The following is a 120,197-nucleotide window of genomic DNA, read 5'->3' as shown; positions in this document are numbered from 1 at the left end:
AAGGGCCTACCGGTAAACGCGAAAATCGAAATTTAGTTATCTGCCTCTTTATCGCTCGAATATGCAAGAGTGATACAGAGATTAGATAACGAAATTTCGATTTTCTTGTTTCGCGGTAGGCCATGTGATTGACGTGACGTGTGATGTGTCAGTGTGGTTTATTTACTGTAGGTGCCACAAAGGTGCCACCTACGAAGAGCTTTGCCTAATATCACAGAATAATTAATAGTAACTACCGTACAGAAAGGAATCTTTCTAATATATGGCACTATCCCTTTCGGCTATTTAGGGTTGTCAAAAATCAAGTGATTATCTTATCTGTGGTCGTGCACGCAAAAGGAAGTCAAGTGGTGCCAACCCTAATAATTGCTCGGAGCAATGCTGAGCCGAGTTTGACCGAAGTCAGGAGTTTCGCACCCCTGCTGAAGCCTTGATTTGGCTCGTTCAAATGGAAGATTACAACTACAATAGCAAAGTACCTTACCGCGAAAAATGAAATTTCTTTATCTGCCTTTCTATCGCTCGAATATGCCGGAGCGTTAGAGAATCAGCCCCCGAGCGTATTACTGGTATTAAGGTAGGGGAGATGTAGGTATAATGATCCCCTTAAGGGAGAAACTTTACTGTGTTTAAAGTTGAAGAGATAAACACAAGGTTTAGATATTTATGAATAGTCCATTTATTTATCTAAGTAACTGCATACTCATTTCTCATATTTTGCATGTAGTTTATTATTTATGTTATGTTTTCTAAAAGTCTAGTAAAGGATCATTTTATACATATGCATGGGTAAAACGATCCCTAGGGTAGGATTAAAATGATCACAGATGATGCCTTTGTGATATCAGGATTTCTTTGTCTAAATACTCTAAATCATTTAGGCTGGTCGATTCCACAGTGTTTTTTTTTATTTTCAGAAGATAAATGCTGATTTTTTTTCTCTTTTGGCCTTCTTTTTAACGCCATCAGAGGCACAGATTCTGCTTGCTATTTTAAAAGGCAATCAATAATTTAATCGCATTAAGAGCCCTTAGCATTTCTTCCTAAGGTAATTTTTTAGGAAGTAAGTGGCTTTGCGCACATAAATTCGCGACGTGGTATGTTATGGCCTGTACAGGAAATGCTCATAGTAAATTACTTAGGGGGTAAAATGATTCCAGGGATCATTTTACGCCTACGAAAAGGGATCATTTGACCTCAAACACCAAATTTGAAATATCGACAAAAATATTACTTTCAAATTCAACTTGCTTCAGTATAAACATCCTTAAAGTATAGATAAACATTATTAAGATCCGACAGTGAAACATAATTTGAATAAAACGCAACATGCTAAAAGTAATGGAATTCGGAAAATAGGCATACAGTAGATTAGACATATATTTTTTAATTATTTCCTAATAAAATCTCGCTGCATGCTCGTACCGTCATGACAGTTTAAGAGGCAACTGGCGGGGTCACAGGGCATACGTTTATTGCATATTTTGATAGATGGCACCAGTAGTTGCTCAGATACGATGAGGAATCATTTTACTCCGAGGGATCATTATATCCACATCTCCCCTACTTATGCTCTAGTTTCCTAGGATAGCGGTGCCGCCATATAGCGGCCGTCTCCATACAAATACTGTGACATCCATATTTAGCCGTATTAAGTATGGAGACGGCCGCTATATGACGGCACCGCTTATCCTAGGAAAACCGATATTAAGCGTATTATTGGTAGATAGATGGGCAAGCAAATCTTGTCAGTAGAAAAAGGCGCGAAATTTCTAATTTTTTATGAAACGATATCCCTTCGCGCCTACATTTTTCAAATTTGCCGCCTTTTTCTAGTGACAAGATCTGTTTGGCCAACTTTATTTAAAAGGAAAAAAAAGTATAAATAGTAGTTTTGTCTTATTTGTAGCAACACTAAGGACTAGATAGAGAAGTCTGTCAAGCCATTTCCGTCAGTAGAAAAAAGCGGCAAATTTAAAAGATGTAGGCGCGAAGGGTCATCGTTCCATTGTAAATATCGCTCCCTTTTCTACTAACAAAGTTGTTTGACAGGCTATACCATTCAAAACAACTACCAAAAAATCTCGCAAAATTAATGGTTTGTGGAACTCGTCTATGACGTCTATGTATGGGGGGGGGGGGGTGTAGAGAATAAATAAAATCTTGATATTCTTTAAAAAAGGTTTATTCTATTTATGTGTACAGGGGCTTTTATATACTATGGACTTATTATGACAAATCAATAACGCAAAACGCATCAAAGGGTGTTATCCTGTCCAATTTCTTTATCCAATGTCAGTGCGTCTCATTCTCTCATTTTTAGCAAAATGTGAGACAAAATATAGTTGAATTATCGAGAAGATGGAATTGCATTTGTAGTGGTTGTATGCTGATAGTACAAGTACAAGTAAATAGAAAATTCAAATATAGAATGCCTGTAAACAAACAATACTACTACATATGCAATTCCACGCTCTCGATGATTCAACTATACACATTGGACAGATGGAATACCACCCAAAGCTAAGTTTTATTATATAATATTTTGAATTGATGGGTAAATTTTAAATTAAAATTTTTAGAAGTTTTACTAGGTAACTTCTACAAGATTGGCTACGTAGTGTAGTATTATAATAAACTAAACTCAATTTGATACCTAATAATAACATTAGCACAATTATGTCAAAATTATCTTGCATAAAAAGGCACCTTCAAAAGTTATCAGTGTTATCACCAACAGTTAATAGGTATATGAAAAAAATATAAGCTTGGCACTTAATATTCTATAATTTCTACATGATAGGGTGAAAACAGAATTTAATAGTTAAAATCATAATAAATTTATATCCATATTCATGAAGATGGAACACATTAACAACTCTATATAAATATCTTATAATTAGGCATACAAACTAAATATATTTAAAATTAAATATTAAGAAACACTGTAATACTACTTATTTATCAAAACTAACTTAGCTTAACATAGTTTTGGACGTTTTTAAAGTCATCATGAAGAAATGGGCTATCCGAAATTCACGATCTATATTACAAATGTAGTGCATATTGTTATCCGTCGTGTTTTCTGGGAAACGTTCGTATTTGTCATGTTACTTCAGTCAACCTCAGTACTTTTTGTACCGAGACTGACTGAAATAGCAAGACACGTTCGTAAGTTTCCGTGAAAATACGAAGGAAAATAATAATGAACTACATCTGTAGATTGTAGAACAAGTTTATTCAAATATCAAAAATCTTCTTCTTCCTCGCGTTATCCCAGCATTTTGCCACGGCTCATGGGAGCCTGGGGTCCGCTTGGCAACTAATCCGAAGAATTGACGTAGGCACTAGTTTTTTACGATAGTGACTGCCATCCACCTGCCATCTGACCTTCCAACCCAGAGGGGAAACTAGGCCTTATTGGAATTAGTCCGGTTTCCTCACGATGTTTTCCTTCACCGAAAAGCAACTAGTAAATATCAAATGATATTTCGTACATAAGTTCCGAAAAACTCATTGGTACGAGCCGGGGTTTGAACCCGCGACCTCCGGATTAAAAGTCGCACGCTCTTACCGCTGGGCCACCAAACAATTCAAATATCAATAATATACTTTAAATTGTATAACTGTATAATATATAAAGGCACGTAGGTGTTTTAAGGGATTAAATTTTGTCCTTCAGTCTGTCATGTCTCACCCTTTATCTCGACACTCTCAAGGAAATCAACATTTATAGGATACTTTCCGTCAGCCTAGAATTATGAAATTTGGCAAATAATATCGTCTTATAGTGCATAATTATTTTCCATCGTATTTTTACGGAAACGTACGAACTTGTCTTCTATTTCAGTCAGTCTCGGTATACATTTAGACAGTCAACGGTGAAGAAAGCTCTTGAGTAGACTAAAGGGAGGTCTCGAGGGTGCGAATACACTAAATATCCCGATGGGTAAAAGTGTGTGCAAGGGCCCCCGTAATAATAAGATTGTGCTGCCTGCTGAGACCGGTTCATGGGTGTCTATTGTTGCCAGTGTTGGGCAAAAAGTAATTGAATTACTAATTAACAATTGCAATTACAAAATGTAATTCCGACAAATAATTTCCATTACATGTGGAAAGTAATTAAAATTTTAATTACTAATTACAATTACAAATTGTAATTAGTAATTAAATTATTAATTACAATTAGTAATTAAAATTTTAATTACTAATTACAATTACAAATTGTAATTAGTAATTAAATTATTAATTACATTTTGCAATTAAAAGTTGTAATTAATTACTTTACTCAATTACAATTACTTTTATTGAATGCAAGTTTTCGATCATTCAAATCAGATGAAAATCTTGAATGACCTTTAAATTTGACTAAGCAACATGTAAATGTTTGACTTTTTATATTTAATAAAAATGCAAATCATTGCTAATATATTTAATAAAAAACGAGGGGAGGCCTTTGCCCAGCAGTGGGACACCAAAGTAGGCTAGGGAAAAAAAAAAAAAAAAAATTGCTAATATTGCAAGATATTGTACAAGCGAAAATTATGTAATGGGAAAACCAAGCATTAAAATTTTAGATTCTTGTGCCATGATGTTTAAGTTAATGTATGAAAAAGAAAAGTAAGTAAGTGTAAATCTAATAATCATTATTCAAATATTATTTCGCCTGTCGTCATTTGTCTTTTGGCAACCATGAAATATGTAATATGTACATATAAATTATTATTTTATGCTATAAGACACAGGAGACAATATTGAACTTCATATAGCAACTGCTCGTGCTGCGCGTGTAATTTTTTCACGTGCACTATCCCTATCGGCTACCTGTCGACCATTCCTAATGACCAGTTATTACAATTTTGAACCCTATAGCTAGACTGGAAAGTAGCTCTTTGTGTGATTTTCTCGCTGCATCCTTTGTTTCACTCTATACTGATAACGACTGCTTTATTTTTACAATTAGTAAAAGACCATTGTACTATAGAAAATTATCAGTATACTTGTGTACTTCGCTCAGTTATGTTCTCTCGCTGTTATTTGGTTTATTACGACTTCGGCTTGTTTTATGGACTATGTGACTATCTTTTATGTCAATGTGGCTTACTTCAACCGGACTTTTGATTTGCGTGTGATCGGCTCGGATAGTGTAAACAGTTAACATGTCGTAAAGAGCGCGCTCTTTTATTCACGTGTTCTATTAAAAATATCACGTTGAGACTTTTAACATACCAAAATAAAGTGATGGTGTGGTGGCGGCATTAGGCTATGTTCGAAATGGCATCTGGATCGAGTACTAATGCAACCGCAACCGAAGATACCAGTCGGCAAGAAGAGCCGGAATTGGAATTACCTAGTATTTGTGATGGCAAGTATTTTACATATTTACCTGCCTTATCTACAAAAACGAAGATTATAGCGAGTTGTAATAAATGCACTCCGAGAACTGTTAAAATTAGTGGTTCTACTCGTTGTACTTCCAACTTCGTCACTCACCTGAAGCGAAAACATGGCGAAGAAACTGTCATGGAATACAAAAATTATGTCAAGATAAGAAAAAAGGAAAAGAAAATGCAATCTGTTCCAGATATGAGAAATATAAATGTCACAACAGTTCACAACACAAACAGTTCACAGCCAACATTAAATCAGGAAGAATTTAATGACCACGTGTCTAATTACTTTATACATTCCATGAGTCCATTGAGTGGCACTGACAATCCGTATTTCAAAGAAATGTTCAATTATTTACAAATACATAAATCTGGACTGAGCGTCATGAGCCGAAGATCTTTGGGGCGGCATATTCAAGAAAATTACCAGCGGACACTTACTGAAATAAAAACTCAGTTACAACAAGAGATCAAAGAAGTATGTACTACAGCTGATATATGGTCCGGAAAAAAAAGGAGCTTCTTAGGAGTGACATGCCATTGGATAGATTCAAACTTACAGAGACAATCACTAACATTGGCTTGCCGGCGCTTTAGTGGTACTCACAGTTTTGACAGGATAGCATTATTGCTAGACGATATCCATGCGGAATTCAACTTGGACTGTCAAAAAATTTTGGCCACGGTTACTGATAACGGCAGCAACTTTGTCAAAGCGTTCAAGGAATTTGGTCTCAAAGAAAATGTCATTTTTGATGATGAAGTGGAACATGTATCTGATGGCGATGAAGGTCAGTCTGTAGTTAGTAGTACTTGTACTTCGCCAAGGAGCGTATTAAATGAGGACGAGACTGGGCCATCGAATATTCCAGCATCAACTAAGGACATTCTTCAACTACCAGCTCACTTAAGGTGCTCCGCTCACAAGCTAAGTTTATGTTGTACGACTGATGCTAACAAAGTTTTGAAAGCAAATAATACAACACTCTCCAAAATGCACGACCAAGTTATGAGAAAATGCTGCGCGCTATGGAATGCTGCTAACCGACCAAAGACGGCAGAAATTATACACAATGTTCTTGGACACACGCTTTCAAGACCTGGAGTGACAAGATGGAACAGTGTTTACGACAGCCTGAAACAAATTGAGAGTATTCGTGCTAAAAGTGCACAACTTCACTTGGCATTGGGCATAACGAATTACTTGAGAGAACGGGATTTTCAATACATTGAAGAATACTTGAAGTGTTCACAGCCTATTGCAGAAGCACTTGACATTTTACAAGGCGACAAAAACATATTTTATGGAATAACTTTGCCTACATTGCTGTCATTGCGCAGAAAATTGACAAAACTGGCAAATGAAAACTTGATATATTGCCAAGCACTAGTCACAAAGTATTTGACAAGTGTGGAAGAAAGGTTTTCTGACTTCTTTGATTTAAATACTCCAACAGGAACGATGGCCGCAATAGCAGCACTGTCTTATCCCCGATTTAAGAATAAATGGTTCACTGCCATTGATTACCAACACAATCGCAGGTTAAAGACAATATTCAAACAAAAAATTGCAAATGAATTACACGATCAAGATCATACGCTAGAAGGAAGTACGAGAACAAAAACAAATGAAGACACATTCTTCGACTTTGAAACACACTCTTCTGAAGGCGAGGGAGCGGGGTCTTCCCCTCATTCTACACGACCAGATGTTTTGCTTACAAACTATCTCAGCGATGAAGACAAAAACATTTCTATGTTACACCGACACCCTCAAGTCATGAATATTTTCAAAAAATTTAATACACCAATGCCATCATCAGGACCAGTTGAAAGACTCTTTTCTTACGCGACTATGATCAACCTACCAAAATCGCATAGATTATCCGATGAAATGTTTGAGATGAGGGTAGTGTTAAAGTCTAATTTAAAATAACGTACTTATATGTGAAACAAAAGTGCATTTTTTATGAAACTGATTTGAGGAATAAAACATTTTATTGATACACATGTGTTGATGATTGTTTACCCCCACTCCCTATTTTTAAGTTTTTGCCCACCATTTGTTTCAGTTCACGTCGAAGGGCGCCTCAAGGCAATGCCATGACTAGCAGCGCCCCAATACTAATGCGGTGCTACGCGACATAAACGTCGACCGTCTTACAGCTCGGCCACGACATTGAGCGACTTGCGACGGCGGGAGCGATAACCATAGGTTGGAGCGTGACATAGCGATCGGACCTTTCGCTCCAACCAATGGTTATCGCTCCCGCCGTCGCAAGCCGCTCGATGTCGTGGCCGAGCCGTTAGCGTGCCTTTCGACGTGGTTTGTCACATTTACCCTCTAAAGAGGCTAAAAGGACGATTTCCGGGATAAAAAATATGTTATAACGTTATGCAGGGTATAATTAAAAAAAGTTTTCTTTTATAAGTACTTACTCCAAGGAAATTTGTTCATCTTTACAAATTAATAAAAAAGGTAACGAAAAGTAATTGAATAATTTAATTACCAATTAATGTAATTACAATTGCGAATTACACAGCAAATTGAATTACATGTAATTAAATTACCATGTAATTCAATTACAAACAATTCAATTACATGTAATTCAATTAGTAATTAAATTACTCAAGTAATTAATTACGCCCAACACTGATTGTTGCGCCTGTGAACGGGTTCCAGCAGGCGTTCTACATGACATTAAAGCTCTCCAAGGGGCCTCTAAATGTTGGTTCTATAGCCCCACGCAAGCCTATCAAAAGACCGGGATTTATAGGCCCGTGAAATCCAAGGAGATTACTGCCAACTCAGTGCAAACTTGGCATGGTTGGAGTCTATTTCACTTTAAAAAAACTCTGTATAGAAGTCTGAACTAGCTTGTCCGACGGTGACTTCTCTATCTTCGTATATTTCCTCTTCATCGGAGTAACATCTGTCTCCGGCTTGGCAATGTTACTGCTCAGTAAAGGCGAATATTTCAACACGTACTGCTTATAACTCTTCACCTTCTGTATTTTCTTTGATTTCTTAGTTTTACACTTATTTCCATCCTTTAGTCTTATTTTAATGCTTACATGCTTATCTCTTATTATTTTCTTGTGAAGTTCTTTCATTTTCTTCATCTTTTTGGTTCTCTTCTGCCCCTTTTCCGGATCTATTGCCTTTATTTTGAGTTTAATTTTCTTATGTTTCATACCATCCTTCTGTTTACAGTCGTTCTTTCGTTTCTTACGAACTTCTTCTGTCATTTCTAATTTTCTCTTCTTACACTTTTTGCCAGTCGAATCAACTTTCTTTCTCTCTTCATTTTTCGAATGCTTGACACATTTTTCCCTGTCTACCTCATTCAGGTACCGATCTTTGAAACTCTCTACGTCCATATCTACATCAGTTTTCAAAGGCTCTTTGTCCAACGGACTGAATTTAAACGAGAACATCTTATTCTTAACTGGACTCTTCAAATCTAAGTTTTTCACGAACTCCTTTTCTTTGCCGCTCCCGATTTGCACTACGTCTATGTTAACTATCTCATCTTTCTTCGATATTTCAATGGAGTCTTGTTTAATGTCCACCATTTTGAGTTTCTTCGGTGTGTCGATGATTGGCAAGCTGTCATCACTGTCAGCTATAAATTCTGGAGCCAATCGGAAGGTGCTAGAGGACGATTCGTCATCGCTTTTATCATCGTTTCCATTATTTTGATTGATATTGTTTTCTTTGTCACTTGAGTTTTCATCAAGTATATCTGATTGTTCTCCTAAGTTTTCTCTATCATTATCACCGTTTTCATCAACTTTCATGGACTTTTCTTCTATATTTTCTCGAACCTCTTCATTCGTGTTAAGAGTTGGCTCCATAAATTCCTTCACTGCCTGTTGAGAAAAAAAATAATGCATCAATACTAAATTTATAAATGCGAAACTTACTATAAGTCGATGTCGATAAAAGTAACACATACCGTTATGTATTTTTTTAATATTATAATTATTTTTACAATTAAATGAACTGAATTATTATCATTGCGTCTCACTCTCTCATTAAGAGCCCATCAACGTGCACACTAGCGCCACAGCTAAATAATCGTGATTATTTAAATTTAACGAAAGATATTGAAAAAAGGGGGCCGCTACGTACTGTATTTTGTATTTAAGTACCTTTTGAATACATCAAACTAGTTTTTATGTTGCTGGTTTCGTCGATCTAGGACCTCAAAACAAAAACGGCCGTTTTAACTTTGGACGCATAGATTGACGAATCCAGCAACATAAAAACTAGTGTGATCTATTCAAAAGGTACTTAAATACAAAATACAGTACGTAGCGGCCCCCTTTTTAGGGTTCCGTACCCAAAGGGTAAAACGGGACCCTATTACTAAGACTTCGCTGTCCGTCCGTCCGTCCGTCCGTCCGTCTGTCACCAGGCTGTATCTCACGAACCGTGATAGACAGTTGAAATTTTCACAGATGATGTATTTCTGTTGCCGCTATAACAACAAATACTAAAAACAGAATAAAATAAAGATTTAAATGGGGCTCCCATACAACAAACGTGATTTTTGACCAAAGTTAAGCAACGTCGGGAGTGGTCAGTATTTGGATGGGTGACCGTTTTTTTTTTGCTTTTTTTTTGTTTTTTTTTTTTGCATTATGGTACGGAACCCTTCGTGCGCGAGTCCGACTCGCACTTGCCCGGTTTTTCATATTTGTAGCCTATTTATAAAACAATTCTGAAATAAACAATTTTTATTTTTATTTATTTTTATACAAGCCTGCATCTACCGTGGGGCTTAGTCAATTCATGTAAAAATGTCCTATAATATTTATTTATTTGTACTGACGGACATGGCTTGCCAAACTATAGCATCAGAGAAAAAAATACATAAATTGCTCACTCCATACATAAGTTTTGGTACCAAAAAGACTATTATTTTCATAGTCGACATCTAGCATCGAGTAGCAGAGTCTAATGCTCAACAACATAAGACTTTCAGGTCGGTGCTACATCTATTGTCAAGTAGCAGTACTGATAATTCCGCTACTCGATGCTAGATGTCGACTATGAAAATAACAGTCTTTTTGGTACCAAAACTGATGTATGGAGTGAGCATTTTTGTCTTACTATATTTCTCTATGACTATAGTTATCAACACATACTTCGTTCATGTCGGCAGTGATGTCACAGGATTTCTTGGGTGAGTGCCACTCCCTGACCGGGTCTTTGCTCTTCTGGTTCTCCTTGAACACATTCTTGAACAGGTCGTCTAAGATCTCACTGGAAAAATAATAATTTTTTTAGCCTATAACTCTATAAGGATCGGTTGCACCAAACCGTCTACGTCTGTCACCGTTCGCAAAATTTTATTGTTTGGGAAATTTCATATTTCGCTGCTGTTTGACGTTAATCTGTGTGTTAAATGTGGTAGGTGCAACTGGGTCTAAGTGTCCCATTGCTGGGCAAAAGAGTCCCACTACAGGACTTAATAGCCTATTTCCCGCCTCCCGCCATTTGGTCCTATAGTTTAAAACTTTTAAGTGAATATCTCTCAGTTCTAACACATTAAAGTAGGAAGTTTCCTTTCTGTACGGTAGCACAGTCACCTGCAATAATATGTTACACAACGAAGGCCGCAAAAATATCTGACACGATCTTATTTGTAGAGCCATAAGAGCGTGTCACATACTTTTGCGGCCTTCGAAGAGTAACATATTATTGCAGGTGACTGTACTATTACTTATTTTGGAACCACTTGGCGAGTTTTGGAAACTAGCTAGAGGAGTGTCTCCCCACTGCCCTAACGGTACTCACTTGACAATCTTCTTTTTCGCACTAAGCGGTCTCGGCTTGCTGAACCGCAGCCGAATCGTCTCCAGAACGTCTCCGGGCACCACCACGTCCCCCCCACCCCCCTTCTCCAGGTAGGTCTGCTCGAGCAGCTTCATGGGGGAGAGGAGCTTGGACTCCAGCTCCTTGAGGGTGGGAGTGAGGAGCTTGGGGCGGCGGGGGGTCTTCAGGTTCAGGTCCAGACGGTCGGTGGGTCGTGCTGGAAAATTTTACACATTCATTGCCACTAAAGATCGGTTTCCCTAGGATAGCGGTGCCGTCATATAGCGGCCGTCTCCATACTAAATAATACGGCTAAATATGGATGACGTAGTATTTGCATGGAGACGGCCGCTATATGACCGCACCGCTATCCTAGGAAATTAGAGCATCGAACAGTGTACCCGACAGTCGGGTTCTTGACCCTGAATGTGTTAATTGGTGTTCTTGGAATGTAATATATGGTGGTAACATTATAAGTCGGTTATTCCAGTCAAGTACAGTAATTTTTTTTTACAGTACATATGGTGCTACTTTACAGCACTAGTGCGATAATTAGCATATTACGTGACTATGTCAAAAATTTAAAGGGATACTCGAAAACGTTGTACGATACATGTGCGAATGAATCCTTGTATGTACAATTAAAAAAATGACAAATTAACAGCTAAAATATCATGGTTAGGGTTACAGAGAACTTACATAATTAATAAATAATTATAAAAAAACAGCTTACATTCAGTCTTGATTTGAGTTTCGTGAGTCGGCAAATTTTGTGATGAACTTGAAGCACTGAAAATGTAACAAATATGAGTTAAAAATTTGAAAAACCCGACACAATTTTCTTATTTTAATTCTTATAAACAAGAGACACTTTCCACATAGATTTTCGGCAGCTGGCTTGCATTATGCGCGGCCTGCACGGGCAATAGAGATAACAACAGGCAAGTCAATGTACCTCCACCGGTGGACGGGCAGCAGCGTCCCTCAAATTCGGTGTACTCGACTGCGATCGCCAACCCGCCTGCCAAGCGTGGCGATTATGGCATACACCCCCCAAAGGGGGAGGCCTATGTTCAGCAGTGGACGTCTTATGGCTGAGATGATGAAGTCAATGTACGAAAATCTACGTGGAAAGACTATCATCTTTAGTGAAATTTATTTAGACTTTAGAAAAACCGGAGACGGACTCGCCCGCCGGGGGTTCCGTACTTTTCAGTTTGTTGTTATAGTGGCAACAGAAATACATCATCTTTGAAAAGGGTCTAGCAGGCTAAGCGAACAAGAAGTGCCCACAACGACGGATTTGGTCATTCTTTCAGGTGGTGTACTGGCAGGTCCTAAGAACACTCTATGCTTAATATCAGTCCTCGATCTTCTTTTGTTTTCGAGTTATTCAGGATAATGTAAAATAATCAGCGTATCGTTGAAAGTGTCATATTTTGTAAAGTGTTCAAGTTAATAGACTATAGTTCGTTTTTTTTTAGCATTAGAAAAAAGGTAAACAATCTTGATGTGTCTTTTAATTGAAAAACACGTTTTAAAAATAAGTCACGGCAAATATGTAACAATTATGAATCTAATACGATCATTTATATTCTTCTGCTTTCATAAGTAATAGTTATTGATTTTTAAAAAGCTTTTAGCAATTAAAAGACATGTTAAGATCGCCTACCTTCTTTCTAATGCTAAAAAAAAACGAACTATACAAAATGCATATTTTTAACCTGCGTCATGTCCTTATACTTACTTCATTATAAAAAAACATTTTTTTGTTCTAATTTTCATTTTTAACATTTCGCGAAGGAACACCTACAAAAAAAAAATGCATGAGTAGCCACTAATACCCACTACCTACACATATAAAAATATTTGCATAAATCTTCGTGCGTCATGTCAAAAAAAAAAACATTATCGATCAAGTAGTTACCCTTTGGGTACGGAACCCTAAAAAGAGGAGCTAGTTTTATTTGTTACTAAGATAAATGCCTCTTTTGTTTGGTTTTGCTCGACGTTCGTTCGGTATGCAGATAGTTTGAGGCCCGAAGGGCATAGGATAGTTTTTAGGGTTCCGTACCCAAAGGGTAAAACGGGACCCTATTACTAAGACTTCGCTGTCCGTCCGTCCGTCCGTCCGTCCGTCCGTCTGTCACCAGGCTGTATCTCACGAACCGTGATAGCTAGACAGTTGAAATTTTCACAGATGATGTATTTCTGTTGCCGCTATAACAACAAATACTAAAAACAGAATAAAATAAATATTTAAATGGGGCTCCCATACAACAAACGTGATTTTTCACCAAAGTTAAGCAACGTCGGGAGTGGTCAGTACTTGGATGGGTGACCGTTTTTTTTTGCTTATTTTTTTCGTTTTTTTTTTTGCATTATGGTACGGAACCCTTCGTGCGCGAGTCCGACTCGCACTTGCCCGGTTTTTTTTATCAATCATCATTATCATTGAACGCAGGCGAAGTAGCGGGCTTCGTTAGTTCTCGTACAAACAACAACACTTGTAACTGTACATCGGTGGACTTTATTACAAAAGGCATTTTAACAGTTTAGGCCAAGGGTCATCAAACTTTTTTTACCTGAAGGCCATATTGCGCCTCAGAAATTTTCGCGCAGGCCACCGTCGGTTTCTGCGCCGGGGGAGGTTCCCTGGTTGTTGCTGTTAGGAACAGTTCCACTCTCAATAAATGTTGAACCCCTGGTGCCTGGCTCCCGCGGGCCGGACTGTGGGCGCTCGCTTTGGGTGTCGGCGGGCCGGGGTTTGGAGACCCCTGGTGTAGGCGATGGTATGTACCTGTGTGTCTGTAGCCGGCCCTTGGTGCGGCGGAGGGACATGCGACTCGGCATGACGGGCCCGCTGCACGCGCGCTGCTGCGCCTGCGCCTGCTCCGCCATCATCACTGACAACCAGAAATAAGTCGATCAATAAATTGTTAGGTGAAAACCAAAGGTTTCTAATGGTCTTATAGGGTATTTGACTGTTTTTAGAATACATAAGTTATTCTACACTATGCAAGAAATAAAGAACCAGAATATTAAGGTGCAGTGGGTTCAGAAAACGAAGTTTTTAAAAAGCCGTAGCTCTTTTATGGATCATAATACGGCTGCCATACATTCAATTAGCAATCTTGAGGGCTTTTTCTAGTGACTTCCGCGATTCGAATCCTAAGTTTTTGACTTTTGCTCGATAGAAAACGATCACGAACATAGGTCTAAAACGGACTTTAAAGATTCGTAACAATTTGTGCACAAAAGATAAAAATATGAAAACTGCTTCTAATAACGCGCAATTTTATGCTTGAGCGAATTCCGCGATTACTTTTTTTTTTAATTTAACATTAAATAAATAAGTTCAAAAACATGATATCAGCGGTCCCGTGCACGCAACTTCTTTGATCAGATGCCCGCTGGGCTTGAACGAAGGCGGTCCTATCGCAGGGCGCACTAAACTGACAGTTGGGTTTTGCAATTATTTTGACATTAAATCATATACGTATATGAAAAAGTATACCAGTAGACAAATTGTATTTAAAAAAATAGGGTAATTAAATTATCATCACATAGAGCTCGAGTCTCATCTTAAATTTGATTTGTTGTTGTTTACGGGGCATACTTATTAAAAAACGCAGTAAACTATCTTAAAACAATACGGTTCCAAAATCATTTAAGTAATTTGCTCCTTGAAACCCCGCTTAAAATGAAAAAAGTTTGAAAACTCATACTTACTGATTGGAGTTAATTTTCATTATGCTGGTATTACCTAATATTGCGTCATTTTAAAAACGTACCCATGTGACTTCTGTACGTCAACGTCAATGAACTGATTGTGATGACAATTTTTTGATCTTGTATTTATGTTAGAGAACTTTTGATCTTCAAATATTACCTATTAATACGGAACGATATGTAAATATTTCGTGTACTACTTGAAAATCTTGAATATGACCGAATATGAATATGGAGTATGAATATTTTGTTGCTGTGAGGTCCGCCTAGATGTATAATGCGGTTACGTGCTGTTCTGCAAACCTTCATGAAATCAAGAATAAATAAACGACTATGGTCTAGCCTCAGTCCTAGCGAGTTTTTGCGGCTCGTGAGGCGTGAGATATACTTGCCTACGAGGCTTACAGGCTGCAGACTGGTTTACTGGGATTGTCTATGTATCGATTGTTATCCAAATTTACTATAAAATAAAACAAAGTTTTTAGTTCAATTATATTCTGTGCATATATAATTTTATTTATTATACCTCGTCGATGACAAACATGCATACGACCCGTCTGATGGTAAGCAGTCTCCGTAGCCTATTGATATAGCCTGCAACTCCAGAGGTGTTAGGTACATGCGCGTTGCCGTGCCTAACCCTCGGCACCCTCGTTGATAACTGGCAACCATACTCACCGGCAGGAACAATACTATGAGTAGGATCTAGTGTTATTTGGCTGCAGATTTCTGTAAGGTTTAGCTCTGCTTTAGATCTGGAATGACATCTGCTGGTCTGTGTCCTACCACACAAAGCGAGATGTAATTCACAGTGGCCATACCTCTCTTTTGGACGTAGTTCTAGGACCAGAGGAATGTCCATATATCTTAAGTATTTTCGTACTATATAACTACACAGATTCAGATTCTGAACATATAACCGTAAGTTTACCAAAAATTTGGCGTAGCTGTACAGTCAGATGCAGAGAAAAACAATCCGCCAAAATTAAATTTCCACCCTGCCAGGACTTTATTTATTGACGAAGATAACGATATGTTTGCAAAAATGTAGTGATGAACATAGGTGGACAGTAATTTTGGATGCGTAGGGGAGAGCGGGGAGAAACGCAACACTTTGTACTTTGACCTTAGTTTCTGGCTAACCGTTATTATTTTGATGAAATTAATGTAGTCATATATAACTTCATTGCATGTTCTGTACATTAACATCTTGATGAACCTTATAATTGTGTATTTTGTATGTAAGTACTAGAGTGACTAAAAAATCGTCTGTTGTTACTTATGACCCCGTTGGCGTGCAGAAAGTAACACATGTGGGTCAAAAGTAACAAGACACAGTGGGCTGTAATTAATATAATATGACATATCAAATCAAAAAAGTACTATATAACTATGTAAATTATTATTGATCACGCACTTTAATATTTGCATTTTAACTACATAAACATTAGCATTTTAAGAAAACAAATCAATATTAAGTCCTCGTTAGAAATTGTTTTTATTTCAAGTGATGAGATCAATTATTCTGTTATAAACATGTTTCCTACTCAGATAATTCAGGCTCAGAGTTTCTTCACTCATAAATATGGCATACATCGTTTAAATCATCATTGACGCATTAAGCGTGTGACCCCATATTAGATTCAATAGGTATATATTGTATGGGATGTAAATGTTACTTTTGTACCTATACGGCTTTGTTACTTTTGTACCCGACCGCATTTTTATGAAAACATGAAAGATATCTTTGAAACGGAACGTGTTCGAGAAAATAAATTGCAATCAATCTAATCAATAATCAATATCCCTTCGGGTGGCAGGGCCTCCGGTTGAAGGGTAGGAAAAATGACGCGGCCATTTTTTTAAATATGCCCCTGCTTGGCAGAGGCCGGGAGCCGGACACTTCCCTAATTGGCGGCGAACCGGGAGACGGTTCCGTCATAACAAGCCCGTGAGTGGCAGAGACCGTCTCCCGGCCTCTGTGCGACATCGTATTTCGCACCTAAAATAAAACCGTTAACCCTATGCCTTGCTTGCTCACTCTTGCAAGATGCATTCGTCAATAAACAATTAAGGATGGTATTCCTTAACGGTCGAATTCCCGCGTAAAATAAAGTTTGTTAGAACTGTGTGAATCATATTAAATGTATTGTTTTGTCATAAAAACTGCTTTTTCTACAATCAATTGTTTTATTTCCTAATTATACGTATTTTTATACATGAAAGTAGAAAAAATTTGGTAATAATATGAGATTTGATCAAGTCCAGCATAATTCACATAAAATAGAATGTAATTCATTGGTATACAATCAAATAAACCATTTTATGCTGAATTCAATAATACATAGTTAATATATATCATTCATACATATTTTTTGAGAAATGGTCATATTTCTAACACGCGCCAAATTCGCGATGATCACCCTGGAGGCCCCGCCACTTGACGTATATTTTTCCAAAATGGCCGCGCCACCCAACTTCAACCCACCGTTAAATCTGAGGCGCCGCCATTCAACGGCTTGTTATGTCTGTCCGTCTCCCGGCTCCCCGCCACCATAGAGACCGGGAGCCGGACAATGCCACTCTAGGGGATATGCAATTTTTCAGAAAATTAAGTATTTTAATACAACGTAAACATCAAATAACTAAAAGTCGAAAAACGTACTTTTGATTAGAAAAATCACGTTGCGTTTTCTCACACAACCTAATAGCACGTGGCGCCCGTTTCGACTGAATGCAAGTGAAGGGGGCGCCACTGTCTATCACCTAATAGTAGCGGAGTGGTGTTTTGACTATTAGATAAACTTACAGAGCAATAGTAACTTTCCTTTCTACCCGCCGTTACGTTTGTCCCCGCTCTCCCCTACATTTCACTTGAAAAGGCATGCAAAATTTTCTTATTAGCTAGGTACTACAACTAAATATATACAGATTAAAGCTAAGCTAACGTAAGTAAGTTATATAATAATAACATCATCGGAATACACATATGATTTCAATTAAATTGTCATTGAATTAATTTTGCGCCTTATCGAAAGCCCTATTGAATAGAGTAGTACCTAAATAACGTTTTTCATCTGACGACTTCTGTATTTATTCGGTTTATTTAGTACGCGTATCTAATGAATTCGATTTTAGTTAATTTACATGTAAATACATCACATGTGACTTGAACAGACAAGAAGAGTAAGATAAAATATATTGTTTCTCTTCCTTCTTTCAATGGAACTTTTTTAGAGTTTCTCTTCCTCAAAGGAGGCTAGTGGTTAACACGAAACTCAAAATACTCTCATTTGCATCTTTAAAAAAACAGGATGGGTCACTGACCTGTCCCAGTAAACTGAGGTAGTGTGCGTGAAGTGTACTTGTGTGTGAAATGGGGTAATTTGACAGAATCTGAAAATTTTCCTCGGGCATACCTCGCCTTAATAGAGAAACATAGACAGCAGTTATTTTTAGATACAATGTCTATTTTAAAACCCGTAGAAAATTATAAAGAGTAGGTCATTTGATTGTGACGTCACATGCTAGTGTTTCAATATAAAATCCATAGTCGCAAAATCGTTTTGACAGTTCGAAAAAAGAAACTGATTCGACTAGTAGTCAAATACCTTATAGCACTAGCGATTTGCGGGCGAGTTGAACGCGAGGCAAGCGCGCAATGATTTCGTTGCGTACTAATATACTGGGATTTTTTGAAATACGTTGTGCGCTCGCGACGAGATTGTGTGATCGCTACGCTTTCAACTCGCTCGCAAATTGTTAGTGTGATAGGGTGCCAAGTCAATGTAGTAATCGCTGACGAATTAGATTATAGTTTAATATATGTTCTAGGAAAATCACTTTTCTCAAAAATGGACGGCAAAGTATAGGTCGCGAAGCGCATAGTTTATGGTCAGTCAAAAATTAAAAAGTTAAAAACATTGCAGTCTCGATTTTGGGACTGCAATGTTGCATACAAATTCCATTATTTGTCGAGTTCCAAACTTTTTAAAAGTTGAAATGGCCATATCAAATGAAGGCACAGGCCCATTAAACAGCCAAACAGATGATTAGTACCGCGACTATTTAGCTGTCTCAAATAGGTTGGCGTATTTTCGGCAGAAAAATACACTACTATTTTTTTATTAAAAAAATAAAAAGGCGGCAAAGCTAATTTTTTCAATTGTGTCTACTTTTTTGTGTGAAAATATATAGGTAAGAACGTTGCTTTTGTAAAATATTTCTATGATATTTATATTTCTTGCACCATTTTTGAGAAAAGCACTATATATGACTCGGCTGGAAGGCTACTTGCTGGCTTCGGATTCAATTAAACGGACTCCCAAGGTCGTCCGTTTAAAACGAATCCTCAGCCTGCAAGTAGCTACTTCCGAGCCTCGACAATAATGTACTATTGTCGGTAGAAAATACAAATTTTCTATGTATTTGTCGCATTTTTAGCGACGGAAATGGCGGCAAACTGTAAATAAGTGTTACCTTCGGCGAGTTTGGCCTCCAGCCGCGCCATGTCCCCGGCGGCGGCGGCGGGCGCGCAGGCGCCGCAGGTGGCGCGCGCGCCGGCCGCGCAGCCCGAGTGCTGCCCCCAGCTGCCGCACAGCAGGCACAGCTTGATGTCCCAAGTGCTGGAAACATCAGTGTTACCTTGGGTGAGCTTGGCCTCCAGCCGCGCCATGTCCCCGGCGGCGGCGGCGGGCGCGCAGGCGCCGCAGGTGGCGCGCGCGCCGGCCGCGCAGCCCGAGTGCTGCCCCCAGCTGCCGCACAGCAGGCACAGCTTGATGTCCCAAGTGCTGGAAACATCAGTGTTACCTTGGGTGAGCTTGGCCTCCAGCCGCGCCATGTCCCCGGCGGCGGCGGCGGGCGCGCAGGCGCCGCAGGTGGCGCGCGCGCCGGCCGCGCAGCCCGAGTGCTGCCCCCAGCTGCCGCACAGCAGGCACAGCTTGATGTCCCAAGTGCTGGAAACATCAGTGTTACCTTGGGTGAGCTTGGCCTCCAGCCGCGCCATGTCCCCGGCGGCGGCGGCGGGCGCGCAGGCGCCGCAGGTGGCGCGCGCGCCGGCCGCGCAGCCCGAGTGCTGCCCCCAGCTGCCGCACAGCAGGCACAGCTTGATGTCCCAAGTGCTGGAAACATCAATGTTTCGTTACTCCCTCCGACCTACATGTAGATACTAGGCTTTGACGGTAACTAAATGTCAAATCACTATAAATGTATGACAGTTATACGAGACTTTCTCATTCAATATCCTAAATTTCCCCAAAATCGTCAAAAACTACTGAAAAGTGACGTCACACCTGAATAAAAGCCTTCTTGAAACATTTTAATTACACAAACGGGTCTACCGCGATATAATTTCATTCTTTTTACCTTTAATTCCGACGTTGAAACATAGAAAAACAAAAAATGGGTATATATATACAGGGTGGAAAGGCACGACGATCCTTCCCGGAAGTATTAGGTCGTTTAAGTGATCTGTATCGTATAGACGATTGGTAATGGTAAGAATCGTTAATTGAGTAATAAATAAAAATAGCAAATTTACTACTTTTTAACTGTGGTGACAACCCTATAGCATGTGCACATCACGGCTATAGATTAAGGATCTCAGTCGGGAAAGCTCGGGACTTTACACTTTTTTCCGATCGTTGACAGAATCGCAATGATGTATGAATGACGCATAAATGTCAAATAAATCAAATGAATGCAAAAATATTACAAACAATTTTATTACTTTCTTAGATAATTACTTTTTGCCAATATTTAACACTATCTTCTCTTCACATACGGTGTTCAAATGTACCTCCGTGTCTTACAACGCCGCCGCAGCCCGTGCCCGAGTATGTCGATGCACATGCGATAGTGTATGCTCTTCGTCATTTGTCCTCCGCAGAAAGCACCAATTAGCCTTTGTCTCATTTCGTCGCAGTTTCACATTCCGTTTGGTAGGTACACCATATCTTTTACACAGCCCCACAAATTTAAATAGCCACGAGCATCTAACAACGGCATTTTTATTTGAAGAATATGACATTAAAGTAAAGTTCAATGAAAATTTAATTTCAAACATCAGACGTCTTGTCTATTTCATACCACGCAAGAAGGTTTGTTAGTTTGGTATTTAAGAAGTATTTATTCTTGATTTATTCTTAGTATTTCATTTTTGCAAGTTCATTTGGTGCATCTAACACAACCTACTTGTAATTTTTTATTATTTTAGATAGTTTCCAATTATTCGAAAATAATTTTGTGAAACGTGTTAAGAAACTAAAACCTTTTTATCAGTCAAGGAAATCATAGCTATTTATAAAACGATTGCGTACTTTTGAGTGGTTGTCAATGTCACCATTTGAACTGTCGTTGTAAACAATGTTGTGGTTTATAATATTATTAATATTAAGGAATAAAATAACTACTTCATTCAAGTATTGAACAAGTGGAACCACTAAGAAAGCGAAAATCCTGTAACGATTCTTACCGTGTTGTAAGCAGACCTAAAAATGGTTAGATGGCAACAAATTAGCATAATTTCCTGTCGTATACTGATTATTTACAAGTAAGTTCAGTGACCCTGTCACCTGTTAGGGTTAGAACAAAGTAGTTTTTTGCATGGATGTTTAAAAGGCCATAATTTAGAAACGGTTTCCCATATTAACATAGTTTCTATGCAGAAAATATATAGCTTAGGCTAAACTATCTCCCATTTCCGGAAAGGATAATCGTGCCTTTCCACCCTGTATATGTACAATTTTTTTTTCAATCACATTACAAGAATCCAATAATAACAACTCTTAATTTATTTAATAAACTTAAAACCTTTAATCTAAAATCTTGTATTATTTTTATCAATTCCATTTTTTTTGTGTCCAATTCGTCATCATAAATTACTCAAATTCTATCTATATGTCGGACCCTGACATCAGAAAGACGTATTGCAGCGTTATAGTTCATTATTTTAGACGCCTGTATAAAATCGATTAGCAATGTTGAGCTACATGTTATTTGATTGTAACGAAATAAATAAAGTTGCGTAGAGAGTAACGCCATCTATTGGCGCATTGTTGAAATAAAGTCGCGTAGAGAGTAACGCCATCTATTGGCGTGTTGTTGAACTAAAATGACAGGTAGAAGGCTTTGGAACGTCGAGAGGTTTCTCTCGAGTGAGCGTAGGCACGAGTTGGTATTTTTGTCGGTATGTTGGTAGACTGGTCGAGCAGGTTTACCAACTTGACTGAGGCGGGAGCGGAGAGGCTCCGCCGCTGGTATTTCTTCTTGATCGGACCGCGCTAGAGATCGGACGTACTCGTTAGCCAACCTCGTGCCTAACTCGCTACGTTCCTGAAGGCTTATACCTGAAGGATTATTCTGATAGCTTATAGAATCCCGCGTTCTTTAACCATTTAGCTAAGTGTTTTATTTCAAGTGTTATTTTGATTTCTTATGTTTCATTAGGAGCTTACTTTTGTGAAATAAAGAAATGATGTGTTATGTGTTGTTTTAACTTGTTTTGAAAAGATTTGTCCCTCTGAGTTTGTTGCCGGTCCCATATAGGGCTAAATCTTCTCATGTCAGAGGCGTAGGGTTGGAGCCGGCCTAGTTTGACTTGAATAAAGATTTGAACGGTTTATAGCATCTTTTCATTTTCAAATCAATCCTTTGAAATAAAATTAGCACTTAGTTATTTTTATCGTTTAGTACTGAAATATATGGTAGGCGCTAGTATGGTTAACGAGTTCGAATGTTTATTTCATGCACTGGTAGCAATGGTAGCATACTGGTTTAGCTGTGAAGTAATACATTATCGTACTACCCCACGCGCCCACCGCTTTTAGGACCATCGGTATTCGACATATATTTAACTAAATATTATTATGATGTTTAACGTGTCGTCATACATATTAAAAACCCTGTTCCTTTTTACTAAAACTTCAAATATTTAAAAAAACCGAACAAACGCGAATCAGACTCGCCCACCGAGGGTTCCATACTTTGTAGTATTTGTTGTTATAGCGGCAACAGAAATACATCATCTGTGAAAATTTCAACTGTCTAGCTATCACGCTTCATAAGATACAGCCTGGTGACAAACAGACAGACGGACAAACGAACAATGGAGTCTTAGTAATAGGGAGTTCCTTTTATCTTTCTTAGTAATAGCAAGTAATAGGGTCCCGTTTGGATACGGAACCCTAAAAAGGAGGGTATTATCATTTCGTCCAGTTTTTTGAAGTGAAAACTTCTTTAGCGGCGCTGAGCACTTTTTGAGGTGGGGAAAAAATGATAAACTCGATTCAGCGTAACGCGTAACGTAACGCTGACGTCATGTGTCACGGACAATGTTATTCACCAAAGAACTTTAGTCATAACGTATCATAATCAGGTCAATTATTTAAAACTGGACTTTTATATTAACCACTCACTTGCTTTTGGTAACTGTAGCTACCAGCTGTCACCCTTATTTTATTATAATAATAGAGGTCACTGAAAAATATCAAGCATGTGAGTGGTTAAGCAATAAAGCTCAATGTTCTAATCTTGTACGGGCTGAAATACGAGGATCTCACAGTTACATTCTAACTCTTAGAGGATATAACCAACGGAGACGCCATGTCTAAAATTTTCGGTACAAAATAGTCTGCCGTTTTTTGCGGGGGAGGGGCACATCAAATGTAGAGGTACGTCATGTCAGATAAACGTCAGTCCATACATATAGTTGACATGGGGTTGACCATTGGCCGCCTATTTTCGACAGAGGGGAACGCCTGTTAATGTCGGCTCCATTGTTAATTACTCCGAGTTCTAACTTTATATAACTCAAATATAATTCAATAAAGCTACATCTTGATGAAATCGCTTATAAAATGGAACTCTAGTACTGGTGAATAAAACTCAAAATATCATGACCAAATATATTTAGATGCGAGGTCTGCAAGGTAACTTTACAATTTCTATTCGAATTTTAAACAATTAAGAGTCCTTACTCCTACGGACGAGCGTATTTTGCAAAATGCTTCCTTTTTCATTCAAGATTACGACGTAACTATTGCTATTTATTCAAAAACTGATAATGTACATAACTAATCATTTCTTAAACTACGGGCTGAATATGTTTAAATTTTCATTTTATCTTTTTAAACCTAAAATAAATGAGTTTTCCTGAGTCTTTTTCAAAATTTGCAGTGAGAAGGGTCGTTTTGGTTCTCAATTTTGCAGCAAACAAGAATCATTGGGTACATGAATGATTACAATTCAATTCACCATATCTTGAATGAGAGGCTGAATTGCTTAAAAATCGAAGATTCATTTAAAAAACATGATAAATAACCCTCCGAGTTTTCTTAATTTTTTTGGTGAAAACAGGGTTACAGTAAATTTTTTTATCGAAAATTGGACTTATTTTTTGCCCCGAAAATAGTATTATATCAAACTGTAACTTTATGTTAACCCATAAAAAAAAAACCATAACTATAGGACCGACCTTGCCGTGAATATTTATTTTTTTAAAAGACGTATAAATCACGCCGCGCCGACGCCGCGCGCTCATTCTCCGCCGAGCGCGCTTAGGGGACGGACCTGTGCTCAATCGTCAGGCATTCGTTGCGTTTGTAAACATCGGAGAGTTCCGAGAAGTGCTGTATACTGCGATTAGAAAATCTTGATCCAAGTAAGTACATTTTTTACACCATATTTAATTTTAACAACCGACTCTCGCTTATATGATAGATTTTCAGTGTTACTTAAATTATGGTTAGAGTTTGCATTATTATTATACCTGGACGACCTGGACGATGTACAGGTTCCCATGATGGTGTCAGGAGTTGGTCACCAGAACTCCTAATCTGCTCATCGTAACTCCATCGTGTTTGGGCTAAATAGATTGGCTCCGACGTGCACCATCGGTACAGATAAGGTAGGTCCAGGGTCTCATGATGGAGTCAGGAGTTGGTCACCAGAACTCCTAATCTATTCATCTTAACTCCATCGTGTTTGGGCTCAATAGATTTGCCGTGACGAGCACTATCGATCTAGATGAGATCCAGGGTCTCATGATGGAGTCAGGAGTTGGTCACCAGAACTCCTAATCTACTCATCATAACTCCATCATGTTTGGGCTCAATAGATTTGCCCCAACGAGCACTATCGATCTAGATGAGATCCAGGGTCTCATGATGGAGTCAGGAGTTGGTCACCAGAATTCCTAATCTACTCATCATAACTCCATCGTGTTTGGATTCAATAGATTTGCCCCAACGAGCACAATCGATCTACATGAGATCTAGGGTCTGATGATGGAGTCAAGATTTGTGCACCAGAACTCCTAATCTACTCATCATAACTCCATCGTGTTCGGGCTCAATAGATTTGCCCCGACGAGCACTATCGATCTAGATGAAATCCAGGGTCTCATGATGGAGTCAGGAGTTGGTCACCAGAACTCCTAATCATCATAACTCCATCGCGTTTGGGCTCAATAGATTTGCCCCGACGAGCACTGTCGATCTAGATGAGATCCAGGGTCTCAAGATGGAGTCAGAAGTTGGTCACCAGAACTCCTAATCTACTCATCATAACTCCATCGCGTTTGGGCTCTATAGATTTGGTAGTTGAGTACAGATGTAGTGCATAGTTGTTTTCCTTCGTATTTTCTGACTGACTGAATTAGCAAGACACGTTCGTTCGTTTCCGTGAAAATACGAAGGAAAACAATTATGCACTATATCTGTAAGGAAATTTAGTAATTACTGTATGATTTCTTTATTTTTAGGTCGATTTTCTCAGAATAGAACGTAAGCATTTGGCTATGGGCAGAAAACGTAAAAATCAAACTTTTGGAAAAGTGAAACGCAAATCTGTCGCAGCTATGATAAAAAAAAAGAAACAAATGAAAATGTAAGTGTGTTTGGAATCATTAGCTTTATTACATAGAGACACATTATAAGTGCTGGAACCTGATAATAATTTCTAAATATTTCAATTACAGTAATAGTCACGAAACTCCCTGTCATGTGGATTTAACGACTCCAATGCCTAAACAGTCGTTGGCATCTGAGCAGTCGTCTGCAAATGATGTAGCTACCAAGATGGACATCAGCGCTACAAACGATTCAGTTAGTAACTAAAATGCTGGTCGTTGACATAATATATTCATGTTTGAGGCGTCTTTATTAATGTTTTTATCAATCATGTTCGAATCACAATTAACTGCTTTATTTATTTTGCAGATCCAATCACACATTGAATCATTATTTGTAGATTCTGAAATCGATGCCACATACGAAAACGGCAGTGAGGTAGATTCAGATGTTGAATTCGATTTGACAATCGAAGAGGTAAATATGTCGTTTTTAATCTATAAATGATTTTATGATATTTAATTTCATTTGCTTACTATATTTAAATATTTTGCTTTATAGGATATGACGAAATCAGAAACCCCAACCATAGTTGAAGGGAGACGAGTGGTTAAAATGCAGTATTTTATAGACCAATTAATTGAGATCTCCAAACACAGCAGCAAATTTATTTAAAAAGTGAAATTTCTTGCCAGATCGCTGCTCAGTCTCCCACAGTTTATTCCAATTCTCCTGAGTATTTATTTCTCGATGTCTCACTACATCACACTAAAGTCCTTCTGGGTGTGTTTTACAGCCCTTCCTCTAACGTTAACTACTTTGACACTTTCGAAAACACTTTGTTTAATCTTGCCCCGCAGTTTGAGCATCTTATAATAATGGGTGACTTTAACACTTGCCTTGTTAAAAATGACCATCGGTCAATAAGGCTTCAGTCCCTCGCTTCCTCTCTCAATATTCATATTCTACCACTTAGTCCCACACATTTTGCGCATAATGGTCCCCCCTCTCTACTCGATTTAATCCTTACTTCTTCTCCTGGGCATGTATCACATCACGGCCAATTCAATGCATCTGCTTTCTCGAACCATGACTTAATTTTCGCCTCCTTCAAAATTCGCTCCCCCAAAAGACGTCATAAAATTATTATGAGACGTAATCTTGCAGATATTGATCAACAAGCGCTCATTGCCGACTTAAGCAGTGTGTGTTGGAGGGACTTGTTAGATGCTGCAGCTGATGTTGACCAGAAGTTAGAGACTTTTAACAGCGTATTGCTTGCGGTTTTTGACAGGCATGCTCCTTTAAAACCCACACGTGTCAAACACTTTCCTGCCCCGTGGCTTACTTCAGACATTAGGGATCTAATGAAGAAAAGGAACAGAGCTCGTATAAGACTAAGACACGACCCCTCGGAACGTAATCACCGAACTTACACATCGCTTCGTAACCGCTGTAATAGGGCTTGCAGGGACGCTAGGCGCAAATACATACATCGTTCTATTGACGAATGTCCTCCCACTAAACTTTGGAGTTTTTTAAAATCACTTGGTGTTGGCAAGCCCAAACCCAATGCTATTGGGACTCTAGATCTTAACGCTCTTAATCAATATTTCAGTGCCTCCCCTGTTTGCCTTGATCCGACCGTCAAGCAAAGTTCTTTGGCCCTATTAGCCAATTCTCCACTCCCAGATATTTCTCTTTTTGATTTTGGTCCCATTACCTCGCAAGAAGTTATCTCAATTCTCAAGTCTATTAAAACTAAAGCCGTCGGTGATGATAATCTGAGCTTGGATATGCTTATGCTCGTGGCGGACTCAATTGCTCCTGTACTGTCGCATATAATAAATGTTTCTTTCTCCTCTGGTGTCTTTCCCTCATGCTGGAAAAACGCTCACATAATTCCACTTCCTAAAGTGTCTAATCCTTCCTCGTTTTCCCAATATCGACCTATTTCCATCTTACCAGTCCTTTCCAAGATAATTGAACACTTTGCTAATAGACGTCTCTCTTCTCATCTCAATAGACACAACCTTTTTAACCCTTTCCAATCTGGGTTCCGCCCTGGGCATAGCACCACCACTGCTCTTGTTAAAGTCACCGACGACATTCGCTTTAATATAGAAAATAAAAAGATCACCGTTTTGGTTCTCTTAGACTTTAGCAGCGCGTTCAATACAGTTGATTTCGACATTCTTCTAGCCTTTTTAAATCTTTTTAATGTTGCACCCACTTCATTGTCCTGGTTTCGCAGCTACCTCTTTGGGAGGCGTCAGAGGGTTCGAGTTGATGATAATCTTTCTGATTGGTGTGAACTTTCTTCTGGCGTCCCTCAGGGGGGTATTCTCTCTCCATTGCTTTTCTCCATTTTTATAAATAACATTACAAAGTCATTAAAATCTTCTTACCACCTTTACGCAGACGATCTGCAAATTTATTCAGCTGCCAACCTTGATGATTTCGATTCCCTCGTAAACCAAATTAACGCCGATTTAGATTCCGTCCGTTTGTGGGCTTCATCTTTCGGTTTAAAAGTCAACGCCATGAAGTCGCAAGCGATCGTTTTGGGAAGTCCACATTACATCTCCATACTGTCTGAGCAGGTGGCACCTAGAATTTTCTTTGATGGTATACCAATTCCTTTCTCACCCACTGTTAAAAATCTAGGGGTCACCATGGATCAGACACTTTCCTGGGCGCCTCATGTCACTGAATTGAGCAAAAAGCTGTTTGGATCTCTCCATTCTTTAAGGCGCCTTCAGAACTTTCTTCCACTTGATACCAAAGCCATGCTGGCTCGGTCCCTGTTACTGCCTTTACTCGACTACGGCGACGCTGTGAATCTGGACATGACAGAAGAACTCCTGAACAAGTTAGAGCGCTTACAGAATGTCTGTATAAGATTCATTTTCGGCCTACGGAAGTACGATCATGTGTCTTACTACCGTCAAAAACTCAATTGGCTTCCAATCCGCCGCCGTAGAGATCTTCACACTCTTTCTCTTCTCTTTAATGTTCTTTTTACACCTTCTTCTCCTTTATACCTCTCTCAAAAATTTCAATTTCTGGCTGAATGCAGTGGCCACCGTCTGCGTTCGAGCGCGAATTTATCACTTGCCATCCCTCCTCACAAATCTCGAGGATACAACAAGTCCTTCGCAGTGCGTCCAGTGAAGCTGTGGAATGAGCTGCCTGTTTCGCTCAGGCAGGCACAATCGGTTGCGTCGTTCAAGGAGAGGTTAAAGAAACTATGGTTATCTGATGATCTGACTGATTAATTTGTCTATATTTCTATTGTATAGTTGCTTTATATCGTTCTAATTCTTTCCAATTTTTAGTGTATTTTCCCCATTCCTTTTTGTGTAATATATGTATGTTTATCCTATAAATTTTGTATGTATTTATATCCTTTATCTTTCTGGTACCTTGTTGTACATTTTGCTGCATTTGTCACCCTCTTTTCACTTTCTCCTCTCATCTACTCAAAGGTTAACTGGAAGAGATCCCTCAAAGGGATAAGTTCGCCTTTGTACTTCTTACTAATTGTATGTTATTTTTAATATGTCTTTTTGTACAATAAAGAGTTTACTACTACTACTACTACTACTACTACAAATTCGGTTGTCAGTTGAACTTCATAGAAATAGTAAATGAAAAAACCGTTGGGCTTAGATCCACTTTTTCGTTGCGCTGCAGCATGTGTAATTCTCAATTTAAACTTCACACAGAAGATACTGAGCGAAATCTAAACGATGTTAATCACTCCGCAGTCTCCGCCACAATTCTTATGGGTTGTGGGTCATCCAATCTGAAAGAGTTTACTGCATCAATGGACTTACCCACTGTAAACCAAAAGGTATATGAACAGTGCCACGAACACCTGCATAGTTGGTGGAAGGAAGCGGCTGAAAAATCAATGGAAGATGCTGCACTACAAGAATCACAAGAAGCCGACAAAATAAGTCCCAACGGGAAACCAATGATAGCGGTTACAGCAGATGCCTGCTGGGCTAAACGCTCCTACAGGAGCAATTATTCTGCACTCTCAGGAGTTGGGGCGATTGTTGGCATAAAATCTGGGAAAGTGCTTCATGTTGGCATAAAAAACAAATACTGTGTAAAATGTGCACGAGCTACCAGTAAAAATACCACTCCGCCTGAACATGAATGCAGTATTAACCACAAAGGCTCTTCTACTAGCATGGAGCAGACAGCAATAGTTGAAGGGTTTAAGGAATCAGTGCAAAAACATGGTTTAATTTATTCACAGTTGATAGCGGATGGTGACGCTAGTACATATAAAAATATAGTAGACAGTCGTCCTTACCCAGGCATACATGTTCAAAAAATAGAATGTTCTAATCATCTGTTGCGGAACTATAACGGCAAGAACATAAACTTATCGAAGGATACCTCAGTACCGTTATCCCAAAGGAAACTTCTAAAAGCTGCTGATCGTATTGATCGTTTAAGAAGAGCAATAAAACAGGCCGTCAGGTTTAGAATGGCACAAAATTCACCATTTGAAGACAAGATAAAGGAACTACGCCGAGATATTTTAAATAGCCCTAGTCATATATTTGGGGACCACTCGAATTGTGACGATTATTACTGTCTGCCTGAAAAAAAACTCGAGCACAATTATGTACCTCAAATACCGGCACTAATGGCAAAATTGATGGCAAACGCGACATATTTAGCCGGCTTCTCGCAAAGTCTTCTGTATAGACTAAATAGTAATCGTGCAGAGCAATTCAACTCTCTGGTGGCTAAGTATGTTGGAGGCAAAAGAATCAATTATGCCTTGAAAAAATCATACGAGTTAAGATGTTATGCAGCTGTAGTGGCATTGAACACTGGCATGCCCATCTACACGCTGCATAAAACAGTGACTGGGAAAAGTCCATCAAAACTGACGAAAAAGGTGGAACAGCAGAAACGTGCTAATAATAGCCGTAAAAAAGAATGGAAGCCTAAACGAATAATCGATTCTAAAGAGGCGACTGACTATGGCGAATCATGTCAAAAGCCTGACATGGTACCTGAAGAGTATGAGAGAAGAAAGGTGAGTTAACCATTTTACCGTCATTCATGTCATTTCGTTATTATTCGCGCGTACCTATTGTATATTAACCATACTTACGACCTTCGTTTGACTTTTCTAGTTTTTATGCTTATTATAATAATTAGGACCTAAGAGCGCACATAATCTTACAAATAAATATAGCTTTGATTGATATACATTGAATTGTGTCAAAATATTTTCAATAAAGTTAATATTCAGATAGGAAAGTGAGGACTACGTTTGTATGGAAAGCGATTTCCCGCGGACGTCCACTTTCGTTAACGTTAGTCAGGTTTTTCATTTAGGTATACTATAATAGCTAAAATATTTTTTTAATCATCTTGTGTCATTAAGCGACTGATGCCCTTAAAGGTACTATATTTATAATATATAATGTTTTTGGTGTATTGTAGGAGGAGTATTTAACGACACTACAAGAGCAGCTGAAGGACAGAGATGTCATAGAGCGTGAAACGATGCTGCAATCAGAAAGCGCTCTATGGTTGGAATTGAGGAGGTGTATTCTGACAGCGTCCAATTTTGCGAAAGTTTGTAAGCGACGCACTAATATAAGTCCAGCGCCCCTAGTAAAGAGCATGTTGTATGGTTACTCTATAGATCACGTTCCGGCTATACAACATGGTAAAAAACATGAAGCTGATGCGATTAAGCAGCTTGAAACGGAGATGCATATCAATGTGGAGAAATGTGGTCTCCACATTGACTCAAAACATTACTTTTTGGGCGCGACTCCTGATGGGTTGTATGAAAATGGCATTATAGAAGTAAAATGCCCAAAATCGACTTACGGAATTGACCCCGACGAGGCCGTAAAACAAAAAAAAATTAATATGTGGAAGGTGATCAATGGAGTCACGGTTTTAAATAAAAACCATGACTGGTTTTACCAGATTCAGGGCCAGTTGCATATAACAAATAAACAAACATGTTTATTTGCTGTATGGACTGGCCCCAACTTTCCGCTAAAAACCGAAATAGTGCAAAGAGACGACAATTTCTGGGCAGCAAAAATGGAAACAAAACTAATAAATTTCTATGAAAAATGTTTGCTCCCAGAAATTATCGACCCTCGAAAGACCAGAAGTATGCCTCTAAGAAGTGACTCGTTTTAGGGTAAATTTTCAAATAGTCATTTTTAGAAACTAGAAATCCATAGGACTAAAAGACTGGGTATATATGTCGGAGCGTGACTCCAGAAGGACGTATTACAGCGTTATAGTTCATAATTTTAGACGCCTTTATAAAGTCGATTAGCATTGTTTGGCTACGTATTACTTGGTTGTAACGAAATTAATAAAGTTGCGTAGAGAGTAACGCCATCTATTGGCGCATTGTTGTACTAAGATGACAGGTAAAAGGCTTTGGAACGTCAAGTGTTTTAAATTGCGTGAAGTTCGGTACGAGGTGGCATTTTTGTCGTTATGTTGGTAGCCTGGTCGAGCAGGTTTGCCAACTTGACTTTGAGGCGGGAGCAGAGAGGCTCCGCCGCTGGTAGTTCTTCTTGATCGGACCGCGCTAGAGATCGGACGTGATCGTTAGCCATGCCTCGTGCCTAACTCGCCACGTTCCTGAAGGCTTATACCTGAAGGATTATTCTGAAAGTTTATAGAATCCAACGTTCTTTAACCATTTAGCTAAGTGTTTTATTTCTATCGGTATCCGACATATATATATATATATATATTTCAATGTATATAAGCTTTAAAAAATAATGTACAACAGTACCTTAAATATGACAAAATATGATGTTTCTGACAAAATCGCATAGGAAGTTCCAAAAACGGCGAAATTTGCCACATTTTCGCGTGTCTCAGTGGCGGCATAGCGGAATAAAATAAAATAAAGACATTGGATATGAATAACATATTAACACATTCAACCTCAACCTATTATGAATAACTTTCTATTTTTATAAAGATCATTTTCTAGAGAATTTATTTAATCATTCCGATAAATTAATGCGTTATTTAATAAAACAAGGTAAACATTTTTATCGTTGTCCCGCGTGGAACTTGTTTTGTTATGACTTAATGATACCCCCCAAAATCTTCTTTGCTTATTGAATAACGGTTAGATTAAATTTACGACGCAATAGTGCGTGCAATTTATTATTTTTGTAAATGTGCAATTAATATAAAAATAGGTAAGAATCTCATTCGATATATTTTGGTACGACTACAATGACATTTGTATGGCCGCTTAATATGTGGGTACACAATCGAAATAAAAATGTCGAAATAATGCTGATCCTTTTGTTTTATTTCCTAAATCATAAAAGTCTATACTGATATAAAATCTAGTGTAATATGTAGTCTGTGCGGAAAGAGAAGAGTCGTGAAATGTATGGGGCCCAATATATTACAAGACTCTTCTCTTTCCGAACAAACTCTAGTATGGATGCAGTGTTATGTTCCTGGTGAGTAAGGTTCTTAAAAGCTTCCATAGATGTACTAAATTATTAATAAATTCTTATAAGCTTAGACTATCAGCAATGCGCTTGTGACACTAATATAGTTACAAGCGTTCATAGGCTGCGGTGTTCACTTACCATTAGGTAGGTCGTATAAGTTTGCCGTTTATCATGGTTTGTAAAATAATTACAACACTACTACAATGACGAATATTACTAGTATTCATAACAAGAGTGATTCGGAGAGGATATTTTTATTATTAATATTAATTTATTTTACACTAGACAGGCCCGCAGCTTCGCTCGCGTAAATGATATAAAAGTTTGTCTTAAGTTTAGTTAAATACCGACATTATTATGTATTCAACCCTGCCAGGGTTTATAACTGTAATAGGGATTTCTTATTTGTAGCCGTTATTTGGATAACTTAAATAATTCGCAAATTTTTCATTACGAAAAGGCAAGATGGTATTTTTTATCTAGGTAGGTATTTATTTTAAACTTGCTTCAACAAAAAAAAAATTATAAGCCTACGTAGTTGCAAAAGCGTTCATTTGATTAATTTCCGCCTTATTTTATTTTATTTATTTATTTTATTTATCAGGTCGCACAAAAATATCTGAACATGCACTTTATCTACCTACATTATAACCTACTATCCAGTGTGTATTTCTGGCCCATCTCGGCAGCCCGTTCCCCGGACAAAAGGCAATGTTTGCCGAAGTCGAATTTCTTTTTGATCGACTGTGAATTCAGATTGACTCCGAATAATATAACTCAAAATAAATTTAAAACAACAAAATACAAATTATAAATAATATGATAATATTAATTTGATTGATAAGCCATATATGGCATAAGTCACTCGTATGGGCTATACACTAAGGTTGATGTTAACAGCTTTTTATTTTACTCCGTGTAATAAAACGCCGAAATAACTGTATACCAACATGGCAAAGATAATTTGGGTTACTTTAACTTGCGAATAATTTGGTCTAGTCTGTAGCACCCCCGAAACGAAAACAACCGAGAGTTGCCGAGAGATGGCCGATCGTCGTAAAATAAAGTTATGAAAATTTTATTTGGTTATTGTAAATTAAATACGCATCGAAAGCGATAAATTTTATGCTCTAGTTCTATTCTCATATTTAGATAATAGATTGGAACAGTTTTTCTTAGCATACGTGCGTCGTATTCGAGAAACGTGTCAAAAACTTTTTTAGAAGGCGCCATCTTGCTTATTCCCTCGTTTTTTAAACCGTTTTCTGGTTTTTCAATTTTATATATATGATGATACTTACAAATAAAGCTTCATTTGCTCAAGTAAACCTTATAAATCAACTTCGTTCTAAATAAAAACGGAGATACTTCTGTTTTATAAAACATCAAATCGAACTTCAGAGGGTTCAGTAATCGTTAATACTCTCGAATTAACTGTTAATATATATACAGATATTTACTAATATTTAAAATTACTTTATTTTTAAACATTTTATTATTCAACTTCCTTGGTGAACTGACTTGAATATGTGACTTGACTTCATGGACGAACTTGTCACTATAATTCCATGACAGAGGTAAAAAAATCATTATTATTTACTTGTCGTTGGTTATATATAACATACATATACATTCTATTGACGACTACTATGCTTATAAAATAAAATAAAGAGTGTCAATATAACGTTAAAATAAATTAACTTGCAATTAAATTGAAAAGTATCAAAATTATTCTCGTCTGCGTTGAAACGCGCATAGCTTTGCCGGCGCTCGCGTACCGAGCGCCAGCGCCATCTATCGAGTGTTATTTCGCTAAATCGGTGAACGCTCTAAGGAATAAGGGCTCTTAACGCTACAAAGCTCACTGGCCAGCAATTTCGGAACTAAAGTTTTTAAATGGAAAGGAGGATGGGTCAATTATACATAGTGCTGCAGACATTTTGGACTAGTCATTTTCTGTCGGCACTCCCGGAGTGCAACCCGTTGTTTTGTTTCCTTACCCAAGCTCGTCATGGCTCCGGCCGAAGGGGCACAGGCACTCGGCGGCGGCGCACGACGCGTCCCGGGTGTATATCTCCGCGAATGCATTCTGCTCCAACTCCCAAGCTGCATCGCTGCAGTCAAAAATATTGTTTTTGTGAAATATACAATTAAGCGTTTAACCTGTGTATCTCAATTACTATAACTAGAGATGGGCCGAATATTCGGTAATTATTCGGTATTCGGCATATTTTTCAATGTTCGTATTAGGCCGAATAGTTCGGTTCGAACTGTCGAATATTTACCGAATAATAAAATAGTTATTTACGATACAAGTGCGGAAAAGAGGAAATTCGAAACGAGTGGCGATAAATTAAAACACGACCGAAGGGAGTGTTTTAAATCGACACGAGTTGCGATACACGTGCGAATAGGTAAATCGCAACTGGCAAATTTCCTCTTTTCCGCACTTGTATCGTAAATAACTATTTTAAGGGCGTCCGCTAGCTAACACAGGTGCACTTCGCGGCCAGGCATGGGACGGTTCCATGTCTTTTCATAAACATTTCCGGCTGGTCCAGAGGGGAAGGGTCAAAACGTGCGGAGTGCAGATCGCGGACCTGTATGAACTTGTTTTCAGCGTTTTAGGCAGTTTTAGCCTAACCGAATATTCGTATTCGGTATGATCTGAACCGAATATTCGGCAACGTCCATATTCGGCCCATCTCTACAGTATAACTATTACTTTAACAACTTTAAAGTAACCCGCTACGCTATATACCCAATAATCCAAGACTCACCGGTCCGGCAGATAGTAGCCCTGATCGCACACAGCATCATAGAAGTTGTCCTTGTCGTTGCACAGCGGGCACTTCAGGTAGTGCATGCCCGCGCTTAGAGCCATCCGCTGAAAATATTACCCAATACCCAATAATCCAAGACTCACCGGTCCGGCAGATAGTAGCCCTGATCGCACACAGCATCATAGAAGTTGTCCTTGTCGTTGCACAGCGGACACTTCAGGTAGTGCATGCCCGCGCTTAGAGCCATCCGCTGAAAATATTACCCAATACACAATAATCCAAGACTCACCGGTCCGGCAGATAGTAGCCCTGATCGCACACAGCATCATAGAAGTTGTCCTTGTCGTTGCACAGCGGGCACTTCAGGTAGTGCATGCCCGCGCTTAGAGCCATCCGCTGAAAAATTTTAAATCATTATAGTCTGCGGAAAGAGAAGAGTCATGGAATGTATGTGGCCCAATACATTCCACGACTCTTCTTTTTCCGCCCAGACTCTACTCTTCACAAGATTTTAGTGAAAAAATATCATAGCGGGTAATTTGACAGATTTTGATCATGAAATATAGCGTTTTTGATAGCATATAGATAAGAAACAAGTAACTTTGGGAGTATTTTCGTTTTTTTAAAATACTTATAGACCTTATAGGGAGGACAGATCGCTGCCCCAATATTACAGGGTTCTATGTTTCACTTTTATCTAACTGAAATTTGAACATTGTCATAGTGACATTAAGTCGAATTTCAACTATCTTGAAAATGTAACATAGAACCCTGTAATATTGGGCAAGCGATATTTTACTCGCGTCCGCAGGAGCAACCTACCACAGCCCGTGTCCCTTGGCGAATAAATGATAGGCGGGATTGCGAACATTGCAATGAACACGAGTACGAATAGTATTTATGCAGATTTTTTAAATTTGTATCTCAGTCTGTCTTAGATATCTTGATGTTGGTTTGTTATAATGTTTTTATTAGTAAAAAACCGGGCAAGTGCGAGTCAGACTCGCGCACGAAGGGTTCCGTACCATAATGCAAAAAAAAAACGAAAAAAAAAAACGGTCACCCATCCAAGTACTGACCACTCCCGACGTTGCTTAACTTTGGTCAAAAACCGGGCAAGTGCGAGTCGGACTCGCGCACCAAGGGTTCCGTACCATAATGCAAAAAAAACGGAAAAAAAATGCAAAAAAAAAACGGTCACCCATCCAAGTACTGACCACGCCCGACGTTGCTTAACTTTGGTCAAAAATCACGTTTGTTGTATGGGAGCCCAATTTAAATCTTTATTATATTCTGTTTTTAGTATTTGTTGTTATAGCGGCAACAGAAATACATCATCTGTGAAAATCTATCTAATCTATCTATCACGGTTCGTGAGATACAGCCTGGTGACAGACAGACGGACGGACAGCGAAGTCTTAGTAATAGGGTCCCGTTTTACCCTTTGGGTACGGAACCCTAAAAACCTAAATCAAACAACAAAAGCACCTCTTTCTTAGCTCTCGAAACTTCTCGATTGCTCGCACAAACCACAATCAATAAGATAAGCGCAGTGTATTAATCAATACTAGTTTTATTTTTAGCTCTATGTATAGATTCTGCGGAGTCAGGCCTGGCCATAACAGCTTATAGTAACACAGACAGACCTGGACCCCGGCTCGTACCAATGAGTTTTACGGAACTTATGTACGAAATATCATCTGATATTTACCAGTCGTTTTCCGGTGAAGGAAAGCATCGTGAGGAAACCGGACTAATTTAATCCCAATAAGGCCTAGTTTACCCTCTGGGTTGGAAGGTCAGATGGCAGTCGCTTTTGAAAAAACTAGTGCCTACGCCAATTCTGGGGATTACGTGTCAAGCGGATCCCAGGCTCCCATGCTGCCCTCTTAAGCTAAAAGGACGTATTTTCAATGAAAATTTAATGCAAATACCACTTTTTAGCTTAGGGTAGTATGAGTCGAGGCAAAACTGCCGGGATAACGCGAGGAAGACAGACCTGGAGACAGGTCCGGTGCAGCCAGGCGTCGCGGCCGCAGCACGGCGGCCAGAAGGTCTGCGTGCTCGGGTACGCCGGCACGGGCTCGTAGCAGATCACGCACACCATGGCCGGGTCTTCTGGACTCTCTGAATATAACACGAGGAAGACAGACCTGGAGACAGGTCCGGTGCAGCCAGGCGTCGCGGCCGCAGCACGGCGGCCAGAAGGTCTGCGTGCTCGGGTACGCCGGCACCGGCTCGTAGCAGATCACGCACACCATGGCCGGGTCTTCTGGACTCTCTGAATATCATATAAATAAATATCAACCTTTCTGATCTAAAACATGTATATGTATTCAAGTGAATAAATCATTCATTCATTCAACCACCACAATTAGCAAAATAGAATTCTTTTTTAATTTTTAACAAGCAGAAACGTCTGCGAACGATGCTATTAAGCTTAGAATAAATTTAAAAGTGGAAAAATTACTGTCTTGGTTGAAACTTGAACTCACGGCATCTGGATCGATACTCCAGCGCTCTGCCATCTGAGCCACCAAGACCTCATCCATAGCCAGCAAATCTTTCCACCATATTATAGGTCAAGGGGACCTTAGCGACATCTACCGCAAGAGTGTTACACTTCTTAAACGGCTACCGGAGTTCCAAGTCATATTGGAAATTCGCCAGATACGATGTGCTACCCATACTATTACATATTACATATTTTAATTTTTAACAAGCAGAAACGTCTGCGAACGATGCTATTGTCACGTAAATATTCCTAGCCCGGCTGTGGGCTTTCCCTGAGGAAACTCACGGACAATTAAAGTTACTAAATTAAATAAAAACTAAATCTTACCAAAAGCTCAAGCAGGTGCTAAACTTATTTCCATCAACTATTCAGGGCAATAAAGGACATGAATGAAAGTTAGTTTTTGTGACACATCATTTATTACTAATTCGAACATGGGCAGTTATTCTACATGTAAATCATTAAGCTAGCATAAGCACCTTATTTTAATAATGTCAGACGACAGAGCTGGGTCGTGCCAGAAATGGTTCTAAAATGATTTACAAGCAGACCTATCTAAATTTGTTAGTCCCTAAATTATCATTTGCCATCACATATGATTCTACTAAATTCTTTAACTTTAAATTTTGAAATGCTTCTAGGACGGAAGGAAAGCGTACACCAACCTCATAACAATGTTCCACCAGTTCAAGCCCGACGTGTGATCCTCCGCTGTGCCGGAGCTGATTTGCTGCAGCGGGAATCTGACCCGACACCGCAGAGCAACGCCGAAGGACTAAGGTCTCAGTTTGAAGGTGACGTCACCTCCATCCAGCAGAAGAGCGAAATTCTTATGGCGAACTGCTCACCAGACACACTTGAAGTTTTAGGAATATGGACAGACTTCCATACTCTGATATGCGAACTGATTTCACATACGTAGTAACATAAAAACGAAAAAACCCCAATCAGCTGAAAGAAACAATTCAAGATTAATAACTAGAAGCATGTGCTCTGCTAACCTAAGAGACATTATATGATCTAAGTTTCTCACCAGCTGGAAATTCCTAGAGTGGACTCATCTCACAGCTCTGATATTCCCTCCCACCAACATTGTTTTACCAGCAGACTGGAAACAAAGCGAAATGGTCAAACAAAGGTTCAACAAGGAGTTGCACCCGAGGACATCTATATATTATCATATTCTACTTACTGTTTGTGGCAAAATAACAACAGCATGAGCTCCCTAGCTCATGGATGCAGCGGCTACTGCATAACCAAGCCTCTGATCGATGCTACCAGAGCATGATGTACTTCGCTTCACTGTTCTATGTATAAAAGATGCCCATCCAGGGCGAAAACCAGCCAGGAAATGATCTCAAACCATTCTGTCCCTGGGATGACACAATCAAAATAACAGTAACTAATGAAATTCATGGAATAATTTTATATGCAAGTATAACCCAAAGAAATAAATCATATTCAATTATTTGAATATATTTCAACCTATTTTGTATTTATAAATTAAGTTTTTGATTTAAATATTTATTAATATTATTCCATAAATTTAGGATTTAATTTGAAGTAGCAACACCATCAGCTTCAATTTGTTTCCTATTGGCTGAATGCCCGTCATGTATATTGTTGCTATATCAAAGACTTCCTTGCCATAGAACAAAACTACACTATATTCGAGACAATCCTAAAAACGTTAAACTGAGCTAACCATACAAAGTGCCGTGTCACAATACCCCTCTCCCCGCTGTTGCGTTTTACCAAGGGTAAAACGCTCGCTGTCCTCAGCGACTATCTAAATCTAAATCATGTGTCACAAGAAACGAAAAAAAAACAAACAGAACAACCTCAACCATACTTAGTATGGGAGAACCCAAAACAAAACCACCACCGAAGTGATTGCCGCAGGATCGAGATTGCTATCCAACAGAAAAGCCAAAGTAAACCACACAACTCCACATACCAAAACCAATAAACCAATAAATTTTGAATTTTTTTTATCTCGAACCCACACAACCTAAATACAAAAAAAAAATGTGGTATCCGCACAGCCGGAAAAATCCACATCGCAATATCCAACTATCCAGTAAACCATCCCTTGGTTCTACCAGCACAACTTTATCCAGTTGCGCTGGCAAAACCAAACCAACTGCCAGGACCGATGTTCAGCATACTCAAAATATTTCTCCGCTAGACCGGGCAAAATTAAAATCAAACAATTCCTACTACTAAGTTTACTAATATAAACTAGAGTAGCTAAATAACGAAATTTGCATTCCAAACTAAATTCAAAATATCCAAAATTACTAACCGCTAGTTAGCTAAATTATAATTATGTGTTATGTGCCTGAGAACGTGTGCTGAGAGAAAAAAATAAACGGACTACATAACCAAACCGAAAAACAACGTCCGCGGTATGCAGTGCGCGCCCTGCGATACCTCACAAAATAAAGCCTCTCCTTCTCACACCAAAAAAAACAACGCCAATCCACACATGCACGGCATCCGCCACGTGTTGGCTAAAACCATCAGCACCATAACACCCAAATTTCTGCGTGACCTCGCACGACAGGAAAAAATAATCCCACATTAAAGACAACGCTCTTGACGTTAATTGAGCTATGGTTGCGCCGCTCCATACATTCATCCCTTTCAGTTCGTAGCATCCTTCCACGTTCATACTGTGTGGTGAAACAGTTATACCTGTTCGCCACGTCTCTGACAATTGGTGATTAGATATGACTTTGCAATATTTAACACTGTTGCTAAACTACAACCACAAAAACCTGTATGAGCTCTATTGTTCAGTCAACGGTGGCGGCGCGGCGAGCAGTACCCTGTACGCGGGCCGCACGTCCACCGTTCACCCTGTTCAGTCAACGATGGTGGCGCGGCGAGCAGTACCCTGTACGCGAGCCGCACGTCCACCGTTCACCAAACCAGAAGCTGCTACCTTCCCTTTCAGGTCTTTAATGTGCCATGATCCTATACAGTGACCATCTTCCGTCTCTAACTCGTAGACTAAAGGCGACAACACTGCCTTTACTCTACACTTAACATATTTCGGGGCGAGTTTCGCCATCCTGAAATTTTGTGCGTCACTCTGCACATAATTACGTTTCCATACTAAATCGCCTACTGCAAATTGTTCTGGACGTCTTCTCAAATTATAATTCCTAGCATTTGTTTCGTGTGCTCTCAATAAACGTAACCTAACCTGATGAAAAATATCCTTTAAAATCCCGAAATTACCCGCATATTCCTCCCTAGGTGCACCCGGCTCGTAATCCCTATCTGTGTCCTTATAAAACGACCCATTTATAACTGGCTCTCTAGCATGAACTAAAAAGAAAGGAGACTCATTTGTTGTTTCATTCACTGCACTGTTTATTGCAAACTGAATTTGGTGCAATTTTTCGTCCCAAGTCCTATGGTTCTCCTTTACGTACGAAGCTACAGCTGTCATGACCGTTTTATTGTATCGCTCAACCAGGTTTACCTGTGGAGTATATCGAGGTCCGTAAAAAACTTTAGGTACGTTATAACGCTTCATCAACTGTCTAAATTCCGATCCCGTAAACTGAACTCCGTTATCAGTAATTACGGTTTCAGGTACACCGTGCTTCAAAATGACATGGTGCTCAAAAGTCTTCGCCACCAACGCGCTGGTTGCGCGGCGAAGCGGAAAAAGAAGCGTATACTTTGAAAAGCAACACGTAACCACAAACAAAAACGTAAATCCTGCACGAGAGCGCGGAAGGTGACCTACCAAATCAATACTTAACGCTAACATCGGTCGATCACATACTTTTGGCTGTCCCATCAGACCTGGAGTCGCTTTCTGTGAATGCTTATAGGCTGCACAGGTATCGCAAGCCTTCACGAAATCGACAACGTCTTTGTACATCCCTGGCCAATAGTATGTCAACGACAACCGCCTATGAGTTTTAAATACTCCAAAATGTGCCGCGGTTGGTTCGCAATGATTCGCGTGTAAAACAGCGTTCCTATCACCCTTACGCACTACCTCCTTCCAGTCAAACTCTCGCAAAAGATTATACTTGTTTTTACTCAACCGGTACAATTTCCCTCCCCTAATACTATAGTTTGGGAAATTGGCCGGCAAAGTTTCACAACCTTTAAACGTCCTGTCATACCATTCGTCAGTCACGTCGTTAGGATTCACTTGGTCCACGGCGTCAACCTTCATGAGCCTGGACAGCGCATCAGGTACGACATTGTCGGAGCCCTTCCTGTGCTCAATATCAAAATCAAATTGAGACAGTCTGCAACCCCAACGTGCCAACCTGCCCGATGGATTTTCCAGGTTCATGAACCACTTTAGTGACGCGTGATCCGTAATCACCTTAAACCGACGCGAGCCTAAATATGCTTGGAACTTCTCAACCGAAAACAAAACCGCAAGAGCCTCTCTTTCCGTCGCGCTGTAATTCCGTTCACACTTGTTCAGAGAACGACTAACGTACGCAATAGGATGCTCCTGGCCATCAATAGTCTGTGAGAGCATGCCACCTACGCCATATGAAGATGCATCAGCGTGTACCGAGAACACTTTGCTAAAGTCTGGAACCGCCAGAATCGGAGCTGTCACTAATGCATTCTTCAAGGTGTTGAAAGCGTTATCGGCCTCAACAGACCATTTAAAAGCCGGGGCGTTCTTCCCCTTTGAAGTTAATTTATTTAAAGGCGCTGCTATACTTGCGAAGTTCCTTATAAACCGACGGTGCCAAGAGCACATGCCCAAAAACGTCTTTACTTCACGAGAAGTCGTGGGTATGGGAAAGTTCAAAACGGCTGAAACCTTCTCTGGGTCAGTTCTTAAACCTAATTCATCAACGACATGACCCAAGTACTTAATGGACTGTCTAAAGAACTTTGACTTGCCGAAATTTATCGTTAAATTAGCCATTTTCAACTTTTCCAACACACGGTTCAAAAGAAGCAAATGTGTCTGAAAATCTGACGAACATATGACAATATCGTCCACGTAACAGAACACCATACCATTCTCTATGTCACTGGTTATGTTGTGGTCAATGAGTTTATCCATGAGCCGTTGTTGTCGCGCACTCGCGCCACACAACCCAAAAGGCATGACTTTAAATTTAAATAACCCACGACCAGGGACACAGAAACTAGTTTTCTCCTGCGAACTTTCATTTAGCGGTATTTGCCAAAACGACGAGCTCAAATCAATGGTCGACAGGTACCGTGCTTCCTTTAAGCTATCTAAAATTTGCGGAATGTATGGCATGGAATACGAGTCGCCCTTTGATACTGCATTTAGTTTCCTACAGTCTAAGCAAAACCGCCAGTCCCCATTTGGCTTCTTCACTAAAAGTGCCGGGTTGTTCCAGGGACTTTCGCACGGAGTAACAACATCTAACTTCAACATCCTGTCTAATTCGGAACTTAAAGCTGCACGCTTCTCAGGAGAGAGCGGATACTGTCGCGTTCTAATAGGCTGGGCATCGCCAGTGTCAATTACGTGTTCGACTAACGACGTCCTACCTAATCCTTTTTCCTCGAACGAGATATCCTTGAACTTCCCTACCACTGAGTCGGCTAGTTCTTGTTGTGCTGAAGTTAAATTGTCGTATGCCTGAATGGTATTCACCGGATTTACTGAAATACTGGACAAACTTAAATAATTGTTTGGTCTTTCTATGTAGTCGATGCTGTCAAATAATTCTGGCGCTAAATTAAATGCGCGCCAGAAATCCACGCCTAAAATAACGTCCGAGACAATACTGGGCACAACATAAAACTGAATAACCTTTGTAACATTTTTGAATGTTACCGGAACAAAAATGTACCCCAGTGACTGGACTACGACGCCATTTGCAACGCTACATGTATTAGACTCCATTCGTTGGAGCTCAAATCCAAACTTAATAAAATCTTTATAAGACTGCCGTCCCAAAATTGAAACGGCGGCTCCTGAGTCCGCCAAACCGTAAACGTCAAAATTACACACCTTAAGTTTCAAATATGGCCGAATGTCACCTTCCCTAGGTGCGAAGAGAATCGTAGCAATCGAATTATAACTTAAGAATTTTTTCATTGAAGCACTCAATTTATCCGGAAAAATATTGCTACAATTCGGCCCTATTCGTTTTTTGTCTGTGAAACGGAACGTATTTCCGCGCTTTGACTTTGACGTTTACGATCTGTCTGTGTTGTCTGTGACAGCCGGTTCGGACAATTCCTCGCTATATGATCTTTTGTACCACATGAATAACAAATAATCTCGCCTTTAGATGGTTTAGCCCTGCATCTCTTAAAATCATGCGCAGTGCCACCGCATTTATAACAAGTAGGAACCGTGGCAGAGTTCTGTGCATGTATGGATTGCGTGGACGAGCGTTGGACGTTCCTAACAGCGTTACTTTGTTGCCCACTCGATTTCGCTTGCGCTGGCGACCTACTAAATGTTTGTGAACGCTTGCTACTACTAACATCTACTGCGTTCACCTGCTTGGACTTGGCTTTATATGCGAAATCACTACTAAGTGTGTGAGCCGAACCAGACTTGTTGGGCTCAACAAAATACTGCGTACGCTGTGATGCCTGCTCTAATTTCCTACAACAATCCTTCAGCTCGGCTATAGAATCAACCTTTACTAATGCCAGTTGTTGTGAGAAGCTAGGCCTAATGTTATTCATCAAAATCTGCAACTTTTCCTCCTCCGGCAATGGATTCTTCAAGCGACCAAAAAGACAAGACATAATTGCAAAATAAATGTGCACTGGCTCTTCTAAACCCTGTGTTCTTGCAAGAATCTCACACCTTAGGCGAAAATCAAAGTTTGCAGGCTCAAACTCATCTAATAAAATGGTTTTTAAGTCATTCCAAGAAGAAACTTGTTCCTTTATACCTCTGTACCAAAGCAAACCCTGATCAACAAACAATTGAGCTGCCGAGTTAAACAAAACCACATCTGACAGACCATAAGCCAACTTGAGTTCATCGACACGCTCTAGGAAAGACCTCGGATCTGTGTTACCATTAAACTTGACCCCCCATTTAGCCACATTTTTGTCTCCGGAGCAGTGAACTTGCAGCTCCCTAGTAGGGACTGCCTGTGAAACCTGAGTCACTGCTGCCACACTGTCGCTAGAGCTGCTGCCTGCCTGCCCTATACTGTCCAACTGTGCTAACAAAGCGTCAAGCCTATTTGTGAATTGAATCTTCTGAGCCAACTTCCCCGGATCTTCATCCACCTGAACCCGCAGAAGCCTGAAGTACAAATGACTACCCAGAGCCTTCGACCTGTTCCCGGAGTATCTATCCTTCGACTGAACAAACTTAGCTACTAAGGATGACAAATCATTTAATTTATCAGAAATAACTTTCAATTCTGACTCCGGGTTCAAATCTGTATCCAAAATCTCATCTGGCCGACACTCACCTACCAAATTCCTCAACTGTTTCCTAAGACCCTCAACTGTTGAGTGTGGTGTCTCTGACCTGATCTTTACTTCATAAATCAATTCATCGCGCAGCAAAGAGTGAAATTGCACAGAAGTGGCCATTGTATAATAAGTTTAACTCAAAAAATAAACAAATATGATGGCAAAAGATTTACAAATCCAACTCACACTATTGTAGTCTGACAATTATATTAAACAATGTTATATCAATGTGTTTTACTATGTTTTACCTTTTATCTGTGTATGTATATTTCCTTGTCTTTATTGAACTAAATTTTCTGACCCAAAATATAACAGTGAATGCAAAACCAAAATTGTTCACAATTTAAAAAAATCGTTCAAAAATCAAGTAAAAGTGTCTGTTCATAAATGTCAAAATTTCACAATTCGTTTTTTTTTTTATACTTTCTAATAAAATATAACAATTTTTTTTGAATTAGTTTATTTGTGTGTAAAAATAACCTGTCCTATATATGTTTACTGTTATTAAAAAACTTTCGAGTCAAAATGTCTGAACTTATTTATACAAAGCTTCTCAATTTTTAAAGCAATTTCTGCACGAGCTTAAAAGCTTTCCGAACTTCGCCTTAACAAAGTGTCAACTCAATTCAATTGCAATACTCATTAAAGCTCAGCTACAATAAAATAGTGCATGAGTACTAAATTATGCACTAGAATTACACATTATTTTTTTTTATACTCAGAAAATATGTAAAATAACTTAAGTTATACAGCCTCTTAAGTCTAAATCTCATGCATTAAAAGTAGCCAAATGGTACTTAAAGTTTGACACTTTACTTCCTGACAAAACGTCAGCACAATGTAACTAACTGAAAATTCGAGCACTTACTTCTAAGTTTTTACAAAATATACTGAATATCGTGCAATAATTTAGGCAAAACTCAAAGTGAAACAGCTAAAGCCTATACTTAACGTTGTCAGAGCGTACACAAGCAAAGCACAAGCTCAAAATTTCACCTAAACGTAAGTACTACTAAAACTTTTTTTTATCTATATGTGATGGCAGTGATACAAACTGATTTATGATGCAAATAGGGCTTTAAGACGGAATCTGTGGGCGCCAAATTGTCACGTAAATATTCCTAGCCCGGCTGTGGGCTTTCCCTGAGGAAACTCACGGACAATTAAAGTTACTAAATTAAATAAAAACTAAATCTTACCAAAAGCTCAAGCAGGTGCTAAACTTATTTCCATCAACTATTCAGGGCAATAAAGGACATGAATGAAAGTTAGTTTTTGTGACACATCATTTATTACTAATTCGAACATGGGCAGTTATTCTACATGTAAATCATTAAGCTAGCATAAGCACCTTATTTTAATAATGTCAGACGACAGAGCTGGGTCGTGCCAGAAATGGTTCTAAAATGATTTACAAGCAGACCTATCTAAATTTGTTAGTCCCTAAATTATCATTTGCCATCACATATGATTCTACTAAATTCTTTAACTTTAAATTTTGAAATGCTTCTAGGACGGAAGGAAAGCGTACACCAACCTCATAACAATGTTCCACCAGTTCAAGCCCGACGTGTGATCCTCCGCTGTGCCGGAGCTGATTTGCTGCAGCGGGAATCTGACCCGACACCGCAGAGCAACGCCGAAGGACTAAGGTCTCAGTTTGAAGGTGACGTCACCTCCATCCAGCAGAAGAGCGAAATTCTTATGGCGAACTGCTCACCAGACACACTTGAAGTTTTAGGAATATGGACAGACTTCCATACTCTGATATGCGAACTGATTTCACATACGTAGTAACATAAAAACGAAAAAACCCCAATCAGCTGAAAGAAACAATTCAAGATTAATAACTAGAAGCATGTGCTCTGCTAACCTAAGAGACATTATATGATCTAAGTTTCTCACCAGCTGGAAATTCCTAGAGTGGACTCATCTCACAGCTCTGATATTCCCTCCCACCAACATTGTTTTACCAGCAGACTGGAAACAAAGCGAAATGGTCAAACAAAGGTTCAACAAGGAGTTGCACCCGAGGACATCTATATATTATCATATTCTACTTACTGTTTGTGGCAAAATAACAACAGCATGAGCTCCCTAGCTCATGGATGCAGCGGCTACTGCATAACCAAGCCTCTGATCGATGCTACCAGAGCATGATGTACTTCGCTTCACTGTTCTATGTATAAAAGATGCCCATCCAGGGCGAAAACCAGCCAGGAAATGATCTCAAACCATTCTGTCCCTGGGATGACACAATCAAAATAACAGTAACTAATGAAATTCATGGAATAATTTTATATGCAAGTATAACCCAAAGAAATAAATCATATTCAATTATTTGAATATATTTCAACCTATTTTGTATTTATAAATTAAGTTTTTGATTTAAATATTTATTAATATTATTCCATAAATTTAGGATTTAATTTGAAGTAGCAACACCATCAGCTTCAATTTGTTTCCTATTGGCTGAATGCCCGTCATGTATATTGTTGCTATATCAAAGACTTCCTTGCCATAGAACAAAACTACACTATATTCGAGACAATCCTAAAAACGTTAAACTGAGCTAACCATACAAAGTGCCGTGTCACACTATTAAGCTTAGAATAAATTTAAAAGAAAAGAATTTTCAGAGTTTTGCTGCCTATGGATGAGGTCTTGGTGGCTCAGATGGCAGAGCGCTGGAGTATCGATCCAGAGGCCGTGAGTTCAAGTCTCACCCAAGACAGTAATTTTTCCACTTTTAAATTTATTCTAAGCTTATTATAATTGAAGGGATGTTTACAAAAACAACATAACTGCTTAGAGCGCTTGACACTTTTTTAAGAACATTGTTAATCGTTTCAGGTATCAACCAGTGTAGTCAGTTATGTTGTTTTTGTAAACATTCCTTCATTTCTTTTCTCCAATATTACACCTAGGCTTGGCGTTTAAGGAGGCATTTATTTCACCTATTTTAATTATTATTTAGAATTTATAAGTTATAACGATCTAATGAAACCATTCTCACTTACATAATTTATTATACTTATTTTTTTACATATGCTTGTGGTAGAATTTCATCGTCTTTTTTCAAAAAATGTTATTTCAATTAATGAATGATTTATTTACATATTTATATTAGGTTACATAAGTAGGCGTTGGGTACAATATTTTGAATTTGTTTCACCAAGATTCTACCGATTAGATCTGCTTCTGGTGGCATTTCTTCTTCTTTCTTAGTTCAAAAAATGTATACCAAATGAGGTTAAACATGTAAACCTACATACATAAATGATCTTTATCTTACCGGCCTGTTGGTTTCCTTCCCCGCTGGCGGGTATCTTGCCCGCTTTCTTCTGTTTCTCAATCTTCATTCTCTCCTTGGCCTTCGCCATCACGTCGTCTGATATCTTCTGTTTCGGAGCGTGGAGCTCGCAGAACGATCTGCAATGTTCATTGTTAATACATGTGCGTAAAGTCAGTCGTCAATGATAATACAAACATACTTTATTGTACTTTGGTGTCTCAGTACCGGTTTCCCCAAACTTCTCTTGTCAGACCTGTGGTAGACCATGTCGGTCTCGCATTGGTCTATTCAGCCACCAAAAACGGTGTTTCTCCGGTGTTAATCGATCCATAAATCGTCTGCTATAGACGAAAAGGCGTATGATGATGATGATGATGATGACTTTATTGTGCATTACTAAAGAGAAGTTCACAATACAAGAAATAGAAAATAAAAGTTTATTGGGGTATTGACGAATACAGATTGATAATCGGGAAACAGGGATTCATTGTCCAGGGAATTGGATAGACGGGGACTGAAGTTTTAATATTGCAAAGAAAGCAAAGTAAACCTGCAAAATTACCCATTTTGGGGCACCTGTCAAGACAGACGGACTAAAAAGAGACACATACTTATAATTGCCGTAGAAGAGCGAGACAGCATTCTTCTGGCGGCCGCACGGCAGGTGGAACTGCTTGCGACACGCCGCCACCGAGCACCCCAGGCTGGCGCCGCCGCGCCCGCAGTACGAACATTTCTGCAAGATAAATATCAAGTAACTTATCGCAATTTTAAAACAATTGTTGTACAATGTTTCATGAAGGGACATGTTTTTCAGGTCCCTATTATAAAGGTAATTTTTTTATACTATACTTTTTTTTTACCTGAGTTTTTAGAAGCCTTACCAATCTATCGTAAACTAACCCTAATCTAACTAAAACTAACCCGATGGGTACAAAATGTCTTTTTTTGAAGTTTTTAAAAATAAACCATACTGAGCCTTATCCTCTTGAGACCCAGACTAGGGTTTAAAAAACCCGGAAAAATTCCCGTTTTTTTTCTAAAAGCCATGTTTTTTAAAGTTTTATTCGGAAAAAAACAATGTCACTTAACAAAAAATAGGAAATAAACGAAAAAAAAAACGCACTTTGAAAAGAACTTGTGAATTTTTCCATTTATATTTAATCCATAGTTTAGGTAACTTCACCTGTTTAGTCGTGTGTTTTATTATCTAAGTGCTGGCTGTCCTTTGTGAAAATGTCTATTGACTTTGACACTGTCGTTAGTTTAAAAAAGTTTCATTTCTTTTCCAAAAAAACTGAAAAATACGGAAAATAGTGATTTGATTTTTTCGAGAATTTTCAACCCTAACCCAAACACAGTTGTTTTGTTGTTGAAATTGGAACCTTCTTTAATAAACGAAAGTTCGGAATAGATTGTGGAATATGTACAAAAAATTGTGCCGGGGGTCTCAGGAGGCAATTATATAGTAACATACATGTTTCTTGCTCCGCTCCACCTCAGCCAATATGTCCTTGTACAGGAAACCAAACAGGCCTTCCGTGTCCCGGCCCTTTTGCACCAGGCAGCAGGATAACAGCTGAAACATGAAAGTGAGAATTAACAAATGTAAAATAGACAATGTATTAGGCTTTTCTCTTTGCATAATAAGGGTTCTGACCCATTTTTAGAGTTCCACGTAATAGAGTCCCGTTTTTACCCTTTGAGTCCGTACCTAATAAGACTGCACTGTCCGTCTGTCAGTCACCAGGCTGTACCTATTTCATGAACCGTGATAGCTAGACAGTTGAAATTTTCACAGATGATGTGTATCTGTTGCCACTATAACAACAAATACTAAAAAAAAAACAAAATATACTTTATTCATGTAGGCCTAGCAACAAGCTCTTATGAATCGTAATTAATCTTAATCTAATTATCAGAGCAATTTATTGATGTTAATATTATTCCATAATAAAATTGGATTATTATACAGTATATCGTCGTTGCGCTTTCCAAATCTGATATGTGTTCGATTTTTGATAGACAAATAGGTACCTAGCAACGAAACACATAAGGTATTAATTCATTTGAATAAAATCTCGCACATATCAGATTTGGTAAGCGCAACGACGATATCAAATTTAACACTAAGAATTTCACAAAAGGATTGTCAAACATTAAAAACATTGTATAAAAAAATACTAGTCTAGAATTTCTAGAATAAAATCTAAATGACAAAAAAAAAAGCATAAGTAATTAAAGAAGTAGATAGTATTACATCGGAATATCCATTTCCTCATCAAGTCATCAATAATCAAATATACCTAATAAATAAATAATCATTTCGAATAACAATTAATCCCACGTTGTATTATCATTTGTGGTATAATAAGCTTCAGAAATAACACGCTTTACATAATTCTTAAATTGATTAATAGATAATTCAGTAATATGGTTTGGAAGTTTATTATAAAATCTTACACAATTACCCATTAATGATTTTTTAATTTTATGGAGCCGAGTGAAGGGCACTGCAAGCTTATGTTTATTTCTAGTATTAATTGGCTGCTTTATATGGCACAGGGATTGCAAACCGGTTAACCAAAAAACTGGTTATCAGAGACTTGAGACTTTTTGGGCTCAGTTAAAATAAAATAGACATTAAGGATTGCAATAAGTTCAAATTTGTGCAGCAATGTAGGTTTTTAATCAAATTTCGTCAAGTGGACGAAAACTAGTGCAATGACCTATATCAATCCAATCCAATGAACTAGAAGTTGTTAATTTGCCACTAATTTAATTTGTCTCCTACTCATGTTTTATACCTATAGTTCGTTTTTTTAGCATTAGAAAGAACTTGAAAGAAGGTAAGCGAATTTGACATGTCTTTTAATTGAAAACGTTTTTGAAAAATCAAAAACTATTACTTATGAAAGCAGAAGAATATAAATGATCGTATTAGATACATAATTGTTACATATTTGCCGTAGCTTATTTTTAAAATGTGTTTTTCAATTAAAAGACACATCAAGATTGTTTACCTTATTTCTAATGCTAAAAAAACGAACTATAGAATTCAACAAAAGATAAATATTAGGTCTAAATAATATTAAAAAACAGACCAGATTTCTCTTAACCCCTCCGTTCCCACGACTCATATATGAGTCGCAACGCTTATGGTGACGTCACATCGTGGGAATCGACAGGTTAAGCAAATCCTAGTTTCAGAGAACCTTAGGCGATTGGAGCTAATGCAACAAATTTTCAGAATTGTGTAGCTAATCAAAAACAAGATATGTAAACATGAAAAAAATTAAAATACTAATAAACTACAATACAAAATAAGCTCATAATATAAATCTTATCAGATACATATATGCAAATTATATACCTATGTGTTTAATGTCTGTTTCCAAAGAGGTAGGCAGAGATTGATTACAATTCCTTTGATTGATAGTATTGAGTTGATTGTTATGTAGCCGATTCATTATGATTTAATAATTGATTAGTGTGTTTCTTACATTTCCAAAAAAGATACAATATTTCCAGCTTGCTTACTAGTTTCTACAACTAGAAGAGATACTGAGATATCTTCTGAAGCAATAACTAACCAAATAAATACATGCGTGTTTTGGGAAAATATATCAACGCTGCTGAAGAATATGGTTCTAGAAAAGAACAGTAAAGAGTAAAGGTTTCTAAAAAGGGATGGGCTTCATAATTTACATGATGGTGACAAATCTGCAACTTACCACACAGAAGTAATGACATTGTATATCACCATAAGAGTATAATTTGCCGAAAATCACTTCATCGTCCACATCCTGATTGCAGAAAACACAAGGCTGCCTGTTTTCAGTCACAAGCTTAGCTACTTCCCGTTTTTTCAGGAATTTAGCAGCCATTTTGGAAGCCGTAATTTGTAGTTTGAATATATTTTAATATCAATTGTTATTAATCACTTTAATTCACTCATTTCAGTAACTTTCTTCCATTACAGTATAAGAAAAAGGCTTTCACTTGTTGCAGTCGTCGACCATCTTCAACTCAAATTATCAAGATGTCAAATCAAAACATGGCCACATTTGGCGGGAGATTTTTTTTATGCAGTTGGAAATATTCTTAAACTGCCAAGCTGCCAAGTCAAGTATACAAAAATCGTAATCATTATTTGATGAAATTCAATAATAAAAAGCAATATAATAAGGTATTTACTTTAAATACAAGCGTTCTATATTATAACGTATTTCGTGATTAGCCCAGTATAACAATTTGCCAAGTTTCTCTGGAAGTGTACCTTAACCTTAAGCTTGGCAGCGTAGCACATGTGTGTAGGCTTTATTATGGAATAATAAAAAGATTGTCCATGGTTTGTTTGCGCACTTTGTTTTGACAGCATCGTACCGTTACGTTATGTTTTGAATTGGTTAGATTGTATCTTTCGAAATCTTATATCAATTTTCGAGATTTTCTTAGATTAATAGTGATAAAAAGTCTCCAAGATGACCGCTGATCCTAAATCTAGTAAGTGATAAAAATATGTAATTGCTGCCCTATACGAACAGTTGCATTTTAAGTTAGTAAAATAAGATTTTGATATTTGAATGCCTTTACGTGTATTTCCACTCTTTTTCTGCAAAAAAAGTAAATTCTGGACATTTGCAGTATGTTTGTATATCACATAACTAACCTATTATCATGTATTCAGAGTTATCCGAGCTTCAAGCAACGATTTCCAAAATGTCGCTTGAGGCGTGCTGTGTCGCGGTATTACCGGAGCTGGGGCTCCTCTGGGGCGACGTGTCGCGCGCAATCCGCGCCTCTAGACTGCCCATGACGTCTGCGAGCGCCGCGAGGGTGCTCTGCAAACACATAGCCCGTTCACTGCCGGCTGAAGAATATGATGACTTGTTGAACCGCTTGAAGCTTAAATGTGAGTAAATTTTATTGAAATATGTATTCTAAGAAGGCCTCCAAGGTTCTTTTATATACCTGAGTATGAAATCTAGCTGGTAAGGAGGCCATAATTGCACATTAATTAATGACATGTTATACAGTAGATTTGAAGATGTCAGACACATATAATACATATGAGTAGATAATTAAGTTATTGTGTACAAGAAAAAGTTGCTAATATGGAGGTTATTAAAGAGAGAAAAGCCCTTTAGAAACCTTTAGAGTGAGTCAGCCAACCCTAGCCTTCACTTTCTAGCATAATATGCCTACAACCTCTCTTGCGAAATGTCCCTTTGTAGTGATCCTTTTAGATTTAGAAAATAAGTTTTATGATTTTTTTTGTGAAATCTACAGGACACATACAGGCGTGGTCAGGTCATTTCAGAGAAGGGGCATTTTGCAAATGTTTCAGATGCCCTCAGATATATCAGAGCAGGCAAGGTACTCAAAAATATCTGAACATACACCTTAACATTTTGATAATAGGGGCTTAGTTCAGATATTTGTGAAGACCTTAATCGGCCTGATATATCTGATGGTGACTGTATATTTTTCAAATTGCATCAATTTTAGCATTGCAAGGGGCATTTTACTCATGGCATTTTTGCTATAAGGCCATTAAATTTAAAGAAGGAATATTATGAAAGCAAGCAAATTAATTAAATAATGAATTGCAGTGGTAGCAACCCAGAGCCGAGTGTGGCACCTGGTGTCGTTGTCGGAGCCGGAGTCGGAGGAGCCCGCGTCCGCGGCCGCCATGACGTCGCGCGTGCGCCACGCGCTGCGGAAGGCCAAGGCACCCAAGAATATGACCACTGTGGTATGAGCGAAAACTGTACACAATAGAACCCCATTTACCTTTTAACCACTTAGAATTTTTCATCAAGTGTGCTCGTGTCGCCGCCCGCACGAAGTTACACGAAGTTTTGTCTTATTTAACATTTACTCGCATTAATCCCCAACATTGTTTTTTAAGGTCGAGTCAGTGAACATCGGTGACCTGGTGTACTTCAGCGTACAACTAGTGTCCGCGAGCAGGCAGGGCAACACGCTGTACTGCGCGGTCCCGCCGGGGCGGCCCGTGGCGCTGCTCAGCTCCCTAGGGGCCAAGACCATGCTGAAGGCCATTGTAGAAGGTAATTACCAAGAGTGATAGCAAAGACCCTGTTACCAAAGAGAATTTGAAGTATAGAGTTACTGTCATGGTAAATTATGTAGCTACAGTACATTTACTGCCATCTTTCGACAGACGATTAAAACTGTTAGAACGCCATTTGACTTCGATCATTATTCTTTCACTGATATGTGTTAACTTGTTAAATATTAATATTAACGCCATCTACTCGAGAGTAGGCTGAAGGTTATGGCGCCATCGCTCGAAAAGATTGCACCATACATTTGGCCTACAGTTGTGGCTGTGGCCTATTTACTGAATAAATGTTGAAGTTTCAATTTATTTTTCGTCATAAGTGTGATGAAAAACTTTGTGTGCCACGGCCGATACAGGAATTACGAACTCGTGTTAATTAAGTTCTCGACTTCGGCTTCGGGCTCCAATTCACGCTCGTTCGTAATTTCTTGTTTACCGCTCTTAATACATAGGTAATGTACTGATAATAAATATTTTTGATCTGAGGTCTCGTCTCACCGCCCTCAATACATAACTATCTCTATGTAGGTCTCGGCTATAAAACCTACACGGACGAGAGCCTCCACGGCCGCGACATCCCGTCCCTCCTGCGCATACACGCGCGGGGCTCCGGCGGCGACCACGCGGGGCTCCTGCGGGGCGCTCCGGAGTACCGCCCGCAGCCGCTGCTCACCGACAACGGCATAGATTTTACCTACAAGTGAGTCCTAGCCCGGCACACAGGGACCCTGCACACAGGTACCCTAGCTCACAGGGACCCTGCACACAGGGACCCTTGTTCACAGGGACCCTGCACACAGGGACCCTTGTTCACAGGGACCCTGCACACAGGGACCCTTGTTCACAGGGACCCCGCACACAGGGACCCACCTCACGGGGTCCTGCCCCACAGGCAATTACCAGAAAGGAAATTAGTAATGAACGCATTGTATGACTTCACAAAATCATAATCATTTACTAGCGGCCCGCCCCGGTTTCGCACGGGTTACACAAAACATAAGATATTAACATAAAATTAAAAATAGACAACCTTAATTATTCTTTTGTACTTAGATTGTAACATAATTGAAAGAGTCAAAACATATTTGTTCTTATTGTTTCTGTTCAAATATTTATTTTATTCTGTTTTTAGTATTTGTTGTTATAGCGGCAAAGTGAAAATTTCAACTGTTTAGCTATCACGTTTCATGAGATACAGCCTGGTGATCGACAGACAGACGGACGGAGGAGTCTTAGTAATAGGGTCCCGTTTTAGCATTCGGCTACGGAACCCTAAAAATATCATAAAATTAGTAAGAACTACAAGGCGAACTTATCCTTTGAATGCATTGTGGCTTTCCATGCTTATGCACATGGAGTATACGGGCCCTTTTCTGATGGCATATCACAATTTATCTATAGCCGGTCAAACAAGTTTGTCAGTAGAAAAAGGCGCGAAACTATGGGACTTCTATGGGACGAATGCCGCTCTTTTCTACTGGCGGAAATGACTTGACAGAGTACATGTGTATTAGGAAAAAAACGGAGCAATCCTGGATACCAGCGTCGTATCTGAGTATCTAAATACGTCATCAGCAATCCCTAATTAGACCAATAGTGGGACCGGATTTTTGCACTAAAAGTTTTGATAATTCTAAAGATGAAAAAGTGATACTTATCTGACATGGGACATATTTTTAAGCATATTTGTAAAATATGACGAAAAGTTAGAACGAGCGTTAGATATAAATTAGGTATTTATATATTTTTAGTAATGATTTTTTAATATTGAATTAAAGTGCAATGTTTAAGTTCCATCGTTTAAAATATGTATGACGCTTTATAATGTAAAATTATTAGAATTTTTTTTAACGTGCTTCTTATTCAAACTACAAATTAGCTTATTATTTTGTCGATATTGAATTAAAGTTTAATAAATCCACAACAACATATCTAAATTCTTAAGTTAATAGGCAAGCTAAAAATTTAGAAGAATAAGATATATGCTTTAGAATTAATATGCGTTTTTTGTCCTATAATATCTAATATTGAATTAGAGTCTGTAAAAATAAGTCTATTACTATAAAATAATATACGCAGCCATATTATGGAAAATAAGAAATTTCGGTGTGTAGCTTGCATTGTAATAGTAAAATATATTTAAAAAGGCGCGAAATTCATACATACGCCGCGCTGGTCCGTCAGTGTCGCCGGCGCGGCGCCCGAGAGCCTATCATAGCCTACCTATACCTCGCCCCTCGCCTCGCCCCACCTGCCGCTCACAGCACTGTCTGTCTTTTCTTATCATTCATTTGTTTGTTTACTGTGGACATATATATAAATTAGATGCGGACATTACGTGAAATTAAAGGGGTCCCTTTGTTTCCCATAACGTTTTAAGTCATAATGTATTGTTTGTCATATAAGAACCTTCGGGCTCTCGAATTAAGGTTTATTTTTGAATGGCCTTAGTAGCAGTGTGATAGCGTTGACTCGGCTCGGAGAGTTGGCGAATTGGCGATTCATTCGCCGAGTTAGCGGATCGGATACCAAGTTATCAGTTAGTTTAGTGGCAGAGTTGATTAGGAAGAACATTTAAATTTCGAAATTGTAATAAAAATGTACATGATATTCACAACTATTTTTTACCATAGTTTGTCAAATGACTGTCTCATTTCAACATAGAGAGAATCATCATACTATCTTTGACTTACACTAGTACTAGCACCCAAAAGAAAAAGATGAATATAGTTTTTTGTTTTTATTTACTGACAAATTGGTTTGACCGACTATACCTATTTCTGGTTCCTATTGTCATGTCCTGTCCTATTCAACGTCAATATCATATTATGTATATTATAAACCAACTGCTCAATATTACAAAAACATATTGAATATACAATAAGGTAAGTGACCTCACCTTATTGTATATTCCGTGTCGGCCGTATATGCCTATATACGGCCCACCTTAAATTAAAATGGTTTTTTTTTTAATAAACAGGATATTAAGTATGAAAAACTCACTCAAATAGGTATCTTATTTATTGAAGTTTCTTCATTATACCAAAATAGTTATAAAAATATTACGATACTCTTGGAAAATATACCTTTTATAAAAGTCCTATTGTGGGCCTTATTGAACACTAGCAGGGTATTACTTAATCCCGCAAAAAATAATCATTTTGACAGTAGACAATAACAAATTTTATTGTTTTTAACTTAAGAGTTATACTTTTAGCAAGGGGATGAGAATTTATAAGGAAAAACACATAGGCTACAAAAGTAATTTCAATTTATTGATGAAAACGAACAAATCAAAATTAAATTCAAACTAAATAAAGCGTGGACAAAAATGATCGCGAATTTCGGGACAACCGCACCGCACCAGTGTCGAGCCAAAAGTGGGTCAAACCAGAGGATGGCAATATGGCGCCATTTATTTGCGTGAAGTTGTTGCGGGCTGAAGTTGCAGCAAATCAGTAGGTAATTGAGCGCCACCTATTGGTTTAGCGCGAAACAACTTTGCTCAAAGCTGGTCTTGAAAAAATTAGCGCCACCTGGTAAGGCTTCTCTCTAATACGGCCTTTCCTGACACGAGACCGCCTCGGTCTCTTTTCCTTAATCTCCCATGGTAGATGAATCTTGACCTGTCGTAGCGGAACCGGAAGTATCCTTTTCGGTCGGCATGGGTGTAACGAGTCCACCATCCAATGTCGTTGACCTGGGAGGCATTGGACCCGCGGCGACAGACTCCGGTTCAACATTGTCTGCATCTGCGTAACAGAAACAACACACTTGTCAAAATAAACAAAATGGGATGCTCATAATAACGGGACATGTATCGTGTAAGGTCTGCTTACAAATTGGTGAGGGTCTGCTCACGAAATAATCAAAATGATAACGGGACATGTATCGTGTAAGGTCTGCTTGCACAACAGAAGATTTGATCATTAAATAAATGGACAGAGATGCAAGGTCTGCCTGCAAAGTGAGGTCTGCTCACTGCATCAAGTTACAATCGTGCAAGGTCTGCTTGCAAAGTGAGGTCTGCTCACTACATAAAGTGACAAGTATGCAAGGTCTGCTTGCAAAGTGAGGTCTGCTCACTTAACAATATAGGGGAGTAGCTCACCCTCGAAAAAGGCAGCACATGTGTCCGGAGTCCACTCGCCCTTCCAAGGAACCATATACTCGGCCGCAGCTTGGGTGGTCTTCCCGTAGGAGCCTGCAAGCAGCCGCAGCTCGTACCGCCCATGAGGCAGTGCCTTGACTACGCGATATGGGCCCCGCATTCCAGAGTCCAGCTTTCCTGTGGATTGTGCCTTCTTAATAACAAAAACCATAGAGTTCACTTCGAACATACGAGGCTCGCGCCTATTTTTATTAACCGAAGCATCCTGTAAATCGCGGTTTCGCTGTAGACGTTCAGACACTCGCTGTCTCGCCATCTCTCGTAGACTTTCCCTATTTTGATGACTTCCTTCAATGGCAATATCCCGCACGACGTTGCGGATAACAGGTGTCATGGCGTCGACTCCAACTAACAGATTAAGGGGTGACATCTGAGTAGTCTTGTGCTTCGTCATATTAATAACCAGTTGCAACTTCCACATGACAGATGACCACTCTTCCTGACGATAGTTACTCTCAACCCTGATCATATTTAGCAGGGTCCGACAATATCGTGCAACCTGTCCATTCGACTGGTGCATTTCAGGGGTTATCAAATGGATTTGACTCCCCAACTCAGAAACCCAATTAGTGAACTCCGCACTTTGGAACATGCGGCCACGATCCGCAACAATAAGCTTAGGAGTGCCAAAAAGTGACACAGCGTTTGTGAAATGTCGCTTTAGCTCGCCAGCATCCTGGCGCATCATGGGGTATAAAAGGCAAAACTTCGAAAAACTGTCCACAATAATGAGGACGTAACGATGACCATTTGATTCAGGTAAAGGACCCAGTGCATCGGCATGAATGGTTTCAAAGGGAACATCGGGTTTTTCATACGAATGTATAGGCTGATGGGGAGCACGTGGCAGCTTTTTTTGAGAAAGGCATACCAAACAATGTGACACGTACTTTTGAATAAAGGAGCGAAAACCCGGGAACCAAAAGTGTTTTAAAAGAAGATCACACGTTTTGTCGACACCAATATGGTCATGTTCGTCGTGAAAGACGCGGAGAAGACTGAGTCTGTGGCCTTTTGGAATGTAATATAAGAGTCGGGCTTGCTCTCCAGTAGGACAGTACCGATAGTACAGAAGATCATTTTTCTTGACATATTGATTGGAATCTAACTGGCCATCATTTAATTTTTGTAAGAGGGATTGAGACTCTTCATCTGCAGCCTGGGCCAATTGGGCCCAATTTTGAGGCTTTTGAACCCGAACAACATTAACCGGATTGCGACTTAAATAGTCTGCATGAGGCAAAGCGGAGCCTTTGCGGTACTCGAGCGAGAAATCAAAATCCTGCAAGTACATCCACCACCTGGCAACTCGTGGCAGTAAGTCTTTTTTTTTCTGAGTCAGTTTCAAAGCGTTACAATCGGTAACGACCTTGAACTGCGCACCCACCAGGTAGTGTCTGAAATGTTGCAGGGCCTTGACCACCGCAAGAGTCTCAAGCTCATAAGAATGATAGTTTTGTTCTGAGCCTTGGGTCAATTTCGAAAAGTACTCAACCACACGCTTGTGACCAGAGCCATGAGTTTGAATTAAGACCGCCCCATAACCTATTGAACTGGCATCCGTGTGAACCTCTATGGGTAGTTTCGGATCAAAGATAGCAAGAACAGGCTCACTCGTCAAATGCGCTATAATGTCCTTTCGTGCAGTTTCTTGTTCGGAACCCCATACGAAAGGAACATCTTTTTTTGTTAGTCTGGCAATACATGCTACCTTTGACGAGAAACCCTCAATGTATCTACGAAAATACCCAGCCAGTCCGAGAAATTGACGAACCTGCTTCACATTTTGAGGCACCGGAGACTCAGCAAGGGCTTTCACTTTAAGAGCGCTCGGCTGTACCTGACCCTGACTGATGGTTCGGCCTAAATATTCGACTTTCGTCGACAAAAATGAGCATTTTTTGAGGTTAATAGAGAACCCGGCTTTTGTCAGAGTTGAAAGCACCTCTCGTAAAGTAGCAATCCCTTCGTCAACGGTCTCACTGATAATCAACACGTCGTCAATGTACACCAGGACTTTACCAGATTCAATGAGGTGCTGCAGGGTCTTGGTAATGATGCGCTGGTATACAACTGGCGCATTAGCGAGACCATAAGGCATTTTTAGGTACTCATAATGCCCCTCTGGCGTCACGAAACCGGTAAGCGGTACAGAGTCCTTGTCCATTGGAATCTGGTGAAATCCGGTGGCCATATCGAGACTACTAAAATATTTAGCACGGCCTAGTCGATCGATGTGGTCATCAATAAGTGGTAACGGGGATCGATCCTTAACCGTGACCTCATTCAATTTTCTGAAGTCGACACACATACGATCTGTGCCGTCCTTCTTTTTAACTAAAAGAATGGGGCTTGAGTATTCGGACTCGGACTCTTGAATAACCCCCTTCTCTAACAGATCTTTTATGATTTCCCGGACGCGTAAAGTTTCAGCCTGTGAGAGCCGATATGGTCTATAATGCACCGGTGTGTTGTTGGTAAGCCTGATGGCCATGCTTCCAGTCTTAACAGTTGAAACGGCCGTACCAGTTATAAAAAATGGCGAAAATTCTTTGATCAGCTCAAGAAGTTTGTTCAAATCATCTCCAGTTAATTCTGTATTTATCGGAAGCTGACCATCAGACTCGACCACCATCACTGTTTCTTGATCGTTAGTGACACGAGTAAGAATTTGATCCACACCTCTGCGCACGTACAAAATATCATCGCGGTTAAGCACATCAGTTCCCACTATTACAGGTGCACTCATATCCCTGGGATTCATAACAAATAAATCCATTTCTAAGGTGACATCATTAAATTCAATTGGCAAAGTGACGCATTGAGTAACCACTACTTCACCACCAATACCCTTTAATACGCGAAACACGGGCTTACGCGGAACGTTAAGATGCTTTAAAATGTCTGACGAGATAAGTGTAACTTTCGACCCGCTGTCTATTAAAACATCAACCGGCACGCCTTGTATAACGGCCGCAACTACATCTTTATCACACTCACTATCAGCTTCCCGGCAAAAATTTACATTTGACTGATTGCGAGACTCTGATTTCATTTTGGCATAACAGGTTTCCACCTTATGCCCAAGCTTCTTGCAAAATGAGCACACTATGGTTTTTACTGCCGCTGCTGCTGAGGCACCAGGCGTGACAGCAGCCTGATTTGAACTTGGAGTGTTAACGTCCTCGACTTTAGCCTTTTTGTTGCAAGAAGCTTGTACATGACCGGGTAAACCACACGAAAAACATTTGCCACTCTCAAACCGACGCTTGCGTACAACGTCATTATGACGCCGCCCTTTGGAACCGTCGCGATTACCTCGTAATGAGGAAACAGAAGAACTACCAGATTTGGTTGAATTTGGCTTGACGTAAATTGATAAAAATTCAACCAAATCACTTGGCAAGAGTTTGGCATTTGTAGCGGCCGCTCGAATTTGGGGGTCCGTTATACCACGAATCACAATAGCAGACGTTAGTTCTTCGCTTAATCCAGCTACAGCTCGCAGGCGGAGCAACGATCGCCGCGCGTAGTCAGCATATGTAACATACTGGTCGGAATCGGTTTTCATTACATCAAATAAAATATTAGCCGCATTAGGCTTTTTCGGACATAAAGGCTTAAATTCCCTTTTAAAATTGCTCCAGCTGCGGTCGTTCGTAACCCATTCGTTGAGCCAAACTCGAGCGTCCCCTTTTAGACAATTGCCAATACGAGATAAACATTCATTGTCGGACCAGTTGTTTGTTACCTTAGCTCGATCTACCTCCTCACACCAGCCTTCAATGTCGTGTATGCTAGGGTCAAAGTTAGAGATATAATAAGAATGGTTAGATCTCACCGCGTTATTGATGGATCGTATCGCGTTCACCAATGCTTCAGTTGTAGCTTGCTCCGAAGCCACTGCACTGCTCGCAGACTGCGCCCGTGGACTGGCGCTAACCGCCACGTGGTCAGGCGCGTGTGCCATAGACCGGCTGCGTCTCCGCGGTGGCATGCCCGGCGGCGTGCCCGGCGGCGTGCCCCCGGAGTCCCGACGACCTATGGCTGGCAGCGACACTGATTGCGATGAGGGTGGTTGTCTTTCTAAAGCACTTAAACGTTCAAAAATTTTCCGCATTTCTTTTTTAAGGTCAACGTTTTTAGATCTACGGTCATCACGGTACCGACTTTCACTACGATGACGACTTCTACTACGATGACGACTCCTACTTCGTGTACGTGACCGCCTGTCAGTCATTGCCAAAACTTTATCGATATGAAGATCAAAATCACAAAACTAATTAACTTTTTTACAATTGGGTAGGTAGGTACGATTTAAGAACACGTTACCAACAAAGAAGGAAAAAAAAACAAAGTTAACAATTGTATTGCACAAAACGTTATTTGTACTTAACGCTTCCCAAAAAAAGGAACAAAAAACAATCACTTCCAAAAACTACGGTTATAGTATTGCACAATTTCAATAAATCCATACACGAAGAAAAATAATCGGCATCAAAACAAATATGACGATGGGACGTGACACAATAACTGTTATTCGATAATTTAAAATTTAAATCAAGACGGCTTAAGCAATAGAAATGTAAGGCTATGCGTTAGTTCTTAATATCCCGCTTTCTGATTTTAGCAAGGGGATGAGAATTTATAAGGAAAAACACATAGGCTACAAAAGTAATTTCAATTTATTGATGAAAACGAACAAATCAAAATTAAATTCAAACTAAATAAAGCGTGGACAAAAATGATCGCGAATTTCGGGACAACCGCACCGCACCAGTGTCGAGCCAAAAGTGGGTCAAACCAGAGGATGGCAATATGGCGCCATTTATTTGCGTGAAGTTGTTGCGGGCTGAAGTTGCAGCAAATCAGTAGGTAATTGAGCGCCACCTATTGGTTTAGCGCGAAACAACTTTGCTCAAAGCTGGTCTTGAAAAAATTAGCGCCACCTGGTAAGGCTTCTCTCTAATAATACATATACAAATAACAATATTTGGTACTTCACAACAAGAGGATATTTATAATAAGTTAAAAATAATTCTTTTGGGCCTTATTAACTAAAGATATAAAAATTGTCTAGTTTACGCGAAAATAGTAGGTAACTAAAGTCACTAAACATAAATCTTTATTATTATTATGTTTTAACATCTGGGGACACGGCAGTGCCCCCGCCAAGACGAGCAAAGCGCAAGGGCACTATCTACCTTTTCTCGAAGCGCTTCGTCGTTTTTTGGAACCCTCATAACTTGGGGTTGGATTATACTAGATAAACAAAGTTCTCGGACTTATTAAGTATATCAATTGCATAGCTCTTATACTTTAGATTTTATTCATATCTAAAAACTTCGATTTCGTCACTGACTCACTCACTTGATGATTATCAATACCTTTAGGGTACTTCCTGAAGTCCTCTAAGAAGCTGAAATTTGATATGTAAGATAGTTTTATTACACAAACAACAAATAAATTCAAAAACTTGAATTTTTTAATCCCTAAGGGGATGATGAGGGGGTTTAATCTTGTATGGGGAATCAATAATCGCTGAACCGATTTAGTTGAAATTTGGTATGTAGATAGGTATTGTTATGGGGAAGGATATAGAATAGATTTCAACCTCAAAGTTTACCCTTACGGGGTGAAGGCAGATTTCAACCCCAAAGTTTACCCTTACGGGGTGAAGGGTTTATATGGGGAATCAGTAAGAAGTACATTGTGTAACAGATGCCCCCAGATACTTATTTCAGGATTTTTAATAGTAAATCACCCCCAACCCTTTAAATTAGGGGATGGAAGATTGTTATAAGCAACTTACAAAAAGAAGTGAAATCCCACCAAAAACATTTTGATGTAAAATGTTGCCCAGACGAAACTGTAACGTAGTACATTTTTCTAAATTTATATTAAGTATTATTGAGATGATTCATGATCAAAAGAAAAATACTTTTTCTTATTTCAACGTTTTTAACAGTGTCCGAAACGAACTATATTAATTGCACTTCTTTGCATAATCTGTTGCATTCAGATGCACCTCTAGATGCTTATCTGTTGTCGGGGTTGTCATACGAGTAAAAATAAATAAAACTTGAGATATTTATATTGTCACTCCAGGAAAACTTTGTATGATTTAGGTATGTTTTTTCAGGTAAAAAATAATTTTGATATAAAACAAAACATAGAAATTACAGACTTACAAAGTGGCTCTGGAATGAAACAATATTAGATTTAATGATAAAAATATATTTCTTAGGCTCAGGAGTGAAATTGTCTAAACAATTCAGATAGAATTTTCGAAGGATTTGTGTCTTCAAGGGACTGCCACCCTACTTTTGTTAGGCCCTCAGGGACCTCCATATTGGAGGAGTTCATTCGAGAATGATTTGCACATTTGCTTTGGGAACCCCTCTGGGGACACTCGCTCGCAAGAGCACAATTCATGGGAAGACCACACTTTCGACATGGTGGTCCGAAAGATGGAAACAGCTTGAGTCCTTCGGAAGCTCCACTGAGTGAGTACTAATTAAATTTCGTGGTGATCAACTCCACAATGGCGCAAAACGTTGTGGGTTTGTTCTTAACCAGGGTTTGGTTCTTTGCAGAGTGACTCCTGCTCGAGGGAAGGGAGCGCTCCGCCAGAAGTCTTAGCAGCTTCCAGTGCGGTGAGCTAAATTTACAATTGTTTCGTTTCTTTTCTAGCGGCCATAAAGGGCATCGGCTAATATAACCTTTTCTCGGTTTACAGGAGCCGGGAATTTAAATTAAATTTATTGATTAATTTATTTCATCATTTCAAAAGCTTGGAAGTCAATTTATGAATATTGTTTGGGAGACCTCCTGGATCGAGGAATTTAAGCATCCCATCTGCCACTGCCACGTCGTCTGGATACCACGTGCGCGGCCCCTGAGCTCTACATCTCCGCTCAGCTTCTAGCCTTCTCGGGGAAACCAGCCTGACACCCCGCAGCGTCTGATGAAGGTTTTCATCCTGAGGTCGGTCCTTTCCATGTTTTAATTTTGTAGGGCATCAGCACCAGCTGTAAAGTGTAGAGTGAATTTAAAACTATGAGCAACCATTAAAGTAGCATAAAGCCTTTTGAAAATCCTGGTACATCGAATTTAGTGTTACAATAATTTAGTTCTTAAATAAGTAGAATTCTGTGTGAAGCTTTATTCTGGACCTATTAAGCGGCCCCGCCGTCCACTGAGCTAAGTTCTACCATTAGGTGTCGTCAAATCAAGTTAGAGGTTCACACAGAGGTCATAAGTTTAGATTAAGCCACTAACATTACATAGGCAAGATTTTAGTAATAAATAAAGTTCCTTAAATATAAATTTGTTCGCTTTTTATCTCCCAAAATAGGTTCCTCCAGCAAGCAATTTTTGACACCACATTTTTACTAATTAAGTTAATTTTATTTTCTGTGCTAACGTGCTATGCTTTATTGAACAAGCCGGAGCTTTGCAATCTTATTTACCTTTTAAAATAGCACGTTTCAAAACCATAAGGATCGCACTGTCAAAAAGTTATCAGATCTCTTGCCAAGCTTCTAACTCTACAAGCCCTAACTTCACTAGCTCTACACCTTAGTCAAAGTATGTGGCTCGGCCGTTTCGTTTCTACAAGAACTATTGTATGTATAATAAAAAAACCGCCCGAGTGCAAGTCGGACTCGCGTTCCAAGGGTTCCGTACATTACACAATTTTTAACAATATGTTTTTTTAGTGAAAAGTGAGTAAAATGTCTTTTAAAAACCCGTAGGGATCGGATCAAAAACTAAGTACTTAAGTCCGACTCACGCCACAGATTATACAATAGTTCTTACGAACAGATACTTATCTCTCAAACAAAACGCAAATACCTACCGTTTTGATACCTACACAAAAATACAATGGAGTGACCTTCAACGCGCCGCTCCCCGCACCGCGCGCACCGGCACAACGCTAGGGTTGCTGACGCTTAGAAATGATAAATAAATACCCACTTAAACAGAGGAGTGAAATAAACGGAAAGCTAAATCTTAAATTATACCTAATATTCCGATTATGCTTTAGTGTTTGCGAAATAGTCATTTTAAAAGGTCATATGTCCCTGCAGTAACCGCAGTGTTTACGCCGTTTTATAAACCGCGCAATAATCCCAGCAAGAATTAGTTTTAAAACTTCGTGTAATTTAAAACCAGATAGAGATTAATGTTACATAGTAAAGAAAAATAATAGAAACCCCATGAATAAAGGTAATTAATTATAAGTTAACCAGAGCAAAAATGAGTAGGCACTTTCCGGTGTAAACTTACTGTCGTTAAAATAAACATTTACCAAAATAAATTAAAAATTTACTACCTATTTCAAATAGATAGATATCTAAATCTATACATTTGTCACACATATTAAACATTACATGTTTAATTAAAGAAATTCAATAGTAGGTAGGTACCTACTACCCGCGCGATTCGAACTGTAAGATATCGCGCCGTTAGACATTCACTAGATATGAAATAGTAAAGATATGTGACGTTCCACGGCAAAAGGTACCTTATGGCGGCTGGCGCTTACGCTTATTATTATCGCCACTCCAATATTCAGTCGGGGCAATGGTACCTTTTGCCGTGGAACGTCACATATCTTTACTATTTCTTATCTAGTGCATCTCTAATTCATTTCCCGAATCCCGCCGTACGTGTAACTATCGTAAAAATTGACAGTGCGGCGCGCGGTGACGTGCGTACGTGAGCGCGTGTGGCAACCAACTGGCTTGCTTTTCTACCGTGAACGGGAGCAGATTCGTAGGTATTAATCCGAGCTCGCGCAGAGAGTTCCATAGGCCTGCTCACGCTTAGCTCCACATTTCTAATAGGTTTTCCTGTCATCTATAGGTAAAGAGCTAATATGTGTATGTTTTTCATAATAAAAAGACCCAGTAGTTTCGGAGATAAGGGTAATGTTAATTTTTTGCCTGTTTTCTTAAATAACTTCTAAACTATTTATTTTAAAATTATGAAAAAAATATATTTTAGATTCTAATTCTAAAATGAGCCCCTTCATTTGATATATAACAAAGATATAGTTTTTTTTCTTCTATTTATCATTCATCTCAAAAGTGACCCCTTTATTTAAATTTATATTACATATTTACTTTACATGTATGTCTTTGGGTTATAGACAAATTTCAACTTATTAGTCCAGTAGTTTCGGAGCAAATAGGCTGTGACAGACGGACAGCCAGACACACGAGTGATCCTATAAGGGTTCAGTTTTATTCCTTTTGAGGTACGGAACCCTAAAAATAATGATTATAATAAGTTTTTCACCTTATGCCTATGTGGCGGTAGCAAAACAGCCAAGCCACATATTTTGACTAAGGTGTAGAGTTAGTGAAGGGGCTTGTAGAGTTTGAAGCTTGGCTCGACAAGAGATCTGATAACTTTTTAACAGTGCGAGTCTTAGGCTTATGGTTTCGTCTTAGCAACATTTTACATGAAAATGTTTTTGGTGGGATAATTTTTTACAGTATAAATATTTATTCGTAACAGTTAGTATTATCTTTTAACATGATTTTTACTGTACATCTGGGCCCTATTTCACCAACGTGACAGGTGCGACATTTGTCGACATCACTGTTACTGACGTCACAGGCCTTTATAGGCTACGGTAACCGGTTACCATCAGACGAGCGGTGTGGTTGTTTGCCACCAACCAGTGTTGGGCGTAATTAATTACTCGTGTAATTTAATTACTAATTTAATTACATGTAATTAAAATGTTTGTAATTTAATTACATGTAATTAATTTTTCTGTGTAATTTGCAATTGTGATTACATTAATTAGTAATTAAATTACTCAATTACTTTTCATTTACCTTTTTAATAATATGCAAATATGAACAAATTTACTTGTAGTAATTATAAAGAAAAACTTTTATGAATTCCATTATACGCTGGATAACGTTATAACATATTTTTTATCCCTGGAATCATACCTTTACAGGGTACTATGTGACAAACCACGTTGAATATGGCGGTCGGCGCTTACGTCGCGTAGCACCGCATTAGTATTGGGGCGCCGGTAATAATGACGTAAGCGCCGACCTAAGGTGCCTTTCGGGTTGGACTGTAGCAAAGGGGGGGCTGGGACTTGGACAATTGTAACAAGAAATACGACAATACCTGTTTTTTGCCGATATAATAAAGTTTTTTTTTTAATAATACAATGATAGTGACAAACAGGAATAAGGCCCGTCCGATGGTAAGCTATAACCGTAGCCCATGGATGCCTGTGACGTCAGCAACAATGAGACTTGTCGAATTGTCGCACCTGTCACGTTGGTGAAATAGGGCCCTGGTGCTACATTACGACACCGGTGCTATAATAAGCACATTAAAAAACTCCCTTTGGCCGTGTTTTAAAATTCGTCATTCGTTGCAAAATTTCTATTTTTCGCACTTCTATCGTAAATAACTACCTATGTATTAATAAAAAAAGTTACCTATATAAGTAAGTAGTTACTGCCTTTAAAAAGTTTAAGTGTCTAAATTTTATTAGACTTTTTGATTCTTTAAAACGTCTTTAGGTCAATAAAGCAAGTGAAAAATTATTAGAGTTAGACCAAGAAAAGTCTGTAGCGATTTGGACAGCCCACGCAGTGAAGGTGTTATTTATAAGTCATAATTTCATAGAAGTTTCTTCAAATCGGCCTTATTAATGAGAGATTAAAAATATTCAAAATTATCTTAAAATATTTAAATCTATTATACATCTCATACGTTCAATAAGGCCCGGGACTGGACCTTTTTACCTGCACTGACAGTGGATCTTCTTAGCAACAAGTACAAATTCAGAATAAAAGGGAGCAACTGCTATTTTTGAATGCTGGGCCTTGTTACCCGCCGGGCCTCATATGCCTGCACCTCACCTACCTTATTTATTTGTTTTACAAGGGGAAAATTTGTTGATTAATCGTGCTAATATTGATACCCAAACAAGCGAAACATTCTGAAATTGAACCACAAGCGTAGCGAGTGGTTCGTAAAGTTGAACCTCGAGCGTAGTGAAGGTTTCAAGGGACGAGGGTTAAATAAAATTTTCACTACATCAGCTCGTAAAGGCCCTCTTGATTGTTCGAAACGGATAAGAAGAGTGGCATTTAATTTGATGCAAATTTTGAGTTGTTTCCGTAGGTATACTCGTAAAGCTCAGTTGGTTGGTAAAATTGACTTTAAAATGATAAATATTGAATAACGTTAGTTTGAAATTGATTTAAATGATAAATTAAATATTATCGGAGATATATATATCGAATATCGCTCTTAAACAAAAAATATATGTCGCTAGTCATTTATAACCTAAAAGCGCCAAATTACGCAAAATTATATTGAAATGACACCTGTCTATTGAATTTGAAGAATACTTTAACAAGGGTGGTTATCTGTATGACAATGCACCTAAAATAATTTTCAAATGTATCTATTATTTCTATACTTAACACGATAACGAATTCTACGTAAACCAAACCGCGGGCAATCCCTAGTACATATAGAAATAAATAAGTGTAGGTAAGTTTCCATTAGTGTACCTACTATTAACAATATAACTATTTACCATTGATAATAATTTTATAAACGTTTTGCGTATTTTTTACGGGCACCGCGCTAATCGCTAGCCCGCCACCAGTCCATCGCTGCCTCCTGCCACGGCGCACAGCGCGGCGCGCGAAAACGCCGCGCGTTTGAAATGTAACTCAATATAAGCGCGGAATGCATACTTACGTATCAGTATTTAGTGTCGCCGTGATTTTATATTTCTAATATTTTGTGTGGGAACTAAGATCTTTATTATGACCGTGTAATATTAACTCTACAAACTTTAATTCAATATTGGCTATACTGCTTAACCAGAAATCAATATCTAGACAAGCACATTGTCTACATTTCTAACTTTTTACAAGTATACTAAGTTGATAGATAATATCGTAATTTTACAATATCAGCCACTTTAATTCTTTATTGACAAAGTAATTCGTGTTTTTACGTTCACCAGAAAGCAGCTGTTCCAGATTTCTAAAAACCGAATATTGTGAATAAATTAAAGTGTTATTGAACATGTTACAGTTTTTTGTAACTTTAATTTTATATTTACATAGTTATTTAGCAAAATTAAAATATTTAAATATGGCCGAACGCTCCACCTATAATTTTCTAATATTTTACATAAATGTTATTTAACATGCATGCAATAACATATCAAAAAAGAAAAAACTTTAATGTTATCAAAACCCATTTTTGTTCCACCGCTGGTCTAAATCTAGTGTGGGTACTTTTTTTCTCCAGGGGCTACAATGAAGAGTACATGGAGCTGGTGATGGGCCCCAACCCGCCGCTGATGACGGACCTCAAGATACAGACCTCCGAGCCCTTCTTTGACCCTAATAGGTAATGTCGGGTACAATTTTGTTCTATGCTAGCCCTGGTCTATGCCAGACCTTCGCTTGGTTTTTGCGGGCCGTATTGAATACAATACGGCCCACGGCTCGCAACATAGACAATATTCCGCGGCCGCGACCCTTGAACATCTACAGCGGGGAGGCACTCCTGACTTCGGGCAAACTCGGCTCCGTTCGGCTCAGCATTGCTCCGAGAAATTATTAGGGTTGGCACCACTTGACGTCCCTTTGCGTGCACGACCACAGTTAAGATAATTACTTGAATGTTGACAACCCTAAACAGTCGAAAGGGATGGTGTCATAAGTTAGAAAGGGATATCATGATTCGACCCTGAATCGCTGTCAAACTTCGGTTTTGTAGGAAGTGTCTTTTTCTGTACGGTGGTACTATTACTTATTCTGTGACATCTGTAAAAAAGTTGACTGACTCAATTACCAATAATAATATAGCCTGTCAAACAACTTTGTCAGTAGAAAAAGGCGCGAAATTCAATTTTTTTACGGAAGACCAGTCTTTGCGCCTACATTTTTTTAATTTGCCGCTTTTTCTGCTGAAGGAAGTGGCTTGACAGACTATGTATGTTTTGCAGGTTGAAGAAAAACATAAACCTGACGATAGAGCTAAAGAGCCCGGACATCGCGTCCACGCTGAAGGAGTGGGTGCGGCTCGGCGCGCTGTCGCCCACCTCCCCGCTCGTGCAGATCTTCCACCAGACGCAGAGCAACAGCATCGCCTACCAGCGGGACGACGACTAGCTCACACTATGTACCTTAGGTTAGGTTTTGTCACTAAAAAAACCGGCCAAGTGCGAGTCGGACTCGCGTTCCAAGGGTTCCGTACATTAAGTCCGACTCATGCGTGACTGCACATTTCTTATAGGTTTTCCTGTCATCTATAGGTAAAGAACTATTTTGTGTATTTTTTTCATAATTTTTGATCCATTAGTTTCGGAGATAAAGGGGGGAGGGGGAATGGTCATTTTTTGGCTATTTTCTTAAATAACTTCTAACCTATATATTATAAAATTATAAAAAAAAATATATTTAAAATTCTCAAAATGAGCTCTTTCTCTATCACTTTGAAAAACTTAATTTTTTATTTTTCTCATTTACCCCCCAAAAGTGGCCCCCATGTTTAAAATTGATTTATTTACGTTACATGTCCGTTTTTGGGTCACTAATTTACATATGTGTACCAAATTTCAACTTAATTGCTTAGTTGCCAGTAGTTGTGTAACTGTGACAGACGGACAGACAGACGCACGAGTGATCCTATAAGGGTTCCATTTTTTCCTTTTGAGGTACGGAACCCTAAAATGGACGCAACTAAAGTAAAGACGATAAGCACGAAGAATCTATATTGCATGCCTACAGACTATAAGCCTCGTAAGGCCCACCATAGAAAGTATCCATATTTTTAATTTGACCCTTGTTGTATAAAACATTAGGGTGACTTTCGTTTGTTTTAGAAAACAATGAAACAAATGAAATGCTACTTTATTCAGGTTTTGAAAGGTTCAAATTAGATTAAAACAGAGTGTACATTATAATGCACATTGGGCCTTACGAGGTAATAGTCGGAAATAGATTTAGCTGATTATACACATAACATCACTATGATAACTGGACGTTTTTAATGTCACTCCATACCATACTTTGTGCCGTCCAGTCGGTGCAGTTAGCTTAAGGCCCCAGTACACAATGGGCCATCGCCGGCCACTCCAAGGGACGCATTTATGCGTTAGAGGGAGCAAGTGCTATTGCAATCTCATTCTACCGCATGGCTGCGTCCCTTGGAGTGGCCGGCGATGGCCCATTGAGTACTGGGGCCTTTAGAAGGACTCTAGTTACTACAAGTATAGTCTGGTCAACCGTTTATGCCACTAATACTGACTAACATGGTTGACGGACTATATTTAGTATGTATAATTTATTTGTATAATAAAGACTGATATAACACAACAATAATTGTCTTATTTGGAAAACGAATGCCTACACACTCCCATAAATATAGAAATGAAATAAATATTAACCGTACATTTGCGTGTCATGGCTCCTCTACACGATGGGCCATCGCCGGCCACTCGAAGGGACGCAGCCATGCGGTAGAATGAGATAGCAATATCACTTGCTCCCTCTAACGCATAAATGCGTCCCTTGGAGTGGCCGGCGTTGGCCCATCGTGTAGAGGAGACATCATGTGTGTGGTGGTAAAAATCTTGGGTCTATAACTGTGCCGAATAGCACAAAAATATGCTTCTCGAATAAAATTACGGAAAATTCAGGATCCTACATAGAATTCATACACAGACATACTCGTAGCGTGGACTATGTTATAGTAAAAATCTTGCATCACGCAAAAGAGTAAAGTATAGATGGTCCAGCAAATCTTGTCAGTAGAAAAAGGCGCGCAATTCAAATTTTCAATGGAACGATAACCCTTCGCACCTACATTTTTCAAATTTGCCGCCTTTTTTTACTGACACGATTTGCTTGACCATATGCTAATACTATAGTTGGTCAAATCCATAAATTGTCAGTCAGTAAGAACCACGAAGACTATTTTCATCCTTTTCTTTTGGGTGCTAGTACTGGTGTGAGACAAAGATAGATGATTATCTCTGTCTATGATTGAAATGAGACAGTCCTTTGACAAATTATACTTGGTCAAGCAGATCTTGTCAGTAGAAAAAGGCGGCAAATTTGAAAAATGTAGGCGCGAAAGGATATCGTCCCATAGAAAATTTAAATTTCGCGCCTTTTTTTACTGACAAGATTTGCTTGACCGTCTATATATACTCTTTGCTCTAAGGGGGTTATTAATCCGGCTAATAAACTAGAATCCAGGTCCAAGGAAAGTACATGGCTTAAAGAACTCGCATCCAGGCCATAATTGTTTAAAAAAAAAGACAGTTACTTAACTGTCACTAGTGTCAAAGTTATATTAGTTAGTTGATGTTTGTTCACTAGGTCCATGTGTTTGTTGTTTACCTTTCGTCTGTTTCTGTTTCGCGTTTAAGTTTCATATTTTTACATTATGACTGAATTAAAACCACTAGTTACAATAAAATGTAAGCAACAAGTCATACGAGCTGTGCGCTTCAACATTGACGGCACTTACTGCCTCACTTGCGGCGCGGACAAGAAGATCAAACTATGGAACCCACACCGACAGCTCTTACTTAAAACTTACGGAGGACACGCGAATGAGGTCCTAGATGCTGCCGGGAGCTGTGATAGCAGTCAAATTATATCCTGCAGTGCTGATAAATCGGTTATTCTCTGGGACGTGACGACGGCGCAGCCGCTGAGACGATACCGCGGGCACGCCAGCTCAGTGACTCGCGTCAAGTACAACGAGGAATCTACTATGGCTGTCTCCGGCTCTGTGGACAACACAGTCGCCTTCTGGGACGTCCTAAGCCGTCGCCAAGAGCCTGTGCAAGTTTTAAAGGATGCTAAAGACACTATAACCTCAATACAAGTGACAGATTACGAAATTGTGACCTGTTCCGTAGATTCCCACGTAAGACGTTATGATATGAGGGTGGGGAAGATGTTTTCAGACTACATTGGACATATAATAACATATGGGAGCTTAACTCATGATGGCCAGTGTTATATTATAAGTTGTGCAGACAGTACCGTTAAGCTATTTGATAAGGATTCTGGGGAGTTGCTAAATACATTCACTGGTCATGAGAGTAAAGACTTTTTGCTAGAAAATGCAGTGAACGCTAAAGACAGTCATATTATCTCTGGCTCGGCGACAGGGGAAATATTTTTCTGGGATTTAATTAGCAGTAATGTTAGTAGTAAGTTAGTTCATAGTAAGAATAAGCCGGTGGTATCTTTGAGCCACCATCCTACAGAAGATTACTTGTTAACGGCATGTGAGGATGAAATAATTTTGTGGGGTGATGTCCTCCTGCCATAACGTGGACTGTAAAATAATGCACAAATAAAAGTGGTTAATTGATTTGCTTTTTTTTTGCTTTATTTCTCCTGCTTTTGAGAACACCATAGTAGATTAAAATACATTAACAATTAAAAATAATTCAATCATAATCACATAAAAAAATCAATATAATGCTATGAATCATCACAATCAAAATAATTACACAACAAAACAATATTGTTACAGATCGGAACGCTCATTATTTCTTCCGTATTATAGATAAACAAATCTACATTCATATTATAGTATTTCTCTTCTTCTGCTCTTTTGTGAATAATTTGGAAACCCATTTTTTAAATTTATATTCACTAAACAATATATCATTTAAGTAATTTAGTTAGCATGCATTTATAATAATGATTTCATTATAAGTTTTTTAGGAAAGTTGAGTTATAAGAATGTCTGCTTAATCTCAGGTTCTTCATTGGTGTGTACTTTCATGTGGTGCTTCAAGTGGTATGTCTGTGCAAAACCTCGGCTGCAAATCTCGCATACATGCGGCTTATCTTGGCTATGTGTCATCATGTGCCTTCTTAGACACGACGGTTTTCTGAATGGTTTCCCACAAATTGTGCATGTGTGTGGTCTCTTTTCTGTATGAGTTTTGAAATGAGTGATAAATTCATTTTCTATAATAAACGTCATCTTACATATTGTGCAATCATATGTTTTTTCCTTGTGCAGTCGCATGTGGGTTTGTAATTTTCTACTTGTTTCAAACTTGTCTTTGCAGATTTTACAAGTAGGCCCTGCATGTGTCTTTGTATGCCTTTCTAAGTACTTGCTATACCGAGTTTCATACTCGCACATATCACATTTATATTTATGTATACTATGAGTTTCCATATGGATTTTTAAACGAAAACTTTTTTCAGTTTTGTATTCGCATATGTTGCAAGCTATGTAGTTTTTCTTTGAATTATGAATTTTAATGTCATGATTGATAAACTCCCATTTAGTCGCAAATGCGAGATCACAGATTGGGCATGAATATGTTTTAAGTTTAGTATCAATATTTGTAGGTACATTTTTAACAAAACTATGTGTTGTGTCATTGAAAATGGGTTTTTCATCAAATATCTGCCCACATTTACTATAATTATCGTTTTCCATTTCATTTAAACTAATAGTTTCATTTTCATTTAGGCACACATTTTTATTTTCATTTAGACTAATATTCTCATTTTCATTTACACTATTATTTTCATTCATCTGCTCATTCAAATGACTGTTTAAACTTTTACTCTCAGAGGACTGGTGTTTATTCTCATCAATATCATATATATCTTCCTCCAGAGGATCTGGCTTTTGCACTACATTTTCATTCTTCCGCTCATTCAAATGAGTTTTTAAAAAATCACCCTCAGAGGAATGTTTACTCTCATCATCTATCTGCTCAACTTCCAGAGGGTATTTGGTCTGCATCAGGTTTTCTTTATTATCAACCGCAGTCTCAGTAACAAGCTTCTCTTCAGGTATTTTAGTGTCTTCGTCATTTTCTGCTTCACATTTTACTGTTGGAAAACAATAATATTAATATTTGATTGGTAGTTGTGATATGGTTGTGCTAGGTAACTTTCGCTGGCCCGACATTAGGTACAGGGTTCTATGTTACATTTTCAAGATACATAGTTGAAATTCGACTTAATGTCACTATGACAATGTTCAAGTTTCAGTTCGATAAAAGTGAAACATAGAACTTTAAGATTAATGTTTGTTAAGATTAAGATTTACCGAGTGTCTGGGTGCAGGGCGTGTGGTACCGGCGCAGGTCCACCCGCAGCTCGCTGGCGAACTCACTGCCGTAGAATACCAGCAGCTCCGTGAAGCGGGGGATTATCTTTATTGTCCTAAGGAAAACAGTGTTTTTTAAGAGCCCATTAACGTGCACACTAGCGCCACGGTTAAATAATCGTGATTATTTAAATTTAACGAAAGATATCTAAAAAAGGGGGCAGTTACGTACTGTATTTTGTATTTAAGTACGTATTAGCGGCCCCCTTTTTAAAATATCCTTCGTTAAATTTAAATAATCACGATTATTTAGCCGTGGCGCTAGTGTGCACGTTAATGGGCTCTTAATTATTTTTTACTTTTCCCTCGGTCCAGACGAAACGAAACCTTATGTGAATTGTAGAAATTCACCGCATCGGGCAAGATTCGAATATGCGACCTTTTGGAACAATAGCTCTTAACCACCTAAGCTACCGAAGCTTAGCAGAGGGATGCGAGTTTTTCCATTCCTTAATTTTGCTTACATGCCTTATGGAGGCGTATAAAAAATTGTAGTATCGTTTGCAGACGTATCTAGTTGAAAAAATAAATAGTCCAGTACTAAAAATAGTACTGTACCTACCCTACAGAGAGCCCTATGTCCCGTATGAGGGACAACAGGATACCATCATCATCATCATCATCACTCGCCTGTAGTACAGCTGGCCCTGGTACTGGAACGCCACGAGGTTCTGCTCGCTAAAGTGCCGCGAGCAGTTGACGTAGCGCATCCAGTTGGACTTGTTGTTGTGTCTAGTCTAGTACTCGTGCTAGTCCAGTACTCGCCTGTAGTACAGCTGGCGCTGGTACTGGAACGCCACAAGGTTCTGCTCGCTAAAGTGCCGCGAGCAGTTGACGTAGCGCATCCAGTTGGACTTGTTGTTGTGTCTAGTCTAGTACTCGTGCTAGTCCAGTACTCGCCTGTAGTACAGCTGGCGCTGGTACTGGAACGCCACAAGGTTCTGCTCGCTAAAGTGCCGCGAGCAGTTGACGTAGCGCATCCAGTTGGACTTGTTGTTGTTTCTAGTCTAGTACTCGTGCTAGTCCAGTACTCGCCTGTAGTACAGCTGGCCCTGGTACTGGAACGCCACGAGGTTCTGCTCGCTAAAGTGTCGCGAGCAGTTGACGTAGCGCATCCAGTTGGACTTGTTGTTGTGTCTAGTCTAGTACTCGTGCTAGTCCAGTACTCGCCTGTAGTACAGCTGGCGCTGGTACTGGAACGCCACAAGGTTCTGCTCGCTAAAGTGCCGCGAGCAGTTGACGTAGCGCATCCAGTTGGACTTGTTGTTGTTTCTAGTCTAGTACTCGTGCTAGTCCAGTACTCGTGCTAGTCCAGTACTCGTGCTAGTCCAGTACTCGCCTGTAGTACAGCTGGCGCTGGTACTGGAACGCCACAAGGTTCTGCTCGCTAAAGTGCCGCGAGCAGTTGACGTAGCGCATCCAGTTGGACTTGTTGTTGTGTCTAGTCTAGTACTCGTGCTAGTCCAGTACTCGCCTGTAGTACAGCTGGCGCTGGTACTGGAAGGCCACAAGGTTCTGCTCGCTAAAGTGTCGCGAGCAGTTGACGTAGCGCATCCAGTTGGACTTGTTGTTGTGTCTAGTCTAGTACTCGTGCTAGTCCAGTACTCGCCTGTAGTACAGCTGGCCCTGGTACTGGAACGCCACGAGGTTCTGCTCGCTAAAGTGTCGCGAGCAGTTGACGTAGCGCATCCAGTTGGACTTGTTGTTGTGTCTAGTCTAGTACTCGTGCTAGTCCAGTACTCGCCTGTAGTACAGCTGGCGCTGGTACTGGAACGCCACAAGGTTCTGCTCGCTAAAGTGCCGCGAGCAGTTGACGTAGCGCATCCAGTTGGACTTGTTGTTGTTTCTAGTCTAGTACTCGTGCTAGTCCAGTACTCGCCTGTAGTACAGCTGGCCCTGGTACTGGAACGCCACGAGGTTCTGCTCGCTAAAGTGTCGCGAGCAGTTGACGTAGCGCATCCAGTTGGACTTGTTGTTGTGTCTAGTCTAGTACTCGTGCTAGTCCAGTACTCGCCTGTAGTACAGCTGGCCCTGGTACTGGAACGCCACAAGGTTCTGCTCGCTAAAGTGTCGCGAGCAGTTGACGTAGCGCATCCAGTTGGACTTGTTGTTGTTTCTAGTCTAGTACTCGTGCTAGTCCAGTACTCGCCTGTAGTACGACTGGCCCTGGTACTGGAACGCCACAAGGTTCTGCTCGCTAAAGTGTTGCGAGCAGTTGACGTAGCGCATCCAGTTGGACTTAGTACTCGTGCTAGTCCAGTACTCGCCTGTAGTACAGCTGGCCCGGGTTCTGGAAGGCCACGAGGTTCTGCTCGCTAAAGTGCCGCGAGCAGTCTTGTTGTTATTTTTAGTCTAGTACTCGTGCTAGTCCAGTACTCGCCTGTAGTACAGCTGGCCCTGGTACTGGAACGCCACGAGGTTCTGTTCGCTAAAGTGTCGCGAGCAGTTGACGTAGCGCATCCAGTTGGACTTGTTGTTGTTTCTAGTCTAGTACTCGTGCTAGTCCAGTACTCGCCTGTAGTACAGCTGGCCCTGGTTCTGGAAGGCCACGAGGTTCTGCTCGCTAAAGCGAGCAGTCTTCTTGTTATTTCTAGTCTAGTACTCGTGCTAGTCCAGTACTCGCCTGTAGTACAGCTGGCCCTGGTACTGGAAGGCCACGAGGTTCTGCTCGCTAAAGTGCCGCGAGCAGTCTTGTTGTTATTTCTATTAGTCTAGTACTCGTGCTAGTCCAGTACTCGCCTGTAGTACAGCTGGCCCTGGTTCTGGAAGGCCACGAGGTTCTGCTCGCTAAAATGCCGCGAGCAGTCTTGTTGTTATTTCTAGTCTAGTACTCGTGCCAGTCCAGTACTCGCCTGTAGTACAGCTGGCCCTGGTTCTGGAAGGCCACGAGGTTCTGCTCGCTAAAGTCCCGCGAGCAGTCTTGTTATTATTTCTAGTCTAGTACTCGTGCTAGTCCAGTACTCGCCTGTAGTACAGCTGGCCCTGGTACTGGAAGGCCACGAGGTTCTGCTCGCTAAAGTGCCGCGAGCAGTCTTGTTGTTATTTCTATTAGTCTAGTACTCGTGCTAGTCCAGTACTCGCCTGTAGTACAGCTGGCCCTGGTTCTGGAAGGCCACGAGGTTCTGCTCGCTAAAGTGCCGCGAGCAGTCTTGTTGTTATTTCTAGTCTAGTACTCGTGCTAGTCCAGTACTCGCCTGTAGTACAGCTGGCCCTGATACTGGAACGCCACAAGGTTCTGCTCGCTAAAGTGCCGCGAGCAGTTGACGTAGCGCATCCAGTTGGACTTGTTGGCGTCGCGCGCGTCCAGAACGTGAGACGGCTTGTGCTCGCGGTCGAAAATCTATATAAGAGAGGTTAAAAATAGGGTAATTCCTAAAAATGAATTCTATTCACCTATAAACAGAATTAATTTTAGTATAAGGTGGCTACTTATTGAAGGGTGGCCAGTTATTGAAACCTTATACTGAAATGAATTCTGCATATAAGTGTCTATAAACGAGGATATCAAGAGATAGGGTTCAATTTTACGTAATTTCTGACACCTTAAAGCCCCTTAAAGGGTTAAGGGATCTCATACATCTCGTACGTTACCTGCAATACGAAGGCCTCAAAAATATGTGACACGCTCTTATTGACCTACAAATAAGATCGTGTCAGATATTTTTACGGCCTTCATTGTGTAACATATTATTACAGGTGACTACGTTACCGTTGCTTTAGACACCTACCTGCCAACAGTAGGCCGAGGTCACGGCCTGGGTCTTCAGGCCGCGGTAGGGCCCGAAGCGGACCCCTGTGGCCAGCGTCAGCGTACTGAACACTCCTACCCCTGCACCTGCATTATGTAAAATGGACTTGTCACAGGTTTTATACCACACCATCTCGTAAAAAGGCGTATTTATTATTCAAAAACTGATTAGAAAGTTGCATGTTATTCACAAGAGAGTCAAAGCGAAAGTTGGTAGAGTCAGACCAACAAAAGTCTGCAGCGGATTTGATAGCACACGCAGTGCACGTGTTATTTTAAACGACAAACTTCTTTGAAATTATGACGTATAAATAACACTTAAGGTACCTACACTGCATGGGCTATCAAATCCGGTGCAGACTTTTCTTGGTCTAACTCTATTAACATTCACATTTAAGTGATGATTTTGAATTTCCACCTCAGTTAGTGGTCAAAATTTTGGTTTTCACTCAGCAGCAAAGTTTGTTTAATCCTCTCAACGCTCAAGATTCAACTTTTCGAACGACTTCGTAACGCTCGTGGCTCTATTTTAGAATACTTCTTTTGCTTGGTTATTAATATTAGCATGGGTTCATTAACAACTTTGCTCCCTTGTAAAACAATTAACTATTATAGATGTCGCCAGGATAGGTTTCCTGCTGTTTCTAGTTTTTAGCTCAAAGATCGAGCAAAAGAAGAGCATCGGCATCGAGATTATAAAATTCAAAAAATAAACTAGTTATTGTTAGGATTGACATGTACAGTCCCCTGCAATAATATGTTACTCTTCAAAGGCCGCAAAAATATGTGACATGCTCTTATTAATTGCTCTACTAGTAAATAAGATCGTGACAGATATTTTTGCGGCCTTCGTTGCGTAAGTACCGTTGGGTAGGTACCGGTACAGCTCATTTCCATTTAAAAGATGATTTTAATTAAAGGTACAGATAGGGTTGCCAGATCGAAAGGCGCTATTATCGGGAAACAATATCAATTTTTCGGGATTTTGGGACGTAAGTCGGGAAAAAAAAATTAGAGATGCCACGATTGCCACGATGCCATGATTCGGCAACTATTCGGTATTCGGCCTATTCGGACACTTTGCCCAATATTCGGTATTCGGCCGAATGTTGCCTACTATTCGGCCGAATACCGAATATCTGTTGCATCTACCTAAAAAGAAAAATTAAAAAAAAAATACCAAAAACTAGGTATATTTAATATTTAAAATGTATTCTCGGAAAGTAGTTAAATACGAAGGAACGTTTTTGAGCATTTATCGATTACAAAATATTTTATTTTTATCATGGGTCTGATTTGATTGACTCTAATATACATTCATTAATTCTGTTCAACATAAAAATATATCTTAGCAAACGTAGTGCTATAATTGATGGCGAACAGTTTGCATAATAATTGTGACTCAAAATGTTCGCATGTCATGCCGAATATTCGGTCGCCGAATATTCGGTATTCGGCCGAGAGAGGGGCCGAATATTCGGTATTCGGTATTCGGCCAAATTCACTATTCGGGGCATCTCTAAAAAAAATACATTCAAATTAAAGTAATTGTATTAAAAACAACTATATTTTACATTATTGGCACTACGTCAGCTCGCTCGCTCGACGACAGTTCGGAACTTGAACCCTCCCTAATAGCATTTTCTTGTAGGGATTTTGTTGGGCCTTTGTTTACGTATTAGTTGGGCAACCGTTATATTTGGCCGTATGATTTGCTGGAGGGCCCTCGACAAAGGCCCTCCCGAAGATTCCCAACAGAGGGCCATAAGAGTAATTTTTTCGTTGGGCCTATTTAAATAAATCATACAATTATTCAACGGTGGTGGTTTTGGTTGGGCCGTGGTTGGGCCTATACACATTTGTTTGATGGTTGGTTAAATGTTACATTTGGCCGTACGATTTGCTGGAGGGCCCTCGACAAAGGCCCTCCCGAAGATTCCCAACAGAGGGCCATTAGAGTAATTTTTTCGTTGGGCCTATTTAAATAAATCATACAATTATTCAACGGTGGTGGTTTTGGTTGGGCCGTGGTTGGGCCTATACACATTTGTTTGATGGTTGGTTAATTGTTACATTTGGCCGTATGGCTTGCTGTAGGGCCAACTGCAAAAAAATAAAAAAGGGCATATTTTTTCGTTGTGCTTCTGTTTGTCAGTCAGGTAGGTCGGTAGGTAGTCGTGCACCAGGTTGAAGGCCCAACACAGCTTGTCCCACAAAGGGCCAACATTGTAACTTTAACGTTAGGCCTTGTGTAGGATTCTTACAATACTACCGTACTACCGTAGGTAAATAGTTGTGTAATTTATAGTGTGCCTACAGTCTAATTATGTAATGGGCTTTTGTTTACGAGTCCTACAGTTACCCTACGTTAAGTAAGTGGTTGTGTAATACGACGTTGGGCCTTTGCTGATAAATATTACAATTACACTACGGTAGCCATTGGTTGTATCCACATGAAGGCCCTAGGCTAGGCAGCAGTTGTTGTTAATCTTCTCTGTATCGTTCCAATTTTAGTATATGTACTGCCGAAGCAAGTACACTTACTATAAACTCTAATTTGTATATATACTAACCGCACTTCGAAACTTCGTAAGCGAGATTTATGTTTTTTGAGATTTAAATTGAGAAAATGTTGGTAAAATACAATTTTTTAAATTTATGTATAAATTTTATAGTTATAGCTATTAGATTTATAAGTTACTTTAAAAAAATATAATGATTATATCCGGAATAATCGAGAAAATAACTATAACTTCGATGTTTGGAGACAGTAACGCCATCTAGTGACGCCACAAGCAAACTCAACTGGTATTGTTGGGCATCAGTACCACAGCCAATGTTGGTAAATGCGATATTTGTGCTCACTGGGCCAACGAATGTTATCGTTGTTTAGCCAACGGTACCAAAATACACAAAGGCCCATTGTTAGGCGTCAGTGCCACAGCCAATGTTGGTAAATACGATATTTGTCATCATTGGGCCATCGGATGATATCGTTGATTAGCCAACGTTACCAAAATACACAAAGGCCCATTGTTGGGCATCCGTGCCACAGCCAATGTTGGTAAATGCGGTATTCGTCACCATTGGGCCAAAGAATGTTATCGTTGTTTAGCGAACGGTAGCAAAATACACAAAGGCCCATTGTTAGGCCTCAATGCTACAGCCAATGTTGGTAAATGCGATATTTGTCGTCATTGGGCCATCGTATGATATCGTTGATTAGCCAACGTTACCAAAATAAACAAAGGCCCATTGTTGGGCATCAGTGCCACAGTCAATGTTGGTAAATGCGATATTTGTCATCATTGGGCCATCGGATGATATCGTTGATTAGCCAACGTTACCAAAATACACAAAGGCCCATTGTTGGGCATCAATGCTACAGTCAATGTTGGTAAATGCGATATTTGTCGTCATTGGGCCATCGGATGATATCGTTGATTAGCCAACGTTACCAAATAAACAAAGGCCCGTTGTTGGGCATCAATGCTACACCCAATGTTGGTAAATGTGATATTTGTCGTCATTGGGCCATCGGATGATATCGTTGATTAGCCAACAAAGGCCCATTGTTGGGCATCAGTGCCACAGCCAATGTTGGTAAATGCGATTTTTGTCATCATTGGGCCATCGGATGATATCGTTGATTAGCCAACGTTACCAAAATACACAAAGGCCCATTGTTGGGCATCAATTCTACAGCCAATGTCGGTAAATGCGATATTTGTCGTCATTGGGCCATCGGATGATATCGTCGATTAGCCAACGTTACCAAAATAAACAAAGGCCCATTGTTGGGTATCAGTGCCACAGCCAATGTTGGTAAATGCGATATTTGTCATCATTGGGCCATCGGATGATATCCTTGACTAGCCAACGTTACCAAAATACACAAAGGCCCATTGTTGGGCATCCGTGCCACAGCCAATGTTGGTAAATGCGGTATTCGTCACCATTGGGCCAACGAATGTTATCGTTGTTTAGCGAACGGTGGCAAAATACACAAAGGCCCATTGTTGGGCATCACTGCCACTGCCAATGTTGGTAAATGCGATATATGTCATCATTGGGCCAACGAATATTATCGTTGTGTAGCCAACGGTACCAAAATACACAAAGGCCCATTGTTGGGCATCTGTGCCACAGCGAATTTTGGTAAATGCGATGGTGGGCCAATACAAAATTAATGTTGGCTACGGAACGAACCTCATCCCAACGTTTTCCCTACCGTTGGCACCGTGGGCCCCAACGAAAATGCTACTAGGGCTAATAGCATTTTCTTGTAGGGATTTTGTTGGGCCTTTGTTTACGTATTAGTTGGGCAACCGTTATATTTGGCCGTACGATTTGCTGGAGGGCCCTCGACAAAGGCCCTCCCGAAGATTCCCAACAGAGGGCCATAAGAGTAATTTTTTCGTTGGGCCTATTTAAATAAATCATACAATTATTCAACGGTGGTGGTTTAGGTTGGGCCGTGGTTGGGCCTATACACATTTGTTTGATGGTTGGTTAATTGTTACATTTGGCCGTACGATTTGCTGGAGGGCCCTCGACAAAGGCCCTCCCGAAGATTCCCAACAGAGGGCCATTAGAGTAATTTTTTCGTTGGGCCTATTTAAATAAATCATACAATTATTCAACGGTGGTGGTTTTGGTTGGGCCGTGGTTGGGCCTATACACATTTGTTTGATGGTTGGTTAATTGTTACATTTGGCCGTATGGCTTGCTGTAGGGCCAACTGCAAAAAAATAAAAAAGGGCAATTTTTTCGTTGTGCTTCTGTTTGCAAATTCAACAATTACCCAACGGCAAGTCAGGTAGGTCGGTAGGTAGTCGTGCACCAGGTTGAAGGCCCAACACAGCTTGTCCCACAAAGGGCCAACATTGTAACTTTAACGTTGGGCCTTGTGTAGGATTCTTACAATACTACCGTAGGTAAATAGTTGTGTAATTTATAATGTGCCTACAGTCTAATTATGTAATGGGCTTTTGTTTACGAGTCCTACAGTTACCCTACGTTAAGTAAGTGGTTGTGTAATACGACGTTGGGGCCTTTGCTGATAAATATTACAATTACACTACGGTAGGCATTGGTTGTATCCACATGAAGGCCCTAAGGCTAGGCAGCAGTTGTTGTTAATCTTCTCTGTATCGTTCCAATGTTAGTATATGTACTGCCGAAGCAAGTACACTTACTATACACTCTAATTTGTATATATACTAACCGCACTTCGAAACTTCGTAAGCGAGATTTATGTTTTTTGAGATTTAAATTGAGAAAATGTTGGTAAAATACATTTTTTTAAATTTATGTATAAATTTTATAGTTATAGCTATTAGATTTATAAGTTACTTTAAAAAAATATTATGATTATATCCGGAATAATCGAGAAAATAACTATAACTTCGATGTTTGGAGACAGTAACGCCATCTAGTGACGCCACAAGCAAACTCAACTGGTATTGTTGGGCATCAGTACCACAGCCAATGTTGGTAAATGCGATATTTGTGCTCACTGGGCCAACGAATGTTATCGTTGTTTAGCCAACGTTACCAAAATAAACAAAGGCCCATTGTTGGGCATCAGTGCCACAGTCAATGTTGGTAAAAGCGATATTTGTCATCATTGGGCCATCGGATGATATCGTTGATTAGCCAACGTTACCAAAATACACAAATGCCCATTGTTGGGCATCAATGCTACAGTCAATGTTGGTAAATGCGATATTTGTCGTCATTGGGCCATCGGATGATATCGTTGATTAGCCAACGTTACCAAAATAAACAAAGGCCCGTTGTTGGGCATCAATGCTACAGCCAATGTTGGTAAATGTGATATTTGTCGTCATTGGGCCATCGGATGATATCGTTGATTAGCCAACGTTACCAAAATAAACAAAGGCCCATTGTTGGGCATCAGTGCCACAGCCAATGTTGGTAAATGCGATTTTTGTCATCATTGGGCCATCGGATGATATCGTTGATTAGCCAACGTTACCAAAATACACAAAGGCCCATTGTTGGGCATCAATGCTACAGCCAATGTTGGTAAATGCGATATTTGTCGTCAGTGGGCCATCGGATGATATCGTCGATTAGCCAACGTTACCAAAATAAACAAAGGCCCTTTGTTGGGTATCAGTGCCACAGCCAATGTTGGTAAATTCGATATTTGTCATCATTGGGCCATCGGATGATATCCTTGACTAGCCAACGTTACCAAAATACACAAAGGCCCATTGTTGGGCATCCGTGCCACAGCCAATGTTGGTAAATGCGGTATTCGTCACCATTGGGCCAACGAATGTTATCGTTGTTTAGCGAACGGTGGCAAAATACACAAAGGCCCATTGTTGGGCATCACTGCCACTGCCAATGTTGGTAAATGCGATATATGTCATCATTGGGCCAACGAATATTATCGTTGTTTAGCCAACGGTACCAAAATACACAAAGGCCCATTGTTGGGCATCTGTGCCACAGCGAATGTTGGTAAATGCGATGGTGGGCCAATACAAAATTAATGTTGGCTACGGAACGAACCTCATCCCAACGTTTTCCCTACCGTTGGCACCGTGGGCCCCAACGAAAATGCTACTAGGGAAATTATTGTTTTATAACGTGAAGCTGTTTTTCGGGACAGTTTACACTTTGTCGGGAATCGGGAACACCTGCTAAAAATCGGGAGAATCCCGCCAAATCCCGACCATCTGGCAACCCTAGGTACAGATGATATAATAGTTCAAAGTTGGTATACCTGGTATAGTGGACGGAGCCAAGTGCAGGAAGGCGCGGGGGAGGGTGAGGGCGGCGCGCGGGGGGAGGGGCGGCCGCGGCGGAGGGGGCACCTACATATTCAATATACATGCAACGTGTGGTATTCGAATGTAAGGCGGGTTGGGTTAACTTCGAAAGCGGGATAATTTTGAAAATTGCTAATACTCGTATCTACTAGGTCTAGTAATAATTAATAATAATAATCAAACTTAACGTAGATAGGGGTCATCCATTAATTACGTCACACGAATTTTTAGGTTTTTTGACCCCCCCCCCCCCCTTGTCATATTTGGTCACATTTGGCAAACCCCTCCCCCCTAGTGTGACGTCACATTTTTTCTACGAAATCGCCAAATCGAATTAAGTAAGTACCTAAGTATTATTAATATTTTATCAAAATATTTTTGACGATATAAATATTAGTAATTTTATAACCCAAAACTGCTTAGGAAAGAAAATTAAAAGAATAAAAACGATTATCGTTTTAAAAACTTGTTATTTAAATGTACAGCGAATAAAATAATTAAAAAAAAAATCGGTTACTGATGAAGTTAAAGTGACGTCACAAAGTTTGTGTCTCCCCCCTCCCCCATGTCACAATATGTCACATTTTCTTGACCCCCTCCCTCCCCCTAAACGTGTGACGTAATTAATGGATGACCCCATATAGTACAAGCTTTGCATAATTTGGGACTAGCTAGGTCGATCTGTGTGAGATTGTTCCCAAATATTTATATATTTACCTCATCATCGGGAATAACCAGAAGGCGTCCGTGGATGGAGCAGTACTCATACACGTAGTCGCCACAGCTCGAGCAAACTGGAAACAGAGACGTGGTAACTGCATTACAAAGTATGGTAATGTCATCAAATTACTATATAACTATGGCGTTCATAATGACACTGCCTCACTTTTCTTCTGTTCAATTCGGAGTTAGCTTAGCCTATGCCAAAGCCCATTTACCGTTTTGTTTTACGTTACCTACTTCCCGTTCTGATTACAGACGCCGACTAAAATACGGAACAAAATATAAAGAACATAAATTAAACTTACAAATAAAGTTGTCGAAACTAGGCTCCTCCGGTTCGTAATAAGAAATGCGATTACGATTACGCTTTGCACGACTCATTTTAAACGAACATTTATATTTACGTAAGAAAAATATATAAATATTGGCCTGCGAATACTGCGAATGGTGTTCCGCGCCAAAGTTTACTTTTTTATCTTGAAACTTTTTTTAGGGTGCGTTCAGAAACATATCAGAATAAAACATTTATGCAAACTTGGCAGTAAGAATGCATACATAATGTCGCTATAATCTCCATACTTGGCGTAACACTTGGCATGAAAACTAAAAGCCGTAACAGAACAGACTACCTGGCACTTAAAAAAAAAAAGGAAATCAACGCTTCGTGCTCATATTTATGAATTTCAGCCGTCAGTAAATTTTTGAATTTGGAATGTTCTACATCGCGCTATAGAAATTTTTCCTGTCGCGTATATATATATGTCGTAGTCAGATCGTATAATCCGCCGTATTACATTACGGCTAGCCGTTATCAAAAACAGGGGCGTTTTGAAATGCGGCGGTTCGACGATTAGCCGGATTGTCATTGCGATACGTTCTTCAATAAGGCGGCCAACGTTTAGCCGCATCGTACTACTATTTTAGATTCTAGAGTGACCAGTTCTTTCGGTCGCCTACGTAACCGGAGTTTGACAATGTTTGCAATTTAATTTATTTTTACCATGGTCCCACCGCACTACATGTGTTTCTTTTCCAAAACATTTCCTTCACAACTTAAATAGACGGAGCCCCGCAAGCGGGGCTCCTATTTCTGGGCGGTTTGCCCTTCGGGCATCTGAAGCTACCTAACGAACCTAACCTACTTACCTACCTACGCTTTTTTCCCCAAAGTGTAATGTTTTCACGGACGTCTCACTAAATCAATAGGTAGGTAGGTTAGGTTCGTTAGGTAGCTTCAGATGCCCGAAGGGCAAACCGCTCAGAAATAGGAGCCCCGCGAAGCGGGGCTCCGTCTAGTTAAGTTGCGAAAGAAATGTTTTTTGAAAAGAAACAGTCCGACGAACTCCAGATTTGATGGACACCCCAGCGTTTGTCAGGCAGCGCCACGGGTGTTAAAAATGGGAACTAAAAACTGTCAAAGCGGCGGCTAATGATTCGCTGTATTACATTACGGCTAGCCGTGTTGAAGAACGTATGGCGCCGAATACATTCGGGCGGATTCTCATTCAGCCGCATTCAATCCGGCTAATCGTTAAACCGCCGCATTTCAAAACGCCCCTGTTTTTGAAAATGGCTAGCCGTAATGTAATACGGCGGATTATACGATCCGACTGCGACATATATACCTCCAAATCCCTTATAGGGAGGTTGGTCGGGGAGGCGGCGGACTCCGGTCGCTGTGCATAATAAATGACTCGAGCGCTCTCAACAGGCATCCTTCACACTAAAAGGTCGGGCAAGTCCCGACATTCAGCGCGCTGCGCGCGCTCTTACATACTGGGCGCCTACGGCGCCCTTCACACTAAAAGGTCGGGCGAAGCCCGACATTCAGCGCGCTCATTATACACTGGGCGCCAACGGCGCCCCTCACACTAAAAGGTCGGGCGAAGCGCGACATTCAGCGCGCTAAACGCGCTCTTACGTTCTGGGCGCCTGCGGCGCCCCTTACACTAAGTAGGGCTCGAACTATCGCTATTCGTACTATTCGTAGTATTGACAGGTAAAACCTATGCTGGTGTCATCTGTAATACTTCAGTACCCATTGGTATAATAAAACAAGTGTTAGTGTATATAGTTTATTTCGCCTTGTGGGGCTTGGTCGACTTGGCTCGTTCTTTGGCCTTCTGCCGCTTCAGCAGGTGCGTCTGGATGTGGCGGATGAGGTGCTCTCGACTCTGCAACAACCATATTTTATACATATTTAGGTATTTAAATTCTTCTTCTTCTTTAGCGGCGCTGTGCACTTTTTGTGATGGGGAAAAAATGTTAAACTCGCAACAGGTGTCACGTGACCGTAAGATTCGTAAGACGGACACGTGACCTGGTCGAAAAACTGTTACAATGTCATTCGAGTTTTACTTTATTGATTAAATCCGTAATCCGTAACTTCCTCAAAGGTATAAGTTCGCATTTGTACTTCTTACTAATTGTATGTTATTTTAATTTTTTTAATGTCTTTTTGTACAATAAAGTGTTTACTACTACTACTATACATTGTATAAGGTATCGTGCACTCACAGTGTAGACGCGGCCGCAGTAGTCGCAGATCCTGTCGGTGGAGCGGAGCCGCTGTTTCTTGTGAATGTTGCGGTGCTGTTTCATCTCTGCTTCTACGGCAAACTCCTGTTACAAAACGTACTATTGGATCTTTGGACATTTTCAGAAAAAAAAAATATTTAATATATTAATGTATTTTTACAAGCTTTTTATTAACTTGTAATGTACCTATGTACAGTACCGTCTTTACCATAAGGGCAATGGGGGCCCTGGGCACGGGCCTCAGGGGGCCCCGAAGGACAGACAGTAACAGTATATTTGATTACCCATAATAAATAGAAGATCATAGTAGAAAAATGTTAGTTTAATTCGCTTTCTTTACTTTCCAAAAGGGCCCCAAATTCTTATGTGCCCAAGGGCCCCAGCATAGTTTAAGACGACCCTGCCTATGTATCTAGGTAGGGTAGGGTAACTGGCCACCCTAAACTAAAAATGAATTCTATTCACCTATAAACAGAATTAATTTTTAGTATAAGGTGGCTAGTTATTGAACGCTGGCCAGTTATTGAAACCTTATACTAAAATAAATTCTGTTTATAGGTGAATAGAATTCATTTTTAGTTTAGGGTGGCCATTTACTGGCGAATTACTCTATGTGTGTAACTGTTTGTACGGGTCAAATGTTCCAAGTTAAATTTGACCCCCTTCCCGGCTTCCAATGAAGCTGAAAATTTGCATACAAATTTAAGTCGGAACAATGCAATATTATGGTACCATCGAGCTGATCTGATGATGGAGACAGGAGGTGGCCATGGGAACTCTGAGAAAAAATAACGAAACCTAATTGTGTTTGGCGTTGTTAGAATTGTCTCGATGAGTATTAGTTGCCTGTGGAAAGAAAAGTACAGCCAGCGTTAAAAGCTAGGACCAAAAATGAAATGTTTGCTAAAAACTTATTAATTATAGTTGGTCAAGCTGGATATGTCAGTAGCAATGTAAAGCAAACTAAAGTATGGTATCCCTAGGAAACTAACAAAAAGCAGCAATGTACATCGAACAACGGTGAAATGTAAACAAAACAGTTCCACAGATAAGATATAAATAACACGCGATTTTCGAACAATTCAAACGTAGTGTTGTTAACTTTTCAAATTTGCCGCCTTTTTCTACTGACAAGATTTGCTTGACCTAGGCCCACTTGCACCGTTCCACTAACCCGGGGTTAACCGGTTGAACCTGAAGTTGCACTGGTTACCAGTACAATTTGACACTAGGTTAACGGTTTAACCGCTTAACCCCGGGTTAGTGGGATGGTGCAAGTGGGACCTAGTATGCGAACCTTGGGGCAGTCTGGGCAGTGGAAGGTCTGCTTGGGGTGGTCGCTGAACTGCACGTGCATGCGCAGGTGCGTCGCCGTCGCGAACTTCATGCCGCAGTGGTTGCAGGTTATCCTGGAACATTTGCAATTTTACTAATACCGTCTTAGTTGGTATTCTACCTGTTCAATATGCGTTGCGTCTCACTCTCTCATTAATGTGAGACGCAATACACACATATATGCATAGTTCGCCTTTGTACTAATGATGTGACTCTAATGCGAGAATGTGTGATGTGTGACTCTAAAGAGAGAGAAAGACTCTAAATAACAACAGCAATTTTTATTATTCTAGAGTTTAATGGGGGTTATTAGTATTGTACTAACATGGTAGTGTTCCGGTGCGCGTTGTAGGCGTGCCACGCCTTGAACTGCAGCCCGCACGGCGCGTGATAGTATAGTGGCGTACTAACTTGGTAGTGTTCCGGTGCGCGGTGCTGTAGAGGTGGTGCGCGTTGTAGGCGTGCCACGCCTTGAACTGCAGCCCGCAGGGCGCGTGAGAGTATAGTGGCGTACTAACTTGGTAGTGTTCCGGTGCGCGGTGCTGTAGAGGTGGTGCGCGTTGTAGGCGTGCCACGCCTTGAACTGCAGCCCGCACGGCGCGTGATAGTATAGTGGCGTACTAACTTGGTAGTGTTCCGGTGCGCGGTGCTGTAGAGGTGGTGCGCGTTGTAGGCGTGCCACGCCTTGAACTGCAGCCCGCAGGGCGCGTGAGAGTATAGTGGCGTACTAACTTGGTAGTGTTCCGGTGCGCGGTGCTGTAGAGGTGGTGCGCGTTGTAGGCGTGCCACGCCTTGAACTGCAGCCCGCACGGCGCGTGAGAGTATAGTGGCGTACTAACTTGGTAGTGTTCCGGTGCGCGGTGCTGTAGAGGTGGTGCGCGTTGTAGGCGTGCCACGCCTTGAACTGCAGCCCGCACGGCGCGTGAGAGTATAGTGGCGTACTAACTTGGTAGTGTTCCGGTGCGCGGTGCTGTAGAGGTGGTGCGCGTTGTAGGCATGCCACGCCTTGAACTGCAGCCCGCACGGCGCGTGAGAGTATAGTGGCGTACTAACTTGGTAGTGTTCCGGTGCGCGGTGCTGTAGAGGTGGTGCGCGTTGTAGGCGTGCCACGCCTTGAACTGCAGCCCGCACGCCGCGTGAGAGTATAGTGGCGTACTAACTTGGTAGTGTTCCGGTGCGCGGTGCTGTAGAGGTGGTGCGCGTTGTAGGCGTGCCACGCCTTGAACTGCAGCCCGCACGGCGCGTGAGAGTATAGTGGCGTACTAACTTGGTAGTGTTCCGGTGCGCGGTGCTGTAGAGGTGGTGCGCGTTGTAGGCGTGCCACGCCTTGAACTGCAGCCCGCACGGCGCGTGAGAGTATAGTGGCGTACTAACTTGGTAGTGTTCCGGTGCGCGGTGCTGTAGAGGTGGTGCGCGTTGTAGGCGTGCCACGCCTTGTACTGCAGCCCGCACGGCGCGTGAGAGTATAGTGGCGTACTAACTTGGTAGTGTTCCGGTGCGCGGTGCTGTAGAGGTGGTGCGCGTTGTAGGCGTGCCACGCCTTGAACTGCAGCCCGCACGGCGCGTGAGAGTATAGTGGCGTACTAACTTGGTAGTGTTCCGGTGCGCGGTGCTGTAGAGGTGGTGCGCGTTGTAGGCGTGCCACGCCTTGAACTGCAGCCCGCACGGCGCGTGAGAGTATAGTGGCGTACTAACTTGGTAGTGTTCCGGTGCGCGGTGCTGTAGAGGTGGTGCGCGTTGTAGGCGTGCCACGCCTTGAACTGCAGCCCGCACGGCGCGTGAGAGTATAGTGGCGTACTAACTTGGTAGTGTTCCGGTGCGCGGTGCTGTAGAGGTGGTGCGCGTTGTAGGCGTGCCACGCCTTGAACTGCAGCCCGCACGGCGCGTGAGAGTATAGTGGCGTACTAACTTGGTAGTGTTCCGGTGCGCGGTGCTGTAGAGGTGGTGCGCGTTGTAGGCGTGCCACGCCTTGAACTGCAGCCCGCACGCCGCGTGAGAGTATAGTGGCGTACTAACTTGGTAGTGTTCCGGTGCGCGGTGCTGTAGAGGTGGTGCGCGTTGTAGGCGTGCCACGCCTTGAACTGCAGCCCGCACGGCGCGTGAGAGTATAGTGGCGTACTAACTTGGTAGTGTTCCGGTGCGCGGTGCTGTAGAGGTGGTGCGCGTTGTAGGCGTGCCACGCCTTGAACTGCAGCCCGCACGGCGCGTGAGAGTATAGTGGCGTACTAACTTGGTAGTGTTCCGGTGCGCGGTGCTGTAGAGGTGGTGCGCGTTGTAGGCGTGCCACGCCTTGTACTGCAGCCCGCACGGCGCGTGAGAGTATAGTGGCGTACTAACTTGGTAGTGTTCCGGTGCGCGGTGCTGTAGAGGTGGTGCGCGTTGTAGGCGTGCCACGCCTTGAACTGCAGCCCGCACGGCGCGTGATAGTATAGTGGCGTACTAACTTGGTAGTGTTCCGGTGCGCGGTGCTGTAGAGGTGGTGCGCGTTGTAGGCGTGCCACGCCTTGAACTGCAGCCCGCACGGCGCGTGAGAGTATAGTGGCGTACTAACTTGGTAGTGTTCCGGTGCGCGGTGCTGTAGAGGTGGTGCGCGTTGTAGGCGTGCCACGCCTTGAACTGCAGCCCGCACGCCGCGCACGCCGCGCGCGCCGCCGCCGCGCCGTGCACGCGCATGTGCGTCGCGAACTTAGTGCCGTCCGTGAACGTGATGGAGCAGTGCACGCAGCGGTACAGCCGCTTGTTGTGGAGCACGCTAACGGCACAGAATACATAATTTATTTTCACCACACCAGCTCGGACGGAAGGCTTACTTTACACTTCAAAAACGGATAGCATAGTTGCACTTTGCTATCAGTAATTCACATGTTAGGCAAAGTAATCAAATGCAAATTTTGAGTTGTTTTCCTATGTTTGCTGGTAGAATTGACTTTTAAATGATGATTTTGGATGATAATTATTTAATAACGTTCATTTTAATTTGATTTGGTTTGATTTTGTTTGATATTTTACATTTAATATTTGTTTCGGGTTGGTGTGGTGAAAAATTTTGCGTTTTCTCTCGGGGGCAAATTTTGTTTAACCCTCGTGCTTTGAAACCCTCGCAACGCTCAAGATTCCATTTTTCGAACGACTAGCTACGCTCGTGGTTCAATTTTGGAATCTTTCGCTTGCTTGGGTATCAATATTAGCACGAGCGGCTAAACAACAACTTTGCCCCCTTGTAATAGTACATTACTACAGAGGCCGGGACGAAAGGGGTTGCCGGCCGAAGACATATAGACGGCCGAGCGAAGCGAGGACGGATAGGTCTGAGCGCGGGCAACCCCATTTCCCGCCGAGGTATGTATAGTGCTTTTCTCAAACATGCAATGAAATAAATAAAATAAAAAATCCACGAAACCCAAGTTTTATTTATAGAAAAAACTAAAAATAAACTACACCCAAAATATAACCAACACGTACCTATATCATTATCACGCGTATGTTTTACACGAGTCGTGTATTTTTACGGCTGCTATTTAACTGATCACCAGATTTAGTAAAATTTAATACCAAAAAAATCTATTTTACCACCCTAAAATCATGAATGATCACCAAAATTATAACACCATTTTAATGTGAAATGATTACCAATTTTATTACATTTTACTATCCTTTTAAAGGAAATGACACCAAACTAATCATTATTAACCCAAAAATAGTCAATGATTACCAAATTTCAAACCCCATTTTAATGTGAAATGATAACCAAATTTTTACATCTTGCTATCCTATTAAAGAAAATGACACCAAAATAATCATTGTAAACCCAAAAATAGTAAATGACCACCAAAATTTGAACTCCATTTTAATGTAAAATGATAACCAAATTTTTAAATCTTGCTATCCTATTAAAGCAAATGGCTCCAAAATAATCATTGTAAACGCAAAAATAGTAAATGATCACAAAAATTGTAACCACATTTTAATTAAAAATGTGCAAACATTTAATATATCGTTATCCTATTAAATTAAGTAATCCACTTCGTCATCTTTTTCTAGTAGCATTTTATTTCTGTAACAGTCGCAGTTCTAACCTAACCTAACCCACTTTTCTAGTAGCATTTTGTTTCTGTAAGGGTCGCAGTTCAAACCTAACCTAACCCACTTTTCTAGTAGCATTTCTTTTCTGCAAGGGTCGCAGTTCAAACCTAACCTAACCCACTTTTCTAGTAGCATTTCGTTTCTGTATGGGTCGCAGTTCAAACCTAACCTAACCCACTTTTCTAGTAGTATTTCTTTTCTGTAAGGGTCGCAGTTCAAACCTAACCTAACCCACTTTTCTAGTAGCGTTTCGTATCTGTATGGGTAGCAGTTGAAACTTAACCTAACCTACTTTTCTAGTACCTTTCGTTTCTGTAAGGGTCGCAGTGCTAACCTAAGCTAACCCACTTAACTGATAGCAGTTTAACTTACTTTTCTAGTAGCATAACGAAATGCTACTAGAAAAGTAGATTAGGTTAGGTAGGTATGCGATGCGGGCTACGGGGGGTTGAGCGGGAGGGGCTAGTAATTTTGGCATCAGTTTACTTTATTTGGTAATATGTATACATTTTTTGGTAATCATAGAGGTTTATTTAGGTGAAAATATCGCATTCATTTGGTCTTCAAGATTTGGTGATCATTAATGATTTTTGGTGATCATTCAATATATTTGGTATTTGAATACAATTTGAAGTGCAGTCGTAATTAAAGTGGTGGTACTTTTGTATTTTTAGGCCTTATTTTTTTGGTGTTCAGTATTTTTTTTTGGTAAGCATGATTTTTTTATTTAGGGTACCAAAGTATTTTTTGGTGGTCATTATATTTGTAGCCTATTATTACCTTTTTTTGTAGGGATCGCAGTTCTAACCTAACCTAACCTACTTTTCTAGCAGCAGTTTGTTTTCCGTAGGGGTCGCAGTTCTAACCTAACCTACTTTTCTAGCAGCAGATTGTTTTTTGTAGGCGTCGCAGTTCTAACCTAACCTACTTTTCTGGCAGCAGTTTGTTTTCTGTAGGGGTCGCAGTTCTAACCTAACCTAACCTACTTTTCTGGCAGCAGTTTGTTTTCTGTAGAGGTCGCAGTTCTAACCTAACCTACTTTTCTGGCAACAGCTTGTTTTGTATAGGGGCAGCAGTTATAACCTATTTAGTATATCATACGCTATTATATTTTATAATCATTATACTAAAAGATAGTATATACTATGATCGATATACGTTATGTATGTTATACAAACTGAATTTATAGTATTTGAGTGTTATATAAAAAATCATTATACAAAATGAGTATTATGTTAAATGACCGTTATTCCTAATAAAAATATTGATTTTGATGTTATAGCAAACGTTCATTATATCTTGTGAACTTTATTAATATGAAATTATATATTAAGTAGTTATATCTCGTGGGACGCACCCTATTTTTACTACCCGTATATTTTCATGTATCTTTGATTTTTTCGCCTTGTATCCGTCTGACTGTCGTTTTCATCACGTAAGTTTACATAGTCTTTCATGTTGATATCATGTTTCACATACATCGTTGCTTTATGCATGGAGTAAATAAGTATAATTTCCACAGTGTTGACGAATTTGTAGTTACATTCATTTAAAATATGCCACAAAACTGTTTCTAATAAATTGTAAGCCATTTTTCTTAGTTTCTCAAATAATAAAATTGCCATAAGCAACCATATACATACTTCGTCTTTGACTTGGCGGCAGAGGCAGCAAGTTATTAAAATCAATTCTACTTACGCTGCCAATTCCAACACCTACGATTACAATTAATATTAATTTCATTATTTCGTCGGAACTCATATTAAAGTAAAAAAATCAACAACGCACCATAAATCCAATAAAACAGAATGAATATTTTTCAACTTTACCTCCATAACAATTTAAAAAATATAACTACGTGTGTTTGAGTAGACCTTTTTACCGCTAACGTTTAGATGAAATATTTTAAATGTTTTTATTTGTATAGTTAAATTTATAATTTAAAATTATAAAGTTATAGAATGTATTATTTATTAAGTTCATGTTGATTTTATACAAATAAAACTGCAAATTATAGCAAACATTGTTTTTTGTTATTTTTTTATAGGCGTAGTGGCAGTGTCATTACGAACCATAAAGCAAATACTGCCTCTAGTTTTTTTTAATGGATGAATGCCACGATGTTGTGTCACAAATATCTGTGAAATGAAAATTAAAAAAGAGGACTTTGCCGGCCTAGGCCTGCAAGATGTGTATGAAATTCCATTAACGACCTTTTGTCCTAGCCGCACCTGAAACGTCATACTTCGCAGCCTATTATAAGGAACATAACATCAATATTTCATTGCATGTTTGAGAAAAACAAATAACTATTATTTATTTAAAATTTAAGTCAGGCACCAAGGCCCATATTACAAATACCTTACAGACTAACATACATATGTATTTTATAAACTTAAAAACTAAGCACTATTTATGCGACAAAATGGCGTGGCTCCGTTGAATCGTCTGTTCTTGTGTTAGGTTCGGCAGTTTGCCCCGAAACCTCCGAAACACGACACCCTTCGGCCAGAAGTCGACGCACTCGATGGTCCCCTGCAGCGGTCGCGGCATTAATACTACTACCGTACAGAAAGGACACTTCCTACAGAACCGAAGTTTGACAGCGGTTCAGGGACGAACCATGCTGTCTCTTTCTAATGTATGGCCCTAGTCCCTTTCGGGTAGTCAAAAGTCAAATGATTATCTTATCTGTGGTGCCGCACACTAACGGTTAAATACAGGGTGGCTAATAAATAACTACATTCCCGTTGCCAGGGAGGTTTTGGGATTATACTGAGCAACTTTTACTATGGGACCAACCCCGAAATCGCGAAATAAAATTACCCTCCCATAGAAAATGAACCAATCAAAAAGTATGAAACAGCCAAATTTTTTTTTTCGCGATTTCGGGGTTGGTCCCATAGTAAAAGTTGCTCAGTATAATCCCAAAACCTCCCTGGCAACGGGAATGAAGTTATTTTTTTGCCTCCCGGTATAAATACGATTTTAATTGTTGACTGGTAGAGAATACCTGGAGTCCGCCATTCGTACTTTCATGTATAAGTAGATAAATATTATAGGACAATTTTACACAGATCGACCTAGTCCCACAGCAGCTCAATAAGGCTTGTGTTGTGGGTACTAGACAACGATATATATGTATATAATAGACACATATATATAAATACTTATATACATAGAAAACATCCATAACACACAAATAAATGCCCTTGCCAGGATTCGAACCCGGGACCTCCTGCTTCGTAGGCAGGGTCACTACCGACTAGGCTAGGAGGCCATTAAAATTTTGAAATAAATGTTACAACTTTTCAAGATGACGCGAAAGGGCCCGAGGCCATGAACCCTATTTCGGGCATGTCGACGTTGGTAAAATAAAAATATTAATCGCTTAAAAAATATAGCACTACGAGTATATATTGTGTGACAAAAATATTGGAGATCCGTTTAAGATATTCGGTTTTCGTGTTCCGATCAGGACAAAGCAGAGGAAAAAAAATACCATCAGGCGGGCTGTAAGCTTGTTTGCCACCGACGTAGTATAAAAAAGTCTGATTCCCTGGATGTATGCCTATGTCCAGTATTGTCCAGCAGTGAGCGACAGGAGGCTAAAATAACGATGATGTATACTTGGTCAAGCAATTCTTGTCAGTAGCAAAAGGCGGCAAATTTGAAAATCGCGGGTTAGCACTGTTTTCGAATAATTTCAAAATCCGAGTCATCTGTGTTTTCTCTGTGGAATGTGAATCGTGAATGACAGCCATCTTGTTTGTTTACAATCTGAATCGTTGCTATTTCAAGAGAAATTTCTGCTGTCAGCATTAAATAATAAGAATAAGAAACCATTTATTGCAACACAATAAGCATACAGGTTACAAAATATAATAATTAAAAATTAAATTTGTGCGGCAAAAGGAACGGGCTCAGCATACGCTGCGTCAGTCATTTCGTTACAAATTGCCTGCGCAGCGCTGATTTTCAGTCCGTCCCCTTCACTGAACCACATTAACATTTATGCGGGTTAAAATACCAATATATTAAATAAGATTGTGCATGAACTTAAGCAAAGTCAAGGTGCCTACAATGTACAATCATGCTCGATGATCGTAAATATTTATAAAATTTGAGGTTATGATAATTACATTTTTTGGTTCGATGTACATTGCTGCTTTTCTTAGCGCAATATTGCTCTTTGAGTGTTGCCCTACTTTGCTGTACATTGCTACTGACATACTTTGCTTGCCAGACTATATGTAATATGGTAAACTCACGCCATGTGGCGGGTGAGGCTGGGCCGCGTGGCGAGCACCACGCCGCAGTCCGCGCACGTGAACCGCTTGTGGTGCAGCCGCTTGTGCTTCCTGAACTTCTGTGGGGAGCTGCAACATTACAATAGTTACTATCTGAGACCGAGCTTTGCTCGGAAAACATATAAAAACTCAAAAATGCGCATTTTCCCAGAGATACGACAAAGCTAGATCGATTTTTTCATTTTTTTTTGTTTTTATTTATCGCCCACGAAAACCCCCACATACATAGCAAATTTCATCGAAATCGTTAGAGCCGTTTCCGAGATCCCCGAAATATATAAATAAACAAGAAATGCTCGTTTAAAGGTATAAAATTTTCGACGAAGTGACGTAATATGCTTATTATAGCGCAGGGTATCGTAATGGAGCACCAGATGTACTATAATAGTACATTACGATACAAGTGCGAAAAGGGAGTGTTTTAAATCGACACGAGTTGCGAATTACCTTTTCGCACGTGTGTTGTATTGTACAACGTTTTACTACCCTTTAAATTTTCGACGCAGTGACGAAATGTGCTCATAATAGCACAGGGTGTCGTAATGGAGCACCAGATGTACTGTAAAGCAAGTAAACTCACTCGGTGGTGTAGTGGCACTCGGCGCAGCGGAGACAGCGGTCGCCGTGCTGCTTCTTGTAGTGGTGGAGCGTGTCGTCGTAGGTCGGGTAGCGCGCGTCGCACTTCACGCACGCGTACCTGCGACACGGTACAGGCACACTGTCAAAAGTAACGGTGGACCGACGCCTTTCATGTTGACACCGCACAAGGGTTGTCACAGGCTTTTACACAACTGCCCAAACTTAAATAAGACACGCTAGGCATGTAAGTAGTACCGAGCTACTAACAATGGCGATGTATGCAGCTCGGGTGCGCGTATAACTAGATTTAGTAACCCGACCCAATCGGGGGAAGGCCAAGCCGAAAGAATGAATGTTATAATGAATCAATTTGTTTAACTTCTACGACAGTGTCAAGTTGTGTATCTATACTCAAAACTGGAATTCAAATCCAAAAAAAACTACGACAGATACGTCACTGTCAAAAGTGTCAAAGTCACTTAGGTCACTGTCAAGTCATCATCATCATCATCATCATATCAGCCAGAGGACGTCCACTGCTGGACATAGGCCTCCCCCAAAGAGTGCCACAATGACCGGTCTTGTAAACCATTAAACTGTCAAGTAAACCATTAAAATTACCATAACGGACAGACGGACGGACAGCGAAGTCTTAGTAATAGGGTCCCGTTTTTACCCTTTGAGTACGAGTGTCCCGGGCGACCGTAACCATGGCAACGAGTAACAAGAGAATGTTGTATCACCTGGTGAGGTGCCGGAACATGTGTGCCGCGAGGCTGCCGGGCGGGTGCAGCACGGCCAGGCACACGTCGCACGTCAGTGTCCCGGGCGACCGTAACCATGGCAACGAGTAACAAGAGAGTGTTGTATCACCTGGTGAGGTGCCGGAACATGTGTGCCGCGAGGCTGCCGGGCGGGTGCAGCACGGCCAGGCACACGTCGCACGTCAGTGTCCCGGGCGACCGTAACCATGGCAACGAGTAACAAGAGAGTGTTGTATCACCTGGTGAGGTGCCGGAACATGTGTGCCGCGAGGCTGCCGGGCGGGTGCAGCACGGCCAGGCACACGTCGCACGTCAGTGTCCCGGGCGACCGTAACCATGGCAACGAGTAACAAGAGAGTGTTGTATCACCTGGTGAGGTGCCGGAACATGTGGGCCGCGAGGCTGCCGGGCGGGTGCAGCACGGCCAGGCACACGTCGCACGTCAGTGTCCCGGGCGACCGTAACCATGGCAACGAGTAACAAGAGAGTGTTGTATCACCTGGTGAGGTGCCGGAACATGTGTGCCGCGAGGCTGCCGGGCGGGTGCAGCACGGCCAGGCACACGTCGCACGTCAGTGTCCCGGGCGACCGTAACCATGGCAACGAGTAACAAGAGAGTGTTGTATCACCTGGTGAGGTGCCGGAACATGTGTGCCGCGAGGCTGCCGGGCGGGTGCAGCACGGCCAGGCACACGTCGCACGTCAGTGTCCCGGGCGACCGTAACCATGGCAACGAGTAACAAGAGAGTGTTGTATCACCTGGTGAGGTGCCGGAACATGTGTGCCGCGAGGCTGCCGGGCGGGTGCAGCACGGCCAGGCACACGTCGCACGTCAGTGTCCCGGGCGACCGTAACCATGGCAACGAGTAACAAGAGAGTGTTGTATCACCTGGTGAGGTGCCGGAACATGTGGGCCGCGAGGCTGCCGGGCGGGTGCAGCACGGCCAGGCACACGTCGCACGTCAGTGTCCCGGGCGACCGTAACCATGGCAACGAGTAACAAGAGAGTGTTGTATCACCTGGTGAGGTGCCGGAACATGTGTGCCGCGAGGCTGCCGGGCGGGTGCAGCACGGCCAGGCACACGTCGCACGTCAGTGTCCCGGGCGACCGTAACCATGGCAACGAGTAACAAGAGAGTGTTGTATCACCTGGTGAGGTGCCGGAACATGTGGGCCGCGAGGCTGCCGGGCGGGTGCAGCACGGCCAGGCACACGTCGCACGTCAGTGTCCCGGGCGACCGTAACCATGGCAACGAGTAACAAGAGAGTGTTGTATCACCTGGTGAGGTGCCGGAACATGTGGGCCGCGAGGCTGCCGGGCGGGTGCAGCACGGCCAGGCACACGTCGCACGTCAGTGTCCCGGGCGACCGTAACCATGGCAACGAGTAACAAGAGAGTGTTGTATCACCTGGTGAGGTGCCGGAACATGTGGGCCGCGAGGCTGCCGGGCGGGTGCAGCACGGCCAGGCACACGTCGCACGTCAGTGTCCCGGGCGACCGTAACCATGGCAACGAGTAACAAGAGAGTGTTGTATCACCTGGTGAGGTGCCGGAACATGTGGGCCGCGAGGCTGCCGGGCGGGTGCAGCACGGCCAGGCACACGTCGCACGTCAGTGTCCCGGGCGACCGTAACCATGGCAACGAGTAACAAGAGAGTGTTGTATCACCTGGTGAGGTGCCGGAACATGTGTGCCGCGAGGCTGCCGGGCGGGTGCAGCACGGCCAGGCACACGTCGCACGTCAGTGTCCCGGGCGACCGTAACCATGGCAACGAGTAACAAGAGAGTGTTGTATCACCTGGTGAGGTGCCGGAACATGTGTGCCGCGAGGCTGCCGGGCGGGTGCAGCACGGCCAGGCACACGTCGCACGTCAGTGTCCCGGGCGACCGTAACCATGGCAACGAGTAACAAGAGAGTGTTGTATCACCTGGTGAGGTGCCGGAACATGTGGGCCGCGAGGCTGCCGGGCGGGTGCAGCACGGCCAGGCACACGTCGCACGTCAGTGTCCCGGGCGACCGTAACCATGGCAACGAGTAACAAGAGAGTGTTGTATCACCTGGTGAGGTGCCGGAACATGTGTGCCGCGAGGCTGCCGGGCGGGTGCAGCACGGCCAGGCACACGTCGCACGTCAGTGTCCCGGGCGACCGTAACCATGGCAACGAGTAACAAGAGAGTGTTGTATCACCTGGTGAGGTGCCGGAACATGTGTGCCGCGAGGCTGCCGGGCGGGTGCAGCACGGCCAGGCACACGTCGCACGTCAGTGTCCCGGGCGACCGTAACCATGGCAACGAGTAACAAGAGAGTGTTGTATCACCTGGTGAGGTGCCGGAACATGTGGGCCGCGAGGCTGCCGGGCGGGTGCAGCACGGCCAGGCACACGTCGCACGTCAGTGTCCCGGGCGATGGTAACCATGGCAACGAGTAACAAGCGAATGTTGTATCACCTGGTGAGGTGCCGGAACATGTGGGCCGCGAGGCTGCCGGGCGGGTGCAGCACGGCCAGGCACACGTCGCACGTCAGTGTCCCGGGCGATGGTAACCATGGCAACGAGTAACAAGCGAATGTTGTATCACCTGGTGAGGTGCCGGAACATGTGGGCCGCGAGGCTGCCGGGCGGGTGCAGCACGGCCAGGCACACGTCGCACGTCAGTGTCCCGGGCGACCGTAACCATGGCAACGAGTAACAAGAGAGTGTTGTATCACCTGGTGAGGTGCCGGAACATGTGTGCCGCGAGGCTGCCGGGCGGGTGCAGCACGGCCAGGCACACGTCGCACTTCAGTGTCCCGGGCGACCGTAACCATGGCAACGAGTAACAAGAGAGTGTTGTATCACCTGGTGAGGTGCCGGAACATGTGTGCCGCGAGGCTGCCGGGCGGGTGCAGCACGGCCAGGCACACGTCGCACGTCAGTGTCCCGGGCGACCGTAACCATGGCAACGAGTAACAAGAGAGTGTTGTATCACCTGGTGAGGTGCCGGAACATGTGGGCCGCGAGGCTGCCGGGCGGGTGCAGAACGGCCAGGCACACGTCGCACGTCAGTGTCCCGGGCGACCGTAACCATGGCAACGAGTAACAAGAGAGTGTTGTTTCACCTGGTGAGGTGCCGGAACATGTGGGCCGCGAGGCTGCCGGGCGGGTGCAGCACGGCCAGGCACACGTCGCACGTCAGTGTCCCGGGCGACCGTAACCATGGCAACGAGTAACAAGAGAGTGTTGTATAACCTGGTGAGGTGCCGGAACATGTGTGCCGCGAGGCTGCCGGGCGGGTGCAGCACGGCCAGGCACACGTCGCACGTCAGTGTCCCGGGCGACCGTAACCATGGCAACGAGTAACAAGAGAGTGTTGTATCACCTGGTGAGGTGCCGGAACATGTGTGCCGCGAGGCTGCCGGGCGGGTGCAGCACGGCCAGGCACACGTCGCACGTCAGTGTCCCGGGCGACCGTAACCATGGCAACGAGTAACAAGAGAGTGTTGTATCACCTGGTGAGGTGCCGGAACATGTGTGCCGCGAGGCTGCCGGGCGGGTGCAGCACGGCCAGGCACACGTCGCACGTCAGTGTCCCGGGCGACCGTAACCATGGCAACGAGTAACAAGAGAGTGTTGTATAACCTGGTGAGGTGCCGGAACATGTGTGCCGCGAGGCTGCCGGGCGGGTGCAGCACGGCCAGGCACACGTCGCACGTCAGTGTCCCGGGCGACCGTAACCATGGCAACGAGTAACAAGAGAGTGTTGTATCACCTGGTGAGGTGCCGGAACATGTGTGCCGCGAGGCTGCCGGGCGGGTGCAGCACGGCCAGGCACACGTCGCACGTCAGTGTCCCGGGCGACCGTAACCATGGCAACGAGTAACAAGAGAGTGTTGTATCACCTGGTGAGGTGCCGGAACATGTGTGCCGCGAGGCTGCCGGGCGGGTGCAGCACGGCCAGGCACACGTCGCACGTCAGTGTCCCGGGCGACCGTAACCATGGCAACGAGTAACAAGAGAGTGTTGTATCACCTGGTGAGGTGCCGGAACATGTGGGCCGCGAGGCTGCCGGGCGGGTGCAGCACGGCCAGGCACACGTCGCACGTCAGTGTCCCGGGCGACCGTAACCATGGCAACGAGTAACAAGAGAGTGTTGTATAACCTGGTGAGGTGCCGGAACATGTGTGCCGCGAGGCTGCCGGGCGGGTGCAGCACGGCCAGGCACACGTCGCACGTCAGTGTCCCGGGCGACCGTAACCATGGCAACGAGTAACAAGAGAGTGTTGTATCACCAGGTGAGGTGCCGGAACATGTGTGCCGCGAGGCTGCCGGGCGGGTGCAGCACGGCCAGGCACACGTCGCACGTCAGTGTCCCGGGCGACCGTAACCATGGCAACGAGTAACAAGAGAGTGTTGTATCACCTGGTGAGGTGCCGGAACATGTGGGCCGCGAGGCTGCCGGGCGGGTGCAGCACGGCCAGGCACACGTCGCACGTCACGCTGCCCACCTTCTGTAAACACACCAGTTGACTCCCATACAGTTGTGTGCAATATAAAAGCAGTGTGTAGAATATAATAGGAAAATTTAAATTAGGGGACAACTATAACTTTAGATCAGTTATATTGGATCTTTTTTTATAAATTCTTCCGCAATACTTGACATTGTTTCAAAATAAACTGTAACCTTTACTTAAATAATATTGGAAATTAAACACTTGTATCGAACAACTTTTTACTTTTTTACAGTACATATGGCCCTTTAAACTTTCGACATACGCACGGAAAGTGCTCTTTCCCGCACTAGTGCAGGAAAGTAACACCATAAGTACTGTAAACAAAATGTCATGAAAATCTGCTTTTATACCTCGCGGAAATTCTTATAAAAATGGAACAACCAACGAAAAAAATACAATTCTGTACTATAATTGTAATTTAGTATCTTACCTATTATTTCCAATCAATGCTTTACATTTAAACCCATTTCATCCGAAAAAAAAAACTTTTCTATAAGACGATCTTCGTCTCGTGTACCTACCTACTCGTAGTCCATCATTCGGACTTTGTTGTTGATTTTTGGCCGACTGGCCTAGCAGTAAGGGCCAGTCGGCCAAAAATCAACAACAAAGGCCACCAGCGCTTTTCTAAGTGCCACTTGCACCATTTCACTAACCCGGGGTTAGCCGGTTAAATTCGGAGTTGCCATGGTTACTAGTACAATTTGACTCTGAGTTAACGGTTTAACAGCTTAACCTCGGGTTAGTGGGATAGTGCAAGTGGCCCTAAGGGAAACTAGGAAAGTACACTACATATGGTTACTCACTGGGCCATGTTTCCTCTTCATATGGTCCTGTATATTCTCCTCGTAGTTGAAGCCGACGACGCAGCTTTCGCAGCGGTACGGGAGCTTCAGGTAGGCGGGGGACTGCGCCAGTTTCAAGCGCTCGAGCACCAGCTCCTCCTTGGTCAGCGTCACGGTCCGGACCGCTGGGTTCTTGTCTGGTGGTGCTGAAATTAATTAATACTGTGGGACTTTCTTTCACAAAAATTAGTAGCACCGCTAAACAAAATAAGAACTAAATATATTTTACAGTACATATGTTGCTACTTTACCGCCTTAGGGCGGGATTAAGGACAATACGTGCCTATGTCAAAAAATTTAAGGGCGTACAGGCCTATTCGGATTTCGAGATTATCACAAGATCTTGAGACGATTTAGAGATCAACTAGATCTACATTAGATATCGACTAGATGTGACTTGGATATCTAAGTCATAACTTGTCGAAATCGTTCAAGAGGACCTCCAGAATCGCGGAAACGTCAAAGTTGACATATCTATCTTACAAATATCTTTAAATTATCCGTATCGTAACTTGTTGAAGTCTAGTAGAAATCTAATTCATTTTCCGAATCGAGCCGCATATGTACTTACTGTAAAATGTTGTACAACACACGTGCGAAAAGGTAATTCCTTACTCCTGTCGATTTAAAACACTCCCTTCGGTTGTGTTTCAATTTATCGCCACTCGTTGCGAATTTCCTATTTTCGCACTTGTATCGTAATGTACTATTATACATCCACGTAAGGCCCACTGTACATAATTTTCCTATTTTTAGTTTAAACCATGTTGTACAGTAAATTGAAATTATTTTTTTGAAAATTTCTAATTATGAAACGGAGTGTACAGCGTAATGCACATTGGGCCTTACAAGGTAAAGAAAACTAGCCTGCTCCAGTAACATTGTACCTTTAGTTTCCTCTTGCTTTTTCACAGGTACTATTTCTATCTCAACCTTTTCTCTCTCACTCTCAACCGGCTCAGCCTTAATTTTCACCACTGGCAACGCAAGCTCCAAAGGGTCGACCTCTTTCTTCACAATTTTGTTTATCTGTGGTTGGGGTTGCCATTTCTCTGCCGTGTACTTTGCTGGTGGCAGGTAAATGTTCACTGTTTTCTTTTCTGTTAAATTGTACTTGTTTTTATTAAGTTTTTTATAGTTTTGAGGTGCTGTTGAAGTTACTTCCTAAAACAGAAAAAAAAATCATCATTATCATCACCATTATAAATAAATATTATAGGACATTCTTACACTGATTGACCAAATAAACCAGATAAATGTACCATTGAAGGGCGTCGCCTATCGATAGAAGGGGGGGGGGGGGAGACTCCGAGAGGAACACAATGTATTTTTTTTTAAGGGTTTTGTCACGCAGTGACGATGTCACCCGAACACATTGTATGTATCATTGTATGCATGAACCATCAGATGCAGACATCTTCCTGCCTTGCACAACTAAACTGTGAAATCAACTGTCACCCACACTATTCCTGTGCCTAGGGGCTGTCCATAAATTACGTCATCGATTTTTGACGATTTTTGACCCCCCCCCCCCTATAATCATCCAAAAATCATGCTTCAAATGACCCCATTTCCTCCTACTTCATGCTACCGTCATCCGATGTCCAGACCCCCCCCCTAATTTGAAATGACGTAATTTATGAATAGCCCCCTATACAACCCCCAGGAAAAGAGACTCCTATTTTAAATGCTGGTAATGCGCTTGCAACCCCTTTGGTGTTGTAGGTGTCCATCAGCGTAAAAGCATCGTCTATGTTGCCCATACGTTGCTCACCTCAGTCAATCTCTGGAAGCTGTTTACCACCTGCTGCCGGAAGGTTTCTATCATCTTCAAGACATTGTGGCACTCCAAACACACTACTTTCTTAGTAGGTTCAGCCTAAAATCAGGTATATAATAAATAAGTGTTAACTCTAAGGTGCAGTATATTGAGAAAAACAGAAAACTTGGAGTACCTAACGGTGCTCCCAAATGGGGTTGGCCGGTGGAAGTTTTTAGCAGATGGCGCCATCATAGCTTGCCCCGTCAATCCCTAGAATTGTGTCAAATTTTTGTTTTTTTAATACCCTGGATGCCAGCTCTTTAAGCCAAATCTCATATGATGGCGCCATCTAGGCAAACCTTTGACAGTTGCCAACCCCATTGGCTGTTATTAAATGTTGTACTTAAAATATTGTGTGACAGGGATAGCAGGATAGTCTTTTATTATATAGTGATAGTGTTGTATTATATTGACCCTGTCAAACAATGATATTTATAACATTCCTAAGCATTAAGTTTTCAATATTCCAAAAAAATAATTAATGCTATATTACTGATTTTTTTGGAATATTTTTAATAGGTTGCTTAGTTTTGCGTGGTCAAGTGAATAAATGAATTGATGGGTATTGTTAGAGTCTTATTGGATTACTATAAGACTACTATGTTATAATACTACAAAGTTATATATTATATTATATACATGAATAAGAAAAGGTCATCATGTGAGCACAAACATTACTAAGTAAAATGTCTTCATTTGTAAATAGAAAATCATTTTTCAGACATAACCTGATCTTTTATCATTCAAGTATATTGCCAATATAATCATGTTTGTATTGCTACAGCTCCTTAGAAAATGGTCAGGCAAAACTTACCACAGTTTTGTAGAAATTTTGCAAATATATTTCATGTTTACAAGTCGACAAGTTGATAAGAGGTACATTCGAATCCAAACAACATATACAGGCAAGCGTTTGTGACTGAATCGTCTGTGTTATATCTTGGTTGAGACCAAAATCTTTAAAATTTAACAGTAAAAAACGCGACATTGTGTTTATTTACGAAGAAATCACTAATTTTACAAATACATTTTCGTTCGCCAATGCATACAAAATGCATACAGCAAACGTTTTAATAAACAAATGTCAATTTTTTTTTTCGTCCATCTGGACAGGCTAAAGCTCTAAGCCATACTGCCTACAAATGTCAAATCGAATGCGTCAAATATATATAGATGGTCAAGCAAATCTTGTCAGTAGAAAAAGGCGCGAAATTCAAATTTTCTATGAGACGATATCCCTTTGCGCCTACATTTTTCAAATTTGCCGCCTTTTTCTACTGACAAGATTTGCTTGACCAAGTATATATACTTTTTTTCCGCTTTTTTTATAAAGTAGCTAACACACTATCGCACCGCACCAAGGTCATTGTGGGACGCACCCATAAGTAAGAGGAAGACAGCGATATCTCTTTCTCCCTCTTACTTATGGCTGCGTCCCACAATGACCTTGGTGCGGTGCGATAGTGTGTTAGCTACTTTAGGCTATTCCAGACATGGTCCAGACAGGATGATAAAATCAACCGATTTGATTAAGAAAAAATTGGCGTCAATCCAACAAGAAATTTAATCAGATTGGGTGAAAATTGACTCCGTCTGGCCTTAGTATTGGCCAAAAACTGTATTGAAGTAAATGTAGAGGACCCTTTAATAGTAATGCGCTGTTCTTTCAAAACTTGGCAAATCATGTTTCGCCAAGTGTGTAATTGGAACACAGATATTCAAAAAATCACTTCGAGCAACACCGGCTTCCGACACATCGGAAGGGAGGGGCCCAAGCGATATCTCACCGTACAAATCTTTCTGCCATTTTTCGCGGGGGGAAAGGTGCACACAGTCGCACTTCTCACACACTTACATACAAAATCCAATCTGTAATGACGACACAAATACATAGAAAATGACACACGTCAAAGACAAATCTTGCAAACCTCGATCTCTTTTTGTGTACGGACGAGTGACAAGTGTCACAACACGCACACTAACACATTTTCGTTGAAGTATGTTATTGTATTCTGAGAGATGAGAAGTCGGATTTGTCGCTCGACCGATCCGCAATTTGTACTGAGCGAGCAAAATCGATAAATCCAACAATTACATGAGACTAAAATATAATTATTGTGTTTGAATGTAATTAAACGTATGATATGTAAAAAAAAATATTACATGTGAAATGTAACACTTTCTTTTTGTAAATTTGATGTCCCCGACCTCTTTTTATAACAAAAAACCGAGCAAACAGGCATTTTTGTGCAGCAGTGTTCACGCGCGCGTCTGGACTCAGTCTAGTGAAAAATCCAAGTGCAACTAGTTTTATTACCCGCGCTAGATTAGATTGACGCGCTAATCTTGTACCTCGGCAGAGGGGAAATAGTGCGAATGCCGCCTCCCTTCCGTGTTGCTCGAAGAAAAATCATTGGTCTGCAGCGATGTGGAACGCATCCTTAAATAACTGTCAAAATTTCACCTACGTCGCGCTGTATTTTGTAAACTTTATTTATCCATGTTATTTATCACGTTTACCACTAATTGCTGTTTTATTTACACATTACGATATCTTGCTCAATTTACTACCAATCAATATCGGTGCTAATGCTATCAACTCAAATATAGATAGTATAAAGTTACGTTTCATTGTTTAGTATTTAAGCTATAGAAAATGTGTTCAAATCATCCATACAGGGTGTGCTGCTGCTAGGTGCGTCATTGTTGTGTGTCCAGGCAGCTATTTATAACATAAGCTGCTCCAATTTCTTCTACAACGTAAGTGCAAAGTACCTTAATTAACTGTGAAGGTTACATGGTGCTATTCAACTTATGTTTTTCTTATTAGATTTTTTTTCTTGCGCACAGCTTTGAGCTTATTAATTTTTTATTTTATGATGATACAATAGTTCTGTAAGTGTTTGGGGGTAACGAAAAACATAGCTAGGTAGTATGTTGACTTGATAGAACTTGTCAATAGTAATGCATGATTTATGGTTAGATTTAGATTTAGAAGATTTGTCCTGAATAAATAACATAATTATTACAAACAAACATTGCAACTTAAATAAAAGCTTGTAAATTTAATGCCTTTTTTTACAAATGCTTTAGTCAAAATGACAAAACACAATTAATAGTTTGTTGAGAACAATTAACAGGTAAAGGCAGATGTTGCTGTATCCTTGTGCCGCCCAATGTACATTAGGATGTACACTCAGATTCAATGGAATGTCAACCGTAATTAAAAATAATGTAGGTAGCATTTCATTTGTCTCAAAATTTTCAATCAAATGAAATTGAACCTAATTGAAAATACAACAAGTTTCCAACTTCCTTGGATATAATTTTGTATGGTGGGCGGCACGAGGGCATATAGCTCCATACATTATGCAGTCACTATGGTTATGAAATATTTAGGTACTGTACCCACGAAACCTGACCATACCGTAACCATTGCTATGCAGTGCCATCTTCTTCAGCAGTTCGGGAGCATGATGTCTTCCTAGACTTTACACATCTGTTGAATCAAATTTAATAATAATAATTAATAATTAATATGAATTAATAATTATAAGAGTTCAAAAAAAAAAAAAAAATAATTTTTTTGTTAATACTTTAATAGTGTTCTATTTAGCAATTTTAGCACCCCTAAAAACATTCCGCTTGACCAATTTCCACCTAACAGTTTAATAATAAATTTCAGAAAATGGAAACACTGCACAATACAGACACAGTCAATGATACCCAATGTGACAACATGAACAACGAAGTGTCCTCAACATCCAGCGATGACTGCAGCGCCGTCGCCACTGTCAAGCTTACCAAATACTACAAGAAAAACTACGAGTCGGCCATGTCCGACAATGAGACACAACACAGGCCCCGCATGCAAACCCGGAGTCACCACAAAAGCATGGGCAACATACACGACATCAGAGACAACGTCACCACGGTACAAAATAGCTTAAGCAACATAGACCTAAGTCTACACCGAGAAGAAATAAAGAAATTCGACTCGCTACAAATACCCATAGTCGGTTACGAAGTGATGGAGGAACGAGCTAGGTTCACAATCTACAAGTTGAAGGTAGAAGATGACAAGCGGGACCAGTCTTGGCTAGTATTTAGAAGATACACGGACTTTGTTAGGTTATATTCTAGAATTAAAGCGGAGCAGCCTAATATAATGCTTCCGTTGCCCGGCAAGCGATGGTTCAGAGACAATTTTGATTCTGCATTTCTGGAAGAGAGGGTGAGAGGCTTACAAGTATTCGTGAACGCTATATTAAGGAAGCTGCCAAATCATCCGATTGTCAGGGAGTTTTTCTGTCTGGATGAGCCTCCGCAGGTCTTCAGTTACCAGCCAGAGGTCCAAGCCGTGTACGGAGCCCTAGAGGACTCCATAATGACGCTGAAAATGCAGCTAAAGCAGAAGGACGCTACTATAATGCATTTGCAGAAGCGCACGGCGCAGTTAGAAGCGCAAGTTAAGAATTGTGCCAGTTGTAGTACAAATGTTAATAATAATAGTATGTAATTTTTAGTATTTAAAGTTTATTTAGTAGTAATTTTTAAAGTAGTACAGTCGGACCAAGCTAACTCTGCAGCGATAGCCGGGAACAAGCCAAAAAAAAATAACTCTAGTGCAATAATTAGACAACCACTTAAACAATATATTGGCAACGTTTCTTAGCTCTCACCGAGACATGATGAATAAATCACAAGTATCAGTACTTTTTAATACTTTTTGTTGTGGTCTCGTCACATACTGATTCTCAAAATCTGCTGTTTTTCTGTTGCTGCAGATTTAGCTTGGTCTAACTCTAACCCTGCACACTCTTTTCAGTTACAGGGTAGAAGTGTCACTGTAAGCGTCAAATATGAAAATATGACATTTATTATGGCACTTTACACTTTGATATGTTAAAGATGGTAGAGGGTTAAATTTTACAGTTTACAATATAGGCAGTAGCGATCATTTAAATTCCCGGTACTGAACCTGGCTATGGTTTCCCAAAAAAAAAAGTTTTAAGTCATAATATATTGTTTGCCCGCATTCTCGTTAGTCATATTACTCATAATTTATTTGGTTCAGAAACGCGTCACTTTTCAGGATTGCTATAAAACAAACATACCTAACCTATCTATAGGATAACCTTACGAAAATCCTGAAAAGTTAACGGTTTCAGTTTTATGACTAATGATAATATGACAAACAATACATTATGACTTAAAACTTTATGGGAAACAAAGGGACCCCGGTTGTAGCACTTGTACCAATGGTACCGGATTTTATTTATGCCCTACCCGCCCAGAGACCTATAAAAAAGTCTCCTGTTCCATTCTAATTTGAACTTTCTGTTGACTAAATCAAAGTTTCATTTTGCTTGGCAAGGTTTGACGTATGGTTAATTAGGAAATATTTAAACAGGGTTTTGATATACCGATAAATATAATATACTTATAAGGGTGGTATTCCTGTCCAATGTCATTGCGTCTCACTCTCTCATTAAGTAAAATGTGAGACGCAATACACGTATGATACAAGTGTATAATAAAAATAATAATAGAACATCTGCTTCTATACAATGATTTTGCAATTAAGCAATATTAGTACAAAATACAAATTAACTTAAATCAAACACGAGTAAATTACAAAAACTATAAACTATACTGGGTCAAGCAAATCTTGTCAGTAGAAAAAGGCGCGAAATTCAAATTTTCTATGAGATGATATCCCTTCGCGCCTACATTTTTCAAATTTGCCGCCTTTTTCTACTGACAAGATCTGCTTGACCAACTATAGGTCCATAATTGGTTCTGAAGTCGGGAAATTATTTCCTATTAAAATACGAGTAATACAAAGAAAGTGGTAAATTAATTTTATTAATTGTATATAGTAACTTGGTTTTCTGCTACACCTTAGTATACCTGCAATAATATGTTACACAACGAAGGCCTCAAAAATATCTGACACAATCTTATTTGTAGAGCCATAAGAGCATGTCACATATGTTTGCGGCCTTCGAAGAATAACATATTATTGCAGGTGACTGTGCAATTTTGTACTTGTATAATAATATTAAAAAAAACAAGTATGGTAGTTATCTAACGCAAATAAGGTTTAATTACTGGATTACAGCACCTAAAGTAATTTCAAAGTTAGTAATTACAGCTTGGCAAAAAGAGTAGAAATTAAAAAGTGGCAACACTGTAGTATCGTCCCTTTCAAACCAATTTATATATACATGAAAACGGGACGACACTACAGTGTTGCCACTTTTTAATTTCTACTCTTTTTTGCCAAGCTGTAAACTTTTTTTGCGTACTTCTAAATTTGTCCATGAGTGTTACATATATAACACCTGGCGCCTTATTCACCAACTTCTGTTTCTGTTTGATTTTAAAAGTTACAGGATTTTAAATAATATGTAGTAATGATAAGCTGCAGAGATCACTGACCCCCTGCATGGAAACTTGTTTGCTGGTGGGCCAGTTATATATGTCACCGTAAAATTGTAAACACTCGTCATATTATAATCTCGCTAGTTACATTATAAACTGACGGTAGGGAGATTATAATCTAACCTAACCTAACCTACGTTAGATTATAAACTAACGGGTTTACAATCTTACGGTGTCATATCTACAATTTACTACGGTTTTTTCAGAAAATTATCTCAGTAGGCGCTCGGTAATCGTGTGTGACAATACATTTAATATTTAATTTAATATATTTTCTCATTATTCTCATTAACAAAGCCGTGGGTGCGTAGCCAAGATGGCAATAGTTCACTCCGTGGCGAACGATACGGGAGTCTCTCCTATCACTCTACCAGTACCATATTACTGCGACAGAGACATCGGCGTTTCGTTCGCTACGAAGCGTAAGCGATTGGCATCTTGGCTAAGACTCTGATATTAAATTTGTTTTTGTTTTACTGTATTAAAAATCCATGCTGCCTGGTGCAAACATTAAAAAAAATATTATAAGTAACCAAAAATGTGAATAATTTATGTTATGTTGTAAATATGTTTATTATATTATTACTTCGTTGATAGGTGCTACATGTCACTGATTGTATTTAGCATTTATAATGTTGCATTTTCACATAGGGTCATTGCGCTAGTTTTAGTTCGGCTCTAGTTTTCGTCCACTCGACTAAATTTGAATATACCTTCATTTTTGCACCAAATTTGGACTTATTGCAATCCTCAATATCTAAACAATTTATCTAACTACATTAAAATATATATTTCGCAAGTAGCAAATTACAAATGAAATGTATTATTTGCTAATCCGTCAAGTGGACGGAAACTCACGCCGGACGGTAAACTGACGCAATTACCCTATAGCATATAGATAATTATTTAATAAGTTTATAAGAGACTGTGAAGTGTCCCTACATGCGTTTTATAGAAGAGTTTCTACATTAACTTTGCAATGACTTGAACAGGACAAAGTGAGGGAGTGTCCCAACCGTCACATTTTTATAATTTATCGCCACTCGTTGCGAATTTCCTAGTTTTCGCACTTGTATCGTAATGTACTATTACAGATGGCGCCAGTATCGGTTTTACCTGTAAATTCTACGAACATTGTTAAATACTGTTTTTTTTTACTTTTATGGCCTGGACCTGCCTTTAAGCCAACTCTCATAGAACGAGACAGGTAAAACCTATGCGCCATCTTAAAGGGGTCCACTGATTAACAGTCCGCCGGACGGTATCGGCCTGTCAGTTGTTCGGAACTGTCAAAATTTTGTTCTAACTGACAGGCCGATACCGTCCGGCGGACTGTTAATCAATGGGCCCCTTTAGGCTAGACGTATGTTGAAACGCAGTACACGCAGCGCAGCGCAGATTTTGTAAAGTATGTAATGTGCACAGACAAGACATCCTCCAGACTGAGCATAGTAGCTCTACCCCCTCTGCCACAATATACGGTAGTTTTACTCCATTTTCGAGTCGAAAGTGTCTTTGTGTGACGTCCGTGTCTTTGAACGGACCAATCACGGCACGGGACCTCGTTCCCCGCACTCCCGTTTTTTTGGCAGCATCGATCGGTTTCATTAAATAATTGCTCTAAACTCCGTCTAGAGGATTCCTAGTCTATGGTAACGTGCTTGCACAGCACCGTGCGTACGTAAATGACGTTCCATACTTTACAAAATCTGCGCTGCGCTGCGCTGCGTGAACTGCGTAGCCAGCGTCTCAGCATACGCTCAGCCTAAGAAACTTCGTCATGTCGGAGACCCTCTGACCCACAAACCACGTTCGACGTGTTGCCTCTCTGTCGCACTTGTTAATTCGTACGTAAGTGTGACAGGGAGGCAACACGACGAACATGGTTCGGGGTAGGCCCTCAGGTAATCTGTCCTGCAATGGTGTAATACTTAGGCGTCTATTCTATTCAGAACTTAGAGCATTTAGTAACCGGAGACGCCTTGGCTGTACATTTTTTGTAAAAAACAGTCAGCCGATTTTTGCGGGGGAGAGGACGTCAAATATATGTATTGCTATTTGTACGTAACGTACAAATAGCCATGTCAGTCCATACAAATGTTTGCACAATTGTGCAAGGTTTTTGGCAGAGGGATAAGTTCTTAAAGGCGACTCCGGTTAGTAAATGCTCTAAGATTCAGAACCGTGTGCGGTGTAGGTATACTTTATTAAGTTTGTTTAGTGAGTAAATTAAACAGAATGTACAAGCAATAATTATCATAAGATGTGCCTTGGCTTAGGTGTTTTAAAGATATATTAATGACAATTTGTCAATAAATAAGATTTCATTGAACTTAAACTTGCTTTTTTCTACTCGTCGACTGTAATTCTTGAATTAAGATTTCGTATACCAAACTGCTTTGGGTACTTTTAATGTATGGGCTCCCAACTCAACTATAATATTCATTTCGATACAGTTTAGTCAACTATAATGAAATTGACCAATCACAGCTCGCCGCGGTCAAGAGGAAGAAACAAAACCATAGCTCAAATTTATTATTTTTTTAGGTTGTATTGTAGGAACAATTCAGACTCAGCAGAATCAACTTCATAAGTCAGAAACGCACATGTGACACCCTTTATATAGGAACATCCATAGACTACGAACACCGCTTAGCGTTACTTGTTAGTCTTCATAGGCTACGGTGACTAAAATCGAGAAAAAACTGTTTAAAAATTGAATTTAGCAAGGAGTAAGTACCAGGGCCTCATGAGTTACGAGAAGGTGTCGTTGACCAACCCGCCGTGGGGAGCGGGGCGCGGCGGCCGGGTCGCGTACCTACCAGTATGAAGGTATCACAGCACGGCTGCTCGCGTATCTTAGCTGTATACTTTTGGTGTGGTTTGTTTGTATAATTATCCTAGTTAAAAGTATTATTTTTGTTGACGACACGAGAAAAAGTATTGTATACAATAGTGATATAATCAAGCTTTTCAATCTCGTACCTTACTTAGGCAACTCAGCTTCGTTGCCTAAACACGGTACTCGACTGAAAAGCTCTCTATTATATCACGATTGTATAAAATACTATTTTATTTGGGTGTGTACGATTGGTGAAATCGTAGAACGTAATAAAAAAAAAAACATCATCCAATTCTCACACATCATCGTAAGGGCATTTATTAGTGTGTTTATCACAGATATATAGCTTACTAGCTTTTGCCTGCGACTTCGTCGGCGTGGAATTAGTGACAGCAGCTAAAGTAGGTATAGCGCCTGGATAATGCTAATAGCAATAATTCAATTTGTTGTTTACTTCAATTATTATTAGGCAATTCATTAACTCTTTCAATTCCATCCCTCTTTGCACTCTCTTCAGGCATGATTTCCAATATAAAAACTATCCTACTTATGTCCTTCCCCGGGAAAATTATGACGTATAAATAACACTTATACTGCGTGGGCTATCAAATCCGCTGCAGACTTTTATTGGTGCGACTATAGCTCTCTGCGTTCCCCACCGTCGCGCCCCGCGCGGCGCCGCCGTGTCTGTGTGGCCGTATTCCGTTCAGGGCGCGTCGCTGCGGTAACATGGCGCGCTGGTGACATGGCTATGTCACAAGACTGTTTATTATTATTTTGTATACTTAATTTAAGTTATGCATGTTATGTATACTAGTAGTTCGCCCCGAACTGAGAACTCGCAGTTTGCCAAATTGAATTTGTTGCACCTAGTTAGACGGCAATGGATCGAAAATCGCGTGCGATTTATTGCAAGGTCTGTGGAGCCCTTAACTGATAAGCTCCCTCCGCACGGTGTGTGGAGGGGGCTATAGATCAAATAGTAGTATAATATACTATAGATTCAAGTCACCATAGATATTAAAAAATAAAATGTATCTGTGGTAAGCCAAAATGTTTCTTGTCCATAAGCCCCCTCCCCTCCAGACTATGCGCGTGAATCGCGG

At 40.7% G+C, this 120,197-nt stretch overlaps 6 protein-coding genes across 7 annotated transcripts; 3 read left to right on the top strand and 3 right to left on the bottom strand.

Moving 5' to 3' along the window:
* Nucleotides 1–7,857: 7,857 nt before the first annotated feature.
* Nucleotides 7,858–53,331, bottom strand: LOC134802490 (uncharacterized). Its single transcript, XM_063775169.1, has 13 exons — nucleotides 53,048–53,331; nucleotides 50,791–50,892; nucleotides 49,925–50,049; nucleotides 49,314–49,450; nucleotides 38,226–38,353; nucleotides 36,362–36,468; nucleotides 35,290–35,403; nucleotides 19,921–20,066; nucleotides 14,015–14,120; nucleotides 11,948–12,003; nucleotides 11,197–11,431; nucleotides 10,545–10,662; nucleotides 7,858–9,263 (listed from the first exon to the last, which is right to left on the bottom strand). The coding sequence occupies exons 1-13, from the start codon at nucleotides 53,198–53,200 to the stop codon at nucleotides 8,226–8,228; spliced, it is 2,565 nt and encodes an 854-aa protein (XP_063631239.1). The 5' UTR covers nucleotides 53,201–53,331; the 3' UTR covers nucleotides 7,858–8,225.
* Nucleotides 53,332–53,672: 341 nt separating this feature from the next.
* LOC134802422 (uncharacterized) lies at nucleotides 53,673–73,641 on the top strand. The gene is made up of 7 exons (XM_063775083.1): nucleotides 53,673–53,819; nucleotides 54,004–54,228; nucleotides 54,929–55,071; nucleotides 55,228–55,387; nucleotides 55,930–56,101; nucleotides 71,894–71,995; nucleotides 72,597–73,641. The coding sequence occupies exons 1-7, from the start codon at nucleotides 53,798–53,800 to the stop codon at nucleotides 72,760–72,762; spliced, it is 990 nt and encodes a 329-aa protein (XP_063631153.1). The 5' UTR covers nucleotides 53,673–53,797; the 3' UTR covers nucleotides 72,763–73,641.
* A 1,349-nt stretch (nucleotides 73,642–74,990) lies between these two features.
* LOC134802297 (WD repeat domain-containing protein 83) lies at nucleotides 74,991–75,981 on the top strand. The gene has a single exon (XM_063774881.1). It carries the CDS (start codon nucleotides 75,044–75,046, stop codon nucleotides 75,941–75,943), a length of 900 nt encoding a protein of 299 aa, XP_063630951.1. The 5' UTR covers nucleotides 74,991–75,043; the 3' UTR covers nucleotides 75,944–75,981.
* A 373-nt stretch (nucleotides 75,982–76,354) lies between these two features.
* LOC134802119 (histone-lysine N-methyltransferase PRDM9-like) lies at nucleotides 76,355–91,077 on the bottom strand. The gene is made up of 8 exons (XM_063774711.1): nucleotides 91,074–91,077; nucleotides 89,030–89,106; nucleotides 88,267–88,357; nucleotides 81,487–81,593; nucleotides 80,953–81,098; nucleotides 77,699–77,814; nucleotides 77,209–77,478; nucleotides 76,355–76,557 (listed from the first exon to the last, which is right to left on the bottom strand). Exons 1-8 carry the CDS (start codon nucleotides 91,075–91,077, stop codon nucleotides 76,355–76,357), a joined length of 1,014 nt encoding a protein of 337 aa, XP_063630781.1.
* Nucleotides 91,078–91,096: 19 nt separating this feature from the next.
* Nucleotides 91,097–110,846, bottom strand: LOC134802386 (zinc finger protein 62-like). Of its 2 annotated transcripts, XM_063775024.1 has the most exons (10): nucleotides 110,617–110,846; nucleotides 109,755–109,859; nucleotides 108,868–109,144; nucleotides 107,942–108,126; nucleotides 107,044–107,132; nucleotides 101,882–101,998; nucleotides 101,263–101,370; nucleotides 92,871–92,982; nucleotides 91,553–91,657; nucleotides 91,097–91,209 (listed from the first exon to the last, which is right to left on the bottom strand). In XM_063775024.1, the coding sequence occupies exons 1-10, from the start codon at nucleotides 110,788–110,790 to the stop codon at nucleotides 91,111–91,113; spliced, it is 1,371 nt and encodes a 456-aa protein (XP_063631094.1). In that variant the 5' UTR covers nucleotides 110,791–110,846; the 3' UTR covers nucleotides 91,097–91,110. The 2 variants fall into 2 exon arrangements, with proteins under 2 accessions (XP_063631094.1, XP_063631095.1); XM_063775025.1 differs by lacking the exon at nucleotides 101,263–101,370.
* A 1,367-nt stretch (nucleotides 110,847–112,213) lies between these two features.
* LOC134802216 (sorting nexin-16) lies at nucleotides 112,214–114,340 on the top strand. The gene is made up of 2 exons (XM_063774807.1): nucleotides 112,214–112,562; nucleotides 113,488–114,340. Exon 2 carries the CDS (start codon nucleotides 113,491–113,493, stop codon nucleotides 114,319–114,321), a length of 831 nt encoding a protein of 276 aa, XP_063630877.1. The 5' UTR covers nucleotides 112,214–112,562; nucleotides 113,488–113,490; the 3' UTR covers nucleotides 114,322–114,340.
* Nucleotides 114,341–120,197: the final 5,857 nt, after the last annotated feature.

The sequence above is a fragment of the Cydia splendana genome, chromosome 24 (assembly GCF_910591565.1).
Source record: "Cydia splendana chromosome 24, ilCydSple1.2, whole genome shotgun sequence".
NCBI lineage: Eukaryota > Metazoa > Arthropoda > Insecta > Lepidoptera > Tortricidae > Cydia > Cydia splendana.
This window is presented reverse-complemented; position numbering and strand designations above follow the sequence as displayed.

Excerpts from the sequence above, each read along its gene's own strand:
- LOC134802297 (XM_063774881.1), top strand. The coding sequence starts at position 75,044 with ATGACTGAATTAAAACCACTAGTTACAATAAAATGTAAGCAACAAGTC.
- LOC134802490 (XM_063775169.1), bottom strand. The coding sequence starts at position 53,200 with ATGGCTGCTAAATTCCTGAAAAAACGGGAAGTAGCTAAGCTTGTGACT. Across the intron at positions 50,893-53,047 it reads AATGTCATTACTTCTGTGTG|CTGTTATCCTGCTGCCTGGT; the intron begins GTAAGTTGCAGA and ends TTCATGTTTCAG. Across the intron at positions 12,004-14,014 it reads GGCCGGCTACAGACACACAG|TGCTTCAAGTTCATCACAAA; the intron begins GTACATACCATC and ends TTACATTTTCAG.
- LOC134802119 (XM_063774711.1), bottom strand. Across the intron at positions 77,815-80,952 it reads CAGGGCCAGCTGTACTACAG|GACAATAAAGATAATCCCCC; the intron begins GCGAGTACTGGA and ends TGTTTTCCTTAG. Across the intron at positions 76,558-77,208 it reads TAAACACCAGTCCTCTGAGA|AAAAGAGACCACACACATGC; the intron begins GTAAAAGTTTAA and ends AAACTCATACAG.
- LOC134802386 (XM_063775024.1), bottom strand. The coding sequence starts at position 110,790 with ATGTCGCGTTTTTTACTGTTAAATTTTAAAGATTTTGGTCTCAACCAA. Across the intron at positions 107,133-107,941 it reads TGAAGAGGAAACATGGCCCA|AAGGTGGGCAGCGTGACGTG; the intron begins GTGAGTAACCAT and ends GTGTGTTTACAG. Across the intron at positions 101,371-101,881 it reads GAGTGCCACTACACCACCGA|CTCCCCACAGAAGTTCAGGA; the intron begins GTGAGTTTACTT and ends GTAATGTTGCAG.
- LOC134802422 (XM_063775083.1), top strand. The coding sequence starts at position 53,798 with ATGACCGCTGATCCTAAATCTA. Across the intron at positions 53,820-54,003 it reads GACCGCTGATCCTAAATCTA|AGTTATCCGAGCTTCAAGCA; the intron begins GTAAGTGATAAA and ends TCATGTATTCAG. Across the intron at positions 55,388-55,929 it reads GCTGAAGGCCATTGTAGAAG|GTCTCGGCTATAAAACCTAC; the intron begins GTAATTACCAAG and ends ATCTCTATGTAG.
- LOC134802216 (XM_063774807.1), top strand. The coding sequence starts at position 113,491 with ATGGAAACACTGCACAATACAGACACAGTCAATGATACCCAATGTGAC.